Here is a 136,077-nt window from a genome sequence, read left to right on the forward strand (position 1 = left end):
CACCTTGTATCTTCTCCCTTTATGTATCTTGTGTGTTCCTGTTTGGGTACATGCTGTGTCTCTCCCTCCACCCCCAGAAGGTAAGATCTTTGAGGACTAGAACTATCGTAATTTTGGTCTTTGAGTCTCCAGGGCCTGGTACAAGCTAAACACAATAAATGCTATATGGGTTTATCTAAGCCAGGAGGGACAATCCCTCCAGATTGTCGAATAGGAAAGAAAAATTCAAGCCCACTATATAAGATGCACATGAGGCAGCAATTTTTTATTAAAGTGGAAAGAGACAAATTTCCAGTGTAAACCCCCCCCCCCCAAATTATGAACACTCATTCTGCTCAAATACCTTAACAATGGGAGGAAGGATCAACACTGGAGATAATTATAGTAAATTACAAAACCAAAACTTGGGTGATGATCTGGGCTTTTTCCTGGAGCACCCAAGCGCTCGTATTATACTAGGAAGATAGGTGAGGTAGGACAAGATTGGCATTTTCCCACAGATTCTATACCCCAACCCCCAAATGCTCTCAAGTAGCTGTCAGTTCCTACTCCTGAGGACTTGCCAAGGGGCAGAGGCAAGAGTCTCTCCAAAAAAAAAACAGCTCGAAAACATCCAGGAATGGTGGCCAGACTACTAGGTCTTTGTATTCAACTTCCTTTTGGAAGTTTTCATCAAATAGTACACAGCTGTGCTGATTAGCAAACCACCAACCACCCCCACTGTAACTCCTATCCCCAGTGCTACCCAGGGCTTCTTAGTCGGCCTTAGGAAATGAGTCTGGTTCCCTTGATCCAAGTCCATCCCCTCATCTATTAATTTCTGTTCCTCAGTCAGGGACTGATCAAAGTTGAGGTTCACCAAGTTAGAAGGAATGACCCTCAGTGCAAAGTAGATTCTCTTGACAAACTTTAGGTTCCTTAGAAGCTGTACATCGCACCTATAGGTGCCTGAATCCAGCTCTTGGGCAGGCGTGAAGATCACAGAATGGATATGGCGCTGAAAAGGTTTAAACAACTCGTCATCAGTGGAGACGATGCCACGGGCAAACCTCCAGGTGAAACGGAAAGCTTCGTGCCCATAATGGAGGATGTCTGAACTCAGACAGGTCAGCTTGAATTTCTTCCCAACGGGAATAGTGAAGTGGACCATCCCACAAATCCAGTTGGTCTGGCACTCAGTTTGGTGAGTCTCACACTCCCTCTTTACTCCGTCAGGGCCCACTTCACAGGTCTCCTCCTCCTTATAGCCCAGGCCACAGGTGACTGTGCAGGGGGTAGTATTGACGATCACTCTCCCATGAGCCATCTTCAGCTTTTCGGGGATTTTCAATGTTTGATGGGATGTCATCATTACAGGCAGGTAGGAAGCAAATGCCAGTGTTCCAAGGATGATGCCAACATCTATTGTCTTCATGTTTAGGGGAGAACTTTCCTAAATCCTCAGTCAGTGGCCCATGAGGCCATTTTGGGTAAACAATCAAAAAAAGGAAATTTCTGAAATCTCCACTAAATTTTCTTCAGTCTCATATTCTTTATTTCAGCAACGAGGTATCCTCCAAAGTCAAAAGATGAGGATATTTTCAAAACAACAACGCAACCTGATAAACAAAATTTTAATTTTTAACAAAAGGAGGGCATATAAAGCAAAGCAAACTACAAGCAATATTGGTACCTTAATATCATTATTATTATTGACTGCTTTACCATCATTCTTCACATATCCCTTTCATAGCCTTGCAACTGAATGGGGCCTCTTTGGGAGGAATAGACAGGCTTCATAATTTGAAATGAATTTTGAAATTACTCTTGACTGCGTAATGGAAGCAGCATACTTTCCCACTACTCCTGAAACTGAACACAGTCTTTAAATAAGTTTCTATATACTCAATTAGCTCCAGTGAAATAATACTTATTAAATGTTCAAGAAGCACTATATAGGCCTTAAAAGCTAAAAAGATCCTAACATTCTCTCATGTTGAGTATTGGAATAATCCGAATACCTAGGTTCGACGTGTGACTACACTACTAACAAGCTGTGAAAACTTAGGCAAGTCACTTAAATCTATTTTCTTATGGGCAACGTGGAAAAAATATCATTTGCTCAGCCTGCCTAACAGGGCTGCTGAAGATCAAATCACAAATGCGAAAGCATTCTATAAATATAAGTTATTAGGAATAAGGGGTTTATAGAGAAGAGACAACCGAGATCATATAGTCCCAGCCTCTTTGTTTTGTGGAGGCCCAGAGTATGAAGTAATTTGCTCAAGGGCACACAGTGAGGCTGCTAGAAATAAAAATAAAAACTGGTGGAGACAGAAGCGGAAATGCCATCTGAGAACCAAAATGTTTATCAGCAAAGCAGAGCTACCATTTTCCTTTCTCAGTGCTGTCCTTTCCCAAGAGTAATGAAGTTATTTTCCATTTGAAGAGAAATTTAATTCACCCAGACTTTCTGCTGATTCTCTTTATTCCTTGTATGCTATGAACAGCACTGCCGATGGGCATGCTTATGACATGGTTGCTATGAAACAGGTATGATGTCACAGAAGTGCTCTTAGGGTCATAGCAATGGGAGAAAGTAAAGAGAAATATTTCAAGGTGAATACTGTTTAAAGAAGAAGGCTCAAGGAATTTGAATAATTTGGGGTATGGCGTTTTGTTGTTTGCAATGAAACAGGATATGATGAGTGTTCTTATAGCTTACTTAATTTACAGAAATGTACAGAAATGGCAGTAGTAGTGGTAAGGAAGAGACCCAAGTTTATCCCCAAATTAACACTTTATATGGTAAGATTTCCATGCATGTAGATCTTTAGGATTAAAACAGGTGACTTGTTTTAGAAAACTGGAGTGTAACCTTGTTTAGAGGCAGAAAGGTGGACTATGTGACCTCTCAGACCTATAATTTCAACATCCTTTCATGAGGCCTGTGTATTCAATGCAGCAAAACAAAATGACAGATACAGTGAGGTGTGACTGTTCTTTGCAAACAACTACAAACAACTGTTCTTTAAGTAAAACGATCATCTTTATTTACAAAGTGTCATCACTTTAGCAAGAACTATTCAAGTGACCAATTTTCATCTTTTACAAAACTACAGAGCATTTAAAACTTAAAAAAAAAAGGTAACAAGAGGGAAAACACATACACATATGGGGAGATGAAAGGAAGGAAAAAAATATACATACACTGTACAAATGGAGAAGCGGTCAACTGAAATGAACAACAGGTTTGAAGAGTGGAAAAAAATGTCAGAGTCCCCAAAACAAATCCTGCAAGATGTTGTCAAGGGTCAACTTGAAGGAGCTTAGATGGGTACTCAAATTTGGGGGGGACCGAGGCAGGGGAACAGCTCAATATCCAAGGACCCAGGCAAGGAAATTCAATTTACACAGTAAATGGTGACAAGAGTAAAAAAACATTTCTGTAAATTGGCAGATTAATACAGAATTCAATCTGAAGTAACAACAGTGTTCCTAATGATGTAAACAGAAACATGTCCAGTAATCCACCCAGGTACTTCTACTACTGAGTAACTCATATTAAGAGTCTGGGTAACAAGGGTTTCTGGAAAGAATCATTACATCAAAGAATGTGGACTTTTTGTGACAGACCTTGAGAAATGGACCTTTCTCACATGAACAAGTGAAATGGGAGGAAAGGCTCTTTCATTTTTTGCTTCTCCTACTATTCCCCAAACATCCTACAGAGTAACCAGGTTCATCTCTTTCTAGGATTCTCTCCTGGATCAGGTGGGTTCCTCATGCTATATATAGTATAAACTGTCCTAAAGCTTTCCTCAAGAAGTTAAGAGAAAACACTACCTTCAAATTAAAATAGATACAGATAGGCAATACTGCACCCAGGGCTGTGGATCCCCATTCCACATTTTTGCTTCCCTAAAACAAACTTTTGAAACAATCAGCAAGAAAACATAAACAGAAAAGTCGAGATGATGAGCTACATGGGTTCATGAAGGACCAAGCAATGGAAGTGAAAGAATCCTGGGCAATTTTTTTAAATCCAAAAGCTTCCCATGTGCACGCACATTCAATCTGCCACTCTTGTTTGGTGAATGGTGGGGAAGAAGGCAAGACAACTGAGCAGCCTTTCACAGAAAGGAAGTGACCAAAAGAAAATATTACTAGAGGAACTGTAAGGAGGAGACTAAAACTGCTCACAACACAAGACACGGGTGGGGGCAACATCGATGTTTTGAGGGAAGTGCAAATCCATGGACAGTGATGAAAAAAATTTCACTTTGATCTTTGATTTGAACTCTGTTGCTGCATCTGATTTTGGACAACTCTATTCTAGACCTTGCATAGATACTCTGTCATAAAAGAAGACCCAGAGACACCTTTGTTTGATTTCTTCTCTAGTAGTTTACACATGGCAGCCAAAAAAAAAAAAAAATCACTCATGTGCTACTTTGCCTGGAACAAGTGAAACCACCTGTCTTCAGAAACATGATTTAAGAGAGATTAATTTGATGCTGAAGGCTAAAATGGAAAAAAAAAAAAGTTTAAAGAAAAAAGAACATTTTATATCCCAACCTCGTGGGGATAAGGTTATATGATAGTCGAATTGGGTTTCTTATCTATGTCTTCCCTTTCTGATGGCTCTACATTTTCCTGAGCTTTTCAGAATATAAGCACTTCATTTTCTTGCCTGTTCTTAAAAAGAATGATGAAACATGGAATACAGGCCTTACATATGGCAGGGTTAGGGAAGGAAGGAGAGAAAAGAAAGAGGTACGCAACAGATCCTTTTCTATGAGACAATAGCAGGGAGAGGAAAAGTTACCCAGAAGAACAATTCACTCCAGGACATGTGCTAAGGGATGAGAAGGAGCAGGAGATACGAAAGGGCAGGTCTAAGTGATGCTTAGTTAAGAAAGGTCATACAAAGAAAATGTAGGTGTTGTTCCAGCAACATAACACAGCAGAGAAGCATTCCGTTTAAATGAGTCAGGAGTCCTGGTAATGTCTTTGTAAGTCCTCTTTTCCTGAGTCTATTTGGAATTATGCTTTGAGAGGGAGGGTTGGGGAGGTTGACTTGTTTTTTCATAATTCACATCATTCAAAAATAAGCATCACGCCTCCTTCCACCTGCTGAGACAGGTGGAGGTCTTGGTTTTAAATGAAAGTCAGTCTCATCTGTCCAAGCACAATGTCCGAGGCTGCACCCCGCAGAGTGGGAAAGAATGGAGAACTCTCAAGGTCGTCTTCATAACAGCTCTGAGATGGCTCCCCCTGCTGGAAAGAATGGATGGAAAAGGTTCCATTAGTATCAATTCATTCCAGTGACTTGTGAGAATGGAGAGCTTGACAGATAAGATGTGGTACAAGCAGAAGCAGGCAAAACACTATTTTCCTGATCTAGAAAGAGAGACAGAGCTAACTCTTGGTTATCCTTCATTGAGATCTACCAATAACCCAAACTCTTATTTCAGAAATGAGAGTGCTCATCACACTGGTAGAGTGGAAAAAGCATCACTGGCTCTGAAGTTAGAGCCTGGGTCTAAATCCTATCATTTAGGTTCACTGCCTCTGTGACCTTGGGCAAGTCACTTCTCTGCCATCATCTATAAATGGAGGAGGTCAGACTAAACGGCCTCTGAGGTTCCTTCCAGATCTACGCTATGGTCTGTGACCTCTCCACCCCTTTTCTCATCAAGAGAGCCAAGTTGTATCACTTGAATTTTTATCTTTTCTTCCAAGTTCTAAACCATGCTTCCAAGGGTATAAACAGATTGGATATGATCCAAGATGAGCAGTGGGAAAGGAGAGGAAAGCCAGGGAGCCTCACAATTGGCATCTAAACATGCACTCCCTGAATAACCAACCAAGAGTCAGCTGCAAAAATTTCCCAAAGGCCTCAGAACCCAGCACTTATGGAGAGGCCTCTAATCACCTCAGAACTTTGCCCAGGCTTGCAGACATGGCCTGAAAACCCTTACTCAAGTTTACTAATAAGTCAGCAAACAGAACCCCAACTTTTCAAAGCAAATGAGCACTTCCCTGATTATTCAAGAGAAGCTGTTCAGTCTCTGGGGCCAGCCTTATATGGATAGTTAAGGATGTTGGCAAGGAAGTCCAGAAAAAGAACAAAGTCAATTATGTTCCTGTTCCACACCACAGTGGGGAGATGCAAAAGTGAACATTAATGTCACTTGAAGAAAAAGTAATTTCAAAAAGAAGATTCCTGCTAGGATGTAAGGGAACCCATTTACAAAACTGACTCAGGAGCTTAAAAGAAAAAAGTTTCAACCACAGAATGACACAGCTGGGTATGGGATATGCTGGCAACAAAGACTATTTACATCCACTGGAGAACAGACTGATGTTAAAAGGTTTGAGCTCTATCTTCTAGAAGAATGTCACACTGGTAGAAATTCAGTTATAGTTTTTACAATTCAGCAGGAACAGGTTTTGATAGCACCTTCCCTTATATATCACAACATGAAGAAAATAGTCATGTACCTCTTAAGGCAAGGAAAAAAAAAAATCTGAGATGAACGAAAACAAACTCCACAGGCCTCAACATCCTATCTCTGGCATGGGGAGACAGTTTTGCTCATTCTCTTCTGAACACCCTTGCAATTACTGTTCAAAGAGACAAACAAACCCCAAAATGTCAGGCCACCGAATAAACCAAAAACCCTATAGAAAACGATGGAATTCAGATCTCTTCTTCCTAAAAGTTTATTATCAGATCCCAGAAACTGGCTTTTCTGGATTTAAACCAGTTTTTGCTGATAACACTATAGCTAACTCCTAATTAGAGAAATGACTGGATCAACAAGTCAATGACATATTAAATAAACACTTACAACGATCAGTGTATTATATCATGCTAAGCCTATGTCCCAGGACAGTGAGTTTTATATCTTTATTCTTCTGAATGCACAATACAAGTTCTTTGCAACAATTAAGCAATAAAACTTAAGCAGAGCAGATGAGATGATAAGCAACGAGGGTTACAAAGGACCAATGATGGAAGTAGGGAGAACTTTGGGAGGGAAAAAAAAAGCAGCAGCATCTGCTCCCAAGGACACATACAACTAGGTACAACACAAAGGGAGCCTATTAGTAAGGTAACATTTAGGCAGTGGAGCTACAGACATGCAACTCTGGTTCACAACTCCCAATGTCACCTCAAGACTAATATGAGTTATGCTGATATCAAACTTCCTACTCTTTCTTCAGGCAGCCAAAAAGAGGCCCACAGAATCAGAAGGAACACTTTTGACCGAATATCTGATTTCAGAAGGATCCAGGCCGTAGTTTGCTATTGTTCGAATGAATAGGACTTGTGATTTCATCTTTGCTGGGAGCCTCTGGTGAGGAAACGTCTCTACCAATGCCAATGGGCATCTCCTCTGCAACTGAGAGTCTTAGAGAGATGCCTGGGGCCCTTGCAAGGTTGAGTGACTTGCCCAGAGTCACACAGCCAGGATGAATTAGAGGCAGGACTTGAACCTAAAGCTTCCTGACTACAAGGCCAACTCTCTCTCCACTAGGCCATATGCTACCTCTCGAGTCTCAATAATGCTGCTTATTTCTTTTGTAAAGCCCATCAAATATAAAGAGTGCAGGACTGCTCTCATTAGAGAAATTTTAGTGTTTACTGAACATGCTTTCTGGATTGAAGGGGAAGAATATGCCAAATTACTAGAAGCTACAGTTAGTCACAAAAACTTGAATATTTCCCCAAACTGCCCAATCAGGTGTTTTGATGAATGAAACAGTTCTAAATGAGGGCTTAGGGAAAGTGGCCTTACTAATAAATGGCAGGAAATTAAAGAGTCCCTTTGGTTTAGGATGAATTCATTTCCCTTACAACATATAAGACCCAGTTTAGAGCAAAAGATCCACTCCTAATTAAAAAAGGGCCATCCCTCCCAAATTTTAAATACCATGAAAAGTGAGATGGCCCATTGACTGAGAAGCCAGTTTGAAAAGGCTTAGGCATTAAGATCTTACACAGACACTGTAGCCTCTACATCCCAGTAGCTGCTTTTCTGGTCAGCTCCTCCCAGGTTTTCTCCTCCCATTTTCGGGTCCTGACATCATGATGGTATGTACCTCAAAAACTTCATCTTCCTTCCTAGCCATTCAGAAGTGTACAACCACCAACTCCATTACTGGCACTGGGCTACTAGGGGGGAAAAACAGACAAACAATGCTGGGACTTTGGTAGAAGGCTCCATTTGGCTCCCCGGCTAAATTTTTGTTTCTTTTACTCAGAGTAAAAACTTGGGAGTGAACAGAGATAAGGAAAACAATCAAAATGTGATTTCTCCTGCCCTTGGCAGCAGCTTAACCCCTCGGGAGTGAATGCCACTGGTAAGTAAGGAAGGGAGGGAGAAGTAAAGCGCTGCGTCAGACTGCGTCGGGGCTGTAGAAAGCAAGGCCGCCGCGCAAGCCGGGAACGCCCACCACGGGTCCTTACCTGTCAAGGGCTGGCTGGGCTCCGCCTGCACTCTACCCTTCGCTGCTCCTTCCAGAGGTAAACCTCTGTCCCCTTTGTAGAGTTTCGGTTTAAATGGAGAATCTTTCTCTTTACCTTTTGATCCTTTAGGCCGGCCTGCTTGCTTCTTCTTCGATTTGCCATCCCCCTTCACCCCCAGTAGCGGATGGACTTCTGCAAAGGGACAAATAGGTATGGGAAGGAATCCACACAAACCAATCCAAATCTCTAGCCTCCTACCAAAGTCAAGAGTATGTGGTGCCACAGCCAACCAGGAACTCTGTGCCAAGATTCAAAGGGTGAGGCTGAATCTGCTCAAGTTCTTACCTTTTACAGAACTATGAAAGGAGGAAGCAAAGAACTGAGGAGAAGCTGCTCATCAGACAAAGCCAAACCCAGTCAGTTTCTAGGGAAGAAGCTGCATCATCAGTACAATAATTCAAATGGAAGCTAAGGTCTACATTAATATTACACTATGGGCTAACATAAGGTGCAGCTATGGGCTTGATTCTAGCCACTCTGGTGGAGTGGGAAGAAAATGCAATTGGGAGGAAGGAGGTCTGACCTTGCTCTGCTGATAACCAGCTACATGACTGTAGGTAAAGGCCTTCTCACTAGGCCTCAAGAAAATGCTGGTGTTGTACCAGACAATCCTTTGTCTCTTCTAGCTCAGACATTCTCTTGATGATGTAGAGGTTGAGAAGGGAGGATATGCAGGTTTTTTGCATGCATTTAGGAGCCAGAATGGCAATAAAGGTTCTGTCCTGCCCTAATGTGACAGGTTTATAATCAAATATTCAAAATAAGGTATGGCCAAATTAAGAGTACATTTATAACTAACAACTATTCTTCCACAAGACTAACTGGAGGTCCACTCTGAGCTGGAAGAGTAATGACCTGCTAACCAGTATTTGGCTCTAACTTCATAATAAGGCAATCCCTACAGATACTGTAGATACTTTCAGAAAAAAAAAAGGTTGTCAGTCATGTAGATGAGTGAACAATCATCAATTAGGTACCAAAAGAAACAGGTCTCACCATCATTAGGTACTCCTTGTAGCTCAATGTTGGTGGTTTTGGTTTTCTTCTTTGGTGGCTGGGGCCCATCTGCTGAAGACTGTCTCTTCTTCTCTGAACCAGCTCCTTCTTCCATCAATGAGGTTTGGACTGCATCAGGTGGGGGTCCGTAAGGGTTTTCCTCTGGGTCTTCTACCTCGGGGGCAATGGGTAAGTATAACAAGGCCTTTGAATCTTCTAGTTCCTCATCACTGTGGAGAGAAAAAAGAGGAAAAAACCATTGTACTTAAAACCATGTATTGCTTTAACCAATATATATCTGTTAAGTTTCCACTATATACAAAGCACATAATCAGGTTTGGGTTTTTTTTGAATCCTTACCTTCTATCTTAGAATCAATCTATATATTGGTTCCAAGGCTAAAGAGTGGTAAGGGCTAGGCAATTGGGGTTTAAGTGACTTGCCCAGGATCACGCAGCTAGAAAGCTGCCCCACACACAATCAGTTTTTAAGATACAAGGTAGAGACTCTCCCTAAATCAGGCATGGAAATGAATAAGAGGCCAAGTGTCTAAAATTTCATAGGAGAGGAAGTGATGAAGAGGGGAATTCAAGGGAAGAATACTGACTGATAAAAACAAAAAGTAAGAGAAGCCCAAGATGCTCTCCTTTCAAAAGCAAACACACAAGGCCAGTAGCACTCACCTGCTACAAAAGGCAGCTATAGGATCTACACTAGTGACATCTACTTCTTCATCTTCTGCAGCATCAGCACCTACAATATAGTTAAAAAGAGAATAACAGATTTATAATAAATAAACATGAGTTATAAGTGCTATGAGAGCATGAACTATAATTACAAATACTGTCAGCATAATCTAAGATTATTTTCTTACCATGTACAGGCTCGTCACCCATGTGGTTTCTCCTTTAACACAAAACAAAAGGTATGGCGAATCTGAGGTTGGTGGCTGAAAATAAAGCTCACCCCTGAGGCCCAGCACCACCAGATGTCTAAGTGATGGTCTGTAGCACTGTACAGGTCATTTGACCCATTTTATGTTCTTATCTGTATAGATCTGAATACACAAGTACCCACAGCATTCAGTCCGGTGACAATTATTGTCAGGAACAGAAAAAATAAGACAAGGTCACTGCCTTCAAGGAGCTTCCTGTCACATTAGTGCATGCAGAAGAAATGCAACCCTTGGAAATCAAAACATATAACTCTTGTTCGGCTATAGGGTCCTCCAGGAACTTACTATAAAATTGGGAAAATGAGACAAGCATTCATAAAATGTCAAAGGAGTGGTAAAGATGAAAAATGCTACAAAAGGTTAAGTAAAGCAGAGAAAGGCAAGGTAGCCAGCCCCAAAAGTGTGGAATGGTGACCTGGTTAGTGCTTGGTCATCCTACATCTTCTCATCTTCATCCTCAATAGCAGCATTTATAAAGTGCACCCCATACTTTTTCTCTAGGTATTATCTCCATTTTTCAAATGAAGAAACTGAGCCTGAAAGGCACTAACAAGATCACACAGCTTACTAATGTCTTAGTTGGGTTTTAGACTCAGGTATTCTTGGCTCCAATGTATACATTGAGCCACCCAACTGCCAAAATAATGCAAAAATTTGTCATATTAGACTTGCTTAAAAGTACTAATTGGCATACTAAGAAATCAGCAACATAGTCAAGGAGCAAACAATTCAGGAAAGCAGTTAAGTCACACTTCCTTCGAGAAATACCTAATAGTAAGAGGAGGAAAAAAATGGAAGTAGTCATTGGCATATAGAAAGAAAGGCACACTAATTCCCTTCTCTGAACTAGCCTACCTATTCTATAAAGCAATCTGAAACTGTGTTAAGAAACTGACTAAAATGCCTAGGCCTTTGACTCAAAGAACCCACTCTGAGACATATAAACAGGTCAGTAAGAAAGACTCCATATACTCCAAAATATTTACAGCAGCAATTTTTATGGTAGTAAAAAAAACCAGAAATAAAGTTGATATCCACTGACTAAGAAATCGTTAAACATGGTGCTTTAATAATATACACATCAACAACAATCCAAATTTAAACAAAAGAAACTGAATGCTATAAAGTTATGATGACCAAGCTTTCTCCTTTATTGGTAGCAGTACTAGGGACTAAGGGTGTAACTCTACATAGAATGTCAGAATTCACTAGTGTGTTGGTTGGTTTTGCTGAACTTTTCTCCTTTTTATTCATTGTTATAAGATATAGCTCGCTCAAAGAGAGAGGGGAAGGGGAAAGAATGGGAAATATCAATAATGAAAAAAGATTAATAATTTTTTTTAAGATACTCAAAAGGATTTGTGATCTCATTAATTTGGGAATTTCTTCCAATGACACAGATTGTAATCCATCAAGATAAGCTGATCCTATAGTTCTCTTGTCCATGTTCTCCCAGAATTTCTCAATTTCTACTAACATCCCAAGAGTACCAATGGATCGCTTTGGGTGCCACCTGTCATGTTGCCCTTACCACATGGCCAGCCCATCTTCTCTTCCTGACATGAGATTCTGACATCCTTTCCTCCTAGTCTTCTTCGGAATTCCTTACTCATTACACATTGCAGCCTGCTGAAACCTACCATATGCCTCTCCATCACCCTCTGTGTGACATTCATCTTTGGTTCTTCAAAGGAAAGGGTTTCTTCCTAAGACTTGCTGCTATACTGTGACAGTGGTAAAATATGAATATTGAAAGGATGGGTCTTTGTTTTCATTGTAAGGCTGGAATCAGTAAAAGAGCTTTGTAATTTCCCGTCTGCTTTCCTCTTCCTTTTCAACTTACCATCCATCTTATGGTCTGTGCCAGACATACATATAATTGGACAAGCTCTGTAGGGTGTTTATCTAAATTCATTCTGAAATCTGGGCAATAAAAATTCTTTATCCTTTTGGTCTTTCCTGTGTGGACAAGACAAATTCCTTTGAGTTATTACAGATCTCTTCCAGGAGGCTTAGCAATGTATTAGGACTTGCTGTAATCATCAAAATGTCATCAGAAAATAATATCTGGAAGATATCACTATCTACAAGGAATTTTTCTTCTTCCCTGGCATTTAGATTTTCTACTGCATCTCCTCCATCATCACTGTGGTTGGCCTTTGGCAAGAATATCTATATTATGGCCCATCTAATACTTATTTTTGGAGGGTCATTGAACAAAGTTATATTTTCACAGCTTCCAGGAAATCCTGAATGATCTTGATATATGAATATGATATATGAAGAGGAGACTGCTGTAAGGAAATCTAGTGCAGAATGAGTAGATCTGAGCCTAGGGGTGGTAGACCAAGATGAAAGAGTAGACAGAATTAAGCAGGAGCTTTGTGGCTCTGATCCCAAAATGGGGTGTTGAATCCAATCCCCATCCTGGTCTGAGGCCTACATCTAAGAAACAGGGCAAAGTGCTCAGACCAAGGGAAACCATGAAGTTTCATGCATGAAAATGAACCTGCTAGCTAGCTAATGAAGTATTCTACTGGCGCTCCAATCCTGGGCGAGTCTAAAATTGTGTCACCCAGACCCAAACTACAGTCAGAAGCTTGCAAGGCTCAGACCAAAAGGATAGCAATCAGACTATGTCCTAGAGAAGATTACTTTGGGTACACTGAGAACTTGAAAGTCCCTAGCCTAAGGTGCTCCTCACTCAACATCCAAAGAAAAAGCAGCAGAACCCAAGGAAATATAACATTCAACCAAGTTAGGTCCTGACTCTCCCTCCAAAAGTATGAAGAACCTAACAAGTCCAAATTCTGGAAGTAAGGCTTAAACAATGAATAAATAGTAATCCCACCATAAAAAGCTTTCGTGGCGCTGAGAGGGATGCCTGAGATACAAAGAAAGAAGAGAATGATTCTAAAACATCTATAAATAAAAGCCTCAAATAAAAACATAGTTTGGGCACAAGTACCACTATAATTCTTGGGGTGAAAGTGAGGGGGGAGGAAAGGAGTTTAAAGTGATTAATAAATGAGAGTGCTAGAGAAGAAATAATTGGAAAAATAAATTAAAACAATGGAGAAAAGACCTGGAAGGAAAATTAGCTGATTAACATGAAAGGTACAAAACCTTACCCAAACAGACACCTTGAAAATTAGCATAAAAAAAGTTAGATTCCACAAGACAAGAATATCAATACAAAAGTTAAAAGATTGATTTTTTTAAAAAAGAAAATGTAAGGTATCTCTTAGCAAAAACAACTGACCTGGAAAAAAAGATCAAGGAAAAATCATTTAAGAATCAATAGACTACCTAAAATCCACAACCAAAAAAAAGAACCTAGACATTCCATTGCTTTGAAGTCAAAGGAAAAATACTGCAAGCAGACAGAAAAAAAATCCACAATAAGTATCACACAAGATTTATCAGCCACAACTAAAAATCATTAATCTTACAATATATTGTAAAAGGCAAAGATGTAAGCTTACAACCAAAAATAACTTACCCAGCAAAACTGAATATAATCCTACAGGGGGAAAAAAATGAACTTTTAAAATAAGATTTCTAGTATTCTTGTTGAGAAGTCTAGAGAAACTTTGAAAATACAAACAAGTGAGTCCAAAGAAAAACAAAAAGGTAAATACAAGAGCTCAATTAAAAGAAACTAAATAAGGATGAAATGTTTACATTCTAATAAGGGGAGAGGATAGTAGAACACTAATGTCATAAGAGGTCACAGAAGGAAGTAAATAAGACAGAGGACCTGGAATGGATTTAAGAAAAAGAAAGAAAGGGGAAAAAAAGGAAAGAGAAGAAAAGAGAATACTAGGGAAAAAAGGAGGAAGGATGGGGAAAATCATCTGGCATAAATGAGATACACAAGTAGAAAACTACATAAACAAGGAAGAAGGGTGGAAGCAGCAGGCAAATCTTGACCTCACTTTCATTTGAATTAGTCAGAGAAGGATAGAATATAAAATACAAGAATTATGTGCCAAAAAAAAGAGAAACAAAAGGAAATCAGGAAAAGGGGGGGAAGGGGAAATAACAGAGAAGAGCTCTTAAGCCAACAACAAAATAAAACCTAACACTTTAGAGAAGTGAAGAGTGGTGAAGTAGTAACCAAGAGGAGTAGGAGAGAAAATAGGAAAGAGGGAAAGAAAAGAAGAGTAAATAATCAAGGTTTACACAGTAACAGTGGCTGCTGAGGAGGTGATTGAGAAATTCTATGAGCTCTTGATACAACCTCTCAAATCAAATCAACACAATCTGATAACATGACTTCAATGCAAAAATGAGAAAGGTAGGAATGGGAAAAAATACATGTTCAGGAGAGAGATGAGAAAGGTCCCAAACTTGTAGATTGTATCTAATGTCTGCAGTATTAACCACACCATAAAGGATGAAATGGGAGTATGTTTTAATTAACAGGAAAAGGCTTGCTACTGATGTGGTAAGTGATCTCCCTGAATCTGCTATCTGTGGACAGTCAAATCACTGACTTGTCTCAGCTAAAACAAGAATTTATTAAAAACAAGAAGAATTTTTAAAAAGAAAAAGAAACATGGTGACTGAAAAACAGTACCTGTTTGTTCGGGTTCACTCTTATCTTCATCCTCAATGTCAAACTCTGACTCCCTTTCCTCATACTCCACATTCTCATCCAGTTCCTTAAAGTCTGGGGCGAATGCACTCCAGTTTTCCTGCGCCACAAACACAGAACACCTCATTCACATTCACTGCCTTACACTTTAAAGATAAAATACCACCTGCAACCAGGAACTTGACTTTTAAAATTCTATTTATGACAGACACAAAAACTACACAAATTTTGGCAGAAACGTTTTGAAAAGTTTGTTAGTTTAGTTACTTTCTATCTAAAAATGCTCATCTTCAAAAGTCCATTTTTCTCTTTGGAGAAATAAGTTTCAGTTAAATTAAAATGGATCTTTCTTACAAGATTACTCATCTCCATGACTTAAAAGTTGTTCTCAGTAGAAAATAAAGGCATGAAAGTTGAGAAATATCTTTTGTTAGCCAAACACTGTGGGAAATTTTCCTTAAAAATTGCCAACAATCTTTTAGTTGTTAAATTCAATTCTCAGTCTTCATCCTCCTTGACTTCCTTGCAGCTTTCAAACACTGTTGATCATTCCCTCCTAGATACTCTCCTCTCTCTTAGCTTCTGATGCTATTCCCCTCTTTCTATTCCTTTTTAAAATTTTTATTTTTACTATACTTTTAAATTATCAACAAATAAAACATTCCAATAAAACATTCCAATATATAAAGAACAAAAAAAAGGAGGATTGTACGTGAAACTATGAACTTCTTTTTATGGAGTTTTTAAAAGTGCATAGTATAAAACAAGGAAGTAACAAAATTGTTGGGATTTTGTTCCTTGTTTTAAATTTTGTATTTCTGTGTATTTCTTTTTTTTCTTAATAGCTCTTTTCTTTATCTCATTCTTCCTCCTCTCCAAAATAGAAAACCTGCCTTGCCTTATAACAAATTGGTATAGGCAGGCAAAACAAATCACACCAGACACATCCAAAGATAGAATCTCTCCTGCCCCTCTGATCCCTGACCTTTCTGTCAAGAAGTATAAAGATGTGCTTCATTATTAATCTTCTAAAGCTGTTCTCTAACAGCTCATTCTTGCTTCCTCCTTGGATTTAAATCAAACAGTCAATATCCTCTTCTCTAGGGGTTCCCCATTCCTGGAATGCTCTCCCTCTTTACCTCAGCCTTTTCAAATGCTACCTTAAGTAGGAGGACTTCTCCCATTCTCAAGGATGACCTTCCACTGACTTCATATATATCTAGTTTACACCAAATTATTTAGATGTTATCCCATTGGTTAGAACATGAGCTCCCTGAGGGTACTGTTTTTGCCTTTCTCAGTATATTCCCAGCACAGTGTCTGGTACACAGTAATCATTTAATAAATGCCTGTCTGACTAACTCATTAGAGCTAGAAGGGATCTTAGGAGTCCTAAAATCCAATACCTTTGTTTTAAAGATGAGAAACTTAAGACCCTGAATAATTAAATGATTTGCCCAGGGTTACAGGTAACAGAAATGGGATTTAAACCTACATCCTCAGATTCCAAAACCAGTAATCCTTGGGCCTTTTAAAGTCATCTTCATTTACATATTGTACCTAAGGCTAAAGATCTGGCACATCTGCTTCAGATAAGAATCTGAGAAGTCAAATCTTGTCCCTCTCCACCAAACAAAAAGGCACAAACATATACAAAAGACTGATAAAGCTAATAAGAGAACTATAAAACTAACTCTAAAATGGAAATGGAAGGGATGTGGCTTCAAAGTAAATAATTACAAGTAAAAACAGGTACTTACCACTTGATTTTGTGCCCAAATAGATACCACTCCACTAGAAATGGATGCTATGATAGGTCTGACAGGATGCCACTGTAGTTAAATAAAGGGAAAGGAAACATTTTTTAAAATGTAGTTGAGATTTTTCTAGAAAACGTGCATGACAAAAGCCTTCCATTCTACTCACAGCTACATCCAATAGAAGTTCTCCTCTGGTCCCATGAAGAATCTTCACCAAGTTACCAATACTCTTCTCCCAGATATACAGGGCATGCTGTCGGGCAGAGCCTGCAACTATGTATTCCCCATCTCCAGAAAAACAACATTTCTTCCAAGGTGTCCTAAAAATCAAGGGGAGGAAAATTATACAAGAATATAGTTACCATACAGAAATACCCAACCATTTCCCCTATGCTTAAAATAAAAATAGTAAACACAAAATGCCAAGAAGAAAAATCCAAGGGCTTTGAATCATAGTAGATAGGAATTTATCCTACTAGGAACAAAGTATATTGGTCCTAAAACTGATCAGACTTTTTATTTTATATGCATCTACTTATGGCAGTATTTCTTCTTAAAAATGAGACATGTACCTGTTTACCAAATCCTGCAATTTTTGCATGGGTTCTGGTTCTCCATCTCTGCCACAGGTTAAAATTTCCCTCCCATCATACACTCGGATTATTCGATCTGCTGTATTTATTAAAAAACAACTGCAAGAGAAGAGGGAAGGAACAAAAAAATGAAGACCAAAGGTCCTAAATGGGTTACTATTAACACTATCTATGACTAACACTTAGAGTAACAAATTATAAGCTCTTAGGTGGAAAGGACCTTAAAAGTCATACCTCCAAGATTATGAGACCCCTCTACAAGAGGTGTCAAACTCAAAAAGAAGAGATTTAAATCACAAATTAACTATCCGTGTTGTTGTATATATTTTTACCAATATTGTTAAACGTTTCCCAATTAGGTTTAATCTAGTTTGGCCAAACAGAGGAGTTTTGATGGCCCTGAGTTTGACGCCTCTGCCTGACAACATTCTCTATAACATTTAATTTCTCTACCTTGTTCCCCTCAATAATGAGAAATTCACCTCTGAATAAGGAAAACCATTTTTAGACAACTGTTTCTCTTAAGGTTTTTCATCTGGAAAGCCTGAAACTTCCACCCCCTTGTTCTAATCTTGTCATTTGGGACTTAGAAGCAACTTAATCCCTTCTTTACCAACTCTTAAAATATTTAAAGATGGCTTTCATGCTCCCCACCACTTTCTCTTCCAGGCTAAACATTCTAACTTCCTTCAACTTCAAATGACAAGATTTAAAGTCCTTCCACCATCCTGTTCAATCTCATCTAGATATATTATCATTCCTAAAATGCAGAGCCCAAACCCAATATAATATGCCAAAGCAGTCTGACCGGTGGAGATCACTGTTACCTAAGATTACATTAGTTTTCTGACAGACATGCCACACTGTTGAATCATATTAACTGCAACTCCTCATCATTCCCTACCTCCTACTCTGTCACAAGAATGCCTTGTGAATCTATTTGTCTTATCTCTCCTTATACCAAAGCTCCTTGAAATAAAATATTCCTCTGCTTGTATATCTCACTATCCTGTGCACATACAAATTATAGTAAACCCTTAAACACTGCCTATAATTGCCTCCAAAGTGAGATTGTTAGCTTATTAAATCCACAAGCTTTCACTGAAGGATACAGTTGTACCTTTTTCATTTTGGAATTGCTGGAAAAGTTCTAGTAAGGAAAATTTCTTAAGTAAATGAATTGTTCCTCCTATAAGTGCTAAAATTTTTATTTTAATTATCCAGAGGCCTCAAAAGCGGAGGACTTTCCCTAATAAAGCCTCAGGGTTTTATTATGATTTATTATTATTATGATCAGTGTTGTGTACTCCATGCTCATGGCACTGGGATAGCCCAGAGTAGGAAACAGAGCTTAGCTCTGGCACAAAGGCCCAGTTCAGAAACTAAGAAAGGAGAGAGGAATAAACTGAAGAAGACACGGACCACTATAACGAACAGTCATTGGCTGAAAGATATTCAAAAATCCAACATAGAAGGAGAAAGTAATTCTCTAACAACTATAAGCAGAGACTCAAAGAAAAAAATGGATCTTCCATGAATGCCTAGAACAAATCAGCATATAGAAAATGAAATAAAAGTTCTGGAGTAAATAATAGGAAAATAGCATAGAAGAGAAATGTGGTATAAGTTTTATTCAAGTAACAGATTCTTTGAAAACCAGAAAGGACCAAATACAAATCAATTACTCCATGAGACAGCAAGAAATGGTAGAACAAAATCTAAAGAATGAAAAAATTAAAATTTCTGCTATCAAAAATAAGCAACCATGAAAACAGGTCAGGGAATGATAATCTAAGAATTTTCAGATTCCTTAAAAACTGTATTTTTTAAAAGCCTGGACAGTATATTTCAAGAAAGCACAAATGAAAATGGCTTCAATCTACTAAACTACAGGACACAATGAAGATAGAACCCATCAATCACCTCCAGAAAGAAACACCAAAAAGAAACATTACAGGAATGTAATAGTCCAAATGCAGGGATTCCATATCAAGGAAAAAATATTGTAAGCAGTCAGGAGAATTCAAGTGTCAAAGAACCACAGCTGGGAAGCACACAAGATTTGGAATCTTCTACCATAAACAGAAGGAAATTCTGGAATACATGGCTAAAGAGATAGGCTTAAAAGCAAGAATAACTTACCCTGAAAAACTAAGTATAATCTTACGGGGGGGGGGGGGGGGAGGGGAGTGGCTTTTTAATGGAAGTGAGGACTTTCAAGCATTCCTGTTTTCCCACTCATTTGCCCATACTGCTCTCTTATTCTTATCACCTTTAACTCTAACATTAATATTAATTCCATACTTCTTAACATGACAGTCATCAAAGGATTCCTCAAAAAGATAAAGGAATATTACTATCAAAGTTATTGGTCTCTGTTGTTTGTTTAATACAGTTAGCCACCATCACCACCTTTTTTTTTTTTTAAATCTTATGCCCATTATAGACTGGGACACATCCTTAAAAATGAGTGCTCTGTGTAAAGGGAATTCTTTGTTCTCTTTGTCTATTCTGAGTTTATACTTGCAAGAAAGGAAATTCTTTATTCCCTTTTTTCCATTTTGAGTTAACATTTGGTTAACAATAAATTAAGTACCCCTACTTAGTACCTCACCAGATTGTGAGGTACTCTCCTTTGTGTACTTTTCAACTGAATCAACAAAAGCTTGAACACCCTACTTAGCACTAGGTAGAAGAGCTTACAAGCCACTTTGAGAGAGCCCTACCCAGTTCAATTCAGGAAATGAGAATTCACACCCTCAGAAACTCAATCAGCCAGGAATCTGTGAATCTTTTTGATAAGAATTTACACCTCCAGAGGGCAGAAGAGGATCTCATAGACACTGCCCCATGCCAGTGCTAGACAATTTGGAAACTGTGATTGGCCCCTGTGAAGAGGGGACAGGACAAGAGATCACCATAAAAGCCATGGAATCCTTCAGCTGGCTGCTGGTCTTGGGGAGGCTGGTCTTATGGAGGCAGTCTGGTGGAGACAGTTTTGAGGAGATTGTCTTCTAGGAATTGTCTTCTGAAGATTCACTATTCTACCTATTACAGACAGAATTGTAGTGCAACCAGACTCAGGCATAATACATGTAAAAGGGAGCTTTGCTAGAGATTTCGGCTTGGATCTTGGCTTCAACTTGGTTCAGACTCCTAGATTGCTTCTTGGGTGAGTGAAAAGAGTTGACTCCTTTCCTAGTTTCCAGAGAGACTACTTTCCATCTTGGAGGAGGGCAATTACTCATCACCGGCCCTCCTGGCTGAGGACTAGTATAGGTATTTTCTCTAACCTCTTTCATATTTCCCTACTTTATTGTTTTCCCTCTATTTTGGTAAATAAACTTCTGACTTGAGATATAATAATTTCAGTGACCATGTTATTTCATATAAATTTAAGTCCAACCATTAAATTTAACCCTTGTGGTCACAAACAGGCATTAAATTACTAAATAGTTACAAATGTTTGTAAGACATCCAGAAATTCCTAACAGTATAAAGTGTAGAGTTCAGTCCATCAAATCCAGGAAGGCTAGATGGTCAAGGCCTGGAGGCCAAGATCATGGTTCTTAGCGTGGTAAAACAACAATAAAAACAGAGACCCAACTGTTCTATAATCAATGGAGTAGACGATCAGCTATTATTGTTTTTGCAGTGTCAATATGTGTGGCCATTCCTTTTAGTCAGTTCTTCTTATGCTATAGGACAGACAACTAAGGTTTTTAGAGCTGTGTCTAAGAATAAGCAGACCAATCCTTCTGGAAAGTAACTTAGAATTATACTCCAAAAATGTCCACACTCTTTCACTCAGAGATTCTACTTTTAAGCCTACAGCCCAAGATGATCAATGACAGAAAGATCCCACATATACCAAAACAGCCATATTAACTTTTCTGTGGTAGCAAAGAACTAAGAACAAAATAGATGCCTGTCAGCTGGGGAATGATTTACAAATTGTGACATGAGCAAAATGGATTTTTACTATGTCATAAAAAAAGACAAATATGAAGAATTCAGAGAAACATGAGAAGACTGATAAGAACAGATGTAGAATGAAGTAAATAGAATCAGAAAGGCAAAATATGTGTGTGTGTGTGTGTGTGTGTGTGTGTGTGTGTGTGTGTGTGTGTGTGTGTGTGTATGAGATAAATTCAACAAAACAAATGGAAAAAATAAAATAAACCTGTATTCTATGTAATTACAATGATAAAGCTTGGTGCCAAAGGAGTTGAGAAAGCATATCTTCCTCCTTTAATTGCAGAGGTGAGGGACTATCAAGTATGGAAGATTGCATGTATAATGTCAGAAAAGGTCAATATTTTGGCTAATACTGAACTTTTATTTTTAAAAATCTTTATCTTCTGTCTTAAAATCAAAACTCTGTATTGATTCCAAGGCAGAAGGGGAGTAAAGGCTAGGCAATGGAGGTTAAGTGATTTGTCCAGGGTCACCCAGCTAAGAAGTATCTGAGGTCAGATCTGACTCCAGGACTTCCCCTCTCTAGGATGGGTTCTCAATCCACTAAGCCACCCAGCTGCCCCTCGAATTACTTTTAAAAACATTTTTAATCAGGCAATAGCTTGGCTCAACAGGCATGGGAGGGAGAAAGAAACATTTGGAAATGAATGCATTAAAAAAATTAAATTTGCTAAAAAAAAGCATATAATTTTTAAAAACAATGAGTAAAAAATGTTAACAGGGCAACTAGTGGCACAGTGGATACAGTGAGAGCCAGGCCTGGAATTGGAAGGACCTGGGTTCAAATCTGGTCTCAGATATTTCCTAGCTGTGTGATCCTGGGCAAATCACTTAATCTCATTTGCCTAACCCTTCCCCTGCTGCCCTAAAGTTGTTTCCAGGACAAAAAGTAAACATTAAAAAAAAATGTCAAGAGTTCCTAGATTCTTGTTAGAATAAAGTATATAAGCTTTATTAGTACTTAGAAGCTGTACGAAATTGTTCATCTGTAATACAAAGAATTTGAAACAGAAAATACAATTCTATGATCTTAATGAAAGGCCTGAGTAGTTTCATTTGCAAGAATAATTTCCAGATCAATTAAAGCATTTATTGCTGCATTTGTTTAAATGGCATTAAATTTTATGCATGTAGGAACTGACTTAGAAGCATCTATTCATTTATAAAACTAAAACTGCCCTAAAAATACATTAAAATGGTAAAATTCAATGTTAGAGAACTTCATAGGCACTTGCATACAGTGCTGGAGGCAAAGCAAACTGCTGCCAACTCTCTAGACAGCAAAGTGATCAATACAGAAGAAAAAGCAAAAAACTGATCATACCCTTTGAGTAATTAGTAGGGTAGTAATTCCATTATAAAAACTTTAATTTAAAGGGGAAAAGAGACTTGTGAAGAAGACTAGTATATACTTAATCATTTTCAATGCATATTTAAAAGTCAATTGAGTCTTTAAATGTTAACAATAAGAAAGGAATCTATCCTGAATGACTCAGTCTCCCCATATCAAAGACTTTACTAGAAAGGTTAGAGACCTCTAAATAAATGTAAGAAGCAAAGTGCAACTAGGCCTGGAGACAGAAGGTCCTATGTTCAAATCTGGCCTCAGATGCTTCCTGGCTATTTGACCTTGGACAAGTCACTTGACCCCCACTGTCTAACCTTTACGACTCTCTGGCCTTGGAACCAATACTTAGTATCAATTCTAAGACAGAAGGTAAATGTTAACAAAGAAAAAGTAACAAAGTACAGCTAACAAAGTACAGAAAATAAAAATATCAAAAACATCCTAAATGAAATATTGTATCACATTATCTTAAAAATAACACATAAAGAATGCACAGAAATATGGAAAAGTCTATATAAAATAAAGTAACAAAAGAAAACCTAGGCATGCTGTCTTTACTAAGACCATATAAAAATATTTAAAACACAGAGAATAATTGCTACCAGAGCTTCAATATTTTATAACAAAGCTAATCAAAAACAAAGTTAAAATATAAGACTAAAGCTGCCCTGAATAAAACCAGGGTCCTGACTCACCTCCCCTTCCGAGCAAACTCTATTGATTTTATAGCTGTGGTATTGCTGGTTCCAGTTGTTACTCTGAAAGAAGCAACTAGATCCTGGGTATCTGTTTTTAGGACCAAGATCTAAAGATTAAAGAAGAAGAAAATGAGCGTCCTGAAGACCAGTCAGCAGCCAGACCTGACTCTTTATTGGTAAATCAAGGATCATGTAGTAGTCAGTATTTATTCAAAAGTCTAAATCCTATTGAGTTAAACGGCATGGATCCTGTCAGCTCTTCAAAAGGCAGTGTTGGGGGAAAGTGGGTAGCACAATGGATAGAGCCCCAAGCCTGGAGTTGGGAGGATCTAGGTTCAAATCAGGCCTCAGACACATTGCTCCTATGTGATCCTGGGCAAGTCACTTAATCCTGATTGCCTAGCCTTTGCCTATCTTCCGTCTTAGAATTGATATTAAGACAGAAGGTAAAGGTTTAAAAAAAAAAAAAAAGAAAGAAAAGGCAGTGTTGATATTCTTTTTATCAACATGTAAGAGTTCATAAGTAGATATGAAATATCTAGGCACCAAATGATTAGGTATCCAAAAGGCATTTTTATGTTTTCAAATAAGAGGAATTAATAAGAGCCTAGAAAGGCTGCTACATTATAGCTATAATCTGTATTTATGAGCCAGAAGAACTAGATTATAATTTTAGCTTTTACAGTTACATGACCAAGAGAAAATCACTGAACCTCGATCTGTTAAAATCAAGATAATTATCTCTTCTGCCTGCCTATTTCACCAAGTTGTTATGAGAAAAGTGATGTGGAAACCTTAAAGTGCTATAAAATGTGACCTGTTTTTGTTGTTTGTTTTTAACCAGACCTATTGGCAGAGGGAGTTCTAAATAAAGTATTTCCTCTACCAATGCAAATCTGCCCTTTCTCTCCAATTTACTGTCTTAAAAAAATTGGCTGGCACACCAACAAGTAAAGTGGCTTGCTGAGGGTCACACAGCTAGCAGATGTGAGAAGTAGGACTTGAGGGCAGGCCTCTTTGGCTCTGAGAGGGGTTCTTCAGCCACTATGCTTTGTTTTCTTTCAAGCTACTAGGATTATCATCATCTTTTCTGAGGAAATTCAGCTAGAAATGGTCCTAGGGGAACTGCTATCCCTCTATTCTTTTAAAATTTAGTGGTCTTAGAACTGATAGATATTATTAGCACATCAGGAATTCCATTAAAGTCTTAGAGAAATATTTCTAGAACTAACACTTCAAAAAAGTACTAGTCAAGGCTGACTGGATTCATATGAAAGGTATACAAGTTAATTAGCACTGGTTTCCAACAGTGTTTTTGTTAGGTTGGACTGACTACACTAGTACCACCAGAACTTCTCCTCCATACCTTCCTACTACAGGGGTATCTTTCTCTTGCTCCTAATTCTTTTCCTTTTCTAAAATAAAAGTTTTTTATCTGATGATGAATTGCTTTAATTTTAACTTTTTGCATTGCTTTGACTCCTTGCGTGGCCTTTATCTTTTTTGGCTTTTACTTTCAATTATTGACCAAAAGTATCCCAAATTTCTGCCTTCCAGAAGACTTTATCAGGTGGTTTATGAAATATTTCTTTATGCATATTCCTAGATAGTGCTACCTTTTCCTCCCCTACTTTTTATTATGATGTTAATTATGTTATTCAGCTAATTCTCATCTTCAGAAATTCAAAGTAGACATTTTCTAAAGAAGCCATGAAATCACAGGCTAAAGTGTTAAAAGCCAAAGAAAATTGTATTTATTAAAATTCAGGTAGAATAATAAAAAATAAATTTTGTTCCAGTAGAGCAGTGATTCCCAAAGTGGGTGCTGCAGTGATCGGGCGGGGGGGGGAGGGGGTGCGGTGATGGCCAGAGGTGCATTTATCTTTCCTATTAATTGCTATTAAAATTAAAAAAAAATTAATTTCCAGGGGGCTAAGTAATATTTTTTCTGGCAATGGGGCAGTAGGCCAAAAAAGTTTGGGAACCACTCCAGTAGAGAGGTTCAATAACCCTCTCTTTTTAGAGATGAAGAAAAGGAGGCTCAGTAAGATGAAGTGATCATATCATGGGTGACTTAGGTCTTCTGACTCCAATTCCAATGCCTTGTGTACAATAATGTACTGCCTTCTTAGAGGGAAATAAGCTACTTAAAGAAAAGTAATTTGGGGTTGGGGGTGGGGAGGGGAGTTAGACTGGTATACTGGATAAGTATCAGGAAAACCTGGGTTTAAGTTCCATCTCTAAGATGAATATTGGTTACACAACCCTTGGGCAAGTCATCACACCTCTCTCTTAGTCCTTAAGATAACTTTTCTCATTTATATTTCCTATACTACTGAAATCAAAGGTTCAGACCAAAGGGAAAATTTTGTTATTTTTACTCTTTTTAGGAATGTACATACCTCAGCTGGCCTAAAAATGTGACTTAATTCAGGCCTTCAATGATCTATTTTGCTAAATATTAAAAAGTTTGTTCTCTTATACTTTACATATATCTCCTTCAATCCTATTTATACTATTTTATGAACACTTTTTCTAGAGAAGGTCTAATGGTAATTTTCTGCTCAGTCTCCAAGGATTTGAATTAATGAGGTTTTAATAAGTCTCTACTTTTTTTTTTTTCTCTTGGTGAAAAATCAAAGGAAAACAGACAACAGAATTTAAGTTGTAGGGGAAAACTTAGAACACAGCTGCTATAGGCAGGTCTGTGCTATTAGCTCACTGATATAGAGAATATCAGAAAGTACAGCTAAGAAAGACAAAACAACCAAGTATGAATGAACAGGACCAATGCTGATTTGGAGGAAGAGTTGCAAAATCCTACAACCGAATACCCTTTTGCAGGGCTGCCTTAATTCTGAAGATTTCACCTTACATACTTACCTTTCCCTTCGCATTCCCTGTATAAATATATTCCCCTCGCCTATCAAAAGACGCAACCACATTCAGATCTGAATCATCATCTACTGGCAAGACGACATGTTTGGAATCAGAAAGGGTCAACATGACAGGAGCTGATTTCATGGGACATACAAGAACTTTGTTCCTGTTTAAAAAGACAAATGGTCCTCTGGTTGGTGTTTTGGTATCTAAAGATGAATCCCTCCCTTCCCCCCCAAAAAGATCCTTACTTATTGATCTCCTTAAATATCCCAGCCTCCTAAAATCTCATCTAAAACAGTCATGCTCACTTTTCTACGTGCCAATTTTTCAAGTTAAAAAAAAAAATTCTGGTCTGTTTTAATAACAAAACTACAATAAATAACTCATCATTGGCTTTTCTCTTGAAACTTCAATGGCACCAGCAACCCACAGAACAAAATTAGCTGGAAACATTTTGGGGGGTTGACTCCGAATTGAAATGTTCACTAATCCAAAGTTAACTCATACAAATTAAGATCCCAACCCAAGAGATAATTTTGACTACACATACTGATCTCGGGGATGATACTGGACTTTCAGAATAGGTGAAGGGAATCGAAACCTCTGATCACAGTCCCCAGATAAGACATCCCACTGTGACACTATGTTATCAGTTGATGCACTCACAAGCTTGTGACCATCTCGACTCCAGCTTTAAAAAAAAGATAAAAAAGATAGAGGTTACTCTTTATATATTGTAAATTCAGGCATACAAGCTTCCAGTTTTTTATTTTCATAAAAAGTTTAACTGTCTATTTTGCTAATAACCTCTTCCATTTTATGGGCAAACTTCGTATTTGCCTCCGTCCTACTCTCTGAGCTTCTGTCTTTTTTTTGGGGGTGGGGGGTGGCACTTCTGCAGTTTTTATATTTAATCTAGGGCATTTAAGCTTTTGGTGCTTTCGAAATGTTATGATCTGGAGACTGATCTGTTCACTGCCCTCCTGGTCTGTAAATTCCTGCCCCAATTTGGGTCTTGTGTGTGGATGACTTTCAATAGACTGCTGCCAGACTTGGTCAAGGTTAACCTGTAGGGAGGTTCTGTAGGTTCAGGATTACTGAACTGTTTGCTGGCTCTCCATTGATTTTGGTCTCCTATCCTAGTTTATTCCATTACAGGTTTATGTGTGCGCTTAAGGTTAGAACTGAGTTTCACCCCCTTAGAGCCACACAGCTATAGTTCATGGACTTATTCCTTATTCTTTACACAGTAGAGAATCTGCTCCCTTGCAACTGCTCCTCTCTGCTCTGGAACTGAACTAAAAATGGGCAATGGGAGAAAGAGCTGCCAGATGACACCCTTTTCTGCTCCCACTGCTAATACAGTGATCCTCTGGAATCTTTTTCTGTCTCTATATTCAGTTCTTACTGTCCTTCAGTGCTAGGTTACTCCCCATTGTTGCTGCTACCACAGCCCTATGACATCTCCATCTCTAATGAATGGCTGTAGCTACTGCATTGCACTCCTGTCCAGCCCCATCCCAGTGTCTGCAGACCTCTCTATCTTCCTAAGCTGTCTAGGCTGAAAAAATGATTCACTATCATTTTTTCTTGGCTTTATCAATCAAAATTCAGTTTGGCTCAAGTTCTAGGTTGTTGTAGATGATGTGGAGGAGCTACGGCAACAGTGTCAGCTATTTACTCTACCATCCTGACTCTATTCCACCAAATTTCTATAATTTGGATTAGCAAATACACTGTTAGTCTGTCACACCACCAGAATTCACAGAACACAATGAGGTTGGGAGCAATGATTCAAGTTTTCTAACTGAAGGGAAATTCAGGCAAGGATGCTGACATAGGAGGCATATAGTTTCAACCTCAAGGGGCAAGGCTTAAATATCTGTGCCTATAACCAAATAAAATCACTCTCTGTATAGCTCGGGGCTCTTCATTTTCTTGTGTGTGTCATGGACCCCTTTGGCAATCTGGTGAAACTTTCATGGACCCCTTCTCAGAATGTTTTTATATGTATAAAATAAATATATAGAATTACAAAGGAAACTACACAAAAAAAGCAGTTATCAAAATGTTATCAAAGCAAAAAAAAAATGCTATTAATTCATGGTTTCGAAGTTAAGAATCCCAGGTCTAGCTCTGAGCTCCCATCTGTGCAAGCCCTGTTTCTTATAAGATAACCTCAAGATTTTTTTTAGATTTCTGGTTTTGATCCCAATTTTACTTCAGACACCATCTCTCACCTCTGGTCCTTTTAGCTCCTTCAACTTGCCTGGTTGATCTTGGTTCATTTAAACCAATTCTGATTTCTAATTGCGCATGAACTTCTTAGTTACCATCTACCCACAACTCCCCAAACCAGGGAGGTTTCAATCACTGCCATAAACTCTACTCAGTAAGTTTTTGCTGATTACAGGGGAAACAATACACATTTTAAGTTTAACATTTCAACAAAAGATGTCTTACCATAAAGAACAGACAGGATGAATATGGGCACTAATTATTTTAGCAATGCCTCTTGTCAAGAAATCCCAGATGACGATTCGGCCATCATTACAGCCAACAGCAAGCAATGTGCCCCATCTGTTAAAAGTGCAGGTCAGGGCCATACTGATGCAATCCAAAGTTCCATCAGCCTCCTAAAATACAAAACGAATACAGATGATTGGCAACAGCAAGATACTATAATTTCTCAGGCTTCTCACTCAGTTTAAACATGTTTATTGAACTTAAATTGTTATAGTATACATAGTATATATAGTAAAGTTATGAGTTCTGACTAAAAATGCCCATTTATTTTTTCTCCACCACTCAAATAAAATACTTAACTCTCAATGAAATTCAGAATAAGACCATCACCATAATGGATACTTCAAACAACTGTCATGAGGATCAAAAAATGTGCTTTCCCTCAAAGCTAGCACTGCATAATCATTAAATAAAACCATGAAAGATACTGAATGCTTACCTCTGGATAGTTCTGTCCAAAGGACTCTGTAAAAAAGGAAACAAAGTATGTAAATTTTTTGAACAGTATCAACAAAATTTAGAGTACCAGTGAAGAAAACTCTTATGAGAAAGTCTATTTCACTTTTAGTTTTAATTATTAAAAAGTTTTTATTACACTGAGCCAAAAATCTGCCTCCCTATAAATCCCACCCTCTGATCCTCTATGAAGAGTAAATTTAATCTCTCCTCCTAGGTGATGACCCTTTAATCTTTGACCATTGCTACTCTATAACCCCAAGTTTTCTTTACTCCAGGTCAAACATCCTTACTTTTCTGCTCATAAGCCATGCTTCAGGTTCCCTGGTCACTAATTTATAAAGTCACTCTAAAATAGTGGCTCTTATCCTTTTTTTGTGTCAAAAACTCCTCTGATAATCTAGTAAAGTCTATGCACTCTTTAGAGAATACTTTTAAATAATGGAAGGAAACAATAAACTTCAGATAGAGGCTTGTGAAAGTAAAGATGTAACTTTTTTCCATCCAGGTTCAAGGACTCCCAAAATCTATTCATGGACCTTTGGGGTATTTTGTGGGTGCCAACTTAAAAACTCCTGCTCTGAAAGCATGGCTCCCAGAAACTAATAAAGTACTTCAAACACAGTCTACCTATTATAAACTATAGTATGACTATCATATTCCATTTTCTGGGCAATATAATAAAATGCTGTAGAAGTTTGCATACTTTTGCTAAAGTTCTATTCTGAAGTTCATTCTAAGCATGGAGGTGATACCATATTTTCTTTAAAGAAACAAAATCAGGCAAATCTTAGCAATTCAAAAAAGTTTCAAGGCCAGGGCCATGTGTCTCTTCAAGAACCAATCTAAGTTAAGGGTAGCTAGATGCTATAGTTGATAGGACCTGGGTTCAAATCTAGCTCTAGACACTTCCTAGCTATAACTGTGGGCAAGTCATTTAACCCCAATTACCTAGTCTTTACCACTCTTCTGCCTTAGAATTGATATTCTAAGATAGAAGGTAAGAGTTTAAAGAAAAGGAAAAGGAAAAAAAAGAACCCATTTAAATTTTAAAAGAAAGTATTATGATTTTGACCTGAGCAACACATGAAAACTAAAATGTGAAAAATTCCAACCCAAATTATTGAAAATAATGAAGGTAATGGTTCATGGACTTTTAGAGCAAAAAGGGACCTCAGTGGCCAACTAGTCTAATTCATACCTGAAAAAGAATCCCCAATACAACATACTTATTAACAAATGGCCACTCTTTTCTGTTTGAAGACCCTCAATGAGAATTATTTCCCAAAGCAATCCGCTCTACTTTTGGAGAGCTCTATTTATTAGAAGGTTTTTCCTGACATCAAGCCTGGATTTCCCTTTTTGTGGGGTATTTACTTTCTTTGAAGACTTGATCACACATCCTTATCTGAAATCACCAGAAATAACCTATCATTTTAATCTGAATTTTGGGAATCCATTTCTTTCATCTCTCTGATTTAAGTCTCCCTCTAAACCTCCTCCACCAACCAATTTGAGAAAAGCAAGTCTCTTCACTTGTTCCTACCCCTACTTCACATCTCCACATTTGTACTGGTCACTGTTCTCCCTGTCTCCCTATTCTATTTCACTTATCTAAATCCTACCTACTTCTTTAATATCCAGATAAAGCCCCAATGATTCCATGACCACTCCAATGCCTTCTCTAAATTCCTATGAAGAAAAAGAAAACAGCATTTTTGGCTCACATATTCCGTTTTTTATTCATATTGAGTTTGCAGTTAGCAAAAGCCCCTATTATCTTTTTAATATAAAAGCCATATCTCCATGATTTTTCTAAACTTAAACAATAATCAACCAATCAACAAATATTGAGGTGACAATCAATATGCCTTTAAGTACTAGAGACATAAAGACAAAAAAGGAAACAGTCCATCTCTAACGAGCTAACATTTTCTCAGGGGAAACAGTGTATGTGTGTGTATATGTATATATATATATATATATATATATATACACATATATACACATACACATATATATGGAAATTAAAAATATGTACCAGGTAAACAGAGTAATGGGAAGCAAAGAGGGAGGAAGTAGTCAAGGAAAAGAAAAGGGCTTAATATTCTACAGTTATTCCTAATTTTCATGTTAGATTTGGCCTATTGTGTTAATTTGTTGAGTTCTTTTTGGATAACCATTCAGTCATCCAACAAGCCCTGGTTATCCTTTCACATTCCTATGATTTAAAAATGATTAGGATTCCTTCAATATCTTTATCCATAAAACTGATGAAAGTATTAAATATGGAAATGCTAAGAACTGAGTCCTTGTGCAGATCATTAACAACCTCTATCACGGTTAACATCCATTAATCGACATTCTTTTCATTTGATGACTTAANTATATATACATACACATATATATGGAAATTAAAAATATGTACCAGGTAAACAGAGTAATGGGAAGCAAAGAGGGAGGAAGTAGTCAAGGAAAAGAAAAGGGCTTAATATTCTACAGTTATTCCTAATTTTCATGTTAGATTTGGCCTATTGTGTTAATTTGTTGAGTTCTTTTTGGATAACCATTCAGTCATCCAACAAGCCCTGGTTATCCTTTCACATTCCTATGATTTAAAAATGATTAGGATTCCTTCAATATCTTTATCCATAAAACTGATGAAAGTATTAAATATGGAAATGCTAAGAACTGAGTCCTTGTGCAGATCATTAACAACCTCTATCACGGTTAACATCCATTAATCGACATTCTTTTCATTTGATGACTTAACATCTAGCTGTGTATTTATTCAGCCTATGATTCTCTATTGTGTATGCTAGGATATCATGAATTACTTTGTTAAATGCCTTACTGAAATCAATATATAGTTTTACTTAGAGCATAATGGAATCAGAATCCAAAAATAGCATGGCAGTGTCTGATAGAGAGCAACTATAAGTCTGGTGACTTTATCTAAATAAGGAAATGAAGTTAGATTGGAAAGAATTGTTCTTAGTGAACTAGGCTGGATCCTAGTCAGTCAGTCAACAAGAATTTATTAAGTACCAGCTATTTGCCAGGCATTGTATTAAGTGCTAAGGATACAAGGAAAGACAAAAACACTGTCCTTGCCCTCAAAATCATATTCTAAGAGGGAGTCAACATGTGAACAAGTACATTCCAAATACATACAGTAGATAGAAGGTAGCCAAAGAGGAGAAATACCCAGAAGGTAAGATATGAATTGAGTCTTTAAGTCAGAGGAATTAAGTAGCAGAGATGAGAGCAGAGCATTCTAGATGTTGTGGAAAGGCCAAGTAAAAAGGCACACAAAGAGGGAGACAGTGTTGTAAATGTGGCCCAGATAAGCAGACTAGCACAGCTTTATCATAGAGTTCATGGAGAGAAATAAAATGTAAGAAATATGAGGAAGTTAGAAAAGGAGTTGTGAAGGACTTTAAAAGCTAAACAAATGACCTCATATTTGATCCTTGGAATAATGGGCTACAGTAATCTCCCCTTTGGGATGGAATCACTTGGATAGAAGAATACAAGATAGAGCAAGATATTTGGAGTAGAAAGGCCAATTAGGAGGTTATTTTAATAACACTGGAAAGATGTGACAAGAGGTTGTGGCTTTGTGAATTGAGAGAAGAGGACTTATATAATAGATGCTGAGGACAGAAATGGCAAGATTTGGCAGTAATATGGCAGAATTATAAGTTGGAAGGGACTTCAATAGCCATATAGTCCAAATCTCTTTTCAAACAAAATTTTCCCATTATAGATATGCTGGAGAAAAAGACCATCAGTCTGTGCTCAAAGACCTCCAAAGAGGAAGTACAGGTATCCCTTCTACATTGCGACTTTCCCCATCATCATTTTGATATATCCCAGGTCAGTATAAGAAATTAAATGGAAATTTTAGGGAAGTTTTACAGAAGCTACAGAGACATGCAAAGGCCAGCAGATGACATAGAAAAAGTGTAGAAGTTCATTTTTACTTAACATTGACCTATATAAAGCCTATTTCCAAATACTTAACCTAAATTTTACAATAAGGTACTATAAACACTTCATCAGAGAAAAAGAAAACATTCAGGCTTCTTCTTTGGTACAAAAGGAGGGCCAAAAAAGTTTACGTAGATTTTTTCAGATCTCAAGGGTGCTGCATCCCTAATCTCTAGGCTCCCAACTCTTGTGATGTGGAAGGGATACCTGTAGTAATGACCTCCTTAAACCAATCCAGCCCACTTCAGTGGAACTAAATGTAAGTTCCAATGGAGCACAGCTAGGTGGCATAATGAATAGAGTGCTGGGCCTGGGATTATCTGGCCTTCAGACTATTTGTGTGACCCATGGCAAGACACTGAATTCTGTTTGCCTCAGTTTCCTAATCTGTAAAATGAGCTGGAGAAGGAAATGGTAAACTACTCCAGTTATCTTTGCCAAGGAAAACCCCAAATAGGGTCAAGAAGAGTCAGACACAACTGAACAATAAATATAAGCTTCAAGAGGATAAGAACTATTTTTATCTTGTCTTTGTCTCCTCCATCTTTAAATACAGTATACTATTCTCCCAGTTACCCAGGATTCCCCACTTGGTATCTCTCCTGACATATCACTCTTTTTCGCCCTCCATATCCTATCAGTTGTCAAGACCTATCCATTCTACCTTCATAACATGTCATCAAATACCCTTCTCTTCTTAGACACTGCCATCACCCTGATCCAGGCCATCATCAATTCACACATGATTAAGCAACACCTTGCAGGGTGGTCTTCCAACTTAACATCTTGACCCCTACTCTAGTCTATCCTCCATTCAGCAATCTAAATCATTTGCCTAATGTCACATACACATTTAAGAAATTCCAGTGGCTCCCTGTAATCTTCAAACCCATAATATGAAATTCTTTGTACATTTATTAAAGCCCTCTTCTTACACCTTCCTCTCATATACACACTCTGTAGATGAGGAGGATGATGACAAGGAGGAGGAAGAAGAGAAAGATCTAAGTGGGGAAGAGGATAAGCAAGGACACAAAGATGGGGAAGTAGATGAAGATGAAAAACATGAACTTGGTAAAGAAGAAAGTGGACAAAACAGAAAAGGAGAATCTGAAGACAAGAAAGATGAAGATGACTAAATGGAATAATCTATTTTGAAAATTTTCTTTTGTAATTTGACTTTGTTGGGAATCCAGTGATGATGGCTTCCCATGCTATTTCTCCCACAAGACACTTCCCTCTCCCTACTCTCTTCATTTTCACTAGCATGTGGAATTTTCTTCTTTATCTCCTGATACCTTGGCTTCAAATTAAAATTACAATTACACTTTTTACAAGAAGCATCTTTTATGCTTCCACTCTTCCTAAGAGTATCTCCAGTTCCTCCTATAGGTGTCAAGTTTGCGAATAGTTGTTTGCATCTTGCTTCTGCCTTTAGTTGTGAGTTCCCTGAAAGCAGGGACTGTTGTTTTTTTTCCCCTCCCTTTCTTGCATCCCCAGCTCTTAGCAAAGTGCCTGACATTAACAGGTGCTTAATAGATGCTTGTTGAATGACTGCGATAGGGACTGTGTCTTGAGCGTTTAATAAAAAAGGTGGTTGAAGTAAAACCACTTTTTGTCTAGTTTTACTCTCTACTTCAGGAATAACCCTTCTTCAGCTATGAACTCCCCGAAAGCTGGGCTCGGGTAATCTCTTCATTCCCTCTTGTCCCTGGGCAATGGGCAGCCTGGACACACGAACCACTAACTACACTGGGCAGGTACCTATTCTAGTGCAGGATGTCTGCACACAGAATAGCGGGAATACACGTGAAGTGCCAGCCAGACAGACACACACCCACGCACCAATCCCATCCCAATCACTCCGGCAGAGGCACGAACACTAGCTGCCTACACGGCAGGGGCCGCCGCCACTCGCCCAGGGCTGAGAGCAGCTGGCGACAGATGCTGTTCCCACCCCGCGGGACCCTACAGCTTCTCACCCAACAGCTCCAGGTTCATCCCGGCGGACAGTCACGGCCAGAGATCAGGGTCCGACTCCGCCTCCACCCACCCCGCGCTTGGGGCCGCGTCTAGGGAGCGGACGCAGGGAATGTTCGCAGACGCTGGGGACTTCACCTGCTCGGAGGACCCCGCCACTTCTGCTCCCGCTTCCGCTTCCTTTTCCCTTCCCGGGCTAGGAGTGGAGCTGCCCAAGATAGTGCCTAAACTGGCCAGAAGCCCAGAGGCTTTGCGGGAGAGAGAACTTGGTGGTCTTTCAGAGGTTGCCAAGATAAGATTCTTGGCCTGTTTGCAGGGCTTTAGATATCAGTGGGTGTGGTTGTAGGAAACGCTGAAGGTGACTGAAGTAATCAGGCAAGGATGCAGACAGACTAGGTTACTTGTGAAAGTGTCCCGTCCGGCAACGTGAGACTCCATCGCTACAGTTCCGAACGGAAAGATGCAGGGAGAAGTAAAGGGGGTGGGAAATAAAAGACGACCGGAAAAGCCTTGCAGTGAGTGACTGACGCCCGGAAATGCTTATATGCGCCAAACCGCCCGCCCCTCGAGTGAGAGTAAGGGTGTGTTGGCGCTTTTTCTCCTCCTTCTTGCTGCTTCGCCGCATCCTCCGAGCAGGTGGGCTTCGGCGTAGCTGCGTGGCCGAGGCGGAGGCCCGAAGGCTGTGTCCTTTGTCCGAGCATCGCTGTAGTGGCCAGCCGCCCAGTGAGGAGGTGGTCGGAGAAGCGGGGGAAGAAGAGTCGTTGGGGGTAGGGGGTGAGAGGCGGGCCGCGGTTCGCGCTGAGCGAGGGAGGCAGGACCTTGGGGGTGGTTTGGGAAGAGTGGCACCTTTCCCCATTCGGCGGAGTAACCCTCCCTCGCCGTGGTACCGAGCAGAGTGAGGAGCGAGGCCCGCAGGGGCAACCCTTCTTAGACCCCCGGCTCTACGCCTTCCTTAAAGCTGGTCTACCGAGCACTCGGTCTGCAGTCCTTTCCATGGAGTAGATGTGGAAACTGATGCTCAGAGGTTTCGAGACGGGACTCCCAGCGCTCCCCCGGCTAATGAAGGGGCAGAGCTAGGAACTCAACCTAGAACTTTTACCCCCTTCTCCCTCCTCCTCTTTCACTTCTCTGGCTTAAAATCCTTGCCTGGGCTTCATGGGTGGCCAGGAACAAGACAATGTATCAATCGTGAACTTTTATAAGATAGTTGTTGGGGACTGTTCTCAGTCTCGAAACTCAAAACCTTTTCAGCTTCAAAAAATTGCTAGGCTTGTTTGTCAGTAAGCATTTAAGTGCCTACTATGTGCCAGGGAAAAGTCAGTCCCTCCGCTGCCTGGGGAGTTCACAGTCTAATGAGGGAGACTGCAAGCGAACAGATACGTACAAACAAGCTACATACAGGATAAATAGGTATTCCACAAAGCATTAGAATTAAAAGGGATCAGGAAAGCTTTCCTGGAGATGGTAGGGTTTTAACTAGGATTTGAAGGAAGCCAGGATGGGAAGGGAGAGAATTCAAGAGAACTCAAGATTTCATGAGAAAGCGCCAGAAAAAAACATCTGGAGCAGAGGGCACAATCTTAATCTTGGAACAGCAAGGAAGCCAATGTAATTGAATTGAAAAGTACTTTGGAAAGTGTTAGATTTAAGAAGAATGGAAAGGTTGGGGGGAACGGCCTAAATATGAAAGACTTGCGCTCCACTATTATAGCACTTCCATAACGTGAATAGTCATCAGAATAGGACTTTGATGAAGGTTAGAAAATTATGTGTGTTAATACAAGGGGCAAAGCAGAATGTTAGGCTTTCAGTGTTATAGTAGCCATGGGGTTAAACTAGATAGTTAGGGTTGTGAAATGTAGTAGACTGCCCCTTACTTTGGAATGTTTTGACTAAATTGCAGAGAAGTCTTTCAGTGGAATGAAAGTTTTTAGAACTGTACTCTCTGTTGGTCCAGTTTTCAGAGGAGATTAGTAATCAAAATAACTCAGTACTGTCTGTACTACTAATAGCAGTTGACATTTGTATAGTACTTGAAGATTTTCAAAGTTCTCTCTACATTTTATCTCTAGATTCTTACGGGGACCCTGTGAAGTATATGCTATTACTTTTTAATTTAAAAAAATTTTAAGGGAAGATCCATTGTCTTTGCTTTCCAAACCCTACTTCCCCTCCATTGAGAGAGAAAGAAAACATGTGATAAACAAAATTCCTGCTTTGGCCATTTCCAAAAATATTATGCTTTGGTCTGAACTCTTGACTCCATCTCTTCTCTGTCAAGAGATAGGTAACATTTTTCTGTAACAATCAGTTTCTAAGTCTTTTAAAGTTGATTGTTGTCAGTATATAAATTGTTTTGGTGATTCTGCTAATTTCATTCTGCATTATTTCATACAGGTCTTTCCAGGTTTCTCTGAAACAATCCCCTATAATGTTTCTTTTTTAAATTCAGTTTTATTTTCAAATCCAAATCTCTTTCCTGCCTGTTGATCCTCCCACCCACTGAGAAAGCAAGAAAAAAAAAACCCTTATTACAGATACATATAGTCAAGCAAAATAAATTGCCGCATTGTTCATATCCAAAGGAACAACAACAAAACGCCTCAAGCCTCACTCTTTAGTCCATTGCCTTTCTATCTGGATATGGATAATATGTGGTCATCTTGTTGATCCGAGTTCTTAAATCTTCCAAAGTAGTTTTTACAATATTGTGAATAAATTGTTCTCTGGGTCCTGCTTTCTTTACTCTGCATCAATTCAGAGTCTTCTGAGGTTTCTCTAAAACCATCCCTTTGATCATTTGTTACAGTATTTTGTCCATTTGTTCTTTCTTTCCCTAGTAAGTGGGCTTCAAACAGAGGTTCTAAATCCAAGGTCAGTACTGCTTCCAAATAGTGAATTTGTTACAGAAGGAAAATGGGATCTACAGAATCACAGAGATAATAGGTGATATAGGTTGACCAGGAAAGCTCTAGACCTTCAGTAAATAACTGTTTATTGGTTGGGGACCCTGGCACAGTTTTTGTTACAAAGTACGAATATTTTGGTCACAAGGTCCAGGACTACTACATCTCAAAATTCTGAAATACCTTATAGATATAACTAACCTAATTGCTGTCTTTGGAAAGCTTAGCTGCCAAAAGATAAGAGATAAGCAGAATGTCCAAATGTTCAAAAATAGGAAGATTGGTTAATTAGCCTATTCCTAGTAAGTTTCTAGAACTAATTATTAAAGGAATGGTTTGTGATTACTTAGAAATTGAAGAAGTGATCATAAGAGTGAGCATGAAATGACTTGAGAACAAATTGTACCAGACTATCCAGATTTTCATTTTTGGTCATAGAATGCCATGGATATCATGTATCCCGTTTCTTATTTTTCTTATGACTTTCTTATTTTCTTGTGAACAAGATGGAGAAATACAGGATTGGGTTCAGAACTGGTTAAATAACTGAACCCAAAGAGAATTGATTAATGGGTCCTTGCCAGCATGGAGAAAGTTTGTAGTGGAATTTACCCTCAACTGTCAGGGAGTTCTCGTTGTTCCTATTCTGCTCAACATTCTTTTTAGTGACTTAGTTGAAGGTCTAAGGAGCATACTTATCAAGTTTGTGAGACATAAAGCAGAGACATAACTCTCAAACTGAATGGTAGAATTGGCATCCCAAAAGATTTCAACATGTATAAACGATGGGTTTTAGTTAACAAAATCTTATTTAATAGAGGTAAATGTAAAGACTTTCACCGGAGTAAAAAAAAAAATCAACTGTACAAGTACAGGATGGTGCAGATATGGTTATAAAATAGCTATTGTTAAAAAAAGACAGAGGTTCTAAGGGATCATATATGGTTAATATAACAGTGTGATATGGAGCCCCAACAAACACTGCAGCTCTAGGGTGCATTTCTTAAAGTCAAGCATCCAGAGTCAGGGAGATGATCATCTCCCCCTGCTCATCACTGATCAGAACACCTGGAATTTTGGATTCAGTTTTAGATACCACATTTTTAGAAGGATGGAATACATCCATAAGAGAGTACTAGGATGGCGAATGCCTTTCACATGAGGATTGACTGCCTGGAAAAGAGAAAACTAAACATGAAACTTGTCTTCAAATGTTTGAAAGACTGTCATGTGGACAAGGAATTAGATTTGTAACCTTGTTTCTTCTTCATTAAGAAGTGAGGGGGTTGGATTAAATGACAGTTAAGGTTCCTTCCAACTCTAAATCTAAAATTCTATGACTTCAGTTTAACTAAGGAGTTAAGGCCTAGGAACAATTGATGAAAGTTATATAGGAAGACTAGTTTTCAGAATCTAAATATAAAGCAAAATTTCTCAGTTTCTTTTGAAAGTTTTTGCCTAGTGGTAGAAAATCTTGATAAAGATTATATCATAATTGCTTATATTTAGAGTTCATCAAGGTTTACCAAGTGCTTTTCTCACAATAATGTAAGATAATATAATGACTGCTGTGCTCAAAGCCACATAGTAAGTAGTGTTATAGCAACCTCTGGGAAGAAGATGGAGATCAATTTGAGTGACAACTGGCAGTTATGGAATTTAGAATTTACCCAGATGGCATGAGCCAGGGGCAAAAGACAGTTACTGCTACCACTATAAAAACCCAGTAGCTAATCATTTTCGGGTCTCACTCTTGAGAACAGGGTCCCGGGTAGTGGGTGGGTAGGCCTATAGACCTGCACTAGCACCTGTATCCTATTGCCTTGTGTATTAATTCAACTAGTTGCTGAATAGGGCTGAGAGACATACATCAACATCTAATCATCAAGAAGAATTTGATCAAACCTCACTCCACCTGGTCAGGGCCATGGCTGGGCCTGACCAGGGCCTGAGAGAAGAAGGGATCATTCCAGCCAACTGCCAACTTGATTAACAACTGGTTAGCTAACTTTAGCACCTGTAGACTAGCATAACCATCCCCACACCATCTTCCTTATCCTTGATATTACCCCTTGAGTTATTACAATTAAATCCTTGAACTTATTCAGGTGAAGACTGTTATTATTCCAAAGATCAGTTAATAGTCTTGCACTTAAACCACAGTCAACTGCATTATTCCAACATCATTAATAACTATACTCATCCTAAACATTTATCCATTAACCCAGACCCAAGCCAAGTCACCAGAGAGGTTGTGTGAGTCAGCTCACAGCCTCTCATCTGCCACTTAAGCTTGGGCACTGTAGGTGGGACTGGTGCTCGACTGAGTAATAAAAATTGGTGGGACCTGGTGTTCATTATCTCTCTTTGGTGTTCACCTAGGCTACCCATCCTTATTCAGTCGGGTCCTTATACCATCTGAGGATGTTGGGCCACCTCTTTATCAGGCCCAAATACAGAAGCACCATACTACCCATAACAGTAGCTGGGCTGAAACAAGTCTTCTGACTATGTCCTGGATTTTTTTTCCACTTAATTATGGCAGTTGGCTGGTTTTTCTTTGACAGGCTTAGGTTTTGATCTTGGGTTTGGGGGAATGCCCTCTGTAAACCTTAAAGCACTATAAAAATATAAATTACCATTATATGAGAAGAAAGAGATTTGACTAGAGAGCTAGATTTACTTTTATTCAACTTCAGTATTTAATATGCACAATGGGCTGTGCTCTCCCACTAAGGAACTCCTATGGACCCTCCCTGATGTCAGCTATTTTTTTCCTTTAAGTTAACTAGACAAGCCCACTCCAGTGGATCAAGACTCTCTCTTGCAGCCACCAGGAATCATGAGCTTGGGGGAAAGAAATGCAACAGTAGCACTAATAGGCCCCAGTGCTACAAAATTTGTGGATTGAGGAATACAAAAAGTATATGAACTGAGATGAAGAGAAAAGACTTAATGAGAACTGACACCATAGCATCCAGTTGGACTGTGCGCTGAGATCACAGACTATAAGATTGTTAAAGATTAGGGAGGAAAAGTCACTTGGACTTGCAGCTCACCTCTTAGTTACACAAGAGGAAAGAAAATGTGGGGGAAGGGAGACAAAGGGGAAAATATAAACCCAAAGCCATCCACAGAATTATAAGATACTGTAAAGGGTAAAATTATAGTTGGACTGAATATATGAGTGGTTGCCAGGAATTAGTTCCAAATGATTTTTTAGCAAATTATAAAATAGAGGGAAAGAGTGAAAGTAGAGATATGAGAAAGAACAGAGTAAGAGATCTAGCTTAACAAGCTAGACTATGTGCTCAAGCCGTGGCTTTACTCTGGCAGGGCTCCAGAAGCCCCAACCAGAGGGCCTAAGGGTCAATTAACAAGGGTTTTAGCCTGGAGACCTCCTCCCAAAGGAGGGGCCCCTCCAGAGGCTAGTACCTCCAGGAAAGCCAGGGAAGGGAGTCGGCCTTTTTTACTCGCCCTCATGGTAGTTCTAAAGGAAATCAGTCTGCAGTCCTCAGCTAGAGCTCCTTCAGGGTCAAGTTGAAGGAGAAAGACTATTCCTTTCATCACTTCTGTGCTTTCCTCCCACTTTATGTGTACCAATTAACAGCTAAAGCTTTGCTTATGACTGCCCAAAGGACAGTCAGTCAATTCTGATTCATCATCCACTTTCACACACATGAGTCTCAGACCTCCCCATACTTAAGGATAAGTGGGGTGTGTAGACTTTTGGTGATTAAATCTAAAAATGGGCAGGGTATAGTTAATCCCATCTTCACAATACCAGAATTAGAAAGATGATCTGGTTTATCTATTACATTATAGGATCCCCAATAAGTGATCATTTGGTCTTCACTTAAAGACATCCACTGATGCAGACCTACTCTTTCAAGACATCACATTCCACTTTCGAACAGTTGCAAGTGTTAGGAAGTTTTCCTTCTTTTAAGGTAAAATTTGCTTCCTTGTCATTTCCAAACATTGTTCCTAGTTCTTTCTGCTAGAGCCAAGCCCCCCCCCCCCCCAAATAAAAGAGTCCACCCTTTTAATAAAAAGTTAAATGAAAAAAGGCCTTCAGTTTCCTTAAACTTCAAGACAACAGAACCCAATCAGATGGACTGAGATCTGAGCATAGTTGCCTGGCTCTCCTCAAAACTATTTTCAAATAGCACATCTTCCAGAATTTAGAAGAGACAGCCACATTTATTCATTCCTTCCTTTCCCTTTATTTAATAGCTCCTGTGTATCAGCTTCATGTGGTACACTGTGGTAAGCAGTTTGTGATACAAAAGTAAATTGTGGGAAAGACCTGGACTAGGGGGATAAGAGGTGGATCCCAGTCCTGATGTGTGGTCTTTTGTACATCTGTGAAATTTAAGAGATTGGACAAGATGCTGTAACATCCCTTCCAGCTTTCCTTTGAGTCTAGAGTTTTAAGGGGAACTTAATCCTTCCTAGTCACTGCTCTTCCAATATATCATTGGTTCCCAGAGGTATTTATACCCCTTGGTTTTTCCCAAATAGTTTGTACTTTATTCATGTTATTCCCTATTGTTTCCTACTACAAACACTTTTTGTTTTTGTTTGGTTGGTTGGTTTTGGTCTATCCCTACAGGAAATATCGCCCCACACTCATCAGCATTCTTGAGTTTTTCATCTACCTCTTGGATCTACAACTTGTTGCAATAAGAAGCCAACCAGCTCTCAGTGATCCAGGTAACACTGCTGCATCTCTTGTGATGCTGCCCCCTATAAAAACAAAATCTTGCATGTGGTAGGTGTTAATAAAGTTAAAGGTGTTAAAAATAAAAATCCCTTGTGGGGATGATGACATCATATAATGATGGAAAGGATTAGGAGTTTCTTCTATCTAGGAAGCATTTAATAAATATGCAAGTGAATTCATTGAAAGTAATTCCAATAATAACATTTCACAAAGTGAGTTAATTAAGTATTGTGGAAGATTGTCATTCTGTAGATTATACAAATGTACAAGATACCGCCTTGCCTTTATTGATTTGGGGTGCTCAAAATGAATAGAATACATATTTTAAATTATTCATTGTGACCATCATTAGTCATAGGATTTATGATCTTAACAATGTTTAGGCTCATTACAGCAGTACAGAGAGAAACCTAGTCACTTATCCTATATAATTTATATGTGTCCTCCCACCAGTCCTTCATGGTTATTCTACTTAGGGTTCCTATAAAGACTCATTTTTTTAAAAAAAACCTTTACCTTCTGAAATAGTATCAATTCTAAGAGAGAAGAGCAGCAAGGACTAGGCAGTTGAGGTTAAGTAACTTGCCTAGGGTCACACAGCTAGGAAGTATGTGAAGCCAGATATGAACCCAGGTCCTCCTAACTCAGACCCGATACCCTATCCACAGTGCTACAAAGCTTCCCCCTACATGGACTTCTAAGAGGCTCTACCAAATGTCTTGAAGACCTTTCTCCATATCTTCAAACATTCTACTACCAGCACAGCAGTCAAAATTTTTATCTGTTAAGTTTTGCTCTTTCTACAGTCTGGCCAACCTCCCTTTTCCAAATATGTGTGTATTTCCTAGATGATAATAATTTATGCTACTTTTCGCACTAAAGTTATCTTTGGTAATAGGCTACAGACTACTTGTGATTTATATATGCCCATTGTCCTTTGAGTCACCCACAGTTTTGACTTTCCTGAGATCAACGTATTTATATGGTTTTCAGTCACATACATATCACCAGAAATATATTGCTGTTAAAAAGATGAAGTTTTACTTCAGGTGCAGTTAGGGATTGTTGAAAAAACTAGTTTCCCAAATTAAATCCCTTTCAGTTTAATTCCATTTGCAGTACAGTACCCATCCAGGAGATAGTTGTTGATGGACTTTCAGTAGATGTCCCATCCAACTACGTTGTCATGGTCTAGCCCAGTGATAGGCAAACTATGGCCTGCGGGCCAGATGTGGCCCCCTGAAATGTTTTATCTGGCCCACGCGACGTTATTCCTAATCTGATGAATAAAAAAGAATAAGAAAAATAATATTTTCCTCTTTTGTTTTATATCAGTGACAACATACAAATTTATTGACTTAGCCTAGATATTGGAATGTTATGTTGAGAGTGAGAGGCACTGGCTTCTGGCAGCTTTGTAGGGAAGAGTTGCTATTGCTCCCCCAGGGGGGTGGGGTGGGAGCTGGAAGGGGACTTAAACCAGTTTCCTTAACTTCTTTAAAATCCCAACTCCTGTAGGGGATTAGATTCTCCTCCCCTTGGGGGATTGCAAATTGATAACTCTTTTCTTCCTCCCTCACAGCCTAGGACTTCTGAGTCCAGGTCAACTGGAACCCTGCTCTCTAGCTTTCCACATTTTCCCTACGGTCTGCTGTGACTTCTGGGGTTCTAGGGGTTGCTGCTGCCTCCACCCAAGATCAACGGAGCCTCCTCGCAGTAGCTACTACCCCCTCCACCGCAGCTAGATATTGAAACACATTTCTTGATTCAGACCTGTCTTAGCGTTGTTGGTTTGCTAGTTTTACTCTGCATATTGTGAAAAATTTTAGCCCTGAGATGTTATCTAAGAAACGTAAAGTTGATTTTGAGCGCCGTGTTTTCAAAGATGAATGGACTTGGAAGTACTTTTTCACAGTTTTTAGGGATAAACCACTATGTCTCATCTGCAACAAAACTGTAGCAGTCTACAAAGAATATAACATTTCACGACACTTCAACTCTAAGCACAATGATGTCAAGTTTAGAGCCATGACTGAAGAAGAAAGAAAACAAAAAGCAGAAGATCTACGCAAAAAACTATCAAGTCCGCAAAGTATTTTTAAGAAAGAAAATAGTTCTCAGCAAGCAGCTATATCTACATATGCAAGTTATGTTGTAGCATACAATATTGCTAAAAGTAACAAAGCTCTCTCTGATGGAGAGTTTGTTAAGCACCACATGCTCAAAGTTTGCGATATTTTATGTCCTGACAAAAGAAAAGATTTTGAAACAATAAGCTTATCTCGGAAAACAGTGACTTCTAGGATCAAAGCAATAGATAAAAACATATTATCACAGTTGGAATCAAAGATTGGCCAATTTAAATTCTGCTCAATTGCTATGGATGAAAGCTCTGATGTAAATGATACTGCACAGTTGCTATTATTTATAAGAGGTGTTGACGAAAACTTCTGTATTACAGAGGAACTAGCATGCATGAGGTCATGGAAGGGAACTACAACAGGGTCAGATATTTTTCATGAATTTATGGAAGGAATTTCAACTTTGAAAGTACCTATAAATTGCATATGTAGTATAATAACAAATGGAACAAGAAATATGACAGGGGAAAAGTCTGGATTTGTTGGGATCTTTAATGAAAAATATCCAGGTAACAATGTTATATTTCTACATTGCATCATACATCAAGATGTCCTGTGTAAATCTGCTTTGGATATGAAACCTGTGCTTGATGTTATTGTGAAGTTGGTTAATGCTATTCGATCTCGAGGGCTTGCTCACAGACAATTTCGGGAGTTTCTAGAATCCATGCAATCTGAGTACTCTGACATATTGTACTACCCAAAAGTAAGGTGGCTTAGCATAGGACGCATCTTGGAGCGAGTTTGGCAGCTGAAAGACGAAATAGTGACATTCTTCCTCGAGAAACAGGGGTCTGTAGAGTATAAAATCCTGGAAGATACTGCATGGCTTTCGGACTTTACATTTTTCACGGATCTTCTCTGCCACATGAACAAGTTGAATGCCAAGATACAAGGCAAAAATCAATTTATTGATGATATCTGGGGCCATCTCAAAGCTTTTAAACTACAACTTGTTCTATTCACGAATCAGCTTGCTAAGAATGACTTGTCTCACTTCCCAAGGTTGAATTCAATAGCCCCGGTGGTGAAGGAAAAGCTTAAGAGTTACGAAGATAGTCTGAGAAGACTCCATGGTGAATTTGAACAAAGATTTGAAGACTTCAGTGTCATTGAAAAAGACTTTGAAGTTTTCAGTATGCCTTTTAATGTGGACTGTGAAACAGTGAAACCTGACTTGCAACTTGAATTGATTGAATTACAATGTAACACTCAACTCAAACAGTTATTTCTTAATGTTCCAAAATTAGAGTTCTACAAGTCCTTGTCAAAATCCACTTTCCCAAATCTGATATCTCATGCCCAGAAAGTTACTGCTATGTTTGCTTCATCATATATATGTGAACAGGTGTTTTCTACAATGAAACTTCGAAAGAATTGCCTTAGAAACAGACTGACAGATGAGCACTTAACTTCTCTTCTAAGAATAAATGCATCCCAGTTCGAACCAAATTATGAGAAACTTTTAGAAATGCAGTCACAGTTTCATTCATCACATTCTCCTTCATAATCTTTCAGTCATTAATAGGGCTTAGTATCACAAAAAATACAAGAATTTTGTAAAATGTATCATTGTTATTTTTAATAAGTTATACTGGCCCACCTAAAGTTTTTTTTCCTTTCCTTTGTCCCCCTCTTTAAAAAATGCCCATCACTGGTCTAGACAATAGGCCTTCTTTATCTATTTGGTTTTCTGTGAATTATTAGGCTGCTCTCATTAGAGCAGTGATGGGCAAACTACGGCCCATGGGCCAGATGCGGCCCCCTGAAATGCTCTATCCAGCCACTGGATATTATTCCTAGATTATTAATTAATCATTAATAATGTCTAGATAATTAGACATTATTCCTAATCTGACAAATACAATGAGTAGGATACAATACAATGAAACTGCGAAAGAGTTGCCTTAGAAACAGACTGACAGATGAGCATTTCCTTTCCTTTGGATCCCTATTTAAAAAGTTTGCCCATCACTGCATTAGAGTGATCATGACCCATTGAAGAAACCCTGCCACATCAGCTTTGCTAAAATCAGCACAGATCTCTCTGAACAGAAGAGCTAAATATGATGAGACAGGTCTGCAGAAAGGTTGGTGTGATCATCAAGCTAGATGATCCCAAGGGCAATTACATAAGAAACAGGAGTACCGCAGTAAACAGGAAAATGGCACAGCTTTATCCACAGTTCTGTAGCTATTTCTTTTCCTCATCAGGGATGTCATAATGACTTACCTTGGGTTTTAACTTGATTTGGTACCAGTTGGTAATTTTGTACTCATTAGGACAAAAAATGGTACTTGGGGAGATGGGGTCAGGAAGAGTATTGGAGTAGAGCAGGTATATGGGATCCTGGAGATGATATCGTTTCCAAAGCTAATGAACATCATGTTTTCACTGATGCACCTCACTCTGTTTGGGTGGTTCTGATTTGGGGTGTTTCATGACATCAAACCAAAGTTTCTCTGTTTACAATTTCTTTATTTTGCTCCTACTTCTGCCCTCTGGAGCCAAACAGAAAAAGTCTAATCTCTCTTCCACTGGACAGCTCTTTATATACTTGAAGAAATTCTCATATTTCCTTTAGTTTCCTTTAGGCTTGAATATAGTCCTCATATGATATAGACTGAAGATTTTTCATTATCCTGTTTGCCCTCCTTTGGACATTCTCCAACTTATCAGTGACCAATAAACTGATTCCCTGAAATGAATAGTTGTATAGATGTGATCTAACCAGAGTAGAGTACATAAGTATTCTCATTTCCTTATTCCTAGAAGCTATACGCTTACTACAATCCAAGGTCACATTAGCTTTTTTGGTTACCACATCACACTAACAACTCATTGAGTTTACATATATCCCAGAGCCCCAAATTTTGAGGGGAAAGGACTAACTGCTGTCTTAACAATGCCTTCCCTATCCTTGGAAATTTTTTAAAATTTATTTTTTCCTAATTATTTTTCTCACTCCCCTAATTCTAATCCTTTCCCCTCACTGAACAAAAGAAAAAGAGAAACTATGTTTCATTCATTCACAGCCATCCTCTTGCACCGTGGTTTGTAATTTCATTGATTAGAGTTCTAAAATTTTTTAAACACATTTTTCCTTTTGTTGTAAAAATTGTTCTTCATTTCTGCTTGTCATAAAATTTGTTCTGTTCATTTTACCATGTGGTATAATACAGTTCTTCTTAGTTTCCTCTGAAATCGTCCACTCCATCATTTCTTATAACACAAAAATTCCTTTGTACTCATATACCATAATTCATTGCCATTCTGAAATAGGTGGGTATCTCCTTAGTTTTTCCTATTAGGAAAAGGGCTACTATAAATATTTTCGTATAGATAGGCCTGTCTCTTCTTTTTTAGATCTCTTCATCAAAGGGTATAGTTTAAATATTTTGGGGACATAGCTCCAAATATTTTTCCAAAATGGTTGGACCAATTCAGAACTCTACCAACACTGTATTAGACTGCCTTTTCTCCTAGATGGTTGTCATGAAATCCTCTGGCTTAAAAAAATGTATGTTATCACTCAATGGCCATGGATCGATTGATAACCTCCTCTGAATTTAGCCTTACTCTAGCTTGGTAGTCTGCCAAAATTTGTCCTCCTCTATCAAAGCCTTGGAGGTTTATGGTCACACACACCCCCCATACCATAACCAGGCATTGGAGTAGGATAGGAAATCCATTATCAAGAATTGTGGAAATGATATAGATTTATTATAGTAAATACCTATTCCCCAATGAATAAATGATCAAAGGCAATTTTTAAAAAGAATGCAAAATGCTAGTGTAATATGAAAAATTGTCCAAATATTTTAATTTTTGGAAATATGCAAAGTGAAACAATAAACTACTACCTTGCACCTATTGTGTTGATAAAAAGATTAAAATTCAAAGTTGATGGGAACTGGGGGTAGGGGGAGATAAGCTCTCTATAGTCTTTTAGCCTTTGTAAAGCCTACGTTTCTTCATCTGTAAAATGACATTTGCCCTATTCCCACTTCATAGGGTTAGGGTGGGCTAAGTGCTTTGTAAATCTTCAAGGACTAACAATAATAGCCAATAGTTATATAGCACTTAGTATATGCCAGGAACTGTCCTGAGCACTTTACAATGACTGTCTCATTTGATCCTCATAACAACCATTATTACTCCCATTTTATAGATGAGGCACATAAACTGACGTGCCCAGGATCTCACAGCTAAGAAGGTGTCTGAAGCTGAATTATATAACTCGGGTCTTCCTAACTCCAGGCCCAGCTCTCTATCCACTGTGCCACTTAGCTGCCTCATATACCTTGACAAGTGGTCATTTGGGCTCTGCTTTAACTTCTCTTGACAGAGAATTTACTACCTCTTTAGCATATAGGCCGCAGGCACAAAACCAAAATTTTAATTCAGGTTCTTCAGCTCTTTCTTTTCTTAGCAAAGATATCCTTCTCTTTGTTATACAATGTAATTCCTATCACTTAGCTTTTTAAACTCTTTAATGGTTCTGTATGCAACCACAGGAACTGGAAAGCCAAGGAAATTATATTTGGAGCTGAAAGACTTGGATTGAAATTATAAAAAAATAGGTATACATATCTATATAAAGTATTCTTTTCTTCCTATGGAGAACAAGGTCTGTCTGTCATTTTCAGTGCACTGAACTGCATTGAACATTCAATGCAACTGAGTTCTTTTGTTGTTGGGATGTTTTGAGAGTACAGCTCTCAGAGAGTTTATTAACCACTACCTAAAAAGTCACTGTGAAGGGTCCCAACTCAGAATATGTAGGACTTTGTAGACATTGTGCCTCCCTCCCCACCCAAATCTAAATAGGGATTGTAAGTGAATGGGCCCCATCAGTGGGATAGCTGTGACAGTATCAATGTAGGATGATTTGAAAATCTTGTTTAAGAAAAAAGTGAACTTCCCACTTTTGTGATAGAGGCTATTGTGACTTTTAAATCTCTAATGGGTCTCATGGCTGGCAGTTCATCTGAAGGCCAAAGCTAAAGGTCTTCCATCCAACAATATATCCTCAATGTATTTTCACTGCCAGTGGATACTAATAAAATTATCATCATGTTGGGAATTCCTAAAATTTGATGTCAAGAAGGTTGTGAACTGTTGCCCTTCAGAAGTTAATAAATATGAAGAAAGAGCTAAGTTTTTGGTTTGGTTTTCTAGTGAAACTTGCTGAAGTGAAGACCCTGGAAAATGTGAGTGCTGAGGACAAAACCTAGAATGAGCAGATGGAGACAGAATCATAGTTCAAAGGCTGAATAAAGAATTCCTAGGGGTAGCTACAGCCGAGAGGAAGCAGTTTGAAAATTACCTTTTGGTTTATTGTCCAGGGGAGCTAACCCTCTTATAAAGTGTTTCAGCTATTTCCTGGAAACCATTAAAATCATACAAGAGTGTGTATTCAATAGACAGTAAAATTGAAATTTTTCGTTCGTTTTCATCACTGAAATAAAATCAGTTCACAGTAGGAGACTATATTTAAAGAGGCACATAAATGTTATGCGAAATATCTTTGAAGGTAATCAGTGTGATTGTTATTGAATGAGAACTCACTAGTTTTTCTTCCTTGGAGTTAAAGATGTAACCACAAAAGCAGAACCAAACACCAACCAATTTCTATTCCTCAATTTTCTTACTGTCCAGGTAAAAATGCTGCCTTGCAATGTAGTTGAAAAGGGCATAAAGTTTACATTGTCTTTTTGGAAAGATGAATATACTGGCTTTACTTCTACCCCAAAATGAGTTCTAATAATCGAAATAAGTTGTTATTAAATCTCCAATCTAAAGACAATTCTACCAGATTTTCTTCTCAAGTGACCCTGAAGTGGTTGTCTGGGTAGCATACAAATGAAATCATGTTTTAGTAATTTACAAAGGTATCTAATTCAAACTTTTCTCAGCACTAGTCACCTGATAGGCAGTAATTATTGCATACTCGAGAACACTACTAAATGTTCACAAATAATGCTTGTGATGTTTCTCATTTTCCAAGTCTGATTTACTTAAGAATTTAGAAAATGAAGGTAATATTTCATAAATAATTTGTCAATACTACCTTTTTTTTACCTTTTCCTAAATGTCAATTTGATGACAAGCTTAAGATCATAGTCATAATACCTTTGAGACTAAAATTTAATTCACATATAAGTGAAGATATGGTTTACAAATATTCTTCCTTGTGAAAATATTTAACTAGATTTGAAACTTTAAGAATATCTCAACTACAAGTGAAAATTCAAGTATATTATGAAATAGTTGATCTGTATGCTTAAATTCATCTTTGACAAATTTATAATTTGGCCACATTGTGTAAGAATTTCATTCACCCATGGAGACTTGTTTCCTGCTTTGTGTTCATGGTGAATAAAACAATGTATAAATCCAGTTCTGTCTGTGGCATCTTCTTAATTTTATTCTAATACCAGAATAGACATGAAAAAGCAATCCCTTGCCTTGACCTTTCATCCAAGCAATCAGTGGAGACTTTAGGACATTTTTGCATAGGTAATTAAGTTGGGTAAATAACCTTTTTTGTCAAGAGTCAGTTCTTAAGTATAGCAAATTTTTTTAAGTAATTTTTAAAAAGAGCTGGGATAAGATTTTTCCAACTAGTAATATGTTGCAGGTTGGTTGTAACATACAGTATATCACACTAGAACCAACAGAAATGCCTCCATTTGAGTGAGAATAGAATTTTCTGACAGCAAATATGTATTTAATAAAAAGTTTCATTTGTGCATACTGTGTTTTAAATCCCAAAGACCCTGGTCCTCAGCTCTGGTTATTAGCCTGGAGACATCAGCTAAGCTGGCAAAGTCATGTGGTTCCCAAGGAGCTATTTTGCATCAAAGTGAGGGTTGGGAGACTCCCACTTTCCCGAAAATCTAGAGTCAAGAATATAGTGAAGGAGCAAGAAAAACTGGCACCAATAAGAAAAGGCAGAGAAAACTGAATGTGGGGGCCAATGAAAAGAAATTTACACTTAACTTTTTGCCTGCCAGAGCTGGGGTAGGCCCTAAGTCACCTGTTTCCTCGGTGCCTCTCCTTGCCCATCTTTAAAATGATAACAGTGGGTAGAGAAATGCCTATTTTGGGTGCTTTTTTAACCCTAAAACACTATGTAAATATGAGGCCATTTGCACAAAGTAGATACCTAAATGTTTTTTAAATGACTGAAACCCAATATTGAACAGTAACCTGAGACTACTGCTGATAAGAAACACTTGCTGAGTCCTCTTTGGAGATGAGCCAAGCCATTTCACCAAAGGCAGGGATGGACTCATTTGGATGTGTATCCCCAAAACCAACCACGGTGCCTTGATAAGTAGGTCTTGATTAGCTGACCAGAGATATCACAAAGCCAGTTGGAAAGATGCTGTTCCAACCTCTATGGTCAGTGAGGGAATATCAGGACAAGACAGAAGCAAACCTAAAATGTTAATGTGACCTTTATTATACAGCAAGCCTGGTATTTGGGGCAGCCTGACATGTATACATAATAATCTATAAAAACCAAACCTTACCATTCAAAATTCACTAAATGAAGTCTTAACCCACAGTCGTGTCTCTTAAAAATGAACACAATATGGCCCTGCAGTAACGTGGTGTAGTACAACGTAGGAGAGGTCATAAGAATGGGGAGTTTGTTCCAAAGTAATTTCTTTTGTTATTGCACTTTCATCCTAAACATTTAGTTTGTTAGATTTTCCTTTAACACTGTAATAAACATTAGTCCTTTAAAACAAATAGAAAGCACTACCTAAAGACATTATACAACAAATTTGACCAATTTGTTCCTCGGCTCTCTTGGCAAGCTGGCCTCGGTACCAGGTGCATGTCACATAAACACACATGCCCAGAGCCCTTGTGATTACTGTAATTTGAACTAAATGGGTTTTTTTTGTAAAGCCCATAATTGAATTGAAAAGTAAAATCTCTAAGAGCAGTAGTACTACTTAAAGTCATGAGGAAATTTTCAATTCCTCCAGGTCTCCCCCAGCCCTAGCTCCAGACCCACTGGGAATCAGTAAAAAAAGATTTCTATTTTTAGAAACAGTAAAAGGTTGTTTTCCCAGCAAACTGGGGGGTGGGAGGGGGTAGAGGGATGACCCATAAAGATAGAAAAGCAGCTACTCAGTGACCAGTGGAGGCTGCTGACCCTATGCCAACAAGGCATGACTTTGGCATTACTGTGTATAAATCAAATTAAATACTAAACACCCATTCTCTCCAGGGAAGGGCTACAAGGGCATCACTATCCCCACAAATGCCAAAAGGAACACGTCCTGTTCTGCTAAGTGTAAAAGATAAGCTAATGAAGAAAGTTTTGCTCAGTGCATTTAATACCCTTGTGTTCCATAAATTGTTTATAGCAATCAGATGCTGACCACCTACCACTCTTCTACACTTGCGTCACTGTTTTACCTGTAAGGCAAACAAAGCTATTCGTAAAGCTGCAGTGAGGTCCATTTGGTCCCTGATGGCCTATTCAAAGATATCAAAATGTAGTGAAGAACAGAATAATATGGTCAGCAGCTGTAGCTCATCTAACTTCTGTGTCTGGCCTTCTCATTCCCATTTCCCTGAACATTTAAGGTTCTAAATGTAAGCTAATTTGGGAACAACATTTGGTATCCTGGAAAATAACATGTTAGAAATCAACTCCTTCTTTGGCTGGTTTCTAAACAACTAGCGCTTTCCTAATTGGGCTGACCCTCAGAAAAGTGAAGGTTCACTAAGTAAAGGAGGCTGCTCTGTGCCATGAGCAAACGGGCAAGGGTATTGCTGGGTAGCATCTTCCACAAGCATTTCTCAACTTTTAGTAGCCTGAATGTGCTTGCTGGCTCTCAGAGTGAGGTTATCAATTCAGACTCCTAACCTCTTAGTATTCTATACTTTCAACTGACTTAGGAGCTTATTGATTATTGAATATCAGGCAGAAGCTAACTACTTTATTCAGACGAGAGTACAGAAAAGGATCATTTCTCCATGAGTTCCTTTCCTCCTCTCTCCCTGCCTGCAACCACTACTGTTTTCACTTGGCGAGGCATGTGTGTATACAACCCAACACTCATTGATCCAGTATTCACAACACCTGCCGAAATACCACAATCTAGAGTTGAATGGCCATTGCTTTAGAGAAGAGATATTATTGAACAATCTAGTGTCTCCTAAAGTATAATACAGTACAATACAATTCATGACATTCGTTCACTTAGAAATGTGTCAGAAGATAAGGAAACAGTTAACAATATCAAAACAAGAGCAAACATTTGTTCCAATAGTAAACTTGCTGAGTGTTTAAAGTAATCCCCCAAGCACCCAAGACTGGCTGGCCTGGCCACTGTGCACCTTGCTTTTCTCAGGTTTATTTTATCCTTAATCTCACTGGCTCCCAGAAAAAAATTAGTAACATATGTACATACATGTGTATATACTTACATGGATATAGATAGATCATATGGATATATACACATAAATACATTTTACTTATACACACAGAGGAGTATGCTAGAAAAGAAACATTTGTTACAAGACCAAACCAACAGAGACGAGGTTGAACAAAAAAATCTAGTGGATGGGGGAGGAGCACACTGCTGTGTGTAAATGTAGCCATGAGCTAAGGACATCAGAGGCTGTGGGTGTCTGTTGTGAATGCTAAACTCAGTCTAGACATTTTTTTTAACCCACTTCTAGTTAAACAACTGATTAAAATGTAAGGAGACATAGTTACAAAGCAGAAACTGTACAAGACTTTTTTGAAAGTCCACGCAGAACAGATGTCTGTTATTGTCTTTTTCTGTACATTCTCTACTCTCCCACAAAGAAAATAAATACGAACTTCCCCTAACTTGAGACTTAGGTTCCCTCTACCACAAAAATGCTGGTACCTACAGAGCCCAAAAGGAAAACTGGTTAATACTGGTAAGAATATAACAGCCTGGAATAACAACAGAAGCTAGGGGTCCAAATCATTTTCCTAAGTAGGAAGAATGCTCTAGAATAGTCCACATAAAAGAAGTGTGATGCCTAAGGCCTCAAAGATAAATAAATAGGTGACTGGGTCTTCAACTGCAACTGAAAGTTCTTGGATACAAATGGAATTTCTGAAGTGTTAGGCACGGCAGCAGCCCCTGCTAAAGATAGTCAATCAGACTAGGCTTTTATCTCGAGGTTCTATCATTCTCCTTTTGCCATATGTTAATAGTCAAGCCAAAAAAACCTAGAAAGTTCCCACAATAAATGCACCATTCATTGTGTATTTTGTACCTGGTTGCAAAGTATTCCAGACACTTTAGGAACAGAACACAGTAAAGCAGGTTATAGCTGCTGGGACACATAGCTTGAGTGACAAGCAGGAGTTTCTCATCCTGGTCCATCAATCCTGTCAATTCTCTCTTTATTCCTCTTATTTAAAAAAGAAAGAGCTGGGTAACTGATACACGAATTCAGAAAAGCTGGAAGTCAAGACTTAAGAAGAACTGAAGTGACCATAGGAGTCTTTCATATACTAAAACCAGATCTCTTCCACTTCACGTTCTTTGTGTGAAAATTCCCCAAGGACATTTCTGTGTTCCACTGCTAACTGCTAAGAGGGGAGTTACCCTTCCAGGCGGACAGCTATATGCAGTAACTGTGCACCTCTGAACCCGCTACAGTGCTCTTTTCTCTCTCTTCTGTTAGTTTGACTTCTAGCAAATGATATTTAAAAGAGAGAAAAAGGAATGAGCAATAGAAGGCCTGGTTAAAACATATTTGATAGCAAGCAAGATTTTAAAATGTCAGTGTATTAGGTTCAAAAAATAAAGAGAAAGATTTGTTTTTCAAACATTCAAAAACGCAAAATAGTTCTCTTTCTGGGAGGTCTGAACTTGGGTAACTCCCATAAAAGCCAATGACCTCCAAGGTGTTTCTTATTTCTTGGGTCTCACCCAAGCATTTTAAACTGGGCTATGCTTACCCAGACACCCCAGCCCACCAAGCATCACTGCTATCTGAAGCTAGTTTCAAAACCAAGAAGACAAGATCTCACCTGCAGCCTCTGGGGTTAACAGTAACATGAACTCTTAATAACTCATTTCTTTGGGGAAACCAAAGTGGTGCACTGGTAAAACCTTCTCCCCATATGTAAACTTAGCTGGCAATGCAGAGAGCACTGCTGACTTTATTTACAGCTACCCAAACCTGAGGCTTCATGCTACTGCAATCAAAGAGCTCTGGTTAGTCAGGAAAAACCAGACATCTCTCAACATAATTCTTTCTCCCTCTGGCCCTCTCTCATGTTTCCCCTCCCCAAATTCCATCACCTAAACTTGACATTTCTGAGGTCCTATCCTGACAACTGGATGGAACCAAACTAATTAACACCTGATGGAACAGAAGGCAGTCAGATGATGTCTCTTTATATTACTGACATCATAATACACCATCCAGTGCTTTGGGAAAATTCATGGATCTCAGAAATGAGGAGGTGGGATTTGCTCTGGCTCCAAAGGCCAAAATCTCCCACTCTTCAGCTTTTATCTGTGACCTAGACTGTCTTTTGTGCTTGGATCATTGGCACAGACAGAACTGATGAAATGCGCTAGGACAACAATCCAACTTCTCATAGTGACTGAAATCACCATAGTTTTGGGAAGCTATCTCAAGTTACAAAGCCAAAAGCAGTTCCCTCAGAAGTTTCCTATGATGTATATAATGCCAAGTTCTTCCTATGACCAGGGAGTTTAAAAACAAGAGGATAAGAGAAAGTAGAAGAAGAGACAGAGAAAAGAGGTCTTCAAGTAGAATCATCTAGTCCTTTGTTTGGTTGCTCAGAGTTTGACTTGCACAGCCGGTCCATGATACCCTGGAGCATGGGCTGAACAATGCCTAAGAGAGGCCTCCGGGAAGGATCACCATCCCAACAAGCTTCCATCAGCTGCCAGCATTCTTCATCAAACACTGGGAGTCGCTCTGGACGGGCTCCTGAAAGGAAGAAACATGAATATATGATTCTCTAGAGCCAGTCTGTAGGAAACCAGTGCAATTCATAGAAAAGGCATCTACTCCCATAGCTTTCTTTAGTGCCCAAGTGACCCAACTGGGATTTAAGATGAAAACTAGTAAAACAAGGGTTGATTTTTTCAAGTTGCAGTAGGACTTAGGTATGAGAAAGAAACTAGAACAATACCAGAGGAGATGGGAACTATCCTTTTCACATGTTTAGGGCAAAAAAAATATTGATCATCATTTTTCTGGGAGGGCTAAATATAAAAATTTCTTATGAAGAATGGAACCATTGCTCATTCCTGTATCAGGGTTTATAAGAGACAGAGCTAGCCTATCTAATGCAATCCTTATTCCCAGGTGACTCTGATCAGCAGAAGGAAACAGAGACAAAAGGGGCAGGGCTTGGCATTCCTACCTCTCCGCACATTGTTCCAGAGGTGGTCCTTGCTGGCACACCTTTCGAATGCTTCAGGGAGCTTTACAGAACCCGAGCAGATGTACCAGAAGAGGATTCCAAAAGCATAGACATCCACAGAATTATCATATTTCCCTACACAAAAGAGGATGAGGAAACAGTAAGTCACACTCACAATGGTATATTTGTAGAGAACTTAATCCCTTGTTTCCTCCAGAGGCCTTTCATGTCTGTGAGTTCATCTGAGTGTCACAACAACCTATAAGACTGCCAAGGCTTTATTTATCCACATTTTATAGATGAAGAAACTAAGAATCATGAAAGTTAAGTGACTTGTGTTATATTTAAAGGAGGTCACTTGTATCTATTAAAAAAAAGGGGATGCCAAGAGTTATCAACAGTCAGGAATAAAGCTTAATAAGAACAGCAGCACAAGCAAGCATGGAGGCAAGATGAATCATGTGTGTACTAATACAACTGGGGGAGGGGGAGGGATGAGAGCCGAAAAAACTTTGGTTTAAATGTCCAATAATTAGCACTATTTTAAGCTGTTTTTCAAAAATTATTATATGCTAGAGTTATCACTTAGAGCAGTGATGGTGAACCTATGGCAGGGTGTCAAAGGCGACATGCAGAGCGCTTTCTGTGGGCACTCGGCCACCCCCCACAACCCCAAGATTTCATTACTAGAAAGGCAGAGGGACTTGGGCAGAGCTGCTCCCCTCCCCCCTCCACCACACCTGATGACATTTTTTTCCCACATCCCCTGACCTTCTGCCCAGCAGCCCAGTGGGAAGGCTTCCTCCCTCCCCTGGGGGTAAGGGGTATGTGGTGTGTGCTCCGTACTAAGTGGGGAGAGGGCCATGGCAACTGGTCCGGGGTGTGGGGCCCTGCACTCCCTCTCTAAAAGGTTCACCATCACCGACTTAGAGTATTGCGTGCTAAATTTGCAATATATGGTTTGTTTGTTTTTTTAAAAACCCTTACCTTCCATCTTGGAGTCAATACTGTGTATTGGCTCTAAGGCAGAAGAGTGGTAAGGGTAGGCAATGGGGGTCAAGTGACTTGCCCAGGGTCACACAGCTGATGCAATATATGTTTTATTCCCTAATTTGGCTATAAACTCTGGTGAGAACACAGATCTTTTTTCACTTCAGTTTTAGATGTCCCCCAGGACCAAGCTCTGTGTTCTGCAAATAACAGATGTCTTATTTGTGGAATTGAAGTTGAACTGAATTTTAAAATAAGAAGGTCACACTAAAGAAAGTGTATATATACTAAAAAGTAATGGGAAATTAGGTTGAATGGAGCCAAAGTATATAGGATCTTGAAAGCCATGCACAGCAATTTAGACTTTCTTTAGTGAACAATCTATTATTCTTTCTGGAGCAAAACAGTAACATAATGAAAGTGATGGTTTAGAAAAATTAGTCTTCTGAAATAAGACAACCAGGAGAACAATTTTATTCAATAACAGCATTATAAAGACAAGCAACTATGAAAATCTTATGAACTCTGTAATGCAATGACCAGAGGACATGTCAGAGGACAGAAGATAAAGCATGCTCTGCATCTACTTCCTGTTAGAAAAGTGATGAACTCAAGATGTAGAATGAGATGTACATTTTTGGACACTGCAAATCCATTTTGCTTAACTATGCATATTTGTTACAAAGGCTTATTTTTTCTCTTTTTCCCCCCACAGGGGGAAGGGAAGAGATGAGATAGAAAATAAATGCTTAATTGAAAAATAATTAAGTAAAAATGTTTTTTGAAAAAAATAATTAGTCTCAGAAACCTGCAGGAAAGATTGAAATGAAAATCACCTCAAGGGATGGAAATTAAGTAGGAGGCTACTGAAATAATCTAGTTACAAGGAAATGTATATATTAAAATAAAACCAATGGAAATGAGAAAAAAGGACCAATTCAAGAGGCATTTTGAAGGAAAAAAAGATAAGACAAGGCACAGGACCATTCTAGACCACTGAGCCTTGGATTATTCTACTTTGTAAAAGGAAGAGATCCTGTAAGAGATGCCAACTAAAGGAAATTCCAACTTTAAACAGCTCCTTCCAATTTCCAATTTTGACCAATGGCACTATTGCTGTCCAAAGTATCTAGCTCAAAACTTTAGAGTCAATTTTGAATCATTATTCTTCTTTCTCCATCACCAGCAGTCACCAACTCCCCAAAATGATAAGCAAGCTAATTATAGAAAAAAAAGGAAAGATCTGCAGGAACTGATGCAGAACGAACAAAATAAGCAGAACTGAGAAAATATTGAACACAGTAATAGCAATACTGTACAATGATCAACTGTGAAAACTTGGCTATTCTCAGCAATACAATAATCTGGACAATCCTGAAAGACTTATGATGGGGAATGCTTTCTACCTCCAGAGAAAGAACTGTGGAGTCGTCTTTCACATCAGTGTATTTATGGTTTCATTTTGGGGTTTGGGTTATGTATGAGTTTGCTCTTACAACAGTGGTCAATATGGAAGTGTTTTGCATGACAAGAAAAATAAAATTTTAAAATAAAATAAAAATAATCCCAAATTTGTCCCTTCCTTTTCATTCCAACTACCACCAACCTAATCCTCATAATTTTATTTCTGTAATAGCCTCCCTAGTTTGTCTCTCTGCTCGTCTCCAACTTCTAATCCAGATTACATATGACTAAAAACATATTGCCTTATACATACTGCTTTAAAAAAATGAATCTTCTACGGAGCTCCCACAGAATCAGAGAATATTAGAGCCCAAGCTGGGAAGGGGATACAGAAACTTAAGAGATCATCTAGTCTAACCCTTCCCCTTTATAGATGAGGAAACAAAGAGGTATAAAAGAACTTGCCCAGTGTCATACAGGTGGTTGATGGCATAGTCAAGATAAGAATCCTATCATCTTACCCCCCATCTAATTTTTTCTCACTATACCACAACTTTTTCATCATACCATTCTTCTGTTCAAGAACGAAACAAAACAAAACTTTCACTGTTTCCCTATTGTCTAATATACTCCCCTGCCAGGATTTCAAAGTGCTCCATTATGACATTAGTTCTCCCACAACTTTCCAAACATGAACCTCTTACTCTAGCCAATCTTGTCATCCTGCTGTCATTAATGTTTCCCCCCCAATCCAAACTTCCTAGAAATGTCTCCCCCTTTCCCCATGCCATTCAAAAACTTCCTATGTACCTTCAAAGTTTGTCTCAGATTCTACTTTCTCCAAAGGCCTTCTCTTTCAATACTCCAGCCTTCAATGATCTCCTCCTTCTCTGATCTTGCTTAGCAATAATAGTATGGCATACATAATTTTCCTTTCATTACATATTCTTTAATTATATGTATTTTATATTGGTCACTAGTTATTTCACCTACTTTAGCATAGTCTCTCATGCTAGATTATAAGTTCCTTGAGGGCAGGAACCATTGCTTATACTTGATCTTCTCCCCCACAACACCTATGCACAATCCTGGGTTCATAGGATGCCTGATGACGGATTTTATTGATTATGCATCAGAAACCTCTGAAATGGTATCTGAGAGATCTGTTGGTGGTATTTTTGCCCTGATGGTTCCCTCTCCTTTGACATACTAACCTTTCCCTCTCTCTCTGTGTTTCTACTTCCTCTTCTTCAATAATTTCTTCCTCCTCTCTTTTTTATTCTTGCTTCCTTCTCCCTCACATATGTCTATGGCAAGACAATTGCATTCAGCTCTTCTGGTGGTTTTCAAAGCTAAGAAAGTTGTTGATCCATGTCCTAAACCTCATTATCTCCACCAGCCTCACCTGTGAAGAGCTCTGGGGCCATATGGATTGGGGTACCCACAATGCTACCAGACATCATGGCCTCAGGTTTGCAAAAGCCCAGGTCAGTGATCTTGGCTCGGTTCTGCTTGTCAAGCTGCAAAAGATGCAAAGCCAACAGTGAGATAATAATACTCTTCCCCTTTCAGCCTCCTACAACAAGGGCCTCCTGGTTTTTGATCATCTGGTTTAATATATATCTTTGATCATCTGGTTTAATATATATCTTTAAAAAAATCCCCTCTACAACATACCCAACAAGTGTTCATTTAGTCTTTGCTTAAAGATCTCCAGTAAAGGGGAAATTCATTGCTTCCCACAACATTCCATTTCTGGATGGGTATCATTGTGAGGAAGCTTTCCCTTATATCAGGCTTAGATTTGCTTCATTTCATCTTTCACTCATTGTTCCTGATGCCAAAGGGAATGAGTGTGATTCTTCTTCTAGGTAACTAGCCTTAAACTACTTGAAAAACAACTCTCATGTTCCCTCTTTTCCAGGTTAAACATCATTAAATCTTTCAACCAATCTACAAATGGCATGAAATTAGGCCCTCTTCCCCCAATCTTAGTCATTGTTCTCTGAATGCTATTTTGCTTTTCAATGTTCTTCCAAAGATGGGATATCCCATACTCAATGGAATAGTCCAGATAGGGTAGGGCCACAGCAGGGGACAGCAGGACAGTCAGTATAACCTAAGATTTCAATGGCTTTCTTGACAACCTTACATATCACACTATTGACTCATATTAAACTTAAATCAGTCAACTAAAATTCCAAGATCCTTTTCAGATGAATTGCTGCCTAAGCAACTCACTTGTAAAGTCAATTCTAAGAGCCCAAAGGCAAAAATTTACATTTATCTCTGCAAAATTGCATTTTATTTGTTATGGTCAATAGCCTGACTATTATCCAATGTATTAACAAGTATATCATCTATGCCTTTATTCAAGTTACTGATAAATATGTCAAATGTTGTAGAGCCAACCACAGATCGTGGTACTCCATAATGGAGATCCTTCTCCATTTAAATACAACCATTAGCAACACTCTTAAGAGTTTAGCCATTCAAAAATCTGAATTCATCAAGCTAGGCTATGCTGAGTTTTTCTTCCACAATAGCATTAAAGACTTGATCAAATACTTTGTTAAAATTTGGATAAACCATAGCTACAACATTCTCCTGATCTATCAGTTTCATGACCCTATCAAAAAAAGAGAAAATAACATTAGATTATTGAAATGGTGATTTTTGTCTTCCAGTTATTCTGGACTTCAGATTCACTTGCAAAACAAGTTCATCTGGAGAAGCATTTCTGTTCCCAACTGCCCCCTCAGGCCCAAAAATATATACCACAAGGTTGATGAAGGCTCCCTGATCATTTGAGAAAAGTGTCTTAAGACTCCCAGTAGCTTTCTCCACTGAGAATCCAAAAAAAGCCAAGTCTCACAGCCCAGCTGACTGTCTGAGAATTTCCTAGGCTACATTTTAAGGAATTTTGAGGACCTCTCTCTTTCCCAAATAGCTCTTCTCTCTGTACCAAGAGTCACTAGAAATATAGAGCACTGATGATGAAATATTAAAACTCTTTTCAAAGCAGAATGAATCAGAATCAGAAGATAATGCTTTGTAATTGGGATAACAAAGTTAAAGCAATGTTAAAATCGTTTTGCCTACTAAGCTACCTAGATCTTTCTCATACCTCTTGGAGCACAATTTGCATTTCCAGCTGAGGCAGAACAGGCCAGGCCTGAGGCATACTGAAAGCAGCTTGTATTCTCCCCACTTGGCCATTCTCTCCCTCCCCAAGTGTCTCTGACCACAAATCCAAGGTCTAGCTTGTGATAGCTTAGCTGCCATCTCTTCACTTCTCCCACCCAAATTCTTTCTATCAGAGGCTTTAGTCCAAAGGAGAAGCCCTTACCAGCACATTTTTTAGTTTGATATCACGGTGGACAAGCCCCTGGCTATGCAGAAAGCGGATTCCCTCCACCACATCCAGGGCTATCTGCAGGCGAAGCTTCAGAATCAGCCCAGCCTATGAGAGACAACAAAATGCACTTGTAATATTCAGGATAACTCCTCACTTCCTGGTTTTTCAAGTAAGTAAAGACACTTTCAGTGAAGTTATCAAAGAGACAAATGTTCTCTAATATAGAAAGAAAGAAATATGAAATAAAGCCTGGGGATGTAAAGGAGAGGAGAGGAGTCAAGTAAAGAGCAGAACACTTTAAGAAAGACAAGTTCAAATCAAATCCCTGGGAGTCACAATGAGGTTAAGCTCAACAATTCCTACATCTGGCTAAGACTAGGTGCAATCCAAAAGCTGAAGAGACAGTCTTATTGATGATACCTGGACCAAGAAGAGTACCTGTATCATTAACAGAACTGCCTTTCAGCCTTAACTGTAGGAATTTCTACATCCCTCAAACAGATTTCCTCTGATTGCCACATGAGGGGCTTATTTTACCACAGCTGAGCCAGATTTGACTTTATGGATTACAAATGCCCAAACTGCCCATAATATTTTGACCAGTTGCCAACTCAGGGCTCTCTACATTATAGCAGACATTAAATTGCCCACCATGAAGTGCTAAATCATCAGTCTGGATTACACCAATGGATGATAGGAACTAATCTTAGCTTCTCAGAAATGGAGAGAAAAAAATTTATTTTTCAGAATTATTTTCCATTTTAAGCCATTAGCAGCTAAATGTTTCTCAAAGTTCCTGATCCCTTGTGGTATTTCTACATTTCCCCTGGCCTGCTGTTGAGGCCTCCATATGTTGGGCACCATGTGGATTCAGCAGGGGGACCCAACCCAGATGCTCTGTGGTAAATGCTTTCCTCTTCCCCTATGCTCCCACTATAGTGGGAAGGAGAACTTCTTTGTAGGCAGAATAAGAAAAGCTATGCACTTCCCTTTATTGTTGTAGCTTTGGGCAAAGGAAATTCATCATCTAACTCAAAGCTTGGCCATAACTCCTGTTTTTTATTCAAAAACCTTCAAAGGTCAAAGTCTATTTCTTAGTATGGCATTTGAAGCCCTCCATAATTAAGTCTTAAGGTATCATTTTAACCTATCTCCTACTATTTCAAGAAATAAACCCCCTGCTTCAGTCTGATTTGTATATTAATTGCACCACTTCCGGGCCTCCCAACAAATTCTGGCCATTTCTTCCAATGGTCCTTTGATCACTATTCCTCCTACTGGGAGCATCCTTCTCTGCCTATTCAAATCTTGCCCATCCTTTAAGGGCTAGCTTAAAACTACCTACATCGTAAAGTTTTCTTTGTCCATCCCAGCTCATACATAATATTCTTAGTGTCTATATCACTCATCTCTCAATCATATACCAGTTGGTACTTTTACTTATCTTTTTCAATGGTATTTGTCTTCCTCAATTAGATTGTAAGTTTTTTGAGCATAAAGTCTGTGTTCTCCATGTCTTTATATCCCTCATAATGCTAAAATATTTATCAAGTAACCTTTACTATGAGCAAGGCATTATGGGGAACAAATATGGCTTGTAAGGTGCAGTCTCAGCTCTTATTAAGGAGTTTACAAAACATAAAAAAGGATGACAGATAATTTAAAGACAAAGCAGAATGAAGGATTAATTCCATGAGAGAGACACAAAGAGTTATATGGGTGTTGGAAGGAGAGAAAACTCACATATGGCTGGGGGAATCAGGAAGTGGTATTTGATATGGGCCTTAAAAGATGTGTAGAATTTCCATAGGCAGGAACTGTGAGGGTGAGGGGTAGAGGAGCATTTCAGACAGAGGAAGCAGCATAAACAAAAGTACAAAGCACATTTGTATTCCAAGTAAATGGTCTAATCTGGTTAAGGTACTGGGGTGTACAGAGATATATAAGACTGGAAAGGCTGACAATGCCAAACTGCAAATTGCATGCCAGGCTGGAGTTTAATGTTATTTAATAGACAGTGGAGAGAGAGTGAAGAGTTGTTTGGTTTTTAATCAGGGAAATCAAAAGACCAGAGCTTTGCTTTAGGAAAGCTAACTAAGCCAGTAGTTATATATGTTACACTGGGAGGGGGACAGACTGAAGGTAGGAAGCCTACTAAAGTAATTCAGGCAAGCTATAACAAGGGTCTCCACTACAGTGATCATTTTGAGAATGGGAAGATGGAGATGGATACTAGACACTGAAGCAGTAGACTCGGTAGATCTTGACGAATAGCCTGATGTAGAGGAGGAAGGAGAGGAAGGATGACTAAGGTTTTGAACTTGGATAACTTAGGTAATAACTATCCACAGAAACTGCAGTTGAGGAGTTGGTTTTGAGAAGGAAGATGATGTCAGTTTGGGGTTTAAGTATGAAGTACCAGAAACAAATCCAAGTGGAAGTATCATGCAGACAACTGGCAAACTAGAATGAGAGCTCAGTAGAACTCTCAGGTCTAAAGATAAAGACCTGAGAATCCTCTGCATAAATATGATGGCTAAAACTATGAGAGACCAACAAAGAATAGTCTAAAGAGAGATTAGGTAGCCAAGGTAAAGAAAGAGGTTCAGAAACACAGGGCTGGTCAACAGTTTCAAGAATAGGTCACTGGCCATGGTGAGTAGGAACTGACTAGTGTCCTTTGGGAAAGCACATTCAGGAGAGTTATGTGGATGAAAGCATAGAAAAGTACTTTATATGTAGCATGTGCTCAATAAATGTTTTTGGCTGAACAAAGAGCACCTCACCTAAGTAGAAAGCAGGAGAGTTATGAGAAATCTGCATATTAATTACAGTAAGGAGCCTGGACTTCACTATGACCATGGAAAGATAAACTTCTAGATGATTGTACTCTAGATATATTAAATATAATCTAAGGCAAGAAACCATCTCAGAGAATAAAATGTCGAAGAAGGTCTCTTGGCATCAAGCAACGAGGGAATCAAGGAAACTAATTTAGTATTTTGTGAAAACCTGGAAGCTCTAAGCAGGAAAAAGGAAGAAAGTAAGAAGGAGAGCTAGGAATTTAGTAGGCAGTCTGGCCTGGGTTATCTCCCTGCCCTCACCTTCAGCCCTGTGTAAAGGTCCCGGTGTAGCCGCTCCATGATGAGCAGCACTGCAATACTGGAGCCACCGCCGTAGTTGTAGTCGATGACGGAACCATGAAGATCCACCAGACGCTCATGCTTGGGCAGAGACCTGGTAGGAAGGAGAGGGGTCTGGGCTACAAACCACATGCCCCAATTCCTATAAGGCATGCCAGGACTCAGGGAAGAAAGGCCCTCTAGATTAGTTCAGAGGACAGAAATCTGACTCACTTCCCAGGCCAGGAACCTTAAAGTAGCTGAGCCTCCCTAACCAACAAGGAAAGTAACACAGAAAGACAGGGAAAGGAAATTGGAACAGGAAGGGATTTAGGCTACCAAGGAAGCCTTGGCCTTGGAGGGAGTCCAGTTTCAAGCCCTGGTCTATAACAACCCAGCATTCAGAAATGGAGAGAAAGGACACCATTAGCCACCCTCTATCCTTGGAGTGGAGAACTTAAGCTAGACCTCTGGCTGCTTATATGCATCTTTGCCCAGATAGATGGAACCATGACCCACCTCATATAGTGAAACTCCAATGCCAAATCATTCCAGTGCTTCTCATCTGGAGGAACAACTGACTTCAGGGCACAGGGGAAATGGCCTCCCCAATTGTCACACAGGTACACCACACCATACTGTCCCCGGCCTAGCTCCTGACCCAGTTTAGGTTTACCTACAAGGCACAGAGATAAAGGATGGCTAGGGCTCAATGAGCTCTCTCTGGGTGTCTACTTAACAGAGAACAACAACTTTAAGAGAATCATAACTAGTGGTCATCACAAAACCTTTGGAAGTTATTTATCTGGTTTAATTCATACATGTTGGTGTTATCTGGATTATATGAGTAGCATATCCAAATAAGAAAACTTCAGTAGTTTAAAAATAGATTAATGGTTTACACTAATTCACAAGGATGCAAAAGAATTCCTAGCAATCACCAGGATGGGTATTTTCACCAAGGTTGGGACAGAATTAGCTGTTATCCAGCCCCTTCCTCTATCCTGCTCAGAAAAAATGACAGACTCACGGTGCACCAAGACATCTTGCAGAGAGCGGCTCTCCAGGGAAAGGCGGGCCAGGCGTGGGGCATGATCTTTCCGAACCTTTAGCCAAAGGTCTTCAGTTTTCTCCAGCCGGCCTGAATGTCCAGCTTCCAACTAGAGAAAAACAGGAGAGATATGACCATGATCTACTTGCCTAGAGTCCAATCATAACCACATATAACCCCAGCCCCAAAAGAACAAGTAGATGCTACAAGGCTGTGGATGAACTGGTATACATGTCTCCTATATTAGATCTAGTGCCTGAGAAACCTCTTTCAAATCTTGACCTTGCTACCTGTCTGCCCTTTCTTTAAGTATTTCCCTTTTTTTATAAGTGTTTATTCTCATGTAAAAATAAGGGTGTTTAGTTTAGATGTCATCCAAGATCTCCTCTAGCTCTAAATCTATCATCCTATCACCACCTCACTCTAGTGTCTAAGGCAGCTGGTGATATAATGGATAGAGTACTGGACCCAGAGTCAGGAAGTCTTGAGTTCATTTTTTATCTCGGGCATTTACTAACTGTGTGACCATAGGCAAATCACTTCATTTCTGTTTGTCTCAGTTTCCTCATCTGTAAAATGGAGATAATAATAACACCTACCTCCCAAGATGGTTGTGAGGATCAAATGAGATAATATTTGTAAAGCACTTAGCACAATGCCTGATACTTAGTAGGCACTTAATAAATGTTTGTTTCTTTTCTTCATTCTTTCTTTCTTTCTTCTTCCTTTTTTTCCTTCCTTCCTTCCACAATCTTCAAAACAAAGGGATTGGACTAAATCATCTCTAAGTCCTTTCTAGCTCAAAATCTATGATCCTTCTATGACACAGCACCTAGAATGCTTTGGGACTTGGATATGGTCCTTTCTCCCACCTTGACTTTTCTGTTGCTCATTCTGTGAAATAAGGAAAATCATTTGGGCTTTCCCTTCTCCGTGAATTGGGTTTAAACAAATACACAAGTGGAAAATAAAGCTCCCAAGCATGACTTCAGAGGATCGAAGCATGCTTCTTGCCTCTTGGCTAAGAGATGGCAGATAACAGGTGCAGAATGAGACACAGGCTTTCATAAATAACCATTCAGTTGAACTGTTTTGCTTAACTATGTTTTATTACAAGGAAGGGTTTTATTGAAGGGCCAGGAAAGTTATCAGGAAGCAAGAGCAATATTTTATAAATGGCACCAAAAGAAGGATTATATATATTTAAAATAAACAGAGATGAGGCAGCTAGGTTGGCTTAGTGGATAGAGCACTAGGCCTAGAATCAGGAGGACCTGGGTTCAAATCTGACCTCAAGACATTTCCTAGCTGTGTGACCTTGGGCAAGTCACTCTATCCCATTTGCCTATACCTTGCTCTTCTGTCTTATAGTTTTCACTAAGAGAGTGGGGGTCTAAAAATAAAATCAACAAATCTCCAAGTAGAACAAAGTCAAGTCAATTTATATGGACAAATAGAGTCATCTGAAATAACCATATCACCTCTAGAGGCCCACCTGTCGCAGAGAAGCTGCAAATGCCTCGTGAGAGCTATTAAGTCGGGTCCGGAACTGGCTGCAAATGCTCTTGGCCAGTTTGGAAGCACTGAGACTCTCAATGGCATCCTGGGCCACTTTCCTCTTCCATTCTGGAGTAACAGCAGGTGGACTTACCCATGTGATTCGCTGGATAATCTGTCAAGAAAGGAGCAGTGAACTCAATAACAGAAAATGAGCAGCAGTTACAGAAAGATTCAGTGTCTACAGATGATATTCTGAATCTCTCATACCAAAAATGATGAATCATATAAAATTTGGGGCTCTTCTCTTTAGAATGCATAAAAGTTAGGATTAAAACTGGGGATACCATCCCAGAGGGAAGCTTAGGAGAACAAAGAATCCAGCCACCATGCTCACAAGTCCCAGAAAAAAATCTATTCAGAACCATCAAGTATGAGGTGTGGCCCAATGAAGCATCTCTCTGAAGTTCAAAGACTAACAGCCAATCTAAGTTTTATAGAAACACACCCACTGTCTCAAGTGACAGAACAGGACCCCAGCAAGAAAAATATTTAATTGGTGGGAAAAGGAGAGCTAGTGGGGAAAAGCAAATATCTTTGGCTGCCCTGATCAGAGAGAAATCCTGCAGATCTAAGCTAATGGAGACTCCTTTTTATCCCTAGTGGATAAAAGTTTTAGTGGAGAGCAGCCAAGTGGTACAATGGATAGAGAGCCAGGACTGAAGTCAAGAAAACCTGAACCTCAGACACCTACTTGCTGGGTGACCCTGGGCAAGTCCCTTAACCCCATTTGCCCAGCCCTTACAGCTATTTTGTCTTAAAATCAATATTTAGTATTAATTCCAAGATAGCAGGTAGAGGTTTAAGAAAAAGAAAACCCCAAATGGAGTCATGAAGAATCAGACACAACTAAAAACAACTACACACCAAGAAACTAGATTTGGATAAAACAATATGTGAATTTGGGCAAATTATTTCACTCTAAACTTTAGTTTCTTTACCTGTTAAGTGAATGGTTTTGGTCTATATGGCCTGTAAGCTCCCTTCAAACTAAATTTATGATCTCTGGCCAGTCAGGGACCCATACCTGTTTGATCTGCTCCCACAGCATCCTGGTTACTGTTGACCCTGAGTGAAATGTAACTTCAACATGATAGGCAGCATTTAAGATCTGAAAAACAACAATAACAACAACAACAAAGCACAGACTGCCAGGTCACTGTGCCCAGAATGAAGCGTCTGTTTCAGAAAAGGAAATGAAGATATTTGCTTCAAGAGCATATACCAACTTGATAAGAACAAGGTCAATGCTTGAGTGTTCAGGAAATGGTTATCTACTAAGAAGGTTTGAAGGTGCCAAAGATTCTTTTCTCTCCCCCCATTCTACTTTTCTGCCATTTTAATGTTGTAAACACATCTCTTGGGTGGCAGACAGATAGGGGGGTTGAGGGAGGATGACATTCAAGCGAGAGCTGTTAGTCATTCTGGGGGAATGAATTTGGTAGAAGGAGGGCTTCTTTTGGGAAGTTATGTGTGAACGCTGTTTCATCTGTCACCATTTCTTTTTTTTAAACCATTCTTTTAGGTACCTGTTTGAGATAGTTACTAGTGATGTGGACTGAAACATCTTGGGACTTTTCCAGACTTTGCAGACACCGTTCCAGGGTTCCCACAAAGCTCTCACGAAGATAGTCCACTGAGCTGATCAGCTTATTGGCCACAGCCTGGTTAAGTTGGGAGATAATAAGTTCCTGGATCTGACGGATGCAACACTTGATCTCTCTGGTGCCCACTGGCTCCCCATTCTCAGGGATGATGACATCTATGGGAGAGAGTGATGGGAGCTAGTCAGCAGATGGGGAGAAGGGAGGCAAACAGAATGGAAGGGTCACCTATGTTCCAAAAAATTTATACTGACAGTGGCTACGGACACAAGGGTGGTAGATCTAGGCATGATGCATGAAGATTATTAATTATATAACTAAAGGCCATGAAATTGGAGACAACACACACCTTCCTATTGGGTCATATACTCAATACTCTTTCTGTAGAGGGCATGAAGGAGACAGAATCTTGGTAAGAAAAGAGGGCAATATAATGTCATTGGCCCATTACTGATAAGTATTATACATTCAGCGATTTCCCCTATAGTGGTGAAGGACTATAATGAACTATCCACACTCCCCTTGACAAATTCCCTTATCAATCAATATACATTTATTATTAATAATGTTGGTAAGACACCTAGCTAGAGTTAATGGTGTAGTCTGTGGTCATAGAATAATAATAATAAAAAGAATAGCACCTATACAGTGTTGTAAGGTTTTCAAAACACTTTATAAATATCTTATTTTATAATAAAAAGATTCCAACTAGCCAGTATAGGGATGTAATCTGAAGAACTGAATTCATTAAAATTATTAAAATTATGGGGGCAGCTAGGTGACTCAGTGGATAGAGCCTATTCTGGAGATAAGAGTTCATAGTTTCTAGTCTCAGACACTTCCTAATTGTGTGACCCTGGGAAAGTCACTTAATTCCTACTGTCTAGCCCTTACTGCTGTTCTGCCTTAGAACCAATACTTAGTATAATTCTAAGATGAAAGGTAAGGTCATTTTAAAAATGACATCAAGAAGTGAAATTTTGTATCATTCCCTTTTGACTAGGGTTAAAAAGAGCCTGTGTTTTTAATGGGCTAAAATCTAGCATACCATGAGTAGTAAACGAATAGCCAACATAACTAACCAACTTAATAATCGTGATGATTTACAATTTTCATCCAATTTGATTAATATTCAAAAAGAGTAGAAAAGATAGTTTGAAATGCTGGTCTGGGATATTCTCTTGAGATGGGACTTAGATAGGCCTTGGTGAGGCATGAAGCTAAAAGTTAAAAGATAGAAAAAATAAGCCTGGATATACTAGAGAAGGCTGAGCAGTGAATTCATAACAACCTTCAAACATATGAAGGGTTATTACAAGGAGAATTGTGAACAGCTATTCTCCATTTTCACTGGAGACTGATTAAATATGAGGGAAAAAAACAGGCTTTTACTGCAAATTAAGGCTGGAGAAAGAATTTCCCAATATTCAAATTGTCTGATTATATGTCTTACAAATGTCTGACTACAAAGAGTTATGGAACTTTCTGGAGAGATCTTTTAGGAAGTAGACATTTTCATCTGGCTAGATCTTTTTTTTTCAGCCTTTACCTTTCATCTTAGAATCAATACTATGTATTGGTTCTAAAGCAGAAGACCAGTTAGGGCTAGGCAATGGGGGTTAAGTGACTTGCTCAGTCATACAGCTAAGAAGTGTCTGAGGCCAGATTTGAACCTAGGACTTCCCATTTTTAGGCCTGGCTCTCAATCCACTGAGCCATCTAGCTACTCCCCCTCATATTGAATGCAGGATCCCTGGGAGGGAAAGAAAGGGAAAAATTGACTTAGTGACCCCTCCTGGCTCTACAAATGTATATGCTGTTTTTACAAATCCAAGAAATGAGTCCAGTCTGCCCAGCCTCCTAAAGAGCTCCCTGGAAATCACTCAGAAACCTACCTTTGAACTCCATGTTGGCAGCATCATCCAGAAGTTCTTCCTTCATGATGTTGAGAGTCTCCACAATCATATCCTTCATCTCTTCCTGCTTGCGGTTGGCAATGTTCATCAGTGACTCATACAGCTCATTTTCCTTCTTTCGAGTGTACTCAAGCCGCTTTGGAGTGATCTGTAGGTCCCGCTGCATGTCAAAGGCCTGGTTGATAAAGATATCCAGGCACCGGCAGTGCACCAGGTTGAGAATTGTGGCTGCATCTACAAGGTGCATCTGTAGCACCTGTTGAGTGAATGTGTGTAATTGTCTCAGCTTATCACTCTGCTCCACCAACATGCTCTGAGCTTTGGCATCCAGGCCAGAGGTCCCACAGTTATGGTGACAATCACTCAGGTAATTCAGATCAACTAGCTGTCGGTGAAGTGATGTTCTTGCAGTTTCCATTCTTTTCTTGGAGGAAGGGTGGGGAGAAATCAGCTTGGAGCCCAACTTTGGTACTTTGAAAAAGAATATAGGCAGAGAAAGCCGTTCCCGGATATCTCTCAGTTCTTCTTCATCTGCCTCAGAGAGTTCATCATTGTTGATTGCAAAGATCACCACAGGCAGGACACCATTCACTAACTCACCTAGAGTATCCACTAGGGGCTGGAACCCACGGCACGGCACAACCACAATGTCCACTTCCTGGAAAGTGGAAGGAGACCATATCAACACCACTCCTTTTCCTAACTATTGCCAGAATCTAGCTGCCCTCTATCAAGTTTCCCACTTCTTTCTCCTGGAAAGACAGTTTTTAGTATAGCCACTTTAGATATAACTATTCATACAAAAAGAGTGTAAATCACAACCAAAAAAGCTAGGATGAAAGGGAGGAGGCCCCACTGACCATTTTAGGCTAAAAGAGCTTTTAATTTCTACTTTTCCTTCCTGCTTAGAAGCTATCACTAACGCCCTTGGCAGTCAAATAAGGAAGAAGGACTGTGTAAGGGATAGAATGAGGAATAAATTAAGCTGGTAGAAATATTGATAGGCTAGTAAAAAGAATTCATTATGAATGTAATACTGGCCTCTCATAGAAGTTTATAGGTAACTTCAAACTTCAGTTGCTTCAACCCAAACTCCTTATTTTGACTCTGAGAAGAGATGTTCAGCAGAAAGATGAATGGAACTTCTATAAGTTTCAAGGACTATCTTAGACAGCTCCAGATTCTATTCCTCTTGCTAGCATCTCAAAGCACCTGAAATTACAGATGCTCCTGTCTACTTCATCAGTGGCTAAAGTCCTTGAGATTCTTTTTCCAGTGTCCTTGCTAGGGCAAGTTCCAGCTCTGTAGTATTAACTTGGGAGGTTACTTAATACATACAATTACATGTGATGTACATGCTCATAAAGTTTCTAACAGTTTGCAAACATAAATTTTACAGTGTCTAAAATGAACTGAGTCTGTTCAAAGCTTCACCTCTCTAGAAGTTTCAGATACCTAGATTTCAAATAAAAGTAGATTTCCAAAGGCTTTCTTTCAGATGAATACTGTTTCTCTTCCTTACTTTTCTTTGACAATAAATATTTTTTAATAGGAGCTTTTAGGATACTCAACCCTATGTGCCCCAACCTCCTATACAACCTTCTATTCCTGAGATTCTGCTTCTTTTCCATCTTTCTATATTGCAGGCACTTTGGAGTTTTTATGATCTTTCTCATCCTACACAAGCCCCAAAGGCCTTCACCTTCTGGTCACCCTAAAAAGGCTCCAAGTAAATTTATTTCAGTTCTCAAGTTAGTGGCATAGCTTTTATTCAGCTGGCCATCTTAACCAAGTTCCCTTAAGCTGAAATGTGCTCTAGCTATCTCAGTGTTTGTAATCTAAGGTGAAACTGTACAAATCCACCTACTCTCCACCCAAGACTGTCATGCCAAGATGAGATTGGCTAGCCCATCTGCACTATGAAATGAACTAGAACTATTCTGGTTAGAAAATTAGTTTGACACCCACCCACCCTTCTGTGTAGTGCAAACCCATTTTCAACATCTTGAGTCATATATCCTAGCACCTAATTAGCTTCAGTAAAAGAAGTTCAAGTAACATTAAGAAGAAGCAAATACATGAATGCCCTTGGAAGAAACCCTAAAATTGGGTATTTTCCAGGGTAAAAGTGGAGGGAAGGAGAGAAGAAATGATTTTTTAAAAATAAAAATGCTAAATTAAAAAGGAAAAAGAAAAATTTCTAGATTTCTACAGACTTCCCTCAAGATATAAATATGCCATATGTGTATGTAAATCAGAATCAGAAAATTTATTTTTCAAATAAAGGTTCTTCAAAGCAAATTAGTTGAATGCCCACATGTGTGGAAGCTCATCACAAAATGGGCTCAAGGGAATTTCCAAAGATACCCCAGGAAACTCCCAGGCTAATACATTGGTACAGGTTGAGAGATCTTCCAAAACACATCCTGCACATAACAAAAGGTATAGGAAATAGTTATGCTATTCAATTCCCTTCTCCCCACCATAGTCCTTTAACTAACTTATTGAAATTAGTCTATTCTGACCATTATGGGTGCCAAAAAAACAAGTTTTGCTACTGGCATAAATTTGGCAAGTACAAATTAGATTGGAATGGCATATGTGGTTCTGCAATATTCTCCATGATAGAATGACTCATGCCAATGGCCGTAAACAAAAGGGAAAGCCAGAGCTGTCTCCAGGAGACAGAGAGTGAAAAATAATAATCAATACAGAAGAAGTGAGCCAGAGAGGTACACGACTGTGTGATGGCCCAGATAAGAAAAAAATGCCTTAAAGCCTTTCTTCACAATTAATCTTAACCACTTTCCGAGCAGAATTATGTAGACTGAGTCAAACATCACTAATTCAGAAGATCCTGACTCATACACCATCAATTCAGAAGATCCCTCTTTATCTGAAATTGTTATTTGCACCTCGCCCAAAAAAAGTGAAACCCAACAAGACTAAGTAAGAGATTTTACTCTTAGCCCTGCCAGGGAAAAAGGATTTTCAGAATATCATAAGCTAATTACAAATTTCTGAAACAATTGTTCTTAAGACTTGTCTTCCTAATGCCATAGATAAATCAATTCCCAAGTTATTGAAATAGTCCTGAAATTACTAATTTTGCTGGCAGGATTGAGAGAATGCTGAAATGAGCTAAGTGCCATTCAGCAAATATCAAAATTCACCTTTTGTGAATTTTGATATTTGCTGAATGAGAGGAAAGAAAAGGGAAATGTGAAATTGGACATTTTAATAAGAAAAAATGACTATTGTGTGCATATCTTGCTTTTCTTAAAGCATCCATGTTTATAGGATTACAATAACATGTTCTCCTGTCCAGGACACCTGACATATTGTAACTGAGGGCAATTATGCTAGCTGATGATGTAAACAGAAGATACCTGTAGACTCAGACTAAGGTTGGTAGGTAGCAGATGCCTTGAAATACTGAACATTTCTGAAGTCTGGGGCCATAAACACTCTATAAGAGAAACAATCTTGCCAAGCCCCTCTAACCCTCAACAGTTTCTTACTTAGTTTCCCTCTCAATCTTGCCTCCTAGCTTCCTTCTACTCTCACTTTCCTCCAACCCTGTACAAGATAGAGGTATAAAGTAAAGTGGTGGTCACTGATGTTTATTTTTAATTATAAGAAAACTGACCTGTTTCATTTCTATAAATTTACCCATAACACTTCAGTATTCCTCCCATATCTACAAACTATGGGCTTCTTTTTTTAAATCCCTTACTTTCTATTTTAGAATCAATTCAAGTATTGGTTCCAGGGCAGAAGAGTGGTAAAGGCTAGGCAATGGGGGTTAAATTACTTTGCCCAGGGTCACACAGCTAGTTGGTGTCTGAGGCCAGATTTGAACCCAGGACCTCCCAACTCCAGGCCTGGGTCTTCTATCCATGAGCTACCCAGCTACTCCCAACTATGAGCCTCTTAAGAAAAACACTTTGACTCTTTCTAGGCCTTACTAGTCTAGCTGACTAGTCTGACTCCATGAACTTTCCCAAAAATGGTATACATTTCCTAATCCAAATACCCCAAGAGGATTACTATGGAAAACTCCCAATAGGGGGCTTCCTTTGCCTAATAAGCTCCAAAGGATACCAAGATCTATGTAAGATAACCAGAAGCTGTTACCACAACAGCCAACAAAGACCTAGTAACCAGTTTCTCTCTTTGTGATGGAAAAAGTCAATATGGTAAGCTAGAAAGAGGGACAGAAGCAAGGCTTGGGAAAGGGGCCAGAATTTCCACCCAAGTACACCTGGCATTTTACAAAAACAAGAGAGATCATCATAATGTAAGCATATGTATACTTGTAACACCCAAATGCAAAAGTACTAGATGTGCCTCACAAATATCAGGTATTTGAAAGAACTGTTTGTTCTGCTCCATCATTAATTAACATCTGAGTTAATAAGCATTTTTTGAAGGCAAGAAGTTATATAGTATTTTTTTATGCTGGCTGCTTAAAAAGTGCCAAACACTCATAATAATGTCATTTCTCCATTTCTCATCACTGCTAAAAGACCTTTTATGAGTTATAAAGTCCAGGGAATATGAAGGACTAAGCAGCAGAGTAGACCGGTGCTAATCTTGGAGGTTGGAAGACCTGAGTTGGAATCCTGCCTCAGACACTTCCTAGCTGGGTAACCCTGAAGCAAGTTCCTTAAGCTCTGGGAGGCTCAGCTTCCTCATTTGTAAAATCGGGATTGTTGTGAAGAGCAAATGAGCTCATACAGGTAAAGCACTTTGCAAACTTTGAAGCCATAGAGATGTTTCCTATTGTTATTATGGTCACTATTCTCCATCTCCACAGCTGCTACACAGCTGCATCCTAAGGACCAGGAACCTTTCTATCTGCCTTTCAGCTGGGACTTTTCCCCAATATGTTGAGCTTAATAAATACTTTGTTCATTCATTCATTATTCGAAGTAAAGAAGAGAAAAACTGTAAATAAGATTCAAGTTTAAAAAAAGAAGAGATGTTTCAGAGAATGTGGGTTGCTGGACATGGGAATGGAGGAGAGATACTGGGGGAAATTACTTCTTATGACATCTTTAAAGGCATTCTGTGTAAAATTTCTATTTGGCTCCACCATTTATAGGCTGTACAACTTTGACAAGTCACTTAAATTCTATTTGCCTCTGTTTCCTTATCTGTAAAAGGAAGATTGTAGATTGAATTATAAACAGATAAACAGGCAGACAGATAGACGAGAGAGACAGACAGACAGACAGACAGACAGACAGACAGACAGAACTATTTCAGGGTCAGCAAATTAGAAAAGAAAGTCAAAGAAAAATCAATAACTTTAACACACTAAAAGTCCCATTTCTGTAGATTAAAAGTATACAAAACAAAGTCCCATTTCTGTAGATTAAAAGTATACAAAACTGTAAACCAAGATTCTAGCCACTGACTACTATTCAATTGTTATAGCCCCAAGGAAAAAATGAAGAGAAAATTGATATGGAATAGAATGGTGTGAACCTAAGATTAAGAGAGAAAAAGAAATGTAATAACAGAGATAAAAGGCAGCAAGGGGAAGTGAGATACACAAGAAGGTTTTAGAATGTTTTGAAACTTTTCTCTTTCTTTTCTTTTGAAATCTCTTTCTTTATATTATCTTTTAGGATGAATCACCCATAACACTGAAGACTAAAAAAATTCAATCTCTTTGCTTTTGTATATTAGGAAATCTCATTACTACCTTCACATGGTATTCTGTTAACTTAATATTTAGCCAAAAACAGATTTTAAAACACAGACATAGTATTATAGTGAAACCAAAAAACTACTCTCTCAAACCTATAGACCCTCAATTTAATTAGAGAACTGACTAAGAATACTATACTATGCTATATAACAGTGATTCCCAAAGTGGGCGCCACCACCCTCTGGTGGGTATTGCAGCGATCCAGGGGAGTGGTGATGGCCACAGGTGCATTTGGGGGTGGTGAATAACTGTAAAGGGGGCGGTAATAGTATGTGACAGGAGGCACTAAGTAATATTTTTTTCTGGAAAGGGGGCAATAGTCCAAAAAAGTTTGGGAACCACTGCTATATAATATTGGTATAAAATGTTAAGGGAAGGAGAGAAGGAAGGAAGGAAATACAAAAACAGAGAATATAGGTGCCTACTTTCTAAGAACCAGTAATTTAGCCTATACTAGAACTTCCTTATCCCTTTTCAATACATCTCTAATTTTTCCCCTTACCTCTTCCCTGATTGTCAAGACTTCTTTACATTAAATATATTCTTAGAATATTTTTATTTTCTCTTCTCACCCACATAAATTTCTCCTTTGGTCTTTTTTTCTTTCCTTCTTATCTTAACTCTATACCCTCCTCTTACCCCTATTCCTTCAGCAAAATAAGTTTTTTGCCCTGGGGTAGCCTTTAGAATTCCATACTTTCCAAGCTGCAGAAGTTCCTCGCAGTTACCTAGTCTGAAATCTACCTAAAGAATAATCCTTTTTGGGGGCAGCTAAGTGGTTCAGTGGATTGAGAATCATGTCTAGAGATGGAAGATCCTGGGTTCAAATGTGGCTTAAGACACTTCGTAGCTGTGTGACCCTAGGCAAGTCACTTAACTCTCATTGCCTAACCCTAACTGCTCTTCTGACTTGGAACCAATACTTAGCATTGATTCTAAGATGGAAAGTAAGAGTTTAAAAAGAAGAGGAATCCCTCATAACATCCTTAGAGAGAGGCGGTCTAGCCTATGCCTAAACATATGTGATTAGGTACTCATTATTTCATTTTGGAATAACTTATTCTAGGAAATGACTCCTTACATTGAGCTTAAACTTATTTCCTTGTAATTTTCACCCCATAATCCTATTCTGCACTGTGAAGGCCAAGAGGAGTAAGTCCTTCTTCCATATGCCAGCTCTTTTCACAGAGCATCTCTTTATACTATAGCCTTCCTCATTCCTAAGTCCAACTCTGCCTCCTATTCAGTGAAGTTAAATCTTTAACTAAAGATGTATAACTCTCCTGGATTTATTTTGTTAGCAGTGGCCTAAAAGCTACCAAAATAAGACTAATAAGAGAGGCTAATTTCTTAAGGGGGGGGGGAATACAACAATGTGTTTATAACTCTTACACAAGTATAACAAATGTTAATTTAAGTAAGATCTTGTAATCCACTGACTGACATTAGTGTGTGAAAAGACTTCTGGGAAATACAAAATTACAATTTCATTGAAAGACATTAGTGAAGAGAGAAAATTTTATTTCAAACAATCATTTAATTAGAGATAAAAGTATTAATGTGAACAGGAATTTAAATTAATTTGCTAATTGGGGTCTTTCTAATATTTCTGTTTTAGGATATTAGTCTAGCTTAAAATGTCCTCATATGCTCCACCTTGTACCTTAAGCTCACAGCCAAGTCAGTGGTGGTCTGACAACAAGGTGACAAATGCTTTTGTCCCAAGGAGCCATGAAGCACTTGAATTAATAGCAAGAGAAGAAAAAGAAAAGGCTCAGTTAATGCAGTAGCATCAAAATAGCCTATCCCAGAAATAATCATAAGAATCCCAACAGCCTAAAAAAGCAATCTAAGTCAGATAAGCAAATATAATTTTTGCTTCAATTCTCTAGTCCTTCTTCTTTTACACTCTCATAATTATAATGCCAACACCATAGCACATTTCTATGGTGCTTCACAGTTATAGTCCTGTGAGGTAGCAGTTCAGATCATTACCTTCATTTTACAGATAAAGAAACAAAGGCAGATAGAATCTAAGCAGCTTGCCCAAGGTTGTGCAGACAGTGCATGGCAGATCCCAGACTCAAATTCAGGCAGTTCTAACTTTAAGACATGAGTGGAGAGAAAGAAGCGTTCAGAGAATTCAGGTTTCATTCTCTAAATAAGGAGAGAGAATGAGAAAAGGGGCAAGATGTAGCAGTTAGCAAACAGTGAAACCAGTAGAGAAGTGCCTTAGTAAAGAAGGATATAATTGGTGAACATGACAGAACTAGTCCAAGGTGCTGACCAGCTGCAGTATTGTCTGATTCAATTGGTAACAAAAGCTAGCCAAGGTTTCAGATTATTTTGGCTTAGCAACATCATTTTGGTGTTGAACTTTCCATTAAGAATTCCCAGTTGACAATTCTGAAAGATGTATGATGGGGAAATGCTTTTCACCTCCAGAGAAAGAACTGATGAATTGGATGGATGCAGATCAAAGCATACTATCTTTCACATCAGTGCTTTTATGGTTTTATTCTGGGGTTTGGGTTTAGTATGAGTATACTCTTACAACAATGACCAATAGAAGTGTTTTGCATGATATGGCCCAGATCAAATTCCTTATCATCTCCAAGTGGGATGAGGAAAAGGAGAAAGGTAGACAGTTTGGATCTTATAATTTTGGAAAACAAATGTTGAAAATTATTATTACATGTAATTGGGGAAATAAAATATCTTTGAATAAAAAAAAAAGAATTCCCAGTTAACAGAGCAGCTAGGTAGCACAGTGAATAAAGAACCATGCCTGGAATCAGAAGGACCTGGGTTCAAATCTAACTTCAGTCACTTCCAGCTGTGTGTCCCTGGGCAAGTTACTTAATCCAGATCACCTAACCCTTGACACTACTCTGTCTTAGAACTAATACTAAGACAGAAGATAAGCATTTTTTTAACTCCCAGTTAAACTGTAGATGGGTTTGAAATGAAACACAGTTCAACTGCATTTTTTTGTGTGTTAGTTGTTTGTTGATTCTTCGATAGGTTTTCTTTTGGTCCAGGCCTGTGATTTCATTAGTGTTAGGAAGTGTCAGTGAAGAAACTTTCTACCAAGACAAATCAGTAATTATTTTGCAACTATATTTTAGAGCTCTTTGTGGCACTTTCATTTCTGAGTTTGGAGTTTCTTTAATAATACATTACTCCTTTTGTATGCTTATTTGGTTATTCTTTTATGTCTTAAAGATTTAATATAGTAACTATAACAAGTTTATATTAGACTCACATTTCCAGCTGCCTACTGAAGTGTCAAGCATGTAGAGAGTACTCAGTAAATATGCTGAATTGAACTTAGCTATGACTATTTAAAAAATTTTTATTATAAACTTAGTAACTGTCAACAAATATAATAAAATACTCAAAATTATTAGATAGCTACAAGTAAAATGTTGAAATTAGCCATGTGAACTAGTCTAAAATAAACCAATTACTGAGAATACATGAAATCATTAAAGCAAGGCTTCAGAAGAATGAGCATTGTAAGAGAGGATGAGGGTGGAGGGAAGTCTGCTTTGATAATCTGACAGTTCAAAATGAACATCCCATTTCCCTTTATTCAATATTGGCTTCCTTTAGTCAAATGTTTCCTTGATTTGCCACCCTTTCCAATCAACTGGAGGGGCTGTTTGGAGCCAACTTGTCCTAAATATAACTAGAGTCAAACAAAGAGTTCTCTGTCATTGCCATGAGAAATGTGCAAGAGGGCTGTTAATTGCCCCAAGCAGAGGGCTGAACTTCAGGGACCGGTCTAATTTAGGCTGGTGCCTGAACACTGGGCAGAAGATTTAGGAACCATCTTTCATTGGGGAATAGGATGAAGATGCATGCATATTTGAGGTATTTATATAGCCCAATTCAGCCAACTGATTCTGAATGACAAATAAGGGAATCCAGTCTTGGTATCTTCCACAATTTCTCAAAACAAGGCAGGGTTCAAGGGAGCACTTGGTGAAAGAAGATTCATGAAGTGTCCGTCAGTTGGGAAATGGCAACTAGGTGCTGTAGTGAATAGAACATTGGACTTGAAGTCTCGAAGATCTGAATTCATATCTTCCCTCAGACACTTACTGACCCCAGGAAAATCACTCTCTGAGCCTCAGTTTCCTCTGTTAAAAAAAGGATAGCAGAACTCACTTCACAGAGATGTAGTGAGGATAAAATGCAAAGTGCTGTGTAAAGTTAAAGAACTATACAAATGCTAGCTATTGTTGTTATTATCGCTATTACTGTTATTGTTATGGTGCATGAACATAATGAAATATTATATAGTATTATGCCATAAGAAATAGGTTCAGAGAAACCTGGAAAAACTTGTATAAACTGACACCGTGAAGTGAGCAGAACCAGGAAAACAATTACAATAACAATGTAAAGCTAAACACTTTCAATGATTTAAGAATTCTGATCAATGACCAACCATAGTTCCAGAGACCTGATAATGAACTATTCGACCCCACTTCCTGAGAGGTAGAGATGCTGTTGAGACATATATTTCTGGACATGGATGATATAGAAATTAGTTTTGCTTGACATGCATCTTTGTTATAACATTTCATTTTTTCTTTTAATGGAGTAGAAGAGATGGAAGAGATGGAAGAAAATCTGACAAACCACATAAAGCAACAGCAACAAGGCATAGAGACAAGTCTGGTGGCTGGACTAAGCCTGAAGGGAAAGGAAAAACGGAACCTCGAGTTATATGGGCAGAAATTTGTTCTTTGGTATCCATCACAGTCAGTCCCTTATTTGTTATATTGATCTGAAAATACACCAAGGATAAGTACATACTATTCAAATGGGCATGGCAATTCATGGAGACTAAGCTACAGTAAATGGGCATCTGTGTCCCCTTCAATAGCAAGTTGGTCTTGAGGGAAAAATAAAGAGAGCAATGGGAGGTATCCAGTTGTACAAAATCTCTGTGGCTTCTGCTGTAGTGTCCCCTTCCTCCTCAAATATGCCTTGAGGACTCACTTCTTTGCCTCATCATATTCCACATGGTATATTCCCTGTGAAAGTATCTGACTACAAACTCCTTGTGTCGGTTTTCATTTTGCTTCACATCTAACACTTCATAAATGGCACTTCAGAAATGATTTGCTGAATTTAGTTGAATTGCTAAGCCTTTTCTATCAAGCCAGCCCCACCCTTACCTCCTAATTATATAAGTCTATGTTCAGATCTAAGTACCTTCTAAGGAAAACGATTATGTCAAACTTATGTAATTGATGAGTAACTGATGGCTGGTTCCAAGGAAAAACTCACTAACTTCTGCTTCCAACCTTAAGCTCTTGCTCTAATTAACAATATTACCCTCTCTTCTCTCTTCTGACTCTTTCAAGAGGGGGAGCAAAAGATAAATTTAACACTAAACCTGATCATAATCATTCTGCCACAGTTTCTAGAAAAGAGGTCAACATCATTCTCTTCATTTCAAAGACAAGGGAATGCAGACCTGGAAGGTTTAGGCAGCTTGCATGGGGTCTTCCTGTATAGCAGCAGTGCTAACGTCAGAAGTGGAAGCCAGGTCTCTTACTCATTTAACTCTTCTCTGTTCACTAGGTCACATTTCCCTCAACTTCAAGTTGTCTCTGAGAACTCACTGTATATTTTAGCATTAAATAAACAGTGTCATCTTCCAGTTTACTAAAAGCAGGCACAGGATGCTATCAGACTCCACTGATGTGTTGGTTACATTTGCTCAAATGCTTTTTTATTCTTTCTTGCAACTTTTGTTACAAGGGATGTTTTGCTGGATAGGAAAAGGGGTAGGGATATATTTGGAAATAACGTGGATATAAAAACAAAATAAATTTAAAATGTTAAAGCAAAAAAAGTAGATGTGGAAGTCTGGTTGGAGGGGTGGTGTATGTGTGTGTTTATGTGTATGTGTAGGTGAAAATGTATATTTTATACCTGTAGTAAAACATGGTGCATCGTCACTTCCAGTTCTGCCAAGATGTGGGCAGGGTCCTCACTGTCCTCATGGACCTCCAGGTCCTCCTCAGGAATGGTTTCCCACTTGCCCTGGTGAGAGGCCAGAGTGTGCACTAGTTCATACTGGCCAGGCAGCGCCAGGCTGACCCGAGTTTGCTTCCCATTAGTGAAGTGGAGGCGCCGCCGCTTACAGCTGTCCTCACTGCCCCGCTTGGTGGTAGGCAGTATCTGCTCCCCCAGTAGCATGTTCAGTAGCTGGCACTTTGCATTACAGTCCTGGCCGAGGATGAAGATACAAGGAAAGCAATTCACCATCAACTGGAGGTACTCTTCTTCATGGGGTGGGAAGGAAATGCAGCTCAGGTGGCCTAGAAGTCAATAGGGAAAGAACAGGAAGGAAGAAAGAGACAGAGACTCTATTAGGATATCAAGGTTTAAAATGAGAAACCACTAGGGCTTTATCAGTTTTTAAAACTGGCAGGAAATAGCCTGACCTATTAAAATAATGTTCAAAGGGATTCTATGAACACTTTTTTATCCCTGATCACAATCTGTGATTTCTATCCAAGGTAAAGTTATAGTTAGCTAACCCACCTACCTCTCTCTTACTTTATAAATGGTCAGTCAGGGAAGTCTGCCACAAAAATTAACTCATAAATAAGCATATAGTCAACAGAACCCAGCTTCTCAAGGCAAAGCTGGCTAGAACATGTAAACTTCCAAGGAAAATTCAAATCCGGTAATGAGGAAATCATCTTCCTATCCAACCGGGAAAATCCAATGGATATGCATATGATGCATACAGACATCCTTTATGAATTTTTTCAAGTTTATGCTGTTGACACCATTTATAGGACAAATTATATACATAAATGCACATGCATACAATACTATTGCATTTAAAAGAGGATATATTCTAGTAAAATATTCTGAACATATACTAATAAGCTCTTGAGGCTTTCCCAGTTCTCTTATTGACATGCAATGATGGTAACATAGTGGTTAGCCCCTTCTACAATCAAAAAGAGACCAATTAAATATCAGTACCAACTTCATGAGATCATATTCCTTCAATCCAAGGCTGGTAAAACACTCAATGAAGGCAAGAAGGCAGTGGCCTACTAAGATGAATCCAGTCAAATCTAGAAGACAGGAATTTTCTCTCCAGTCTCTTTTAAAACAAAGAGAAAACTTTTTCTCTGTTACTCTTCTCTCTCTAAATGATCACTGTTCCTCAGGATAGCTGCTTTGTTTCCCAAATAGATTCAAATTCCCCCAAGGACAGAGGAAAAGCACCTTCCTAAAAAAGCACCAAGGCAAGCTAGGGCATCTTTGTGAAAGCCAGCACAGGTAACCTGCCTTTCACTCTGAGCCAGGTCCTCACCTTTCCCCCTACTGCCTAACAAGTCAGGTTGAGCTGGGTCAAGGGCCATGGGCAGGCAAACACAAACTTTCTTGCCTTTAGATACACAAAAAGTGTAGTTCTAGAGATAGAAGTCTCCACTCCAAATGCAGTCGTCCAAACTAGGATCCGGGGGTGAGTGCTCACTCACAGGGAGCGCCATCTGGGAGTATCAGGCTATGCTGTGCCATTGGACCAATACCAAGCTGCTCACTTTGCACAGTGTAGCTGGAGGAAGTCTGGCTCATGTAAGGTGTCACACTTCCAAATGAACCAGCCTGGCTATGAAATACTTCTGGCTGGTCCCCACACCTCCTCCTCCCTCACATAATTCTGCACCAACATGAGGAACACAAAAGCAGAGCTATGCCTTCAATAAATCTGCTCTCACCTTTGGCAGGGGAAGCTTCCCCATAGTCCTTCAAGCCCCTTCCCTTCATTTGCATAAACACTTCAACCTGAGAAGTTTCATTAACAATAGTATAAACTGCAAATGCCACAGAAGAGTAGCATAAATGAGAAAATGAGGCATGCTCACTACTCCTGTGGAAAGGCAAGTTTTCTGGAAGACAAAAAGGCATCAACTGGTACCTCTTCTGGACAAGGTGAGCAAAACACTATCACAAGATTTGGTGTCTCCCTTCAGAACCGGAGAGCAAAGGACACAGACCCACTTATTCTCATATTCACTTTGCAAATGGAGATGGGAGTTCCTTGGGTCAGAACCTGCTCATGGCCAGAAATAGAGTCTTATACACAGTGATATACACTTTAAAGCAGCCAAATAGGCAGCAAACTCTAAAAGAGGCAGTTTCCCCTAAACACATCTTTCATTTCAAAATGGAAAATGAATAAGTGCAGAAAATAATGACTCCCTTAATTGTTTTGCAGAATTTTAAATACAACAAAAGTCTTGGTCTGAAATATCAAAGAGCCTGTAAGGCTTTCAGTGCTCCCCTAATTCACCTACCCTTTCTTTCTTTCCTTGCCAGGCCTCCTCTAATATCTGGAGCCTCTATCTGGGCTCCTTTACTCTTAACACCCTAACAGACTTCTAATGAGAAACCAGGTGACCTACAGAGTCCTTTTCAACCTAAGATTATATGTCCCAGCACTGAAAAGCATAGGCTTAAACTGAGCAGTTAGAAATCAACATCAACTAAAACTAGGCTAAATGCTAGGATCAGCAAGGAAAAGCCTAAAATTCTCTGAGGCTGTCTGGTATATGAGGAAGGCAGAAAAACACAGCCCATCTGCCAAAACCACAACTGACACACCCATTTTATTCATCTGACCTAAACTACCACCCAACCCCAGATACTAAAACACTCACCAACACAGAACACACTAAAGAATCAGACCTGAGACCACTGAGAAGAAAACTTTCATTTGTATCTGTATCATTTCTTAATTTAGTGAGTTTATCAGAGTTTTGTAAGCAAAGGGGATATTCACCCCAGGAAGTCAAGAGAGCATCTCAGTGGGAACAAAGCTAACTTTCAGGGTTGTTTTCTCCCCAGACATCCAATCCCTTTGCTTCTCCCTTCTGACTTCTGGCCTTTTTAAAGCTCTTAACCATATTCATAAGAGATCAGGCAGAGGCATGGAAATGAAATTGCTCCCAGATAGCTTCTGTGGTCAAAGGTTTGGCAGAGAAGATTTCCATTATGGGATTGAATGACTTCAAAAGATACCTAAAAATTTCAAATATGAAAGACCCTTCCTGGTCCACTATAGACCAAAGGGCTGGCTGAATTAAATAAAGGAGTTCTTCCTATTCATTTAAAAAAAAAAAAACAACACATGGAGCACACAGCTTAAAATCTTCAGGCTAGCAGTGGGAGGGGAAGAACAAAACCTGTTTCTGACCTGGAACAGCTGTTTTATAGACAGCCAAAGAACTTCTGAGTTTCTTTATAATTAATGCCACAGCATCTGCATATGGCACTGCCAGAAGGTGACAGCATGAACTCTTAGGGGCCAGTTAATTCTGCCAACTCCCAAATGCTTTCCACTGACTGCCCCTGGTAGTGGAGCAGAATTGTGGCCCTCCAAGCAGCAGAACAGGAAGCTAAACCAAAGCACTCACCCCAACCCCTCAGACAAGTACCTCTAAGAATTCCTTCTGAACAGAAGGTTCTTCATGTATAAAATGAGGGAGATTTTATACCTTCTCTAAGTTTCCTTATACTTGTAAAAGCATAAAGGTCTCTACAAAGACTCTCAGAACAATTAAACTATATATCAAGAAAAGGTACATTGTTACCCACAAAGAAAAAAACAAAAATTTAGAGATCAATACAGGGTTTAGATTTTTCTCCCTGATGATAATAATAACAGCTAACAGTATAAGAGTACTTTAAGGTTTGCAAAGGCTTTACAAATAATATCTTCATTTTATCTCCATGGCAAACCTGCCATTATTATCCCCATTTTACAGATGAAGAAACTGAGGCAGAGATGAAGTGACTTCTCCAGGGTCTCACAGCTAATAAATGTCTGATGCTAGGTTTTAATTTAGACCTTCCTACCTCTATGTTCAGTATTCTATCCTCTAGTCCATCTAGCTGCCTTATGAAACACACCTTGATGAAATGGAGTCAGGGAACTTAGTTTGAATCCTGCTTCCCAACAGTTGTGACAAAAGGCAAGCCAACTAAAACCACTCTAAACCTGTTTCCTCATTTGTAAAATAAGTTCATAGGATCAAATTGCTAAAAGGAACCTTAGAGGTTCTCTGGTCTAACCCCATTATTTTACAGATAATGAGATTTAGGGCTAAGAAAAGTTAGTGTCTTGGCCACGATCATATGGTATTCAGAGGCAAAGCTGAGGTGTGAACCATGTCCTCTAAATCCAGCACTTTCTCCACTGGACCATTCTGCCTTCTTACTACTCCCCATATTACCACATAGCTGTTGTGAAGTTCAGTAAGAGCCATGATTGGGTGTGTTGGGAGAGTTTAGGTCAAAGCAGAATATCTTTTAAGAGATTATTTCTAAATAAACCAAATGATGTCTCAAGTCTCAACCTCTACAGAGAAGAGTAACAAGGAATTCTATTCAATTAAACAAGTATTTATTATTTCTAATTTAGTTTTCATCTGGGGATTTTTAATTTGCTCGCTTTCTAGTTTTTTGAGTTGCATGCCCAATTCATTAATCTCTGCCCTCCCTAATTTGTTAATATATGCATTCAAGGATATAAATTTCCCCCTGAGTACTGCCTTGGCTACATCCCACAGAGTTTGGTAGGATGTCTCATCATTGTCATTCTCCTCAATGAAATTGTTGATTGTTTCTATGATTTCTTCTTTGACTATTTGGTTTTGGAGAATCATATTATTTAATTTCCAATTAGTTTTTGATTTGTCTGTCCAGGTGCTCTTACTAATTATTATTTTTATTGCATTATGATCTGAGAAGGTTACATTTGTAATTTCTGTTCTTTTGCATTTGTTTGCAATGTTTCTATGCCCTATTACATGGTCAATCTTTGTGAATGTACCATGTGCAGCTGAAAAGAAGGTGTATTCCTTTTGTCCCTATTTATTTTTCTCCACATATCAATTAAATCTAATTTTTCTAGGACTTCATTCACCTCTCTTACCTCTTTCTTATTTATTTTTTGGTTTGATTTATCTAGATCTGAAAGAGGAATATTTAGATCTCCCACTATTATGGTTTTAATATTTCCTTCTTGAGCTCTGCCAGTTTCTCCTTTATGAATTTGGATGCTATGCCATTTGGTGCATACATATCGAGCAGTGTTATTTCCTCATTGTTTATACTGCCTTTAATCAGGATGTAATGACCTTCCCTGTCTTTTTTAATCCTATCTATTTTTACTTTGGCTTTGTCAGAAATCATAATAGCTACTCCTGCCTTCTTTTTCTCATTTGATGCCCAAAAGATTTTGCTCAAGCCTTTAACCTTAAACTTGTGTATGTCCACCTGCCTCATATGTGTTTCTTGTAGACAACATATGGTAGGATTTTGGTTTCTAATCCACTCTGCTATTTGCTTCCGTTTTATAAGCGAGTTCATCCCATTCTTGATCAATGACACATGTTAAAACCAGTGGAAATGTGCATCGGCCATGGGTGGGGGGGATTGCAGAGGGTGAAGGGGAAAGTAGGAGCATGAATCATGTAACCATGTTAAAAATGAATATTAATAAATGTTTAAAAAAAACAAGTATTTATGACGTCCTTGCAATGTGCAGGCATCACACAAAGGCCAACAAAACACAAATGAAACTGTCCTTGCCCTTGAACAGCTTATATTATGTGTTGGGGAACCAACACTTAACCAGCTAAGCAAATAAAATACAAGTTAAGTTCAAAGTAATTGGGAAGGGGAGGTGGAAAAGAGCACTAATAACTGAAAGATTCAGAAAACACTTCCTCCAGGAGGAGGCCCATGAGTCTGGACAGGTTTTACACAGAACTCTACACAGGCTTCAAAAGATAAGGTTAACACTAAGAGAAAAACTAAGCTCCATTTTCTAGTTCAGGGCCTCTGGCCATATAATTGAAAAGTTCCCAACTAAAACCAAACCAGTATGGCCCTCTGGATCAACAATAAAGTTGCTAAGAATCAATAGCAAAAATGGGACATAAAAGGGCTATTGGAACTGCCAGTCCACCAGGTGATCAACATTTCATCACAACTTTGTGATGGCAATGAAATACTACCTTGAGTCTTTGCAGAACTTTTCTTTTCTTAAAAAAAAAAAATGCATTTCAGGGGCAATAAACTAGGTGGCTCAGGTCTGGAGATAGGAGGTCCTGGGTTCAAATTTGGCCTCAGACACTTCCTAGCTATGTGACCCTAGACAAGTCACTTAACCTCAAATTCCCATCCCTTACCACTCTTCTGTCTTGGAACCAATTCCTAGTATTAATTCTAAGATAGAAAGTAAGGGTTTAAAAGAAAAGAAAATGTATCTCACAGCAATTCTCATAAAATATTAGTTTCAAGTTCACATTTTTTCTCTTAAAAACAAAAACAAAGAAACCATATTACTACCCTCCCCTCCTTATGGTAACTAGTGATCTATAACCATTAGGTTACTGGTAATGTCAGCAAACAAGTCACTTTTTACAATGACAGGTATGAATCGGTATTGGGCCGTTCTTATTGTCCCATAAGATGCTGAATAGAGTTACGAAAACACAGACAAAGTAAACCTAACCTGATTATATGGGATGGAACCAGCTAATTTGACCTAAATGGTAACATTTTCTAACCCACTGAACTAATCAGCCCTAGTATTTTCACAAAAAAATAGGTTGTAATGTTTTGTTTCTCATGGACTAAGTGTGCATGAGAAAAAGGAAGAACATGTGCAAAAAAGAAGAAAAAGAAATATTTCAATTGAGAAAGACATTAATACTGCCTGGCAGTACAACTTACTATCATCATTCCTTCTACAAGCTCCAAAATGGAAAGCCACAAAATCCCTGGCAGCTGAGGCAGACAGAAATACTACAATCTAAAAAATGAGTTTCTTTATCATTTTTGAACAAGTCCTCTGAGCCCTGAGCTAATAGACTCTGAATTATAGAGAAAGCAAGCTAACTCTGAAGGATAAAAAACTAGACCTACATTTGGATAGTCTGAATTTGGAAGAGTTTAGCTTTCCAGAATCCACTTCTGGTCAAGTCATACCAGGTGTTGTAGGTTGTAGAAAGTGTTTTTTGTAGACCACAGTTTGAATTGAACATAGAACAGGCAAGATCTGGGTTAGAGACACTTCTTCCAATTACCATTTTTTGGGTTCTAACCTCCTTCAACATGGCTGCCCCCTAATAAAAGCACCTCTGAATTTACCAAAAAATCAAGCCATTCCCCAATCAACAAATGGTCAAGAGACATAAATAGGCAGTTTTCACATAATGAAATCAAAACTATCAATAAGCACATGAAAAAGTGTTCTAAATCCTTTCTGATGAGAGAAATGCAAATTAAAATAACTCTGAGATACCACCTAGCAGACTGGCCAATACAGCAGCAAAGAAAAGTGATAAATGCTGGAGGGGATGTAGCAAAATTGGGACATTAATGCACTGCTGGTGAAGTTGTGAATTGATCCAACCATTCTGGAGAGCAATTTGGAACTATGTGCAAAGGGCTTCAAAAGACTGCCTGCCCTTTGATCCAGCCATACCACTGTTGGGTTTGTACCCCAAAGACATAATAAGGAAAAAGACTTGTACAAAAATATTCATAGCCATGCTCTTTGTAGTGGCAAAAAATTGGAAAACAAGGGGGTGTCCATCGATTGTAGAATGGCTCAATAAATTGTGATATATGCTGGTGATAGAATACTATTGTGCTCAAAAGAATAATGAACTGGAGGAATTCCATGTGAACTGGAATGACCTCCAGGAACTGATGAAGAGCTAAAGGAGCAAAAACAGGAGAGCTGTGTAGACAGACAGATACACTGTGGTACAATCAAATGTAACAGACTTTTATACTAGCAGCAATGCAATGACCCAAGACAATCCAGAGCAACTTATGAGAAAGAATGCTATCCATATCCAGAGAAAGAACTGTGGGAACAGAAATGCAGAAGAAAAACATATGATTGGGGGCAGCTGGGTAGCTCAGTGGATTGAGAGCCAGGCCTAGAGACAGGAGGTCCTAGGTTCAAACCCGGCCTCAGCCACTTCCCAGCTGTGTGACCCTGGGCAAGTCACTTGACCCCCATTGCCTACCCTTACCACTCTTCCATCTATGAGTCAATACACAGAAGTTAAGGGTTTAAAATAAAAAAAAACATATGATTGATCATGTAGTTCAATATGGATATGATTGGGATTTTTATGTTAAAAGATCATTCTACTGCAAATATGAATAATGTGGAAATAGGTTTTGAACAATGAAACATGTATAAACCAATGGAACTGCTTGTCAGCTCTGAGATGGGGGAGGGAAGAGGGGGGAATCATGAATCATGTAACCATGGGAGAATATTCTAAATTTAAAAACAACAACAACAACAACAACAACAAAAATACCTCTGCCTCACAGCAGAGAAACTTGCCTGGCAGAGCTAATCTAGGAGGGTTATCCATAGGGACCAACCTGTAGCCAAGTGTTCACAGGCAAAAAGACACAAGAGGGGTGTTCCAAACACCCAGATTTTCCTCTTTACCTCCACAGTGCTCATTCCAGTAGAAGGTCAGTAAAGTTTTCTGGGACTATTTCTGTGAGCACTGGGCTTCTAAGCTCACAAAAACTTCATTTTTCCTCAACTTTTTCAGTGCCCATGGAAATCAAAAAGTCTGACTGCACTGCTATCTTCTATTTTAGATCAATAGAACTCTTGTGAGGAAAAAGATATTCCAAAGAACAAGTGAACACACATACAAATATATACATATACACACACACACACACACAAATGTACATATACATATATAAACCATGTGTGCTTATTTATATTTATATGTGTATATATATACATATATACATATACACACACACATCTATATTTCCTTCCAATAGTTTTCAAAAGGCAACTTTTATTAGAATCTGGGAGGAGGCAGATTCTTTCTAAGCTCCCTACCCTATGGGAGTCATCTAAGTTCAGGAAAAATTCAAACAGTCAATTGACACAGGCCTGAGGCTAGCTTTCAGGTGCTCCCTCTATGCTACTGCAGCAGTTTCAGAGTAAAAGGACCAAAAATGGCAGATGGGTATTTCAAAGAATCCAGTGAGAGAAGCTATTCCCTTGAAATAAGCCAAACTCCATATTGCATAGAGGATTTCTGTGAAGTATATATAAGTTGGTTTTCCAAAGATATCTCAACTCATAATTCAAATTCAAAAGAATGGCCCAAAGGAACATTCAACAAAGTACAGCAAATCTGGGTCTCAGAGAAAGAATAATAGAGGGAATTTCATTAAACAAGAAAAGTACAGCATGACTCATCAAGAAAAGCAAGCAAGAGCCTAACTGTATCTATATCCTCAACATCCCTAGGGAGCTGAGTTTCCACATTTTACCATCTAGTATTCTAAGACACAGAGTATTTAATCACTGGTCCAAGGTCACACTGACAGTCTACATTCTCAGTTTGGTCTCCACCTATCTTACTAGAGTAGCCTCACTCTTTGAGTACCAGTCTTCAAAATAAGCCAATGGTTTTCAACCAGAATAAGAGTAAAATAAGACTTTGTTGGGGGCAGCTGGGTAGCTCAGTGGATTGAGAGCCAGGCCTAGAGACAGGAGGTCCTAGGTTCAAATCTGGCCTCAGACACTTCCCAGCTGTGTGACCCTGGGCAGGTCACTTGACCCCCATTGCCTACCCTTACCAATCTTCCACCTATAAGTCAAAACACAGAAGTTAAGGGTTTAAAATTAAAAAAAAAAATAAGATTTTGTTTTATGTGAAAACAACACACATGAATTCAGAAATACACAATTGGCAATTGAAAAAATAAAATGCTAAAAATATGTAAAATAAAAATGTTTAATTATGTGCTAAATCCCAGCCATTTTCCCAAGCAGGATAAAGTCTCACAGCAATTCACCAAATCACACTCATTCTCACTCTGAGAAGCAGTAGTTTGAGTCATTACATTGATTTGTGCCAAACATTAGCTCCCCCGTTAGTCTTTGTCTAGAGTTCCCACTTGTAACAAGTTGTGTCCGTATCAGAGCAAGGCTTCTCTTTGTTTCATTAACACTATTTAGTTATTAATAATGGCCTCAAAGTATAAGAGTAGTGATGCTGGTAGCTCTGATAAATCATAAAGTGCCTAGGTATAAGAAATCCTTATTAAATAATGGGGTTTGCTATTATATGCAATTTTCAACTAACTTGAAGGGTCTTAGAACATAACGGTTGTGTAAAACAAGGTCCTACTATATACCATACATTAGCAGGCAGTAACTGGCAGAAACCACTAAGAAGCACAATCGTTAAAGCATTGAATACAGTCAGAAAGTCCTAAATTCAAATATGGCCTCAGGTACTTAACAGGGGGGCAAGTCACTTAATCACTATTTGCTTCAGTTTCCACATCTGTAAAAGGAGGATAATAACACCTTCCCAGAGTTTTTATAAGGGAATAATGAGATAATATTTGTAAAGTACTTTGCAAACCTTAAAGTGCGATATAAAATGCTGGTTATTATATAACTGAACAGCTGACATTCACTGATACAGAGGAACCATCACGCTAAGCCTAACTCTGAACTGATTTGTAGATATTCTCACAGAATCAGAAGCAACAGAATATATCTTTAAGGACAAGAGAAACCCCTGCCACCCCCAGACTAGTGCAGGACCACTCCTTACCAATAACTACCCAGGCCACTTGTCTGCCCCAGGCTTCTCTCACTTCCCTTCCCACACCATCACAGAAATGGCCAACAGAGAAGGTCAGTTGTTGGTAAAGCAGCAGCAGGAGCAGGTTCCCCCAGGGGTTTCCTGTGCATCAAATACACTAATGTCTCAAAACCATTTTCTCACATTATTTAACACTGGCACATCAATGAACAGGAAGACTTGATTTTCTCACTTTTTCCTCCTTGTTCTTCCACAAGTACCCTGTTTTTTGGCATTATAGTTAGAACCAAAATTGTATGGAATATTCCTGGAAAGAAGTAAATCCCACACTGGTTTATTCCAAATCCCTCTGACAGAGTTGCTTCTCTGACATAGACTTAAGTTTCTTTTGTGAATGGCTTGGTCTGATAAGCAGATTCACAGGAACTATGAATTCATAGCTCATTCCTCATTAGGCAGCAGGGCATGAAAAAGGAGATTAATCTCAAGCCAGTCTAGCCTGCATGGACACAAAAGCTTTTGGTCTTAAGGAGCTTAAGTTATCTTCTGATCCTTTTCAAATCTGAGGAATAGGAGATAAAATTCTACTTTTAAAGTGTGAATTTTTCAAAAGGAATCCAAGGTGCTTTTATAAATGTATTAACTGTACTCCATCTTTCAACCCAGCTGTTACATTATTAATCTGGATAAATCAGAAGAGAAAATAACCCTAACACCCTAACTACTATCTTTTTCCCAAAGGATATTACCCCCCCCCAAATGGAAGCATAATAAATTCCACTCTAGGTATCTACCATATTAGGTAAGATTTGGGATGGATCAGCATAGAGGCCATAAAGTATAGCCAACTGGCTCACAAAGTGTGCTGAAGGACAAGATAGGGAATGGACCTATGATTTCACTGGTAAAGAACTTCCTCTCTCAATGTAGACCAGCAATTTCCTTGTAACTTATACAGTCTTAGAATTAGTTGCCTAGAGCACAATAAGCTTGCTGAAGATGACAGAAAAGGATACAACTTTTTTAGTGGCTAGGTACTCCAACTTACAGTGAGAAAAAGTAATTTTTAGATATTTCTATATAATATGGCATAACTGAATTTTAGAATTGGAAGGGACCTCAGAGGTCATGGAGGCTAATACATGAAAGGAATCCCTGCTACAACAAACTCAATGCTTAAGTAGTTATCCAGCTTCTACTTGAAGACATCCACAATGAGAGGAAACTAACCATCTTCTAAGTCCACCATCTCCACTTTGGGGCAGCTCTACTTATGAGGAACTTTTTCTGCACCTCAAGCTTAAACTTGCCACATTGCAATTTCTACCCAGGGTTCTCGGTTCTGCCTCCTGGAACCAACTAGAACAAGTCTAATCCAGCTTCCTTTCAAATACTTGGGGAAACTATCATATGTCCCCTGAGTCTTCTCTTCCCCAAGGCTAAAATCCTCAGTTCCTTCAACTAATACTCTTATGACATGGATTTATTTAAACAAGCATTAAAAAAACCAAAACATTACCCTCTATCTTAGAGTTAATACAAGTATCTGAAGGCAGAAGAGCAGTAAGAGGTAGGCAATTGGGGTTAAGTAACTTGCCCAGGGTCACAGACTTAGGAAGTGTCTGAGGCCCTCCCAGCTCCAAGCTTGATTAGCTGCCCCCTACTCTGAGTCAGGCACTAAGCTAAAAGAGTTTACAATCTAATGGAGGAGACATTAAAATAACTATGTAGAAACAAGATGTAAACAGGATAAATTGGAGATAACCTTAAACAAGGAAAGATCTCTTGCAGAAAGTGGGATTCTGACTAAGATTTGGAGGAAGCCAGGGAAGCCAGAAGGCAGAGATGAAGAGGGAGAAAATTCCAGGCATGGTGGAGAGAGAGCTAGTGAAAATAGCTAGAGTGTAATGATCAAGGAACAACAAGGAGGCCACTGTGGAGCACAGCAGTACATAAAAGAGAGTCAAGCATAAGAAGATTGGGAAGGTAGAAATTGGTGAGATTATAAAGGGTTTTTAAAACCCAAACAGAAATTATTTAATATTTTATCCTGGAAGAAATAAGGAACCACTGTGTTTCCTTTTTCCAGTCATTCCCACTGGATAGCAGGGTGGGAGCAGGGTTGATGTGGTCAGATTTGTGCTTTAGAAAAATTCCTTTGATCCTAGGGGAGGGCAGATTGAAATAATGAGAGATTTGGGGCAGACAGATCCACTAGCAGGCTATTGCAATAGTCCAGATGTTAGGTGATGAGGTACTGCACCAGAAAGTCAGAGGTCAGGAAGAGTTGAATTTTTAAAAAAAAGTTGTTTTATTTTAAAAAATTGTAAATAAAAGATGTTGCAAAGCTAGAATCTATAGAACTTGGCAACTGACTGAATAGAGAAAAGAAGAAGGTGAGAGAATGAGGAGTTGAAGATGAAACCTAAGTTTCAAGCCTGGGGAATCTACAGAATAGTGGTGTTCTCAACATTAATAGAGAAATTAGGAAGAGGGGGAATTTGGGAGAAAGACAATAATTTCAGTTTTAGACATGTTAAGTGTAATATGTACATGGAACCTCCAGGCCAAGATGTCTGATAAGCACTTGGAGATGTCATACTGGAGGTCAAGAGAAAGGTTAGAATTGGATAAAGAGATAGGAGCATCATTTGCAAAGAAATGATAGTATAAATGAGCTGATGAGGAACTCTGCAGAGGTAAAACAGTATAAAGGAAAAAGAGGGCCCCAAGTAGAATCCTGTTAGTGGATGGGACCTAAATGAAGATCGAGTAAAGGAGACTGAGAAAAGTAGTCAGGAGAAATGGGAGAGAATAGTACTGGGAAAACTGAAGAGTACTAAGGAGAAATGGGTGAGAATTACTAAATCCATTCAGCCTTTTTCCCAATCCTCTTGACCTCTTTGCTGCCTTTGACTCAAAGCCTTTCACTATTCTGACTGCCCTCCTCTGGATTCTCTTCTTTATCAATGTCCTTACTAAATTCAGGCATCTACAACTGAACACAATACTTCCATTGTCATCTAACCAGGCCAGAGTGCACATGGATTATCACCCCCTTTTTTCCTGGAAGCTATACCTTGATTAGTACAATCTAAGAGTTCATTATAAGAACTCACAGTGGAAACTGTTGTGTTCATACTCTGAATGACTCTCCTTCAGAATTCTGTGGCAGCATCTGGCCCCTAGGGAGTTTTTTCAGCAGGCTTGACTTTAAAGCTTAGCTGAAGGTTATCATGCACTGGATATAACCAATGTCCTATGTCCTCTACTCAGAATGGACTTCTAGAACCTCTGTTGTACTAGTGCCAAATTCTAAATTTGGCAAAATGTGGCAGATAATCTCAAGATGGCTCCTGCTGAGGCTAAAACCAGGCAGATTTCAAAGAAAGAAAAGAATGGGTCAAAAATAGAGCATCAAACCCCTGTATAACTTCCCTCTATAAAGGAGCATCTCTTTAATAGGTTTTCTCTTCCTGGGAAATACAGGACCCCTATAGTGGTCAACAGAACATACCTTGTTTAAAAAGAGGCAATGAAAACCCATCAGGAAGTCTAGCCTTTCTTAAACCAAAGTTATATATTGCTATAGTAACCTTAGAAAAAATCTTAACTCAGTAAAAATGTTACACAGTTTACAACCTCATGTTAGGGTCTCTGTGAATACACTGTATCACATGGAACTTATAGATAGCTAAAGATAAAATAGTCTAGAATTGTAAGCTTCCTGTGCAGATAATACAGATGAGCTATATAAACAAAATCCCCATAATGATTCCTGTCTTGAAATGGGTGAGGTTAATATGGCAAGTGGAGCTTCCATGTCTTTTCATCTCTCCTAGTCATCTTCATGGTGAGAGCTAGTATTGTCATGTGACCCTGGGCAGCCTTACCACCCTCCTAACCATCTTCTAGCTAAACTCCTCAAAAAGGTGATCTACAATAAGCACATCTACTTTCTCTCCTCTCACTCTCTTTTTAATTCCTTAAAATTTGGCCTCCAACCATATAGTTCCACCCAAACTGCTTTCTCCAAAGTTACTAATGATCTCTTAGTTGCTAGAGCCAATGGCCTCTTCTCAATTCTCATTCTTCTTGACCTCTCAGCAGCCTTTGACACTTTTAATCACTGTCTCCTCCACAATCCTCTCTTCTCTCTAGGTTCTGGAACTCCATTTCCTACTGGTTCTCCTCTTACCCAGTTATGACACTCCTCTGTCTCCTTTGCTGACTCCTCTTCCAGATCACTCCCTTTAACCATAAGGTGTCTGTCCCTCAGGGTTTGGTCCTAGGCCCTCTTCTCCCTCTATACTACTTCATTTGGTGATCTCATAAGATCCCATAGATTTAATTACCTTGATGATTCTCAAATCTACCTTCCTAGTCCTAATCTTTCTGCTTTCCTAATCTTTCTCCAATCTCACATTTCCAACTGCCACAGTCATCTCGAACTAGATGTCCAGTAATATCTAAAACTTGACATGTCCAAAACAGAACTCATTATCATTTCCTATAAATACTCTTCCATCTCCTGCCTGCCCTATTACTATAGAAGGTGACATCATCCTCCCAGGCCCTCAGGCTTGCAATTTAGGAGTCATCTGAGATTCCTCACTATCTCTCAGCCCCCCATATTCAAGCTATTGTCAAGGCCTGTTGATTTTGCCTTTGCACATCTCTCAAATATGCTGCTTTTTCTCCTCTGATGCTGCCACCATTCTAGTGCAGGTCCTTATTACCTCACACCTTGATTATTGAAGAACATATTGATGGGATTGCCTATCTCAAGTCTATTTCCACTTCAATCCATCCTCCATAGCTACTAAAATGATTTACACCAAAGTGCAAATCATATCATTCTCCCCAACTCTCCACCCCAATCAATAAAGTCCAGTGCCTCTGTTTGTCTCCAGGATCAAATACAAAACGTTCTGTTTGGTATTCAAAGCCTTTCATAACCTAGTCTCCTACCTTTATAGTCTTATTACACTTTATTCCCTGACATATACTGTGACCAGTGACACTGGCCTCCTGGCAGTCCTACAAACAAGACACTACATCTCTCATCTCCTGGACATTCTCTCTGGCTGTCTCCCATGCCTGAAACACACTCATTCCTCTGTTCCAACATCTGACCTCCCTGGCTACTTTTAAGTTTCAACTAAAATCCTACCTTGTACAGGAAGTCTTTCCCAACTCCTTTTTTTTTCCCCAAACATTTATTAATATTCATTTTTAACATGGTTACATGATTCATGCTCCTCCTTTCCCCTTCACCCCCCGCACTCCCCCCACCCATGGCCGATGCACATTTCCACTAGTTTTGTCATGTGTCCTTGATCAAGTCCAATTTCCAAATTGTTGGTAGTTGTATTGGTGTGGTAATTTCGAGTTCACACCCTCAATCATGTCCACCCCGACCCATGCATTCAAGTAGTTGTTTTTCTTATATGTTTCCTCTCCTGCAGTCTTCCTCTGAATGTGGGTAGCTTTCTTTACCATAAATCCCTCAGAATTGTCCTGGGTCATTGTACAGAGGTTCATCACATTCAATTTTACCACAGTATATCAGTCTCTGTGTACAATGTTCTTCTGGCTCTGCTCCTTTCGCTCTGCATCTGTTCCCAGAGGTCTCTCCAGTTCGCCTGGAACTCCTCCAGTTTATTATTCCTTTTAGCACAATAGTATTCCATCACCCGCATATACCACAGTTTGTTCAGCCATTCCCCAATTGAAGGACATACCCTCCTTTTCCAATTTGTTGCCACCACAAAAAGCGCAGCTATAAATATTTTCGTACAAGTATGTTTATCTATGATCTCTCCCAACTCCTTTTAATTCCCATGCTTTCCCTCTTTCAATTATCTCCTCTTTATCTTGTATATAGCTTGCTTTATATAGATTTGTTTGCATACTGTCTCCCCCCCATTAGACTGTATTCTCCTTGAGAGCAGGGACTGTCTCTTTCATCTTTCTGTATCCCAACATATAGTACAGTGGCCAGCACATAGTTTAATAACTGGTTTTTTGACTGATTGAAAAATACTCTAGAACCAACGGAGCTAAGATTTAAGTCTTGATCACAAATTAGCCAGTTATTTTTGAACAAGGAAAAATTAGACTCCACTGCATTACAGTATTAGTCACTAAGATAACAGGAGTAGCAGTATATATGGACCAACATAACTGTCTCCATCATTCAAAAATTGAGCCAAAGAATGTAATTTAAAAATAATAGACTCCACCACTGAAATAGACTCCATTAAAAATAGTAAATATGAAAACTACAAAGAAATAAGACCTATATCGTTAAAGCTAGGCAAAGCAAAAACAGCAGAATCAGAAACATATGAATACTGAAAAGAACAATTTTTTAAAGTAATCCAATTTCAGAGAGACTAGGAAGGGGAAAGCATAAATATATTTTTATTTGCAGTTAATCTGGTTTCTTCTTTGTATGATGAAAAGGAGATTGTTTGTTATCGACGACTATTATATTTGTAACAAAATTTTCAAGAATATCATCTTTGTCACCTAATCATGTGTTCACTTTATTCCATTGATTATGTGCCATGTAAATAAGTACCACTAAACAGTTTAGACTATTTCCTAGAGGAAATCATGAAACAATTAAGTTTAATCAATTCCTTAATTTTCAATTTCCTCTAAGTTTGGTTTTCACATAAGAATCTGTTTTTAGCTGTGAACTTTAAGATTCCACAAGAGGCAATATTTCTGGGTCCCTTAGCCTCATGAGATAGGAAGCAGTAGAATAGGGAAAGGCAGAAGAAATTGCCAAATATGAGTTAAGCAAAAGCAGATTTGGGGATCAAGTAGAATTTTTGTTGCTTATAACTGGAAAATTTTGCAGGGGTAAACTAACCATATTACAAAGCATCTATAAAGGTGATTTTTCTCTTGCAATGTCAGTAGGATAGAAGGAATTATCCAGTTTCTTTTGATAGAGGAATCAGGATTACCCTAAACCAGTGATAGGCAAACTACTGACCAAGGGCCAGATGCGGTCCCCTGAATTGTTTTATCCTGACTGCAACATTATTCCTAATCTGACGAATACAGTGAGTAGGAATACAAAACAATGAAATTTAGAAAGAGTTGCCTTAGAAACAGAATGACAGATGAGCATTTCCTTTCCTTTGGCCCCCTCTTTAAAAAGTTTGCCCAGCACTGCCCTAAACCATGGGAAACAGATTATCCCTGGAAAAGGAAGATTAGGAAGGGAAAGGCAGTGAAGAGCCATTGTGCTTTGGTAGGTCATTTCCTCACAGGGAGCTTGAGGATGCAGCAAGCTCAGCAAAATGGGGTCTTCAATTCCCTACAAGCTATGAAGTGGAAATTATAACAAGAGGATCTGCCTCATACTAAACTTAGATCAATCTGAGGAAGTTTTCCACTAAAGTAAATGATACTCCTCTGGCAAGCTGCTAGGCCCTAGATTGTGCCTCTTTCATATAATTTAGAACTGGAAAGGGCCTAAGAAATCATCTAGTCATTTTACAGCTGGAGGAACTATGGCTCAGAGAGGTAAACTGACGATCAAGATTACACAGAAAGCAAATGGTAGAACCAAGATTTAAAGCCAAGTTTTCTGACTCTAAATTGAATACTCACCCCTAACAAATTTTCTGCTGACAATGAGCTTTTATGCTTTTGTGTAGGAATGATAACCTTAGCTAAGGAAGGAACAAGGAAACCAAAACTAAAGACTTGAATTGGAATCTGGGGACCTTATTGGCTCTTGTTGATTAGCAAGGCAAAGGCAAAGGGAATAAGTGCCTACTTTGTATCAGAGCACTATGCTAAAAGCTTTATAAATACTGCTTCATCCATGATTTTAGGGAAGTCAGTGAACCTTTCTAGACTTCCATTTACTTATAAATTGGAGAAATGTCGTTCTGACTCTCCTCCAAGACATGCATACAGGAGGGGGAGAGGATCTGTTTAATATTTAGAAGTGCTACATCACTCACTGAATGCTAAGTAATTATAATGCCCCCAAAGGAGATTTTAGATAATTCATCCTCCCCACTTCTGCACAAAGGGAAGGATGGGACAATACGTACTAATGTTCTAAAGTTCTTAAGACCTTACCTCTAGGGCTAAAAGGAACTCAGAAGTAATCTAATCCAATCTCCTGAATTTACATAATATATTTTCAGACTTGTTCTAAATACAGGTTAGTTATGCTGAACTGTTTTTTTTCCTTTTCTTTTTTATTCCTTGTTACAATGAAGGACTTGATGGAGAGGATAGGAATATAATATTCAGAAATGAAGAGGATATAAAAACAAAAACTATCAATAGCACTTTTAAAAGAGGGACACAAACTATCAATAATATGGAATTAGGTCTTAATCAATGATACATGTAAAACCCAGTGAAATTATGTGTCGGCTAAGGGGGCTGGGGGGGTTTGGGGGAGAGGGAAAGAACATGAAACATGTTAACTATGGGAAAATATTAAAAATAAAAATTTTTTAAAATAATAAAATAAAATAAAAGAGAGACACATTTTGAAAGAAGGGGCTAATCCAAGCTAAAAACAATAAATAAGAATAATAACTACAATTTAATATATGGCAGCCTCATCCTTAAGATGAACAGAGCAGCTGATTTTGTATCCACTGCAAAGTCATGGTTAAAACACCACTTTAGTTTCATCACCATGATATAACTACTATCAAAAGAAAATGGTGGCTATTTGAAAAATGGATAAGAGTCTATAATAAGATCTGCTTTATACAAACAATTATTAAAAGCCTAAGTATTCTGGCCCTTCAAACCAAAGAATCTCATCTGCCAACACCTAGACTCTTTCCTCAATAATAATCATAATCACTCGTATTTATATATAGTGCTTTACAATTTTATAAATTCACATAAGCTACTTCATTTGGGCTTCACAATAACTCTCTGAAGTAACTGGTATGAGTTTATTTTCACTGTTTTACAAATGGGAAAAATAAAGCTCACAAAGGTAAAATTTTTGTTCAAAGTCACACAGGTATCAAATAGCAAACAGTGACTCAAACCCAATTCTTCTGATTCCCTGATGCTCTTTCCACTTGACCTTTGTGTGTTCCCTTAAAGCATTTTCAGAGAAATGTTTTACATGACTGCACATATAAAATCTATATCAGATTGCTTACCATCTCAACTGAGTAGGGGAGGGAGAGAGAATTGGACAATCAAAATGTTGGAAACTGTTTTTTACACATAATTAGGGGGAGAGGGATTTTAAATTAAATTTTAAAAATAAAGTATTTTCAGGGCCAGCTAGGTGGCTCAGGGGATACAGAACCAGGCCTGAAGACAGGAGGTCCTGGGTCTAAATCTGGCCTTAGATACTTGCTAGATGTATAAGCCTGCTTAAGTTTAACCCCAATTGCATAGCTCTTACCACTTTTCTGCCCTGGAACCAATACTAAGAATTGGTTTAAAAAATTTTTTTAAATAATAAAGTATTTTCAAATGTAAATTTCTAGGAAATCAAATAAAAGTTTCTATCCAAATATATCATACATCTTTTTTATCTTCTTTTGAATTCTGTAGTCCAGTTTTTACTCTGTGTGGCAATGAAGAAACTGTAGTTTGAATTGGAGTCATACCACAATGAGCTCTTTATAGGCAAATTATAATACATAAAATCTCATGGTATAAAAAAAATTCTATATAATTGTGTTTGGGCTTCTTTTTTTAATAGCTGTCCTCTATATGTTATATCTGGCTTAAGCCAAGTGCCTCTAGAAAAGAGAACAAGTTTTTCTAGATATCTTTATAGAATATACATTTAAATGTTTGATGATAATGATGATATGGTGGTGGTAATGACAATTACTATAATTATTTAAGTAGAAGAAATGTGAAAGGCTGATTGATTTCTATAAATAAAACAGTTTAGAGTTTTCCAACACACATGGAATATCTGGCTGAGACTGCATACTTTGAAGTCATCCTAATTTCCTCAACCCAAGATTGTGACTGAGATAAACTATAATAGCAAGATTCCATAGAGATCCTCAAGATAACAGTATTACCTCTTTCACTTTGTAACCCTATCCCTTCTTTCTGAAGAACTCAACCCCCTTATCTCACTAGTTCAGTGAATATCAGAGGATCTTAGAAATGGAAGAAACCAACTTAAAGGCCATCTAGTCTACCTGAACCAGAATAAGAATCTATTCTTTAACAAACAAATTGTTATCCAACCTTTGTCTAAAAGTGCTATTATGAAAAGAAACCTATTACAACCAAAAGTTATTTCATTTGGAGATAGCTTAAATTGTTAGGAAAATTTTCTTACACAGAGCCAAAATCTGTTGTTTTCAACTTCTATTCACTGCTGTTCATTAAGCCCTCTGGGCCAAAGCAAATCAATTCTAATTTATGTTCTATTTAAATACTTAAAGATGTGAAAAGGAATTCTTTATCCTCTTTGTCTATTTTTAATCAATCTAAGAAACCCCTACTTAACACTTACTTAACCCCTACTTAACACTTTGTTAACAAGTAAGAGAATTCACAAGTTACTTACTTGGAGAGCTCCACCCTTTTAACCCAATAAATCAGAAACTTGTGAATCCTCTGCTAAGAGTTGATACCTTCAGAGGATGAGGTGTGAATCCCACAGACACTACCCGGGGCAGTGCTAGGCAATTTGGAAGCTGTGATTGGTCCCTGTGAAGAGGGGAAGGGACAAGAGGTGATGATTATAAAAAGTCCTGAAAGTCTTCCAGCTTGAATCTTCAGCTTGGAGGATCTTGGACTGGGACTTCAGCTTGGAGCTACGACTTGGGATCTTGGCTCTTGGACTCTCTTGGGTAAGTGAGTAGCTGGCCTTCCTATCCTGGCTTCTGGAGAGAGATTAGTTCCAGAAAGGCCTTCCCCTCTTGGAGGAGGCCCTGTGGGTAGAACTCTGGTCGAGGGTTAACAAGCCCTATCAGGTTGAGCCACGAACCGGAGTAATATTTAGTGTGATAGGCTAGACATCTTCTCTACCCTCTTTTTGCATTTTTCTACTTTTACTCTTTCCACCTCTTTGTAAATAAAGCTACTAACAGTCATTTTGGCTTGAGCTATAATATTTTAAATCAGCAACCACCATATTATTTTAGAATTCTCACATATTTAGTCAAAATCCTTAATTTAATTCCTTACAAAGACAACTGCTAAGACCTATCCTAAATTTCTTCTTCTCCAGGAAAAATGTCTCAAATTCCTTTATCCATTCATTTGAAGGCTTCCTTTTCTTCTCTCCTCCTCACCGAACATTAATCACCCAGATACCTCCTACCCAGTCTCTTCTTTCATACTCATCTCATGATCAGGTAGCCTTTTTCTGTGTTCCCTCCTTCAAGTATACAAGTGATCCCAGTCCATCTGGCCTTTTCAAGTAAATTGCCCCTTCTTTCATCCATACTTTCTCACTTATTTTCAATCTTTATCTACTGGCAGCTTTACCACTACCTACAAATAAGGCCATGTCTCCCCCATTCTATTTCATTCATCCATTTCTGCCAGCTGTTGTTCCATCTCTCCTCCTTTTTGTGCCTATGCTCCTTTAATAGTCCTTCTACAAGAGGTACCTCCATTTCCTTTCCTCTCATCCTCTTAACTCTTTACAGTCTGGCTTCATACCTCATCATTCTATATAAACTGTTCATTCTCTGAAATTACCAATAGTATCTCTCTCTCTTTAAAAAAAAAAAGACAATTTGGATCATTTAACTTCTGAAAACTTATATTGAAATTTGTTAATACATATAATTGGTAAAAATAAATAAATTTTAAAATAAAAAAATCCCTTACCTTCTATCTTAGAACTGATATACTAAGTATTAGTTCCAAGGCATTAGAAGAGTAAGGACTAGAAAATTGGAATTAAGTGACTTGCCTAGGGTCATATAGCTAGTAAGTATCTGAAACTATATTTGAACCCAGGACCTCCTGCCTCCAGGCCTTGTTTTTCATCCAATAAGCTACTCCAATGGCCTTTCCTCAGTCTTCATCCTTCTTGACCTTTATGCAGACTCTGACACTGTCAATCACCTTCTTTTCCTTAACTCTTTTTTTCTAGTTTTTGTCACACTACACTCTACTAGTTCTCAGATATCCTTGGCCTTTTTCTCTTCTTTTATACTATTTCATTCGGTTATCTCATCAGCTCCCATGGATTTAATTATTATGTATACACTGATGATTTCAGATCTACTTATCCTGTTCTCACCTAGCTGATGACCTCCAGTCTCACATTTCCAAATGACTATACTGAACATCTCAAAGATATCTTAAACTCAATATGTCCAAAACTGAAGTCACCATCTTTCCCATAAAAATACCTCTCCTTAATTTGCTTATTACTGCTAAGGGTACCACCATCCTTCCACTTTGTAATCTAAGTATCATCTGAACTTCCCACTCTTTTACCCCCTTATCCTATCTGTCACCAGGGCCCATTACATCTCTATCTCTCCCTCCACCTTTCTACACACACACACACACACACACACACACACACACACACACACACACACATCGAGTGCCCCCCTTACAAGGTCACACTCTTGTACCAGCTCTTCCTCCTCATGTCACACACAAGGAGAAAACTGAAAAAGCCTGCTAACTGGTCTGTCTGCCTCAAGTCCATTCTGTACTCAGTTGTCAAAGTGATCTTACTAAAAGCACAAGTCTGGCCATATCACCCCAAACTCCAGTGTCTCCCATTATACCAACCCACATACTCTGGGATCCAGGGACAGCAATCTCCCTGCTTTTCCTGAAACAAGACACACTCCATCTCCCAACTCTGGGCTTTTTCCCTGGCTGTCTCCTATGCCCACAACCCTCTCCTTCATCTGTCTTCTGGTTTCCCTGGCTTCCTTCAAGTTGTAGCTAAACTCCTACCTTCTACAAAAAGGCTTTCCTAATCCTCCTTGGTTCTAGTTGCTTCATTTATTGATTATTTCTAATTTATTCTGTAAATAGCTTATTTGTATGTGGTTATTTGCATGATTTCTCCATTAGAGGACAAGGACTACCTTCTCCCTTTCCCCATGGCTTGGCACGGTGCCTAGTATACAGTGGGTGCTCAATAAGTGTTTACTAAATGACTCATAGCATGATTCCAAAGATTTCTAATACTCTGGTCATTCTCTCAACACTCTTAAACTTATCAGCATCCTTCCTAAAATGTAATGCCCAGAACATATGTCATACAGCCAAGGCAGAGTACAATGGAGCTATCACCTCCCTAGATGCAACCTAAGATAACATTAGTGTTTTTTGACACCATGACACACTGTTTACTCATACTGTGCTTGCAATTAAGTAAAACCAAATGAAATGTTGTCAGGGCAGGTAGGCAATTCAGTGAATTGAGAGCCAGGCCTGGAAATAGGAAGTCCTGGATTCAAAGCTAGCCTCAAACACTTCCTAGCTATGTGACCATGGTCAAGTCACATCATTCCAGCTGCCTACTCCTTTGGAACTGATACTTAGTATCAATTTTAAGACAAAAGGTAAGAGTTAAAAGAAAAAAAGATGAAATGTTCTCTAGTCACACCTCCTCATCTTATATTCATGAAGTGGATTGTTTTAAATCAAGTGTCCAAATGTAAGCCTTTATACTTCTTCCTATTAAATGACATTTCATTCAATTCAGTCCAACATTTTCACCTATTAAGATCTTTCTGGATCCTTCTGCCACACTAGGCTTCCCCATCTGATGTCACCTGCAAATATGATAAGCTTGCCATCTATGTCTTTGTTTGAGGCACTAAGGAAAATGATAAACAGCACAAAGCCAAGGACTGATTAGATTTCTGAGCCATCCCACTAAAGACATCTTCCCAACTGAAGTTGAACTATTAATAAATCCTCTCTGGATTCATCCATATAATAAGGTCTGAATCTACCTAACTGTACAATCATCAAATCTATATGCAATCCATGAGAAAAACATGAAAATTTTTGTCAAATGCTTTCCTGAAATCCCAATTAACTATATCCCTGTCATCCCCCTAATCCACTTCTCTGACCAAAAAAGAAATGAGGTTAGTCCAGCTTGACCTGTTCTTAATAAAACAATGCTGGCTCCTTCTCATCACTCCTTCCTTTTCTAAATGTTTACCTTCCACCCCTTTCATGGTATGGCATATAATTTTACCAGAAATCAAAGTCAGACTCACTAGCTTAGAGTCTGTGGAATAATATCTGTAAAGTACTTTGCAAACTTGAAAGCGCTCTATAAATGCTGTTTTTATTATTAACTCGCTGTCTTTTATCCTAGAGATATTATTTGGCTTTTGCTGGGTTGATAGCATCTCTGCTTTTCTCCAGCAGTTCAGAGATTACTAACAGTAGCTCTATAGTCTGAGCCATCTTAGACAGAAAGGTGACTGGGTGATTCCTTACTACTTCCCTGTTATCTTGGATTTCAGCTCTGCATCAGTCATTTTATTCTCCTTAAGAAAGGGAACAGAAATAAGGGAGGTGAATGTTACTGCCTTCTCTCAGTGGACAATTATCATCATCCCATCCACCATAAATCAGTAGTCATTTCTTTCTTTGAGTCTTCTTTTATCCCCAATTCAGGAAAAATAAACAAACAACTTATGGTCAAACTTAGCAATGGTTCCAGCTTATTCTAACCTTCAGAACTTTTTGGACTAATCTTACAGGACTATGCTATACTTTGTATTATTGATTCTTAATAATTAATTGAAAATAAATATTTTAAAATTTTAAATTAATTTTAAATTCTTAATAATTAATTAAACTCATTAGCTCTTGCTTTCATATACTATACATAGTTTTTAAATTTAAATTTGATTTTGAGGTTCCTATAAATCCATAACAGTCTCTTTAGAGAACTCTCTCCTACCCTTCATTCTCCTCCTTTCCCTTCACACCCTAACAAGAGAGCTGATATAGAAGATAAGTGCCCTTCTCTCATAGAGGTAAAAGAAGAGCTAGTAACATGTCTGAGGACAGAACTGAGGAAAAAAGCCCAACCATCATCCCATTCCCAAACTAATCTTCTACTCACTGAACCAAGCAGTTCTTTCTGAGAACTAGACCACACTAGGTTCTGGCAAATGGGCTTTTTATTCTTAAAATAATATCCATGTTCTAAACTTTCTATTCGGCCTCTGAAGCATATTACAACATGATCATCTTAAAAGGAAAAATATTATTTTTGTGCCCTTCCTATTCCTTCCCTAGTAAACATTCATTCAACAGTCATTCAGTAAGTGCCTAGGTAACATGCAAAGGCTCTGTTTCAGGTACCAGTTTCAAGTAGAAAAGCATAGATAAAAGTATAAAACGCTAGGTAAATATAAATGTCTTTTTATTGTTATTACATTTCAATCATTTCAAAGTTCTGATTTGTCCTCAGCAATTTTAACACAAAACTGACTTTACCTATCAGCACTTCTGCACACCAGGAAAAAATGAAAATCAGAATTCTGACAAGCAGAATATTGAGTGGTGAGCCTCTAAATATCTAATTCTCATTACACTTGGTCACAATATCTGAGAGAAAATTTGAGGCTATGAGATGAACTGGACCTTCACCTTACAATGGTAGCAATGGAAAGGAAACAAAATCTAGGTATCTAATAAATCTTCCCAAATGGATTCTTGATTTAACATACTTACTGAAAATCAGCAAATGGACAGCCCTAAAATTCCCACATTCACTTACAGTAAGGTTCATAACAGAATGAACCCTGAACTTGGGAGTCAAAAGGTTTGGACTTGAGTGCTAGCTTACCAGTTACTATGGGACCAAAGAAGTCCCTTAATCAACACTGGGCCTCTGTTTAGGGTTCCCCCCACCCCGACCATTAAATGAGGGACTTGAACTAGATAAACTCATCCATTCTATAATTTGATCTGGATATGCTACACTGTGTGTGTGCACGTGTATGTGTACATATACTTAAGGATCTCCTCCCCTGTCCCCTCTCTTAGAATTTTAACTCTCCTCTAGCAAGGATCATTTTATTGATTGTATTTGTAGCTATAACTCCCAGCCCAGCATCTGGCATTTAGGAGATTCTTAACAAATACCTCATGATTGATTGACAAAATGTTCTTATTCACAAATAACTCTATAAACTGAAATGAATATCCTTTATTGGGGGAACAAAATTAAATAGCTGTTGTCCTATCTACAACCTTTTAGACAAAAGGCTCTAGAGGTTAGAGACCTAACATTCAAATGCTAATACATGAAACAATTGACTAGAAGAAACCAATGAACCCCATGGATCTCTTAAACCAGTGATGGGCAAACTACGGCCCAAGGGCCAGATGCGGCCCCCTGAAATGTTCTATCCAGCCTATGTGACATTATTCCTAATGTACATCATTGTAAAATGTATAATTGTTACTTTTTAATAAATTATATTGGCCTGCCTAACGTTTTTTTTTTCCTTTCCTTTGGCCCCCTCTTTAAAAAGTTTGCCTATCACTGTCTTAAACTATATTTTCAAAAGGAAGAAACAAAGGTCGAGTCTCTTGATCACCTCTTTCCACCCACTTCCTCTACTCCCAAAGATGATTCTATTTTCTGACCAAATGCATTTTCCAAAACTGGAGTCAGCCTTCCAAAAAATGGGTAAATAAATGGGCTTCAACTACAACATGAATTTTCCTTCCTTAATTTTCAATCTCCCCTCATTTGGACACTTTTGCTCTGCTTCCTATCAACCTAGATCTACATCCTTTTTTTTTTTTTTTTTAAACCCTTGTACTTCGGTGTATTGTCTCATAGGTGGAGATCTACATCCTTTTAAAAAAATCTTCACCTATTCCTCCTGGACCAAGTATTATATGGAGAAACACCATGCTATTTCTCCTCCCTTGCACAGCCAAACTCCTAGAAAAAGCTGTATATATTTGTTGCCTTTACTATCTCACCCCCACATTCACTTCTCAGCCTTTTACTGTCCAGTTTCTAACCCACAATTTGGCAGAAACTGACAATTCCAAAGTCATCAATGATCTCCTAATCACTAAATTCAATGGCCCTTCTTGGTCCTCATCCTTCTTGACCTCTCTCCAGCACCCTCTCCAGAATATTATCTCTTCTCTAAAAATTCTGGTTCTCTCCTAACTATATGACCACTCCTTCTTGGGTTCTTTTGCTGGTTCTTTATTTAGGTCCATTCCCCTCTGAATTCATACCCCATAGCTGTCCTGAACTCTTTTCTCTTCATATTCTTCTCACCTAATGATCTCATGAACTCCCACTAACTCAACCATCATCTCTATGCAAGACTCCCAAAGCCGCATGTCCAGCCTTTAACATTCTCCTAACTTCCACATTACCAGCTACCAATAGGTGTGGTAGGATTTTCAAAATCAACATGTTCAAAACAAAGCTAATTATGTTTCCCCCAAGCCCATTCCTCTTCCCAACCACAATTTTTTCCCTTAGTACATCACAAGCTAATCACCCACATTTGCCACTCTGTAATCTTCCTCAATTCTTCCTTCTCCCTCAATCCATCCAGGCCCAGTCTTGTTGGTTCTACTTCCACAATATTTCTTGCATTTATCCCCTTCTCTCCACTTATGAAGTCACCAAACTAGTTCATACCAATTCTGTGAAGGGAATTATTTTGGCAACGTTGATCCTGAGTACAGAGTCTAGCCCTGGCACATCCCCATGAGTATCCTGGGCCTCAAGGTGCAAGGTTGCCATGGAAGGAGGAGCTAGTGGGTTTAAAAGGCAAGCACAGGAAGGAGAGCCAGAACACAGCATGGAGGTGACAATGCTGAGCTGAAATCTTGGACCTGACCTTACCTTAAATTAGTAAGGCTGAAATCAATCTCTCTCTCTCTCTCTCTCTCTCTCTCTCTCTCTCTCTCTCTCTCTCTCTCTCAATAAACGCCTATAACTCTGGCACTGAACCTCTAGACTACCTTTTATTTGTTATACCTCATCCCTTCTACACTGGAATATGACAATAGCCTTATAACTAGTCATCTTGTATTCCATCTCTCCCCTCTCTGACCCATTCTCCAGAGTTGCCAAACTGATTCCTAAAGCACAAATATGATCACTCCCCTGCTTATGAAGTTTCAGTGGCTCCCTACCACCTCTAGGATAAAATTCAAATTCTTCTGTGTGGGTACTGAATGCCCTATACAACCTGGCTCCAACTTGCCTTTTTGGATTGATTTCATATTATTCTCTGTTACATAGCCAACATTCCAGCCAAACTGGCCTGCCTGTTGTTCTTAGTACAAAACATTCCTTCTCCAGCTTCCACGCCTTTGTACAACCTCTCAGTATCTTTGCCTATAGGCATCTCCAGCTTCCTTCACGGCTGAGCTCCAGGCCTTTCCTGAGCTCTCCAGGTCATAGTGATAACCCCCATGACTTTGTATTTATTTTGCACACTTCAGTTATTCATACCTATACATGTCGTTTCTCCCCCAACAAAACGTAAGCTGCTTGAAAGCAAGAACCATTTTATTTTGGTTTTTTAGTCCCAGCACTTGGCACGTTGCAGGGCCAAGATGTTCAAAGAATAAATTAAATGAGCTGTGAGGAAGAATTCCTTAGTGAGGAATAACCCTTAAAAGGGTAGAAGAAAAAAGTCAGGGAATATTCTTTCTCTGGGAGTTTTCAAGAATAAAACCTTCTCATCTGGCCCTTCCTAATATCAACTTCTTCACAAAGCAGCAAAGGGGGGCAACAGTACTCTCTCTATCCATTTTCATATAAGCAAAGCTCTGAACACATGATGTCAAAGTCAAAACTACAACCCCAGAACAACTAGCCCTTCTTCTATAATATTCACCATCATGTATAAACTAAGGTTGTCCTTGACATCCAGCAAGTCAAACAAAAGATGATCACTAAGAACTGCTCTAAAATTTTACTATCTGACAATCTGGGTATCTTCTTTCACCCTAAATTTTAGACACTTAGACAAATTAATGATAAATGTACAACTTGGTTCCAGCAAAGCAGGCATACTACTAGAAATATAACCTAATGATCTAACCATTTCTATGTTAAGATGCTATCGGTGCCTAAACTTATAGGCTGTTGTTATCCTTGGTACACATAATTGCAATCAATAGAACTCATTCAGTTGTTTCATAACTAAAAGTTTGTATGTAACACATCATGGGAACAAAGGATGCCAGTTTCCCCAGTATCAGGTCCTTGGAGAAAGTAAAGAGAAAAAGGTTAAAGACTATCTATCATCTTGAAAATTCTAGTCATATTCAAGTGCTTTGCAGTCTTTGTCCTGTTCCAAGGAGAAATGAGTACTAAAGAGGTTTAAAGGGAGGAAATGAAGAAGGTAAAAAGGGAGGACTGTACTAAGCACTGAAGATACAAAGTATAAGCAAAAAGAGAAACAATCTATACCCTCAAGGAGCTTATATTATTATAATACATAATATGCATTACATATATTATATAACATAACATATTATTAAATCTAATGAGAGAGGGCAACATACAAAAGGGAATCATAGCAAAAAAAAAAAAAAAACCAGGTCAAAAAATTCTAACCCAGGCACAATTTTTGATAATTCACTAGAAATAGACTTCCTTTGTAAAAAAAAAAAAATATATATATATATATATATCCCAAGTAAGCAGGTTGTGTAATGAGAACAAAATATAACAGGTAGATAGCCAAAGTGCTGCACTAATATAAAAATAATATTAAAATAGCTAATAATAATAATTAACATTTATATAGTAACTACTATACATTGGGATACTTCACAAATTATTTCATTATGAGCCTCACAACAACTCTGAGAAGTAGATGCTATTATAATCCCCATTTTATAGATGAGGAAACTGAAACAAAGGGAAATTAAGTGACCTGTCACACAACTAGTATCTGAGACAAGATCTGTTTTCCTGACTTTAGGTCCATAATTCTATCCATTGTGCCAACTAGCTCACCTAGCTGCCACAGAAACAGAAGATAGTGATGGCTGAGACTCTTTACAGAGGATTTATGGGAGGCATGGACAGTTTACAATCTACCAGTAGATAGCTGAGATCATAGAGCAACTCAAGCATACATAGCCTATCCCTAAGCTCAAACTATTCATTCCTTTGACCACACAGCCCACAGATTTGAGGGCTATGGAATTTCATTCCGTCTACCTTCCATCTCCATGAATCCTTTGGCTCATTTCTGCCAGTGACCCCTGATCATCCTCTCTCTCTCTCTCTCATCTCTACCTCCTGGTTTCTTTCAAGTCTAGCTTGAGTCACACTTTTTGCAAGAAGTCTTTCCAGAGTGCCCCCTTAACCCTAATGCCATCTTACCTCTGACAGATAATTCTTTCCAACTTATCCTTGTTTGTACATAACTATATGCATGCTATCTTCTCCTTAAACTGTGAGTTCCCAGACAGCAGGCACTGTCCTTTGCCTTCCTTTGTTTTAGCACAGTGCCTGACACATAGAGGGTACTTAATAAATGCTACCTGACTGACTTGGTATCCAGCACACCTGCCACCTCCTTCCTGTCTGTTGCCAACCACCACCACCCCCAACTCACAGTTGGATTAACCCCAGCCAGTCTCCAAACTTAACCATCCCTCTTCCCCATACTTCTTCCTCCCAGGAAACCATCCTTTAGCAACAACCCCTTTAACTTTGGAGAACTAACTGCCCCAGACCCTGAAGGTTCTCCCTCCCCAACAGTTGCACCCCCTAGCCTCTGACCCTGGCACCCTAAAGGGTACCCCTACCTCACTTCTGACGCTGACATTCTGCAAGGCGTCCCCCACCCCGCCTCTGACCCTAGCACCCTGCAGGTCCCCTCATTACCTCTGACCCTGACCCACTGCAGCTACACCCCTATCGTCTCCGATCCTGGCATCCTGCAACCCCCCCCCCATCGCCTCCGACCCTGAATCCCTGCAGGACCCCCTCCCCTCACCGCCTCCGGTCTCAGAATCCTGCAGGGCATCCCTTCTCCCCTGACCCCCTTCAGGGCATGGCCCTACCTCGCCTCTGATCCTGGCATCCTGCAGGGATCCCCTCACTCAATACCAACAGGGCCTCCCCCGCCCCCCAATCTCTGACCCTAACGCCCTGCAACTCTCCCCTGATACTGGCCCCCTGCAGAGCCCCGCCCCTTGGCCATTCGTCCGTGCCCCCCTCCCTCCGCATCCCTCACAGGCTGCCCCCCGCATCGGTGTCCTGTGCCCAGAGGCGCGTCCTTCTTACCAGCGCGCAGTACGGCCTCGGAGACATCGCCGTCGGCCCCCAGGCCCTGCTCGAGGCCGCAGCCGCCGGGGATCTGGGGTGAAGAGGGAAAGCTGCGGTCGTAGGAGCACTGGATGTCGGAAAAGAACTTCTGGGTTTCGCTCAGGTTCTGCTGCAGCCGCTTCAAGTAGAGGCGGTGGTGGGCGAAGGCCCGACCCAGCTCCCGGGCCAGCCCGATCCCGCCGCCGGGGCCGGGGCCCGAGGAGTGGCCGCTCCCGCGCGGTGCCGCCCCACCCCCGTCACAGCCGCCCTCCATCTCCTCCGACCACTCCGTCTTTGCTGCTCGGCCCCAGGCCTCCGGCCTGCCCGGCCTCCCGCCTCTCTTCGGCCCGCCCCCCAATGTGGAGAGAAGAGGGAGCCCCAGCCTCGCTACGCCCCAGTCCGCCCTCCCGCCCACCGGTACCACGCCGCCCCCCACCCCCGGGCCTCCGTCACCCGCAGACGATAACAAACCAGCCCGCAGTGCACCCACAACGGAACCTTTATTCACCCTGCCTGAGGGAGAGAGGGGGGACGCGATACATGGAACGCTGCCTCGCGAAGCACCCTGGGACTTGTAGGCCGCGGTCGGACTGCAGGTTCTTAAAATTTCGAGGCCGAGAAGTGGTAGCCTAGAAAAAGCTGTCCCGGGTATTGGGGGATATAGGCTGGAGAAAGCTCGAGCTACTGTTAAATTTTCAGTATTTACGTATAGAAAATCAGTTTGATTTATTGTTTTGTTGATTGTCTAGACTTAAGAAAGAGAGGAAGAAAATGCAAATAATGAATGATAAATGATCAATATAAAGTATGTCCTGCATGCATTTAAAAGTTTTTATTTTACAAATTTCCACGAGTTTTCCATATTGTCTCCTGCTTTTCTTCCCATCCCCCACCCCCACCCGGAGATGTCAAGCAATTCAATCTGGGTTATACATGTATTATCACACAAAACGTGTTTCCATATTATTCATTTTTGAAAGTGAATAATTTTATAAAACCAAAATCCTAAAACATATGCCCAAATAAACAAGTGATAATCATATGCTTCCATCTGCATTCTTGTTCCAACAGTTCTTTCTTTTGAGGTGGACAAGTATATTGCTGTTAGTAGCAAAGTTTATCACATTTGATCATCCCACAATATTTCAGTTACTGTGTACAATGTTTTCCTGGTTCTGCTTATTTTGCTCTGCATCAGTTCACATAGGTCTTTCCAGCCCTTTTTGAAATCACCCTGTTCATCATTCCTTACAGGACAATAGTATTCCATCACCATCATATACCATATTTTATTCAGCCATTCCCCAACTGAGGGACATCCCTTTAGTTTCTAATTCTTTGCCACAACAAAAATATTTTTGTACAAACAGGTCCTCTCCCATTTTTTAAAATCACTTTGGAATACAGTCCTCCTAGTGTTATTACTGGATGAAAGGGCAGGCATTCTTTTATAGCCTTTTGGGCATAATTCCAAATTGTCCTCCAAAATGGTTGGATCAGTTCACAAATCCACCAGCAATGCATTAGTGTCCCAATTTTGCCGCATCCCCTCCAACATTTATTACTTTCTTTTACTGTCATATTGGCCAATCTGATAGGCCTGAGGTGGTACCTCAGAGTTATTTTTATTTGCATTTCTCTAATTAAGAAGGAATTAGAACATTTTTTCATGTGATTTATTTTTTTAATTTTAAATTTTTATTTAATTAATTTGGAACATTTTTCCATGGTTATAGGATTCATGCTCTATCCCTTCCGTCCTCCTACCCTCTCCCATAGCTGACACATAATTCCACTGGATTTTATATGTGTCATTGATCAAGACCTATTTCCATATTGTTGATATTTGTTCTGTTTTGAGTCAATATCCCTAATTATATCCCCATCTTCCCATATAATCAGGCAGTTGTTTTTCTATGTTTATACTCCCACAGTTCTTCCTCTGAATGTGGATAGCGTTCTTTCTCATAGGTCCCTCCTAGTTGTCCCATTGCATTGCTACTAGTAGAGAAGTCCATTACATTCGATTTTACCACAGTGTATCCATATCTGTGTACAATGTTCTCCTGGTTCTGCTTCTTTCACTCTGCATCAGTTCCTGGGGTTCATTCCAGTTCACATTTCATGTGATTTATTGATATCCTTGATTTCTTTATTTGAAAACTGCCTATTCGTATCCTTTGACCATTTATCAACTGGAAAATGACTTGAATTCTTATAAATTTGACTTAGTTCTTTATGTATTCGAGAAATGAGACCTTTATCAGAGAAATTTGTTATAAAATTTTTCCCAGTTTGTTGCTTCCCTTATAATCTTTGTTGCATTGGTTTTCTTTGTATAAAAACTTTTAAATATAATATAATCAAAATTATTCATTTTATATCTTGTAATGTTCTCTATCTCTTGTTTAGTCAGAAATTCTTCCCTTAACCATAGATCTGACAGGTAAACTACTCTATGTTTTCCTAATTTACTTATAATATCACTCTTTATGTTTAAATCAGTCTATCCATTCTGACCTTATCTTGGTATAGGGTGTGAGAGATTGATCTAAACCTAATTTTTGCCATATTGTTTTCCATTTTTCCCAGCAGTTTTTGTCAAATAGTGAGTTCTTACCCCCAAAACTGGAATCTTTGGGTTCCTCAACTAGGTTTCTGAGGTCATTTATTCCTAATCTATTTCATTGATCCACCCTTCTATTTCTTAGCCAGTAGCAGATTATTTTGATGATTACTGATTTACAGTACAGTTTAAGATCTGGTACTGGTAGGTCACAATCCTTCACATTTTTTTTCATTAGTTCCCTTGATATTCTTGACCTTTTGTTTTTTCCGATGAATTCTGTTATTCTTTTTTCTAGTTCCATGAAATAGTTTTTTTGCTCGTTTGATTGGTATGGCACGGAATAAGGAAATTAATTTAGGTAGGATGCCATTTTTATTTATTAGCTTGGCCTACTATGAGCAATTAGTGTTTTTCTGTTTAGATCTAACTTCATTTGTGTGAAAAGTGTTTTGAAAATGTGTTCATATAATTCCTGCATTTGTCTCGGCAAATAGATTCCCAGGTACTTTATATTAGAGTGATTTTAAATGGAATTTCTCTTTTTTTTTTTTTAAACCCTTGTACTTCGGTGTATTGTCTCATAGGTGGAAGATTGGTAAGGGTGGGCAATGGGGGTCAAGTGACTTGCCCAGGGTCACACAGCTGGGAAGTGGCTGAGGCCAGGTTTGAACCTAGGACCTCCTGTCTCTAGGCCTGACTCTCACTCCACTGGGCTACCCAGCTGCCCCCTGGAATTTCTCTTTCTAATTCTTGCCGCTGAGCTTTGTTGGACCTACATAGGTTTCTGAACAAGTTGTTAAACATTTACCAATACCCAGAACCCAATTTATAAAAATATTATTGTTTCTTTCTAATCCAAAACCTTCACTGCCTTAATTCAACAAATAATTATTAAAATACTGTGTGCAAGATACTTTCTTATATGCCAGGGAGGCAAGAATTGTCCTCATCTTCAAAGACCTGGCATGAAGACTTCTGGCTTGAGTTGGAAGATGTATCAAATCCTATTTATGCTTAGTAGCTGTAGGATTTTTTTTGTGAAGCCTAAACATATAAAGTGCTTTGCAACTCTTAAAAATACTCTATGAATGTAAGTTATTGCTTTGATGAAATTATCTTTTCTCCTCCCCACCCCCTTTTTTTTGGTTCATTTATGTTTCTTCTGCCATGACCCCCAGGGGATCCTCCTCTCTCCCTTCTAGAACATCTTGGCTTCCTTCAAGTCCAGCTCAAGTTTCGCTTTCTTCAAGAAGCCTTCCCAGAGTACCCCCTTAACCCTAATTCTTTCCAACTTATCCTTGTTTTAGGAAGAGATAGAACTCCTAAATCTGAGCTGAGGCAAAAGTGTAATTCAGTCACTGAAATCAGATGTAAAGATATTTCAAAAAGAGAAAACTTTGTAATCCAGGATATCAGTGTCCCATGGATGGCAGTAATGTGTTACAGCAATTTGGAGACAAGAAGACTTGAATTCAAATTTGATCTAATCTTAGTCAAATCTTTTAACCTTTACTTGCCTCAATTTCCTTAACTGTAAAGATGGGGATGATAATAGTACCTTCCTCACAGCATTATGGGGAGGATCAAATGAGATAATATTTCCAAAGCACTTAGTACACTGTCACATAGTGGGCACTTAATTAATGTTTCTTTCCTTCCTTCCTTCCTTTCAGTGATGATCCCAAAAGTTGGCTTTCAACCATTTATTTATTCAAAAAACATTCATTAAACTCTTCCTATTTTCAATGCAAAATCCTCTTCTAATGCTTCACCATGACCTAGAAGCAACTCTGATTTTGAGAAACAGAGAGAGCGATATCTGGCTACAGTATTTTCCTATTTAAAAGGTCAATTGTATTTTTTGTATGTATCTAAAATACAATGTGAATTCACAAATCCTGGGAGAAATAAAACCAAATAAACATTATAGCATGTGCTTAATACCTGCTAGGCATTGTACCAGCTATAGTGTATACAAGATAGTATACACTAAAGACTGGACATAAATGGATGAAAATTTAAATAGCCATACAAGATGTCAATAGATATACTGGAGAATGGTGGAAAGGACTAGGACAGTGATGGTGAACCTATGGTATGAGTGCCAAAGATGGCATCCAGAGTGCTCTCCATGGGCACTTGGTCACTGCCTCCCTCACCCCCTACGCCCCCACCCCAGTTCGTTACTAGAAAGGCAGAGGGACTCAGATGGAGCTGCTCTCCTCCCCTTCTCTACACTTGCTCTCTACACTTCACCCACCCCTCTGCCCAGCAACATAATAGAAGCACTTTCTCCCTCCCTTTTGTGGGGTAAGGGGGGGGCATGGCCCACCCGGCACTCTTCAGTGGGGAGGAGCATGACACAAGGTTTCTGGAAAGATGGACATGGTACTTAGGCTGGGTGGGTCCAATGGGGTGGGGCCTGGCACTCCATCTCTAAAAGGTTTGCTATCACTAGTGTTAACCTAGAAAAACACAGAACTACTAAAGTAGTCAGAAAAACCAAGTCTTTAATCAGGAAAGAGATAGGTCCAATAATTGGCCACTATCACAGAGCCCATTGCCAAAAACTACTCAGGGTCAACACCCTAGGGCTTCAGGGATGTATCACTGGGAGAATGTACCAGGCTAGATAATTTCTCCAAAGAACAACAGAATTTGGGGAACTTATATACCATTTTAGGAACCAAGGACAGCATCCCTCAAGCTAGTAGAAGAGGGGCAGCTAGATGGCTCAGAGGATAGAGTGCCAGACCTGGAGTTGGGAAGACCTGGGTTCAAATGTAGCCTCATACACTTCCTAGCTGTATGATTCTGGGCAAGTCATTTAACCCTGTTTGCCTAGCCCTCATTCTTCTCTCTTAGAATTGTTACTAAGGCAGAAAGTAAGGGTTTGTTTGGTTTTTTTAAAGAGGCTGGGACAAAGCAAGATAAATACCCCACACAAACTTTTTGGGAAAACAAGGACAAGAGCCTCATAGAATGTATAGGATGAGCTCATGTGATAACAGATCCTTTTGAGTATTATTTTTTTATTACTTATTAGTGATTTGCAGGATTTTAAAAGCAGAGGAAACCTTAAAGATTATCTCATCAAACTCCCTCATTTCAGAGATGAAGAAAATAAAATCCAGAGAAATGGAATGACATACTAAAAGTCACACACACCTATAGAACAATAAAGATGGGACTTGAGCACCAACCTCCAACTCCCAAAGGTAGACTTACGCACAGACCTCCACCTGCCAGTAGTAGAATGCTCTTCCCAGTTTGGAGAGTTATTCTCAAGGTCTTAAAGCCCTAGATTCAAGTTCCACCTCTTACATAGGCTATGTGACCCAATCTAAATCTTTGATATCTCTCTAAAATGATAAATTATAAAATAGTCATTGATATGAATTGATAGAAAGAATTTAGGAGTTCTCTTCACCAATGAAATAACAGGTTCAAAAAAAGAAAATGGAATACAGATGGGAATTAACATTTTGAGATAAAATGAATTAGGACAGGGGGCAGCTGGGTCACTCAGTGGAGTGAGAGTCAGGCCTAGAGACAGGAGGTCCTAGGTTCAAACCCGGCCTCAGCCACTTCCCAGCTGTGTGACCCTGGGCAAGTCACTTGACCCCCATTGCCCACCCTTACCACTCTTCCACCTATGAGACAATACACTGAAGTACAAGGGTTTAAAAAAAAATAAAAATAAAAATATTTTTTAAAAAATGAATTAGGACAGTTTTAAATGAGGAACTAGAACCCAAGTCAGATCTTGAAGGATGGGTAGGATTGGAAGAAGAATAGCTGACATTTGTATAGCACTTTTCATTTTGTGCCAGACTTAACATGCATTACCTCATTTAAGCCTCACACCAACTTTGGCAAGTAGGCACTGTAAATATCATTATCTTCATTTTAAAGATGGGAAAACCAAGGTTCAGTAAGGTCAAGGTCAGGTCTATGGTCACACAGCTCCTAAGAATCGGAGGCTATGTATACCCTTTGACCCAGCAATATCACTATTAGGTTTGTTTCCCAAGGTGATCAGAGAAAAAGAAAAAGAAACTACATGTTCTAAAATATTTCTAACAGCTCTTTTTGAGGTGGCAATGAACTAGAAACTGAGAGGCTGCCCATCAGATGAGAAATGGCTGAACAAGTTGTGACATATGATTGTGATGGAATACTACTGAGCAATAAGAAATGATGAGCAGGTTAATTTTTTAAAAATGGAAAGGCTTGCGTAAAATTATGAAGAGCAAAACAAGCAGAGTCAAGAGAATATTACATATGGCAACCACAATATTGTTTGAAGAATAACCGTGTATGTCCATTTCCAGAGAAAGAACTTGTGTGTGTATATATATATATATGGCATGGTTTTATATAAGCATAACTACATAGATATGTCAAATGATGCCTTCTCTAGCATAGGGGAGGAAGGGAGGGAAGAAGACACCTCAGAACTTTAATGTAACAAAAAACTGAATTTTTAAGAATCAGAGGCAATATTTAAACCTAGCTCTTCTTGACTTTCCATTTCGCTCTTATCTATTACTTCCTGCACTGCCTCTCCTATTTCTTCTGACTAGGTGTAGAGGAGGGAGAAAAAATTGTTCCACACAGATTAGTAAAAGGTTTTAAAAACAATAACAATAAAAACAAGTGTGGTCATTAAACATACATTTTTGTTCCTCTAAGGAAAAGTATCATTTGTATCCCATTGCAGACAAGTTCAAGGGATGAAAAGGAACAGTGAAATCCTCTACCTAAAAAAGATCATAATTCCCAATCAGTAAAATAAATCTTTTATTCAAGTATCTAACACTAACTATGAAATGAAGGGAAATGGGCTCATTTAGCAACAAAGTGATTTATGCTAGATACAAGGAAAGGTTTTCTCATGGTGAAGACTGTTGATCTCTGGAGTGAGTTTAAGATATCTGGAATAAGTTTATGAAGTATTTTCTGGAAAGCTTTAATCACAGGTGTTACAATGGAAAGGGATAGATGGCTTCTCATGAGCTGGGTCTAAACCCTGCCTCTGCTGCTTACTACATGTATTTCTTTGGTCAAGTCATTTCATATTTATAAATCTCAATTTCCATATTTGTAAAATGAGGGAGTTGCACTAGATCAAGGGTTCTTAACCTGAGGGCCATAGACTCTCTAAGGGTAGATTTCAGATTTTGTTTCCCATGAATGTGGATAGGAAAAATATTTTGACAACTGGATTTCAACATAATTGAGTTCCTTTATAATCCTTTATGTGTAATTTTATGTACACGAAAGCATTATCTTAAGGCAGCTAGGTGACTTGATGGATAGAGAGACAGTTCTAAAGGCAGGATGTCCTGGGTTCAAATTTGGTCTCTGATACTTCCTAGTTGTATAACTGTGGGCAAGTCACTTAACCCCCATTGCCTAGCCTTTACTGAAGTTCTGCCTTGGAACCAATACTTAGTATGGATTCTAAGACAGAAGGTGAGGCTTAAAAAAAAATTCAAACACTTTTTCTTACATTTGCTCTCTTATTTTATCCAACTGCATTAATGAATGATGTTTAGAATTTTGCTTTTTTTTACAAATTGCAAACAAAAGGATTATATTTCTGTTTCATTTGCTTTTTGCATTTTATGATAATTTCCATACCAAGGCTTATTAAATTGGAGGATATTTATTCATAAAACTTAGCTTTTAAATGTATTCTATTTAATTATGCATCAAAAATCATTGCACTACTATTGATGAATATTTCATCAGTGGCATTCTTGGCTGTCAAGATTCAGAGCAGTGGAAGAGAAAGGACAATCAATTAAAGGGAATTTATAAAATCCTGTCCTGGGAAAATGCCTGGTCAGGCTCAATAGCGAAGTGGAAATATTTCCGGGACATTTAGAGAGAAATCTATCCCAAAGGATCCATGAAAAATGTTATATGCATAAGATGGCACCAAGTCAATTCCCATTGCAAAGGTCAGATACATCTGTTTCTAAGATAGGAATGGCCTTTTTTTTTTTTTTTTTTTTTTTTTTTTTTTTTTTTGCTTCATCTACAGTTGAGCCATCATGATGCCTACATAAACACCCAGTATAATTGTTTTGTTTTGTTTAATTCTGCTCTTGGAACACTGAATCATTTAGTATGTGTCTTCAGTTTCATGTCCTTTAGAGTAAAAAAAAATTGGGTGCTGGGCAGGAATAGTCTGGTAAAGTTTCTAGAAATAGAGGATGAAGAAATTAATAAAGTCTTTTCTTCTCAGGTACAAAATTGTTCTAGCTCCACAAAGTATGGAACAACCATCCCAGTTGTCTTATCACCATTTTGGCTTTTGCCCTTCTATATAATAGTGCTTAGTAGACATAGCATCACTTAAACTGAGCTGATCACTAGAATAAAAGCAAACTTATATTGCTCTGGGCTTCTTGTGTTCCTAGATCACAGTTAGGAACTGTGAATGAGTATGAGACTTTTTACAAAAAAAAAATACATAGCTGAATATGAGACTATTCTTACAAGGAAGGAAAACAATAATTAAATTAACCTTTATTTTATCAGAAAGCAGGTGAGAAAACACATCTCACCTTGTGAGACTTGGACTCTTCCAGAGTTAAGGCTTGGTGATGTAAATAAACTCATTCAGATCATTGTACACCATACCATGAATAGGAACTATATAGAAACATCTTTTTAAAAAATAACTTTTCTTGGGGGCAGCTGGGTAGCTTAGTGGATTGAGAGCCAGGCCTAGAGATGGGAGGTCCTAGGTTCAAATCCGGCCTCAGACACTTTCTAGCTGTGTGACCCTGGGCAAGTCACTTGACCCCCATTGCCTACCCTTACCACTCTTCTGCCTTGGAGCCAATGCACAGTATTGACTCCAAGACAGAAGGTAAGGGTTTAAAAAATTAACTTTTCTTGATATCTTTGGTTTTAATATCACTTAGGTATCTTTCATATCCCTCTTCCTTCTGCCTCCCTAAGAGACAGCTCTTATAATGAATTTCTTAAGAGGAAGAAATAGGGGAAATGCAGTCAAAACAATCTACACAGAAAGCACCAAATATTCCACTTTTGCAACTAAACTTCTGTCAGAGATTAGGTGAACTGTGTTCTTCTATCTCTTCTTTGGAGCCAATCTTGGGTTTTATAATTTCACAAAGTTGTTTTGATTATTTTACGGTTGTTTTCTTTTAATTTACATTGTTATAGTCAATGTATATGAAGTTTTCCTAGCTCTGCTTACTTTAGTTCTTATCACTTCAAATAACTCTTTCCATGCTTTCCTGTATGACTAATGCTTATTGTTTCTTACAACACAGTAATATTTTAATACATTCATGGGCCACAATTTGTTTATTCATTCTCCAAACAATAGGCATCTATTTTGTTTCTAATTCTTTGCTACCATAAAGATTGTCACTAAAAATGTTTTGGTATATGTAGATTTTTTTTCATTTGGTAATAGCCCCTCTAGAGCTTAAAAGGGGAATCTCTAGGTCAAAGGCTATATGTTGGCAATGTTGAAGGAGTTGTAAAAAGATAGGCATACTGTAAAACTTAAATTAATATACAATAACTGCAAGTATCATATTTTATAAAGTTTATTAATAATCACTTGAAGTAGAAGAAATAAAAAGAACAAAAGTAAAAACCCAAGGAAAAAACACCTGAGTAAAATTCTCCTGCCTCTCACCTCACCTGCCACCTCTTCACTTGTCACTCCATCTCCACAGCCACATTTCTGAGAGAAGAGAGAGAGGGGTGGAGTCACACAAAAACTTTATCTCCAAGTAAGGATGTAATGTGAGAAAGAAAGTAGAATGCTGGGAGAAAGAGTCCTGGGTTCAAAATTCTAATTATACAATCCCCCCTGTGATTCCATTGGGAATCCCAGATTTACATGCTTAGCTTCCCCAATGAATCATTACACATAACCAATTTATATCTCTAAAGATCTTTAACTAGAGGTACATACAATATTGCATTTTCTAAGGGGAAATTACAATAATTTGGGGATAAGAGGGAAATAAAAGAGAAAGAGCAAAACCAATGATTGGTGGGTGTATCGACAAAAAGCCAATTAGGGGGCAATCCCCTTTGGCATAAGAGTATACATTCAAAATAAATGCATTCAAACCCTCCCCATACACACACACACACACACACACACACACACACACACACACACACAGTTCAATTTCAATTTCACTACATCCCAAAGTTCATTCTGGATCTTTTGGTGCAATATATGGTTTCTGTAGGCATCTTAATGCACCTTCTCCAAATAGTTCACTTTCTTGATTCGAGGAGATAGCAAGTTTCTTATCCTAAAATTACTCTCAAACAAGAAGAATTTTTATAAATCTAGAATTCTATGACAATAATACAACCCCCCCTGAGGAGGATGTTGACCAACAACTTGGGTCACCCCAGGATACATGGCTGAGTTATGAGATATATGAATCAATTGTCAAAAAAAAACCCACCTGGGGGCAGCTGGGTAGCTCAGTGGATTGGGAGTCAGACCTAGAGACGGGAGGTCCTAGGTTCAAATCTTGCCTCAGACACTTCCCAGCTGTGTGACCCTGGGCAGGTCACTTGACCCCCATTGCCTACCCTTACTACTCTTCCACCTATAAGCCAATGCACAGAGGTTAAGGGTTTGAAAAAAAAACCCACCATTAAAAAAAATAAATAAATAAATAAAGGAAAAAAAATAACTTCTGGATGAAACATAAAATATCAAAGTCTCATGTGTAACAATTCTAAGTAAGGAAAAATAAGCCTAAAACAGGTCCTTGAATCAGGGCCCAATTAAAGTGATTCATGTCCCATAAGCCTGTAGTAGCAATGTTGCATTTATCCAATCAGCAGCCGGGACTACAGAAAATTACCATAAAAGAGAGAGAAAAAAGGACTAGTCTTTTGAAGCAGAAGGGAAATAACATGCTGTGGTCTAATTTTACCTTTGTTCTCAGGGATAGGGGAGCCAAAATGGCAGCAAAACTGAGGTACGTGGTACAATTCTGGATCTGGCACGAGGGAATCCTGTGTCTGACTTTGCAAACAGCCACTTCCTCAAACCTCAAAATAAGTTTAAGTCCCCTGTCTTGGTGCAGAATCTCATAAATCCCATCAGGATTGGTTGGTCTCCTTGCCCTTGTGCTTGTAGGAACTGTGCAGGTTAACTTTGTGCTCCTTGGCACTGCAGTGGCTCTTTTGTGATCCCTTCTCTTAGAATCAGACACAATCATTAATCAAAGTCTCATAATATTTAATAATCAATGGCAGGTTTCCATAGTCTAAAGCTTTTGGGTCTGCATTGACATTAGGGATAATGGACATTGTAAACTTATATTAGTGCAAAATAAAAAAAAAACATTAATAGTGGTAACATGTGCTTCAAGTACAAAAAAATGAGAGAAAAAAGAAAACTCAAATGTTCTATTGCACATACAAGGAAAAACAATAATAATTTTTTTAAATCAAAAATATATAGTTCACAGTCAATGATACACTGTGTTAGCCAAGGAGAAGCATAATACGAAGGTTTCTCACCCAAAATGAGATCCATTTCCTTTTTAACTTGGCCATGACCCACAGTTTGAGTACACATGATTTTCACCAAGTAACAGCTTTTAAAAAGAGTAGTTCAGCAGCTAATGCACATTCAAAGAAGTACCAAAATCCCTAAAATTGTAATAGTACATCTAATGACAATAGCAAACAAACCCTCTCTCATTAGGATTCACATGAGTCTCTATAGCCACTGAAACTCATGGATACTTGTCACAAGTTCTCCAGACCTAGCCAATCTGTAAATCTTGGTGAAGATATTTCTTTTTTTTTTTTTTTAATTTAATTTAAACACTGTGGTGAAGATATTTCTAACAAAGTCTATTATTGCCATCATTCCAAAATTTGGCAGGAGATTCCAGAAAGAAAAACAAACTTTGTACTGCTGATGAAAACCTTTTGGGTCTAAACTGACACCAAGAATCTAGATCATTCTGAAGGATAGAATAAGCTGAAGAGTTACAAATATAAAAACCCATCTAAGGATTACAAAGCCCCCTGGGAAAACCTTCCCATCTCCCAGATGAGATTATAACCCTTCATAGGATAACTAAGCCCCTTGGGAAACTTCCCTCCTCTGGTATGAGACTGTAACAGCCATAAAAGGCATGTCTATATATCCCATCTATTGCAATGTGGAGGCAAGGAACATAATAGTGAAAATCACTTCTGATGTCTCATCCATTTCATTTTTATAAATGTGGAGGTGGGGAATACAATAGTGCTATTGCACTTCACTTCAGCTACTAAATGGACCCTTACCTCTTGTTACAAACAACTCAAAGGCAGGCAAATGATAAGTCAGAGGTAGTGGTGTTACTAGATAACTGAAAATCATTTCTGAAGACCTGTTAAAATCAATTGAGATTTTTAGCTCATTAAATTCTCCAAAAATTGTATACAGATTTTAACTGTTTTCATGGAGTCCATCCATCATCATCTATGTGGCAATTAACAAAGACAAAAAAGAACAAAAGGCCATTAAGGCAACATGTGACCTAGATGGATCTAGGGACAAGCCCATCATCCATAAGGACCTATGATTTTTGCCACAGGAAAAGGTTTGTCCAAGTTGTTATGGATTTTTATAATGGTATTTTCTCCCGTCCAGTTATAGTGGACAGGTACAAATAAAGATAATGTAACAAAACATATAGCTAATGGCCAAAATACAGTACCTGAAAATGACACAGTGTAACAGAATATATTAGATTAGATCAATATGTGAAATTAAAAAACAAAATTGAATTTTAAAGCAAACAATCAGCAAATAATAAATAAGCATGACAGGATGTGAGAAATTAATTAAAGAGTCCTTTTCTCCAATTTTGATAGCTATATTACAGAAACTTCTTCACTATTTGGAGGGGACAAACTGAAACAGTTAACATCGATAAAGCAATGGGGTCTGAAAAGGCTTAAAATTCACCTCCAGATTCTTTAATGTTCCTTCCCCTCCCAGTATTATCATCCATCTAGATTCCTTTGGTCACACTTCTTGGGTTCCCCATACCCACACTCAGCATAGTGTGGACAAACCCCATATTGGATGTGTTGCAGAGACTGGGCAGGCCAAAATGTCAATGGGAATGAATCTCTCCCCTGAATCTCTAGATTACTCAAGTTATCAACAAGGACAAGTGCACCCAGGAACAGTAGGAAGAAGAGACATCCTAAAACTTTGGTAATGAACTGCTCTTTCATAGAGTGGGCCATACTTGCAATTCTATTTCCTGTCTTTAGGTGGCACTAGCCTAGTATGTACTGGTTAGGAGTAAAGTTAACAGGTTTGGAAGAGTAACCTTCCTTCCCCTCTCCCCAGGGATAAATCCAGTGACCCCGTGACACCTCAATCCCCACCCCCACAGCCAGGAGCATGGAAGTCCCCCTGGGTTAGTCAGACTGGGGTTGTGGTGGATAGCATGGATTGGCTACTCCACGCTGTGCTCCCCTGCTGAAAAATGGCTTGGGCAGGCTTGAGACTCACTTGGGTAGGGGATAGGTGACCCAAGGGGATTTGGATCTTACTCTTCCAGCAGGAAAAAGAAGGTGCTTCCAAATAGCTCTCAGACCTTTGGGCAAACAGCAGTGGTAGGGAGGATGCAGAAGCAAGGGGAGCAACAGCAGGAATTGCAGTAGCTTGAGGACAGCAGAAATGGCATGAGGCTTCAAAAGCTAATCTGTCCTTAAAAATTGCTCTACGACTTAGAGCGGAGCCAGGGTCCTATAACTCCAGACTTCTGGTCCCCAACAATGTAAAACTTAAATGAATATCCAATAACTCCAAGTATTATATTTTGTAAAATTTATTAATAATCATTTGAAATAGAAGAAATAAAAAGAACAAAGGTAAAAACTTGAGTAAAAAACATCCAAGGAAAATTTTCCTGTTTCTTACCTCACCCCACCTCTACAGTCAAGTTTCAGGGAGGAGAAATCAGGGTCACAAAAAAACTTTATCTCCAAAACATAAGGAATTAATGTGAGAACAAAAGTGGGATGCTGGGAAAGAGAGTCCTAGGGTTCAAAATTCTAATTACACAATACTAATGCATTTTTGGCAGAGCCATTAACAAGTTCAACCATTCTGTCAGTCAATAAGCCAAAACAAGGCAAGAATCAACAAACATTTATTATGTACCTGCTATGTACTTTGTACTATACTGTTGTAATGCAAAAAAGGCAAAAGATGAAACTTGCTGTCAAGGAGTTTTGGTCTAATGAGGGAGACAACAAAAAATAATTTGGTATAAATAAGATATATACAGGATAAATTGGAGCTAATCAACAGACATAAGGTATTTACATTAAGACTGATTGGGAAATTCTTCTTGTAGAAAGTGAGATTTTAACTGGGACCTGAAAGAATCAAGGGAAGCCAGGAGACAGAGATGAAGATTGAGAGAATTCCAGGAAAAGGGGATAGCCTGTGAAAATTCCCAGAGCTAAACTGAGAAAGGAAATGTCTTGTTCAAGGAACAGCAAGAAGGCCTATGTCACTGATGGGAGGGAAAAGGGAAAAGTATAAAAATTCTGAAAAATGTAGGAGGGGGCCAGATCAGAAAGGGTTTTCAAAGCCACAATGATGATATTCCAGAGGTGATAGGAAGCCACTGGAGTTTACTGAATGCAGACTGGGGTAGGGAAAAGAGCTAAGAACATGGTCAGACTGATAATTTAAGAAGTTCAGTTTGATAGCTGAATAGATGATAGACTGGAATAGGAAAAGACTTGATGGAAGGAAACCAACAGCAAGCTATATTGCAATAATCCATGAGTTTGGTCTGCACCAGGATGGCGGCAATGTCGGAGCAAAGAAAGAGGCAAGATGTATTAAGAAGGCAAAATCAATAGGATTAGCAACAGGTTTTATATTGGAGGTAAGAGAGGATAAGGAATCAAAGATGACACCAAGTTTATGAAGTTGGGTGCTTGAAAGTATTGGGCAAGGGGGCAGTTACATGATTCAGTAGATGGAGAGCCAGGCCCAGAGATGAGAGGTCCCAGGTACAAATCTGGCCTCAAACACTTTCTAGCCATGTGATCCTTGGCAAGTCACTTAGCCCCATTGCCTAGCCCTTGCTGCCTTTTTGCCCTGGAACCAAAAGGTTTAAAAAGAAAGAAAGAAAAAGTAGGCAATTTCAGTAGTGGGGAGCATTCTTGGCAAAAAATAATGTTTGGTTTTGCATATATTAAGTTTAAGATGTCTATAAGACATCCAGCTTGAAATGTCTGCATCTTTTTCTTTTAAAAATTGCCATATTGATATCACTTATCAGTGTATATGTGGGTATGTGATTTGGGGACTAGGCTTTTTAAAAAATCTCTCTATAGCAAAAATGAATAATATGGAAATAGACATCAAGTGACAACATTTGTACAACCCAGTGGAATTGCTTGTTGGCTCTGGGAGTGGGGAGGGAAGAGTGAAGGGAAAGAAAATGAATCATGTAAACGTGGAAAAATATTCTAAATAAATTTTTAAAAATTGCATATTTATGTCTTTTTTCTTTTACACCATTACTTCCCAATGACACTTCACTGCCACCATCAGTAATAGGCCCTTTCCGGGGGCAGCTGGGTAGCTCAGTGGATTGAGAACCAGGCCTAGAGATGGGAGATCCTAGGTTAAAATCTGGCCTCAGACACTTCCCAGCTGTGTGACCCTGGGCAAGTCACTTAACCCCCATTGCCTAGCCCTTACCACTCTTCTACCTTCTGAAGGTAAGGGTTTTAAAAAATAATAATAGTCCCTTTCCCCATAAAAGTTGAGCAAAACAAATACATTGACCACATCTGGCACCAGTTACCTCATTTTGCAACTATAATCCACCATGAATACAAAGTGTAGAAAGAAGGGAGAGCAGGTAAGTGGTGCAGTGGATAGAATGCTAGGCCTGGAATCAGGAACACTCATCTTCTTAAGTTCAAATCTGACTTTAGACACTAACTGTGGGACCTATGGTCAAGGCACTTAATTCTGCCTCAGTTTCTTCATCTATTAAATGGGCTGGAGAAAGAAGTGGCAAACCACTCTAGTATCTTTGTCAAGAGAACTCCTAATGGGGTCATGAAGAGTCAGATATGAAAAGTGACTGAACAACAACAAAGGAAAGGGATGAAGTCTATTAAGATTAATTATCTGAAGCTGAAATTGGTTACAGTATTGATTAGAGTTCTGAAGCATTGTTTTGACATTCTGAAGTTCCTTTTGCATGATTTTCATTTCCATTAAGGTTATTGTATCATTTGTTCTCCTAATTCTGCTTTCTTGTAGCCAAATCAGTTCATACCAGTCAAGTCTTCCCAAGTTTCTTTGAATTCTTCTTCTTTGTTGTTTCTTACAGTACAATAATATTCCATTACATTTATAATCATTAATGTGTTTGTCTATTCCCCGGTTGACAGATACTCATTGTGTTTCCAGATTTTTGTCATCACAAAAGTGCTGTTCCTGTGGATCTGATTGGTCAGGAATTTAGATCGGATGTTTCAGCCAGACTGGTAGCCCTGAGAAATATGGGTCTTAGTGTGAGCCTAGAAGAAAAGGGTATTGCTGGCTTTGGACTTGAACTTATTGGGGAAAATATTATGTAGGAATTGAGTTAAATTGTAAGCCTTATCCTTGTCCCTTCTCCAGAAAGTAAAATGATGTCAGGGGGAAGAATATACTCCTGAAGTGTAAGGGGAACTTGTTTGTAAGTTTGTTTTGGCTATAACTTTGAAGTAAATATAACTTTGTAAGAATTTTTTTTAAAAGTGCTATTAGAAACATGGGCTCTACCCCTTCATTTTTTTTTAAACCTCTACCTTCCATTTTGAAATTTTTACTAAGTATTGCTTCCAAGGCAGAAGAGCAGTAAGGGCTAGACCAAGGGGATTAAGTGACTTGCCCAGGAACATACAGCTAGGACATATTTGAGACGAGATTTGAACCTAGGACTTCCTGTCTCTAGGCCTGGCTCTCAATCCACTAAGTCACCCAGCTGCCCACCCTTTCTCTTCATCTTTAAACTTTTGGGGATAGATTTTAAAATTATATTACTAGACCAAAGTTATAACTGACAAATTTCAGTATAGTTCCAAATTGTTTTCTGGAATAGTTGGACCACTTCACAGCTCTATTATCAGTAAATGAATATGCCTTCCCATAGCCCCTCTAACCCTTAACCATTTTCATCTTTTGCTATCTTTGCCCATCTGATGAGTGTGAGGCAAAATTTCAGTTACTTCAGTTGCATTTGTCTTATAATATTGGATATTTGAAACATTCTTTTATATAATTGTTGATATTTAGTGTCTTAGAGTATAATGTAATTTTTTAAAAGGAACCTGGATTTGGAATCAGAAGACCTGGTTTGGGTTCCAGTTTTATTATTTACTAGCTAAGGCCAAGTTACTTCAACTCTCAAACTCAATTTCCTCTTCAGTAAAATGGGAATAATAACACTTGTACAACCTATCTCACATAGTTGTAAAAATCTAGTAATATAAAGTCATATAAGTAAGCTAGAAAGAAATCTGCTGCAGCATGATGGAGGTACTGTATGAGGCAAATATGGACTGATTTTTTTTTTAATGAAAACAGCCCTTTGTTCCTATATCACTCTGAGTAGGATTCCCTTTTGCCCTCTGGCTATTGGATATTCCCTGAAAATGATTTCTGATAGAAGCATTCATACTCCAGAGTGAGATCTCACATGTGACAGTATGTTTCCCTCTTCCCAGGAGAGGCTGTTTGATATTATTGTCTCCTCTCTCTTTTAAGTCACAAGATTAGCGATGGTTTTTTTTTTCTGACTATTGACGTCTTTTTTCCTGGTTTATAGAGTAGTTTTCCATTCTCTTCCTGGGAACAAGATTGGGAGGTAGCCAGGCTGAGAAGATGCAGAGAAAGCCATAGAAATTCCATGTTGGCTAAGAAATGAAATTAGGCCCCAGTTTCCCATCCCCAAGCAAAGCATACACATAGCAAGATATATTTCATCAAAGAGGAGAAGCTATAACCAACAGAGCTAAAAACCATTTTTATCATTGGAATGGCTTATTCGATGATGGAAAGATGGAAAGATGGGAAAGATAGAAAAGTCATATTAGAAGGATGACAGGGTAATAGTCTGAAGAGAGGTACTGGTAAAATCAGGGAAGGCAGGAGAGCAGAATGGTTGCCTTTTCCAAATATTTAGCTTAGGGATTCAGATTTTCATCTTTATGCTCCTGTAGATAGGCTTCTGATACAGCTTAGTAGATAACAGTACAGATTTACAGGAAATTCAAGAAAGAATGTTCTTCATTGCAGATAAAACATAAAATATCATATCATACCACATATCTATTTGCCCAGTAAAATGATTTTTGTCTTAAAGCTCCAGAATCTTTCCTAGTGTGCCATCCAGATCTCTTAACACATCTGGAATACTGTGCTCAGTTTGGGGCACTATATTTTGAAAAGAACTTTTATATGCTGAAGAGTATCCAAAAAAGTGTTCATCAACCAAGATTATGAGGGGAACCTCTACAAGGACTGGTTGAAGACATCAGGGACAGAGAAGAGATGATATGGAGTGGGGAGAGTGCCACAATAACTGCCTTTCAATATTCGAAAGGACATCCTGGGGAAGAAATATTAAGCAAGTTTTGCTTGATCCCAGAAAGCAGAACTAGGAGCAGTGACCAGAAGACACAGGGGCGGATTTGGTTTAATGTAAGGAAATAGGAACAATTAGAATTAGCCAAAAGTGGAACAGGCTGCCTCAGGAAGTAGATGATTTCTCCCCATTTGCAATCTTCAAACAAAAGCTAGACTACAGGCCACTTTAACACATGTTGAGTATGTTAAAAAAAAAAAAAAAAGATTCTTATTCAAACGTGGGTTAGGTTAGGTGGCCTTTGAGGCGCTTTCCAACACTAGAGATTCTATGATTCTGTGATATATGCTAATGACCCCTGCATGTATAAAAGTAGTAGTTCACATTTCCAGAATGCTTCCAGGTTTACAAAGCTCTTTCCACATAAACCTTTTGGGGAAGTAAAAAATAAGTAAAAAATAAGTCTTCTTTTATCGCCATTTTGTAGTTAACTAATTGACCAAGATTAACACATCTTGGAACCAACCAGGCTCCTGAGCCTGAAGCTCTTTCCATCATCCTACACAATCTACTGAAACCTTTAATGACTACTCCATCTCACATTAGGGATTTTTCTCTTCTCTGAACTGATAGACTATATGTACATGTATGTATGTATCTATGTACATGTATATCATACACTTGAAAA

The 136,077-nt window shown here is 38.7% G+C and overlaps 3 protein-coding genes across 6 annotated transcripts; all 3 read right to left on the reverse strand.

Annotated features, from left to right (window-relative positions):
* Window positions 1-634: 634 nt before the first annotated feature.
* Window positions 635-1,414, reverse strand: TMEM81 (transmembrane protein 81). Its single transcript, XM_044674932.1, has one exon. The coding sequence runs from the start codon at window positions 1,412-1,414 to the stop codon at window positions 635-637; it is 780 nt and encodes a 259-aa protein (XP_044530867.1).
* Window positions 1,415-3,188: 1,774 nt separating this feature from the next.
* On the reverse strand, window positions 3,189-35,347 carry RBBP5 (RB binding protein 5, histone lysine methyltransferase complex subunit). Of its 3 annotated transcripts, none has more exons than XM_044677178.1 (14): window positions 35,287-35,347; window positions 29,295-29,320; window positions 28,793-28,965; window positions 26,880-27,020; window positions 26,330-26,492; window positions 23,444-23,553; window positions 17,402-17,521; window positions 16,996-17,149; window positions 16,830-16,901; window positions 15,052-15,169; window positions 10,198-10,267; window positions 9,515-9,744; window positions 8,573-8,650; window positions 3,189-5,259 (listed from the first exon to the last, which is right to left on the reverse strand). In XM_044677178.1, exons 1-14 carry the CDS (start codon window positions 35,303-35,305, stop codon window positions 5,231-5,233), a joined length of 1,503 nt encoding a protein of 500 aa, XP_044533113.1. In that variant the 5' UTR covers window positions 35,306-35,347; the 3' UTR covers window positions 3,189-5,230. The 3 variants fall into 3 exon arrangements, with proteins under 3 accessions (XP_044533113.1, XP_044533112.1, XP_044533114.1); XM_044677177.1 differs by having other exon boundaries at window positions 8,459-8,650; XM_044677179.1 differs by lacking the exons at window positions 26,880-27,020; window positions 28,793-28,965; window positions 29,295-29,320; window positions 35,287-35,347 and having other exon boundaries at window positions 3,189-5,256; window positions 8,459-8,650; window positions 26,330-26,470.
* A 21,508-nt stretch (window positions 35,348-56,855) lies between these two features.
* Window positions 56,856-117,104, reverse strand: DSTYK (dual serine/threonine and tyrosine protein kinase). 2 transcript variants are annotated; one of them, XM_044673042.1, is made up of 13 exons: window positions 116,139-117,104; window positions 84,159-84,547; window positions 72,464-73,142; window positions 70,494-70,726; window positions 69,992-70,075; window positions 68,903-69,079; window positions 67,387-67,516; window positions 66,876-67,032; window positions 66,339-66,471; window positions 63,226-63,339; window positions 61,282-61,396; window positions 57,483-57,617; window positions 56,856-57,043 (listed from the first exon to the last, which is right to left on the reverse strand). In XM_044673042.1, exons 1-13 carry the CDS (start codon window positions 116,431-116,433, stop codon window positions 56,856-56,858), a joined length of 2,829 nt encoding a protein of 942 aa, XP_044528977.1. In that variant the 5' UTR covers window positions 116,434-117,104. The 2 variants fall into 2 exon arrangements, with proteins under 2 accessions (XP_044528977.1, XP_044528978.1); XM_044673043.1 differs by lacking the exon at window positions 57,483-57,617.
* Window positions 117,105-136,077: the final 18,973 nt, after the last annotated feature.

This window comes from Gracilinanus agilis, chromosome 4 (genome assembly GCF_016433145.1).
Source record: "Gracilinanus agilis isolate LMUSP501 chromosome 4, AgileGrace, whole genome shotgun sequence".
In the NCBI taxonomy this organism is placed as follows: Eukaryota; Metazoa; Chordata; class Mammalia; order Didelphimorphia; family Didelphidae; genus Gracilinanus; species Gracilinanus agilis.

Bases quoted from the DNA above. Each gene is read 5' to 3' on its own strand.
- TMEM81 (XM_044674932.1), bottom strand. From the start codon at position 1,414: ATGAAGACAATAGATGTTGGCATCATCCTTGGAACACTGGCATTTGCT.
- RBBP5 (XM_044677177.1), bottom strand. The intron at 28,966-29,294 runs GTAAGCATTCAG...TTTGTATTTTAG, and splicing joins TTGGACAGAACTATCCAGAG to GAGGCTGATGGAACTTTGGA. The intron at 27,021-28,792 runs GTAAGACATCTT...TTTTTTTTAAAG, and splicing joins CATCCTGTCTGTTCTTTATG to CTGGAGTCGAGATGGTCACA.
- DSTYK (XM_044673042.1), bottom strand. From the start codon at position 116,433: ATGGAGGGCGGCTGTGACGGGGGTGGGGCGGCACCGCGCGGGAGCGGC. The intron at 61,397-63,225 runs GTAAGGGCTTCT...CATCTTTTGCAG, and splicing joins TCAAACTAAAAAATGTGCTG to CTTGACAAGCAGAACCGAGC. The intron at 57,618-61,281 runs GTGAGGCTGGTG...TCTTTTGTGTAG, and splicing joins GGCCCCAGAGCTCTTCACAG to GGAAATATGATAATTCTGTG.